The sequence below is a fragment of the Cuculus canorus genome, chromosome 2 (genome assembly GCF_017976375.1).
Source record: "Cuculus canorus isolate bCucCan1 chromosome 2, bCucCan1.pri, whole genome shotgun sequence".
Taxonomy (NCBI): domain Eukaryota; kingdom Metazoa; phylum Chordata; class Aves; order Cuculiformes; family Cuculidae; genus Cuculus; species Cuculus canorus.
In genome coordinates, this window is record NC_071402.1 from 148,029,910 (window position 1) to 148,174,088 (window position 144,179).

At 37.2% G+C, this 144,179-nt stretch overlaps 2 protein-coding genes across 8 annotated transcripts; one reads left to right on the forward strand and one right to left on the reverse strand.

Annotated features, from left to right (window-relative positions):
* Positions 1 to 12,484: 12,484 nt before the first annotated feature.
* Positions 12,485 to 39,365, forward strand: PITRM1 (pitrilysin metallopeptidase 1). 3 transcript variants are annotated; one of them, XM_009558324.2, is made up of 27 exons: positions 12,485 to 12,615; positions 12,836 to 12,938; positions 13,796 to 13,902; positions 14,818 to 14,969; positions 15,402 to 15,516; positions 15,630 to 15,726; positions 16,135 to 16,295; positions 17,526 to 17,652; positions 18,367 to 18,455; positions 19,015 to 19,143; positions 20,880 to 20,993; positions 21,421 to 21,517; positions 24,254 to 24,388; positions 26,310 to 26,448; positions 27,570 to 27,686; positions 28,692 to 28,824; positions 29,252 to 29,372; positions 30,176 to 30,252; positions 30,543 to 30,708; positions 30,832 to 30,932; positions 31,850 to 31,970; positions 32,748 to 32,819; positions 34,105 to 34,217; positions 34,741 to 34,866; positions 36,135 to 36,280; positions 37,738 to 37,840; positions 38,397 to 39,365. In XM_009558324.2, the coding sequence occupies exons 1-27, from the start codon at positions 12,569 to 12,571 to the stop codon at positions 38,488 to 38,490; spliced, it is 3,102 nt and encodes a 1,033-aa protein (XP_009556619.2). In that variant the 5' UTR covers positions 12,485 to 12,568; the 3' UTR covers positions 38,491 to 39,365. The 3 variants fall into 3 exon arrangements, with proteins under 3 accessions (XP_009556619.2, XP_053916649.1, XP_053916650.1); XM_054060674.1 differs by lacking the exon at positions 12,836 to 12,938 and having other exon boundaries at positions 12,519 to 12,615; XM_054060675.1 differs by lacking the exons at positions 12,485 to 12,615; positions 12,836 to 12,938; positions 13,796 to 13,902; positions 14,818 to 14,969; positions 15,402 to 15,516 and having other exon boundaries at positions 15,624 to 15,726; positions 16,139 to 16,295.
* Positions 39,366 to 39,593: 228 nt separating this feature from the next.
* On the reverse strand, positions 39,594 to 85,813 carry PFKP (phosphofructokinase, platelet). 5 transcript variants are annotated; one of them, XM_054060678.1, is made up of 23 exons: positions 85,434 to 85,769; positions 76,069 to 76,142; positions 69,927 to 70,004; positions 67,413 to 67,602; positions 64,730 to 64,895; positions 63,951 to 63,995; positions 63,737 to 63,845; positions 63,201 to 63,296; positions 61,704 to 61,796; positions 61,208 to 61,333; positions 60,556 to 60,620; positions 59,814 to 59,883; positions 57,699 to 57,845; positions 56,777 to 56,847; positions 56,235 to 56,322; positions 55,170 to 55,322; positions 49,328 to 49,480; positions 45,462 to 45,626; positions 43,990 to 44,051; positions 42,905 to 43,016; positions 41,375 to 41,474; positions 40,618 to 40,723; positions 39,594 to 40,065 (listed from the first exon to the last, which is right to left on the reverse strand). In XM_054060678.1, exons 1-23 carry the CDS (start codon positions 85,516 to 85,518, stop codon positions 39,912 to 39,914), a joined length of 2,508 nt encoding a protein of 835 aa, XP_053916653.1. In that variant the 5' UTR covers positions 85,519 to 85,769; the 3' UTR covers positions 39,594 to 39,911. The 5 variants fall into 5 exon arrangements, 3 of the variants coding, with proteins under 3 accessions (XP_053916653.1, XP_053916651.1, XP_053916652.1); XM_054060677.1 differs by lacking the exon at positions 49,328 to 49,480 and having other exon boundaries at positions 39,598 to 40,065; positions 85,434 to 85,621; positions 85,726 to 85,813; XM_054060676.1 differs by lacking the exon at positions 55,170 to 55,322 and having other exon boundaries at positions 39,596 to 40,065; positions 85,434 to 85,768.
* Positions 85,814 to 144,179: the final 58,366 nt, after the last annotated feature.

Genomic DNA, 144,179 nt, shown 5'->3' on the forward strand with positions numbered 1-144,179 from the left:
CCAGCACGAAAGCAAGGGTTAAGCTGAGGCTTTAGCATAAGAAGGGGTGATAACATCAGTTTTAAATGAGGCGAGGGTAGAAGCACTACTGTAACACAGCACAAAATCCGGCTTCAAGGAGGTTTGAAGATACAAGAGGGAGCACTCGCCCTCTAGAGGATCAGTGACCAACAGTCAGTTCCCTGTCTTTCAAACACATCTTTTATTGCAGCTTGAGAATGGTATGAGATGGTTGGAGTTTCCAAAATTCCCTCTGCTGCCCTTCCTCCTCCCTGGCATCAGCCCTGCTGTGCTTCTCAGGCTGTGGCAAAGTCAGAGAGGAGTTGACAAAACACAATACACATTCCCAGAAGCTGTCATAGAAAAACTACTATTGGTCTAGACACTAAAACTATCTGGTAGATGATTCAGAAGTTTCTGGAGCTATAAACTTGCAGATTGTGACTTTCCTGGAATAAATGAGAGCAGTTGCCACTTTCCAATACCATTTCTTGAGCAACAACTCTGCCATGCTCCTCAATCTCACTTAAAAGTGACGTTATCAACTCTTCCCATGGCATCACCTCCACTTACCTTTTCTTCTCTTGCCCCTTCCCTGTCCAACTTTAACCTCCCCGTGGGTGGCACAAGTCCCTACCAGCTTTTCTCTATAGCTTCCTTTCTACCTTCTCCGCAGTCTCAATAGGTGTGGAAGACGGGGCAGTTTTTAACTTTTCATTAATCAAACACCTACCATCATGTGGACCTAAAATTTTCCACTGCCGACATCAGTTCCCTAAAAATGGAGCCATTAGTATGTGTGAAGAAAGCAAAAATTGCCATCTAAGGATGCATTGGGTATAATGAAACCTAAGTTTGGTTGTGGAGGACAAAGCATTTTTTGATGGTCCCACAGTCAGCAATCTAAAGCAGTATTCCCAAGATCCTTTAAGCTAGGCTAAATGGATCATTTAAGAGAAAACTCTTAAATATGCATGGTATGTAATGGCACTTTGGAAGTAGTTTGTACTTTTATTTCTGAAATATGTGTAAATTCAAACAAGGTTCCCTAAGGTGTAAATTTTAAGGCTCAGTTGAATTTTAATTGCTTACTAACAACATGATGTAATTCTTCAATTAATCTTCTCTCAAAACAAGTTTACCCATGAGATATTATTCCAAAACCTATTTGTGTAAAATTGCTGTTTATGAAATGAAAAGGTATTTGTTTTCCTAGCTGGAGTTGATATCTTTTATTTTGAACACTGTGTTAAGCAGGGTCAGAAAAGGTAACTGCCCAGTTTTGCAAATAAATGCAGCCCTTCTTGTGATTTAATTACATTGAGCCTTCTTCTGAAAACTGTTGATATGCCAGAATGTGTGGGGCTAACATTAAGACAGCAGGATCTAGAATCTCAGACTGGATGTATTCTTTTGCCTGCTTGGTATTCTATTTAAATTGTTTGCATATATATGCTATATGCCTGCATGTTTGATACGTTGCATAGCACACAGGTAAACATTTTATCTTAGCCAAACACAGTTATCTGAAGGCAAAATGTGTGTTTGGTGAGCTCCGTTATCAATACATAAACCATTGAAAGAAAGGTATCTGTAAGCAGGCCTGAGGCATGTACAGTCAATGATTTTTGCACATACAGTGATTTTTCTATTGACTGATGTTGTATCTGACATTCAGGGTATATATTATTCTGTTTATTGAAAGCTTTGTTGGTACTGTTTTGAATGGCAAACTGCATATGCTTGAGTTATCACAATAGAAAAGCTTAGCATAATAGTGGCGCACAGACTACAAGAGAGCAAAAGCTTTGGCCCATAGCAGTGCTTTTGTTTGCCAAGGTTAGACACTCTGTCATCCAAATGCAGCTGCACCCTAAGTTATGTTTAAGGGTTGAATAAGTCAAAGTTATTATCATATTCACTTTTATGCTCAGCTGTTGCTCTAGGGATATACTCTTTCAACAGTCACATGCTGCCTGGCACTACTTTTTTTATAAGGTGTTCATTTTATAGGGTGAATTGGGTGATGGTATTTGTCAGAAACAGATTGCCTCTTTCAGATTTGCTAAGTACAGAAATGTGAAGTACATAGTATGGGTAAAATGAAAAATATACATATTTTATTGACAGTAAGTGTTGGTGGCTTCAAGGGCTCAATATTGATAGATACACATTTTTAATTAGACTCTCACAATTTCCTTTGAATTCCCTTTTGTCATAGCCTGACAGCTACAGGCTGGATTTTTTCTGTTTGTGTCTACATACCCACAGCCATATTGCAGTCCAGTTCTGGTTATCATTTACTCTGATAAAATGGAAGGACAAAGTCACGTATGAAATCGAGCTGTGCTGATCCCATTTGCAGTGGTCCTTGATCTGATCAGCAGTTTTCACATCCTCTTCATTCTTCATTTGTTTGTGAAAGACAGGAGAAACTACTTTCCAAAGAGATAAAGAGCTGCACAATATATACATTCCACATAGACATGCACGCAAGCCATACTGGAATACCATTTGGTTGGTTGGCTTTTAACAATGCAGGAAACTGAAGCTACAATACCAATTTCATGAGTTCTTTTTACACTGTTTTTGCTACAATTTTGATAAAAATGTCCAAAAGCAAATTTTAGAGAATTTGCTGTGAAAAATTAACTCCTGAATCAGCTTTTGTGCTCCCAAGAAAACTACCTTTAAAAAAAAAATTGTCAAAATGCATAAAACCATCACAGAGGTGACTGTGAAATCTTTGTTCAAACTAGATCCATTTGTCCAGAAAGATCCATTTATGCAAAATAAATATTTCCAAAAATTACCTTGTTTTCAAATTCATAATGAAGGATTAAGATAAATACATATTTGAATTTTAAATGCATACAAATAAATTTGCATATCTCTAAAAAATGTGCCAGTTTTACAAGAACTCCAGAAGTTTCACCCATATGTCAACACATACGTGTTAAGTGATTCTGACAAAGAAATGAGCATTGTTCTGGAATCCTTTCAATTAATTAACCTAATTCTATTAACCTATATATAAAATAGATAATAACTGCACTCTTAACTCATGATTTCTTTGAGAAATTGTGAAACTGAGAGACTTGATGACTGAAGTAGAGATTTTGGTAATGCAGAAGTCACCAGTAAGAAACCTTAGGAAGGCCAGGATTTCTTTTTGTAAGCCAGTGACAGAGTTAAAAGATTCCTGGAGTCATGACATACAGTCTTCAGTTTTAACAAGTACTAAAGCCATCAAAAATAATAACTTGATTTTTTTCTATTTTTTTGGTGCAGACAGCATCCGACACTAAGCTTCTGTAGTAGGTTGCCTTCAATTATTAAGCAGTAAAAGGTGGCAGGTCTTTATCAGGGACTGAGATGAAAGAGAATACTTCGCTTTAATACAAGAAGGGAGAGACATGTTACTGAACATAATGAACTGTATACTACGTGGAGTACATCATAATGGGCTCTTTATTTGGGTTACATGTGGAAGATGAAACAAATATGTTCATACATTCCAGAGACATCTTTTCAAAACTTCAAACCATCTCATTTCATTCACTTTGAATAATATTTTACATCTGACAAAGCATGAGATCATTCAGCAGATTAGGTCATAGTGCCTGTTTGAAGACTTCATGGTTTATTCATAGGAGAGAGACAAATGTCCCGAAAACTCTAAGTAAAAGTAAAATATCTGTGATAAAAACCCTGGCTCAGTTCTGCAACCTTACTTAGGTAAATCTCCCAGACACATCTGACACATAGCAGAAAGCCACTGCTGCAGGAAAGAGATGCATGTACCCTGGCCAAAAGGCAAGGATTACACAAGCGTCAGCTGCCCATCAGCAGGCATGCTTTTCTGCCCTTCTGTGAGTGCAGAGTGGTGGTAATGGTACTTGTGCACATACCCTTGCAGATGGCTGTCATTATAACTACAGGCAAGTGTAATAGAAAGCACTATGAAGAACAAAAACCACTGGGCAATACTTACCCGGTGTTTACTTCATTAAATACTCTTTACTTCAGTATGACTATACTATATGTAAAATAGCAGAAATCGTTTGACTCATGAGACTTAAAGATCAATTGAAAACAAGGGTGTTGAGTATATTAAAAAATTATGCTCTGTCTTTAACATTTCTGAAGTGTTTTCACTCTGAATCTTCAGCACAATGACCTGCATTTTAAAGTTTAACTTCAATGGTACAAGATGATGTCAGGAAACAGACATTTAACAGAACTTAGAATTGTCTCTCATGTCTACCATGTGATTATAAGAGTTGGCCAACAGCAGCACCACATAGACATTAACAGTGGAAGATACAGATGGTTTCTGCTTAGTATTTGTAATAATAAAGTGTAAGTCAAGTTGCATTTTGCGCTGCATTTTAAACAGCTGTGTAAGAGCCAGTACAAAATCTAAAACCAAGTACAACTTAAACTATTACACTGCTCTGCTTTTCCCAGATACAGTCAGTGAACTGGAGAATATTTTGATTACTTTAACTTGTTTTCATTTGTACATCTTGGTTTTCTAAGAAAATTAAACTTGCAGCTCATGCTTTTCCTGTCTATCATTTAGTTCCCCTCTCCCCTGCCAACTGACTAATTGCAATGGAACCTGACAAGAGCAGAAGTCCCAGGGATATTAGATTCCATGTTTTGCTAGAAGAGACAGATGAGCAGCAGAAACACTTAAGTGCTCAGATGAGGGAAAAGCAGGAAGAGCTTATCCATTATATGTTCTGTTTGCTGAGCAATCTGTCCGTGCATCACTCCAAATCAGCTACAGCATATGATTTTACACTGCTCGCAGAGGCAATGAAAAATCATAGCAGAGGCAAGAGGCTCCTGAGGGCATTGCAATATGGGAACAGATAATGGGGAATTGCTTACTTCAATGTAATGGATGTAGTCAACAAGAAAAAATATTTAGTATGCTTGCTGGTCATGGGACAACTTGTCTAAACATCTACCTCTTCATATAACAAACTTCCAGTATCTAAAGCAGCCACAGATGCAAATACAGCATTTTTACTGTCACTGCTACTTCAGCATGTCAGAATACATCCAGCTGAGTACAGTAAGTGCTCAAACAAGCATTTAAATAAGGAAAGTTGAAGATTAGTAAAGAATTGTTCCTTCAGGCTATAGGACTACAGACCCTGGCTACACCATCTCCTGATGGTTCAAATAATATAAATATTAATGCATTCCCAGGGTCTATTTTGTAGATAATCATCTAGTCTTGAAACAAAATCTGATAAGATTTTAAGCATAGTTTGCTCAAAGACCTCTTCTAAAAGACAATTGGAACATGATTTTACTGGGTTAGGCTGACATGACCCTCCAACCTAATTCTGGAGCTTTGCACCTCGGATTTCTTCAAGGCCCTTTTCCCACACACAGAGGGATGCTGCACAGTTTCAGATTATAAAACCATTGCCCCAGTAGGCTGTATTATAGCTCTCATTACTTCAGATAATTTAAACTGAAATTCTCCTCCTCTCAGCTATGTCTTAGGGTCACACTGGGACCAGAGGAGACCAAGGGCCAACTCTGGATCTTATTTTTGTCTTCTCTGGCTTTGCAGTTAGAAGATGCTTTTTATCATAGTGATGCCCCTGCTACACTAACATTAGAGTATGTAAAAAAATGCAGGAAATCAGAAGGTTAAATAGCTGTTTTCTCACTTACCTCCTCCACACAAAGTGAAAGGTAAGCGAAAACAAGAAAAAATTCTTTGCAGCATGCAGCAGCTGAAACATAAACAGATGCAGAGGAATTTTCCAAGAACTCCAGACAACATCAGACATGGACTAGGTCCCACCTCTTCTAAAATATGCTTCACTTGCATTAAACCAAAGCATATATTTTTCTGGTTTTGAATTACTATGGCTCCACAGGATCTAGCATGTGGTTTTGCAGATATGGGCAGCCAGCTCACTTAAATTAAATCTTTAACTTTACAGAAACTCCACAACTCCTTTACACAGACATTGTTCTTCCCATACACAAAGACTATGCTTTGGCCAGTACTGGTGCTGAACATGTATCTGCACTGTTAAGGACTTGACTTAATAAAGGCTCTCTGTCAACAGGGTGACAGGAGTAAGACTGAGGTGTCTTGTTAAAGCTAGATGAAAGACCACATCTGCACAGCATTAATCTCTATTCTGGCTTGTCTCACACTGATGCAACAAAGAAGTTAAGAAATTAAATATAACCTAACTAAAGCTAAAAGAAAAAAAAGAAAATTCGTTAAGTGTGGATCACTCTGCAGTAACAAGAATGGAGGAGATGGTAGAATTTTCTACTTGTATATCTTCATGGTGTTGTGGACTATAGGTGATGAGTGGGTCTGAAAAAACAGTAGAATATGTAAGTTACAAATTTTTCAAGCCCTGTTCTATAAACTAAAATGCTGCCACTTTGCTAGTTCACTGGTTTTGTTATCCCTGAAATTCATACTCCCTTGGCTGCCGTTGTCAACAAGTGACTCATACATTTTGACTATAGCATTAAAGTGCAATTTGGACGCAGCACATAATAAGTTGTGCATGAAGTTCTTCTTCTCCCCTGAGACACTGGCTTGTTGAGCAACTTTCCACTCCGACATTTGCAATATTCTACAGCAATGCTGCTTTTCAGTTGGTGATAATCCCTTGTAATATCCTGTTTCCTACAAATAACATTGAATGTGTCTTTAGCTTTCCTTACTGATGTGCATGCATAATATTAGAGAACCACGTAATTTTTGTCAACCTTGACCCAACCCTTATCTCTCTCCTACCTTTCTCTCTCCTTCCTCTCAGTGAATTCCTCACTGTCACACTGTCATTAGTTGGGAACACAATTAAAATATTTAAAACTTTTAATAAGATGCAGGAGAAGATATGAAGGAGGGTAATAAAATAAATTGAAATGTAAACTATTAAGGTAGATTTTCACTTTGACAGTAACTAGGTAATCTGATTTGTTTAAGACAATCCTAAACCACAGAAACATTTCTAACATACTACATTACCCCAGGATTTTAGCAAAACAGAATATATTCCTCTTTTCTTTCTCTCAAATCATTGGTTGGGAACAAACCTGCTCCTAGCACTGTAGCAATGGGAAGAATCCTGTTCTCTGACAGTACAAAACAAAACAGGGTCTGCAAGTGCCAACCTCAGTCCTGCATGGGGTCACATAGCCCAGCAAAGGGCCAATTTCTACCTTGTGTGATCTCTTTGAGAGAAATTTTCCAGAAGTGACCACACTGAACAGTAGCCACATTTTCCATTGCTTTTCCTACTGTAAAATCTTTGTGGTGAACATTTCCTTCTTTTTCAGACTACCATGTACACACTTCAAAATCTCTCACCTGCTAGTGACAGGAGACCTGCTAACAGGCAGACAATCACTGGGACACCCCCAAGACCTAAGTTTCAGGCTAAACAGACACTTGTGAAGGTAGGAAGAAAGCAGAAAAACAGCAGCAGCACAACCATCAACTTCTGACTCTTCCTCTTACTTGCAGTCTTGTCTGGAAGAAAACACAAACTAAATTAGGAGTTGTGCTGAAGCCTGGCGAACTTTCCTCTCCTTGTGGTTTTGTAAAATATTGATTTCAGTGCCTTGTTGAATTCTGGCTGACACCCATGGTGCAAAATCATTGGCTTGCTAATGTTTTATTATTGAAGAGAATATATGCACAAAGAGGAATGAAAATAAATAATTTTGGAAACAAAAATGATACACAAGCAAAGAGTACTGGTAGAGTTCAGTGATGTTCAAATAGCAGCAGGAGCTGGGGCCATGCTCACATCCTCTCAAAGACCTATTCTTACCAGACCCTCTCTCAAGAAGACGCTGAGTGGTGCATCCAAGGAAGAGGAGAGCTGGCATCTGGAATGTGAAAATTCATTCTTCTCAACTCACAGACTATGACACCATTGTCATGAATTCCTTACACATGAGTTTTTACTCATGGCCTTCAGAAAGGGGCTGACAGGCAGATAGTCCATTGATAAAGCAAAATTTCTGACATAAAAAACTGTATCCCTTTAAACGTTCATCTTTTGGTAGACCTTGAGTGTAGCCTTTTTTCCTTTAATTTTTGCTGAGTTTGATAAGGAGTTTTATGTTGTTTCTGTAGTCCAAGGCTGTGCAGGAAATCATTAGTCCCTCACCTGGGAGGTTGAAGCAGTCACAAGGGAAATAATTTTTATGAACTTTAGCCCTGATAAAACCCTAGAAGAAAGGTTCAGGCACAGTCTATGCTTTTTGCAGGGAGAAATGTTGAGATCCAAGAATGCTTGGTAGGGGGCACCACAGAAAACAGTTATCTAGCTGTAACAAACATCTACTAAGTATTTTCAGAGATTGTAACTTGGTAAAATTTGGACCCTATTGTCCATAGAGATAAGAAAAGACGCACTTGATGAGTGGGAGGGACCAACCTCTGCTCCAGAGGATAAAGAATGAAACTTCTCAGTTAAACACAAAATAGGATTCTCATTCCTGAACAGCTTCAGTTGAATTTTTTGAAAGAAACCATGAGAATCTTTAGCCCAAATATTTAATTTAGACAAACTCGTAAGTGACTGAAAGAAAAATCTTCTGAAGCAAAATAACAGTAAGTAAAGGGGTCTCTTCAGTCAAACACTGTGCATTAAATTGTCATCTCCTTTTCACCAGTGAAAAACCTCTTTCAAGTAACTATATTTACATAAAATGTGTCACTAAGTAACTGAAAGCAAAATCTGATCATCATAATCTGAAAAGTTGTATGTGATTTGTCAAGACAAGTTGACCAAAATAATTCTATATCTGTTATGTTTTACATGGCAGTGACATTTTTCTAAATTATCCTTTTCTTAAGATGCGAGTCGTGTTTATGAAATTTTATGTATATATATATATATGCATGTGTGCGCCTGTATAATAATATAATGTGGTACTCTTAAATTACCAGTGCAGCAGTAATCTTACACAGCAAGAAAATGAAGAAAAAAGAGTATAACAGATCAGTTTCTGTTCCATTTCCCACAAGACCTCAATTTTGTGATTAAATTTAAGTTTAGGAATGATATTTGGTATGTTTTGAAACTCTGCCCACTAAAATTGGTTGAGTTTGTGAAAGGTTGCCTGCCCAACACCGTGTCAGTAATATGAAAGCAGACAGACAGTAAATCATCCTTGCAATACAAACATCAACAAAAAATAAATGTCTGCTGCAGAATGCCAGCGTGGTGTTCCATTAAGATGAATGTTATAAACCACAAGACAAATTAAATATTGATGAAAAGAAATCTGTAAAATGAGACAGTAGCTTATGGTCAAATTTGGAAATTATTAGTGAAATGAAGGAAATGAACAGTCACCAGAAAAAAGCAGCACAGTTTTTTAAAATAAAACTTGCTCCAAGTTAACCTTGTTGTGACTAAATATAGACCATAAGTACAGGAAAATATCTAGAAATATCTCAAAATTGCACCGCGCAGTATCAACTCACTCCACATGTATCTCAGAAGTACTTCTTTTCATACATTTATTCTTTTGAGAGCACTGTTCTTTACGAGTTTACATAAAGGTTCGGGTTTTAGTTTGAAGACACTGTAGAATTTCCCATCAGGACCTTCACGGTGTTAGAAACAGAGTTTCTGAAGCATATACTGAAAAGAAATATACTGGAAGGAGCTCCTATCGAAGTGGTGTGACTGGAATCTAATCTGACACAAATAGAGGAAAAAAGGACAAGAAATACAGGCGCTGAATTGGTAGAAGCAGAGAGGAAATCAGCTATAGTGTAATAGAGAGCAAACAAATTGCATTGACTGGTACACAGCATCTAAGCTTTACATGAAAGATCCAGTGATCTTTCACTAGCCTTTAAAAAGGAATGAGAAAGATATGTAATTAAGATAGATGACAGGTTATATAGGCTAATGCACAACATCCCAACTTTAACTTCAGCAAGTTATTGGCTTTTTCATTTAATTTGAAAATTAATGAAATGGGAAAACTACATGAAAAACTCAAATGAGAAAAACAGAGGAGATGAAAGGTGCTGGAGCAATGAGGAGCCATGCAGTTAGCAGGGAGATGGAGGACGTGCTTTAGAGCAGTGTGTGGGGCAGCAGAGGCGGGGAGGGTAGAAGGGCAGTCACACAAGGATGATAAAATCTGTAACATGACCGATCACAGGCAGCAGCAGGATGCAGACAACTGCATGCCAGATAGTGAAGAGGAGGAAGAGGTCAGAGATAGTATAGACAAAAATTCCCAGGATACTTTAATTTCCATTTTCTTCAGTTGTTAACACGAGAGCCAAAGAACCGAAGATGTGCTGAGCACCTATTTTTCACTCTGATTTTGTTTAAAACCCCATGTAGTGTCTATTTTTGGCATCAGGCCTCTCATGTCTAAATAGATAATCAGGCTCTTATGTTCAGAAATGAGGGACTGGTGATTTGGAGGCCATACTTCACAGACGCTGGCCTTCTGGGAAACCTCGTGAACATGTGATATGAAACCAGTTATCAAGTTACTACCTAAAAATCATATTGGTTTGCAAAATGGAATGAACAAAAGCCCTAGGCATACAATCTACCAGCACTTTCCTGGCCAGTATGAAGATGCCCTGTGAATCTTGAGGGACGCAATAAAGCTGGTGAAGGATCTAGAGAACAAGTCTTAACGAGGAGCGGCTGAGGGAGCTGGAATTGTTTAGCATGGAGGAGGCTGAGGAGAGACTTTACTGCTCTCTACGACTACATGAAAGGAGGTTGTAGAGAGGAGGGTGCTGGCCTCTTCTCACAAGTCACAGGTGATAGGACAAGAGGAAATGGACTCAAGTTGCACCAGGGGAGGTTTAGGTAGGACATTAGAAAAAATGTGTTTCCCAAAAGAGTGGTGAAGCATTGGAACAAGCTGCCCAGGCCAGTGGTGTGGTCTCATTCCCCGCAGGTGTTCAAAACACATATAGACAAGGCAATTTGGCATATAGTTCAGCAGACATGGTGACGTTGGCCTGACAGTTGGCCTAGATTATCTTAGAGGTCTTTTCCAGCTTTAATGATTCTATGAGTCTATCTTCACTGAGGTCACTGTTATTACACAGACTGGCAGAAGTACATCGATGTCTCTGCCAGCTTATCTAAATCGCGCTGTCCCTGACTGAAAGACCTTGTGCAGGAGATAAAGACTCTGCACACACAGACACAATTGTAGGATTAAAGCCTGCTTTAGTTTCCCACTTACTCCTGTTTACTTTGATTATTTACCTTATCAAATCTTTGCATAAAGACATTAAAATGCATTGGCAGGACATGGGCATGGAGAGATGTGGCCCTTGAAACACAATTATCTTGGGTGTTGTGAGGTTTTTGCTTTTCATGGGAACTTCCTGAGATGTTGGCAGATGAGAAGCTCATTGTGAACCGGCAACGTTCACTTGCAGCCTCGAAAGCCAGCTGTATTCTGGACTGGACTATAATAAGCATGCCCAGCAGGTCACGGACGGTGATTATGCCCCTCTGGTCTTGTGAGACCTCACCTGGAATACTCCGTTCAGTTCTGGAATCCTAGCACAGCAAGGACGTGGATCTGCCAGAGTAAGTCCAGAGGAGGCACACAAAGTTTATCATCAGGGGGGCTGGAGGACCTCCAGTGTGAGGAGGATGGGCTGAACCATAGAATCACCAGGTTGGAAAGGACCCACTGGATCATCGAGTCCAACCACTCCTAACACTCCCTTAAACCATGTCCCTAAGCACTTCAGCTTAAAGCCTTTGACACAGTTTCTCACAGCATTCTGCTTCAGAAACTATCAGCCTCTGGCCTGGATGGGCGCACACTCTCCTGGGTTGAAAACTGTTTGGATGGCCGGGCCCAGAGAGTGGTGGTCAATGGAGTTAACTCCAGCTGGAGGCCAGTCACAAGCGGGGTTCCTCAGGGCTCAGTACTGGGTCCAGCCCTGTTCAATGTCTTTATCAATGACCTGGATGAAGGCATTGAGTGCACCCTCAGCAAGTTTGCGGATGACACTAAGCTGGGCTGAGAGGTGGGGTCGTTCAGCCTGCAGAGAAAAAAGCTCCGAGGAGACTGTATAGGAAAGCTGAGGAGGGGCTCTTTATCAGAGAGTGCAGGCATAGGACAAGGGGCGATGGTTTCAACCAGAAAGAGGTGAGATTTAGATTAGATATTAGAAAGAAATTTTTTACTGTGAAGGTACTGTTTGCTCAGGGAAGTTGCAGATGCCCCTTCCCTAGAGGCGTTCAAGGCTGGGCTGGATAAGGCTCTGAGCACCCTGAGCCACTGGGAGGCATCCCTGCCCACGGCACTGGGGGGGGAACGGATGATCTTTAACGTCCCGTCCAGCAGTGCGAGGAGCCGGGGGGGCGGAGCCTCGCGCCTCCTCCCATGCGAGCGGGGCCGAGGGGGCGGAGCCTCGAGCCTCCTCCAATGCGGGCGGGGCCGAGGGGGCGGAGCCTCGCACCTCCTCCAATGCGGGCGGGGACGTGGCGCCTGCGCCTTTCCAGTTTTGCGGCCCTTCCGGCTGCTGAGGCGCGGAGCCATGTGGGGTTGTTACCGAGCGGCCGGGGGGCTGCTGAGGCGCGGCTGGTGAGGGCGGGTTAGGGGTACGGGTACGCGTACGGTCACGACCTCCCCCCCTTTTGCTCCGCCGGCCCCTTTTGTCCCCTGCTCCTGCCCCCCTGCTCTTACCCCCTGCCCCTTTGGCCTCCGGCTCTTGCCCCCTTTGGCCCCCTCGCTCTTGTCCCCTGCCCTCTTTGCTCCTTCCCCCGGTCCCTCTGCCGGTACCGACAGGGCAGTGTTATTGCAGGGCTTTGAGTCAGAAGTCGTGGAGATGGAAAAGCGTTTCCGCGAGCGAGAGAGCGCTGCAGTACAGGGTGGGAGAGCAGATCCACGGGTTCACTGTAAAACAGGTGAGCGTTGTCCTTCTCTTGCGCTCCCTCTGTCTTCGTGCAGGTAGATGTTTCTCTTGGCTGGAAAACAGGCGTCTACACGCTAAATATTTGTGTAGATGCTTTGGGTGGTTAGTTAAGAAATGATACGGTATTTATTCTACAAACAAACTCTGTGGGTAACATAAACGCAGGTAGGGCGCTAACTCTCATAGAGTAAATAACACACCCCGGGGGTTTGTGTGTCAGCTACAGGTGTGGAGTGTTCAGTGCGGTCTTCTAAAAGCCCTGACAGGTAAATGAGCTTCGCTGTTGGCCGTTTTAGGAAATGCATTCAAGTAATATTTTTATCTCCTAGGCTGATTTTAGTACTTCTGTTAAGAACCTGCAGTGGAATTAATATGTGAAATCTTTTTTAAAGAAAAAAGCAGAAACAGAGGGCAAAGGTAATTTGGAAAAGGTGGTTGCTAGTGGCAGAATGATAAGAATAGAATAGTGGTGGAATGGAATACCACAGAGGTAGAATAGGATAGTTAGAATACAACAAAGCTAGTGGTAGAACTGGGTTCCTTGGTTTTTCTTTTGCTGCTCTAACCACTGGCATTTGAATGAACAGCTTTTTTTTCTTTGTAGTTCTGATCCTAATATCTGTACCAGAAGGATGTAATTCTTTGGCTGTAGGGTGTTTTAATTGTTTTTAAAATTCTGTTTTCTATTTGCTCCCTCCCTGCCCCAAACCATGGGAACAAAAATGTACTTATTGTATATAACACATTGTATATGTTAGTGTTATATACAGTATCGTTTTTAGATCATCCATGATTTTTTTTTACCTAGTTGCAGTCACACTGTAACGCAGGTGTTTTCTTCCAATGCAGGTGACTGCTGTTCCTGAGCTGTTTCTGACTGCTGTAAAGCTTAATCATGACAGTACAGGAGCTAGGTACTTACATGTGGCTCGTGAGGACTCCAATAATCTGTTCAGGTAAAATAGTAGATGTATAGCACATTCCATCGTGTTGTGGTTTCTAAATTGTAGTCCAGCTTCATAACTGGATTTTTTTGTGGTAATGAAGAGGGTAGTATATCCTTTGTGGAACTTCCTTAGGGTTTTTCAGGTTGGAACAAACGTGATGAGGTCTGTTCAGTCTGCTGCTGAAAGCAAGGTCAGCTGGTGTGGTTCCATGTGGATTTTTAAAGCTTCCACAGATTACGCAGCCTTTCCAGGCAACCTGTTCCCAGTGTTTGCTTCTCTTTATGGTGGGGTGTTTTTTCTGTTATAAAAAAAAGTTGGGACCTCCTTTGTTTCGATTTATGAACATTTTCTTTTGTCCTTCCATCATGCATATCTACACAAAGAACCTGTCTTCATCATAACCTTTTTGTAGGCACCCATTGAGTCCCCCGATACCTTTCCTTCTCCAGGCTAAATAAACCCAGTTACCTGAGTCTCTCTTCACAGGGCATGGCTCCAGTAATCTTTATGGCTGTCTGCTAAACTACATCAAATTTATTATTATTTCTTCTGTATTGTTGAGATGAAAACTGAACTTTACAATAAACTGCCTTACAGTTGCAAGATGTAAACCGGTTCTTTTCTCCTTAATATTCCATGTTTGTTTTTCCTAAGCCTTTTGGGTAAAAAAGAAATGTGTTTGGTTATGTACTGAAAACTTCTGTGCCACCTCCAGAAGTAAGAGTGCAGAGATTTTACATCTTTTAGAAGTGGTGGCTGAATGCTCAACTCGAGAGTCTTAAGAACTCAATAACTCGGCATCCTGCTAGATGCTGTGTTAGTTACTAGGCGGTGTTAATGTTCCCATAAGCCTTAGCTGCAGATGGGAGGTTGGGTGGACTTCTCGTCACAGATAACTGTATTCCTGTCTGTGCTCTCTTGCAGTGTACAATTCCGAACCACTCCGATGGACAGCACTGGGGTCCCACATATCCTCGAGCACACAGTGTTATGTGGTTCTCAAAAGTATCCTTGCAGAGATCCATTCTTTAAAATGTTAAATAGATCCCTCTCCACTTTCATGAATGCTTTCACAGGTGAGCCAGAAGCATATAGTACCACTTAAAATGTATGAGGTTTTATTGCAGTAGAGCTGTCCATCAGTTCTCCTTAATTTCCCTTTAGAGAGCCATTATTATTAAGTGTAGATGTTGAGAGTGAGAGATCAAAACACTAACAAGGCAAGGCAACAAAACAGACCTTGTTCATTTGACAGTTACAAAGTCCCAATAGAGCTACACTTCATATTATACAACAGTGCATTTAATTAATTTATATGTATGGCAAAAGCAAAGTTTTCGTGGTACCATATTTGCAGCATTAAACTCCTGTGTATTCCTCAGAAAAATGTTTATCCTTTAGTAAATTGTTTTTCTATTCTGGTTATTTATATAGAGAAGAGATTAAAAATATATGAGGGCAAAATGCATTTCTGAAATTCTGATAATTTTATGTTTGTTGATATGCAGCCAGTGATTACACACTCTATCCATTTTCAACACAAAATCCCAAGGATTTTCAAAATCTCCTGTCGGTGTACTTGGATGCAGTTTTCTTTCCATGTTTGCGGCAACTAGATTTCTGGTAAGATGTGGCCAGCTTGAGATGCGTGCAAACCTTAAATTAAAAAACCCAACTGAACAAAACAGACCTAAACTCCTCAAAATCCCAACACTTCCTATTTCTATTTTTTTCAGGCAAGAAGGTTGGAGGTTAGAGCATGAAGACCCAACCGATCCTCAGACACCTCTAGTCTTCAAAGGAGTTGTTTTTAATGAAATGAAAGGGGCATTTGTAAGTTTTGTGAATTTTAGTTTTAAGACCCTGTACATGGTGGAGTGGCTTAAGCTGTAGGTTATCAATGGTGTCATTGCACCAGAGATTTCCATTCCTGCTTTGTGAAATTTACATCCTAGGTAAAGTCAGTAATATGTTACATGGTTATTCTTAAAGTTTGGCTGTTGAAATTTTCTTTACATATAAAAGAGGACTTTGCTAATGGATTTTATTGTAGAATGTTCTTTTAAATTGATGTGCTGACATAGCTAGTTTTATCCAAGTACTCAGGACTACAGAACAAAATCTTCATGTGAGGAAGAGCTCTTATGTAAGGTAGAGCTCTGAGGTCTTATTATTGATCACCTTTTATTTTCAAAATGCATTTTGATGGCTTTTACTGAAATATGATGTTCTCCTCTTAAGACAGATAGTGAGAGGATATTTGCACAGCACTTGCAGAGTAAAATCCTTCCTGATCACACTTATGGTGTAATATCTGGTGGAGATCCATTATGTATTCCTGATCTTACATGGGAGCAGCTTAAACAGTTCCATGCCACACATTATCATCCAAGCAATTCCAGGTATCTGAAATCTGTGTCTTAACTGATTAGTTTATGTAGTGTGTTAGTGCTGTGCTTGTATTTTTGTGAGGGAAAACCCACAATACAGTGTTGCCATTCAGATGGCCAGCAGTGTAGATAAGCTGTGCCCTCCAGCAGCTGGGACAGCCCTGAAGCAAGGAATTTGCTCTAGGAAGACAAGTGAAGGGTCAGTTGGAAGCACGGGTTATTGAAGGAGTGATTTTCTAGAGTACATCTCGCTGCTTGATTGAGGATTTTGCAGGGAGGGATTTTTGTTTATATGTTTCACCTTGAACTGAAATGTCTTGAAGGGAAATGGAACATACTAATAATTATTTGGTGGTTACGTTAAGGAATTATGACACAACAGTAGTTGCAGATTAATGTAGGGGTTCTTATCTTCCTTGAAGGCAACCTGGATTAAAAATTATAAAAAGAAGTTAGAAATTAATGGCTGTTCTTTTGCTTCTGAATTGGGTTCTAAATAATTGCTATTAATTTGATTCAGATACTAATTCTGTTGGTATTTCTGTGGTATTTGAGCTAAAAGTCAATTTGAAAGAGATACGTAGGAAAATCTATAGTACTGTTGGTTTTGCTACCCAAATTTTGTGGTCAATGTGTTAGTCTGATTAATTCCCTTATGAAACGTGAACTTGTGTCATGATAGTGAATTTGCCATCCTTTGTTTTTCACATCATCCGAAGGATTCTGCTGCACCTGTGTTTAGATTTTAATCAGGAAGTAACGTTTACCTGAGACATACCTTATACTCATAGTCAAGTGGAAGTCAGCAGGGTTTCCTGTAGGTGTGGGAGGGTGCTTGGTAGATGGACCCGCAGAAGGCAGCCACTTTTTATAGATGATTTCAGAGGTATATCGTAGATTTCATACGTCATGTGTGAAGCCTATAAGAATTTTGTCTGGCTTCAATTAGTAATATTTTTTCTTGGGACATTGTAAATTGCTGCAGCTAAATGATTTTTAGGGTTTTTGTGGCTTTCAAAACATTAAATAGAAGGTAAATAATGTGAAATTTTACCAGATTTGTGAGTTTTATGTGTGGCAAACTGGTGGTTCTTTAACCTAGGGGTTTTGCAAAGTATATTCTATTCTAGATATGACTGAATCACTGGAATACACATGAAATTCAGAATATAATAAAAGCTGTTACTGTATATTTCATGTAAAATCTGATGCTTAACTTTAAATATTTTATATGAAATGCAGATTTTTCACTTATGGTAATTTTCCACTGGAGCAACATTTAAAACAAATACATGAGGAAGCATTGATAAAATTTGAAAGAATGGAACCAAATACTGGCATCCCGAAACAGAAACTCTGGGAAAAGCCTGTAAGTAAAAAAAAAAAAAAAAATGAATCAAACCAAAAGAAACAGTGCATATTAGATCTTGGAATACAATGGGTTAGCATTTGAGCCTGACGTGCTGGAGTTACTTTGCTTAGTAATGTGTTTGTGTACAAGCAAGCTGAAGTATTTCTATTTTGGGTTAAAGCAAGGGAAAAACTACATTTGTTTTTTAAAAGTTTTGGTAGTGTAATATGATTGTGGACAGTTGTTTATTTTAATTTCCAGTTCTCAAGTTCCTCAGCACTTGAAGCACTGATGCATTTATTAATGGAAAGCATTTAAAGCTTATTATACAAATACTGATACTTAAGTGTCAGGAAATATGCCCTGTAATGATACCTAAACTTTAAAAATTGGTGTCAAAAATATCTTCTTACTTTTTCTCCCTCTCCTTCCCTCCCTGGCTTGCCCAGAAGCATAATCATTTCTTTGAAGCCCTACTCAGAGTTAATTATGGCTGGATGTTTTTTTATGAACAGCTCTGTTTCTCCACTTGTAAAAATTGAGATATGGCTCTTATGTTCCATGATATCTGTTGTTTGTGTAGTTATGAATACTGATCTTACTGATGAGTATCTGTAAAATTATTTGAAATCTTCGGAAGGAAGATGCTGTGAAGGTGCAAGCAGTAATTCTTTATTTGTAACTTCTGCTCTGAGTTTAGTCTGTCTCAAACATATTTATTATGTTTTGCAGAGGGAACACAGTGTAAAATGTGGCTTAGACACATTTGCTGCCGATCCTTCCAAGCAGACAACTGTCAGCATCAGTTATTTGTTGACAGAGTAAGTGTATCCGAATAAAATTCCAAATCAGAGACTTATTTTAGAATCTTAAGCAAGATACAGGCATAACTTCATGTCTCCTGTTCCTGCTTCATAAACGTCATCTTAGGTTAAATAATGCCGTGGGAAAACTAGACAAATCTTCCGTTAGTGAATGAAAGCTTCATTACTAAGCAGAAGTCTTTTCTTGTCTTTTTATTTAGCGGATAAACATAAGTAACAGCAGCTGTTACAGAACTGTTCAGTGGATTAGACTTTTGGAAATGCTGACTTTGTGCCTTTCGGTTTCTTGCAGTGTGCAAGCATTTCTGTATGACACTGCAACTAACTTCATCTGCTTTTGCAGCTCATTTTAACTTGCTTTGCTGCTAGTTAGAAGTGAAAGATGCAGAACTCTCTTTAGTTCCCTAAGATTTGGTGCAGTATTTGTAACTGGCAATTATTTCTCCCTTGCCCCTTCCACACAGTTTTGTAACAGTAATTTTTCTGAAGTGAACTGAGTGATGCCAGGTGTCACATTCATAAAACATGTTTTTTACAAACTATTAATTTTTTTCAGTATTACGGACACTTTTGAAGCATTCACACTAAGCCTGTTGTCGTCACTGTTGGTCGATGGGCCGAATTCTCCTTTTTACAAAGCCTTAATTGAGTCTGGTGTTGGTACAGATTTTTCTCCTGATGTTGGGTAAGTATTGCAATTTACATTTCATCCCTATAAGCAGTATTAATAAAGTTACAAACCACTATTAAGTTGGGAGACGTCCTCTCTCATACAGGCAATTTACACCAGAATAACTTTATTTTAACATTAAAATATCTTAAGAATTTTTACTGATGATCCATAAAGCAGTCTCAAGTGTAATATTTGGCTCATTAAAATAACTCAATGGAAGCTATTTTAGTTTAAACAAAGTTGTACTCTTTAAAGCTTATCAACATGAAAAATGGTTAGATAAAAGTGTAGTATACCTTTATTGTCCTAATTTACCTGGGGTTTTCATCTTGGCCATTTAGTGCTACTCAGAAGAGTTTGATAGCTCTTTTCTGTACTATGCTACCTTTGCTTTTTTTGCCTTAACTCTGTGATTTAGTAGTGGGTAGGTTTGGCACAAATATGCAGTTAGATGCCATTAACTTGCCATCGCCACAGTACAAAAGAGTATTTCTGCCAAAGCTTAATTATTCAAACTGTAGCTCTTGCAGCCAGTCTTCTGAACTGGTTCTGCACTGCAGATTAAGGCTGAGTGGATTCTCTTCTCACTGTGGGTTCAGCAGCTTGTCGTAGTTTGCTTTTATTGTCAGCAGAAAGGAGACACTTTCAGGGCTGATTTTAGACTTGATGACAAAAATCATACCTTTGTTTCCACTGACTGATTCACATATTTGAGTGGGAAACCTCAGTATACTCATCTATGAATTTTAATGTCTGAAGGTGCTCTGCCTGGCTTGAACTGTCTCCGTGTGAAATCACAAGTTTCCTGCAAGTCCTGTCATGCATGCCAGTGTCATGCAGACATCTTAATATCGCAGAGCATGTAGAAGCTGAAGTAATGATTCAGTTGTTGAATGTTTTGTCAGCTGAGACTTTCTCAGGTGATTATAATAATATGGTATTGAAATGTACACTGAGTTGGCTTTAATTTGCCTTAGTGACTGTGCTCATGGATTGATCTGAAGACTAAGTTTGAATACAGAGATGAGTATTCCAGAATTCAGCATCTCAGTCTGCTGCTATATCTGTTCTTTGGTTTTTAAAATGCGGTAGTGAATGCTTGGAGTTGAACACCTGTTTTCTTTTTTCATTTATTGGCTTTCGTTCCAGCTGCTGGGTGTTCTGTATTTCTGCAATTGTCAATTTTCTTCTCTAAAGGTAGCTTCTTACAGGGAACCCTATCTGTCAGCTTGACCAAAATTATCTTTTTTTTTTTTTAATGTACTGTTGGAAATAATTGCAACAAACATGGAACACTTCACCATCAATGTTTACTTTATGAATACTGCTTTAAGTACAAACTTAAAAATGCCATTCCACTTACCTGCTTTGGTAGAATGTGTGTGTTTGGTGTTAGAGAAGCTAAAATTTTCACTTTAAAAAAGGAGACTTCTTTATCTGAACAAAAACTTGCAGATGAATGGGAGGATAAGCAGAAAAGACCAGCTTTTCTTCTGTAACTGTTTTTCTTTCTCTAATATGGTATGCTTTCTTAACAGTGCACCACTACTACTGAAATTGAACAAAAAATGCTTTTAAGTTCCATTTCTAGCCTCTGCGGTAATTATTTTTTTTTCTATCTAGCTTTTAAAATCCTATGTGTGTGTATGTGGAAACAATGGATGTTTTTTCCCTTCTTCTGCCTTTGCTGGCAGTTTTAATGTTGAAGTTCTAGTACTTGTCACTGAGTTGAATATGTTTTATTCTAGGTTTAATGGCTCAACAAAAGAAGCTTATTTCAGTGTGGGACTACAGGGTATTGCTGAAAGAGACATTGATACTGTGAAGCAGATAATTGCTAGAACTGTTGATGAAGTTATTGTGTGAGTAACGCTAAATTTTTGAGAAGACTTAGTTCTTTCGTACAGTCTTTTACAGTTAGATATAATGTAATAATCTGAGGCATACAATAATACAGGCATATACATAACATGCCTTAAAAGAAATTTATATTAAAATAAATACACCGAAGAGACAGTAATATTGTTCAATACTCTTACAACTTCTGTCTGCCACTTCCTCTATTGTAGCATATTCATCAGCATAACCTTCAGGAGTCTAATGATATTGGTGCAGTTTCACTAAACGACACAGCATGATAAGATTATTTCATATCCATTTTAATTCAGTGTGGAAGACACTGTGTTGTAATGCTTCCTTTATCGATGTTATAATTCGTTTTCATAACTTCACTTAAAGTGATTAGTGTTAATGGATATCATTTCCTTTTCTCAACACCCCTTCCCAAAGGAAAGGATTTGAGGAAGATAGGATTGAAGCTCTACTTCACAAAATTGAAATCCAGCTGAAGCATCAGTCTACAAGTTTTGGACTTGCCCTAGCATCTGTAAGTTTGTGTGGTGCACCTATGTGTGGTGTCCTTTTAGGAAGGGATGAGAAATCTACTCTTTATGGCTTTACAAAATATGGGGTCATTTTGTAGGTTCTTGATGTGTAAAGAGTTGCACTTAAAAAGTTTTCTTACATAATCTCTTTTAGATCTTTCTCCCTTCTTTTCAATAGTCTTCAGACTACTACTGGACTCCACACTGTGTGACCTAATCAGGCAGCGAGCCTGTTATCTTTGTCTGAATAGTAGATTTAATTGCAGGAGCACTGATTACTTCTGTAAGAGCCAGTATGGTGTGCCTTTCTTGGAGCTGTATCTTTTGGCTAGAAGCCTATGTATTTTTAAAAAATAAAAATAGAAGGACTGTTTTTCCATGCAATTTAGAGTTTGATTACTGCTGTAATTTAATTTCCAGAATCACGACTGAAAATATACACTAATTCAATTTTTTTGCCTCGCATTTTGACGCCAAAGGAGCGTCCAAGTTTGATACAAAGCTGTTATGGAAACCATGTTCCACACCAGAATGTGGTGTCTTTGAGATCCCTGCAAGTTCACTGTAAATTTGGGAATGAGCTAGCAGCAGTATTTGTACTCTGTTTGGAATGATGGGATGCCTGCTGCTGCCACTCCTCCAATGTCCTTTTTTTTTTCAGTTGCTTAGCAGTTCTTCCAGTTCTTTTACTTTTCTGTCTCTCAAGTGTTGTATTTTCTTCAACATGATGAGGAGATCATTCCTTTGATATGCAAAGTTAGGTAAAGTAGCAGGGTCCTGGATTAACATGAAACGCGTAAATGTGAGAGCAGGATCAAGAGCTGTTCCAAATCAGGTTGTTGTACAGTGAAACTAGGCAAATTGTGGATATTTTATTGCCTGTCGGGTTTTGTAGCAGGCCTGGCAAAATGTGCCTGACCTTCATAACCAGTACTTATCTAGCGTGGCTTCAGATTGTGTGAGTAATTGTCTGATGAAATATTTACACATACACTTTATCTTTCAACATTTTTAAGTCTTGAAGTTGATTCAACTATTAGGGCTAGATTCTATAACTGAAAGCTCTTAAACAATTCTTGCTTTTACAGAGCAGTCATGCAATGTTTGGTTTTAGTAATCCCATAGAGAAGGGTATTATTTCAGTCTGTTTCCCTGGGGTCCTGTTTTAGAAGTTATTTGAAAAAAAGACTTGAAAAGGACTTAGTTATAAATAAAGTAAATGTAGAGTCATAGAATGGTTTAAATTGGGAGGGACTCTTAAAGATGATCTAGTTCTAGCCTTTCTGCTGTAGGCAGAGACATCTTTCACTAGATCATGTTGTTCCAAGTTCCATCCAATGTGACCTTGAACACTTCCAATGATGGAATGGAGTATCCACAACTTCTCTGGGCAGCCTGTTCCAGTGTCTTACTACTGTCGCTGTAATTTCAGTATCTTTCTTATGTGAAATCTGAATTGCCCCCTTTTAAGTTTAAAACCATTGCTGCGTGTCCTGTCAGCACAGTCCTTGGTAAGAAGTCTTCTCTCCATCTTTCCTATAAACCCCCTTATATTGAAAGGCTGCAGTAAGGTCTCCACAGACCCTTCAGTTCTTCAGGCTGAGCAACAGTAACTCTCTCAGCCTTCCTTCATAGGAGAGGTGTATCATCTCTCTTATTATTACTGTAGCTCTCCTCTGGACCCACTCCAACAGGTCTGTATCTTTTATGTACTGAGAACTCCATAGCTGGATGCAGAACTCCAGGTGGGGTTTCATGAGAGCAGAGAATCGACACTGAGTTGTTTTAATGACCTGATGGAAGCCTCAAATAAGGAGGAACTGCTTTTATTTCAAGAGAATTAACTCAAGCATATTGTAGAAGAATACTGTTCTTTAAAACCCATTAGAGACTTTCCACAGAATAGAAAATGATAAATATTACTGAAAAAGCCTGGAAGGCTTTTGATACTTGCTTATTAAAGAGAGATGATTTTGACAGTTCCGATACATTTGTTTTCTCTGTGCTTTTAAGGGCTTTTTCTTTCAAATATCTTGAAACTTTTTTTTATCTTGCTTTAATTTTTTTCCCCTATTCACACAGGGAAGAAAACTGAGAAGGTTTAGATCTCTTGCCCTGAGGTGTATTTGAAGAACTTTTGGTAGTGACTTGAACAAACAATAGTCTCAAACTAGAGAATAAAACTAAAATAAAAACCCTCCCCAAAGAAATATCCTGGGGATATTTCTGGTTACTTAGTATAGTATCTTCATCCTCCAAAGCCTCATCTATTTTACATGTTTGAGTTACCTTATTGTAATCATTTCATCTGACTGATAGAATAAATGAGTAGACTATACTATTTATGTACTACTTCATCTCTACCGCCTGTTCTGATTTTCTTTCTTGGGCTTAAAAATAAATTTATATTAAATGGGAGGGAGGAAAGAATATTACAATAGATTTCCAGAATATGGATATATATACCTATGCAAAAACACTGAAACAAACAACAAAAAAAAAAGGCAGGGAGATACTTTGATATAGTAAAATTAGAGGAGAGAATGGAGGACAGGGCATGATGGAATAGTCCTTTAATCTGAACAAAGATTTCAGCTTTTTGTCCCCATACAAATGTATTAAAACTACTCATTATGTGTTTTCTATTCAAATATATATGATAAAGTGGTTTTGGAACCAGGTGCTGTAAGTAACAGAATTGCAAATGGATTGTCCTACTTACCTAATTATTTTTTCAGTATATAGCCTCTTGCTGGAATCAAGATGGAGATCCAGTGGAGCTCCTGAAGATTGCAGATAAAGTCTCTCGCTTCAGGCAATGCCTTAAAGAAAATCCCACATTTCTTCAGGAAAAAGTTAAAATATATTTTAAGGTAGGAAAACTTGCAGAAAAATATCTGCAGTATTAATTCTTAAATCACAATTCTATACATAAAATAGAACTGAAGCCTTATTTTTTTGTAACCAAACTGCCTGGGTTTAGGTGTGAATGAAAAGCAGCTGTTTTGAATGAAGCATTTTAATTTTAAATCATTGAAGTGAAAATTTTTAAAAATGGGAAAATCATCTGGTTGGACATTTGGAAACACAGATACTAGAACATGGATAAAACACTAATGTTTTACTAGACTGTGGTTTTACTAGACTGATGCTATAGAAGGGCACATGAGTGTTTTCCAATGAGAAGCTCAGATGTGAACAGAGAGTTATAGACCTAGTTATGTATTTCTTAATGGCACAAGAAGATATCTCTTTCTCTTTGAAAAGACTTTGCTTATAAGTAAGATTGTTCGGTTATTTCTCATGTTCATTGAACTGCTCTCTGAATTTTGCTGTCAGTGTTAATTACTTTCTTAAAGTTCTTAAAGAATTAAAACAAAAGTAAAGGCATTGTAATATTGAATAGTTCTGAAGCCCTGAATTAGCTAATGCTAATTCAGACAAAATGAAGACAAAAATCCAGTGATAGCAGTGAAAAAGTGGGGTTTTTTGGGGGGTTTGTTTTTTTGTGGTTTTATTGGTGGGGTTTTGGTTGGGTGTTTTTTCACATCAAATTGTTCAAGTTGTTTTGAAGGGCAGACCTATTATAGGTAACTGCTAACCTGGTTTATTAGTGAGTAAGTGCTGGCTTTCATATACTCAAAAGCAACAAAAGACAGTGGCATCAATTAAATCTGTTTTACTAAAGGCATTGTTAGTGTCTGGAAGTAGTAGTAGAGAGCTGTTAAAGTTCCCTGTTATAGGGAAGTAGTACTGGTGCAGTATGTTTGAGAATGCAGTTCTGCTGAGGGGGCAGAGGCAGAAACACGACTCGGTAGGAGGTAATGATGATAGTTGGATGTTCTTGTATCAGAAGATTCTACACTGTTGTACATCGTGCCTGGAGATTAATAAAGCAGGAAGGCTAGGAAAATGGGAGGGAATGCTGTTCATCCTGTCCATATGATATGTCTGGTTAATTTTTCATTTCCTTCTTCAACTCTGTACTCAATCAGGTTTCCATAGTCTTTCCACTTAAGCATGGGGGAGGTAAACTCATAAACCAGAATCCGATTACATTGTCCCAAATTATTGGCAGTGTCTGTCAGTGACAGATGTTGCTTTTTCACTCCTACTTTGAAAAGGGCAATGTTTGAGGTCGCTATTTTTTAAATAGCCTTCCATTTCTACATAGAATTACTCAAGCAGTTTCCATTTTGTTATTAAAATTCCACAGTCTGGTATAAACAAAGAGAAATTCAACAGCAGTTGACACTTGCATAATGCACGTGTTCTCTGGCAGCAAGGCTGATGTATAGCATTCCTGAGCAGGACAAGACATGCACGTTTTACATCATATGGGATCTCTATGCACTCAAGCTTGGGCAGGCTGAAAGAGGCATTTAATGAAACCCTGCTCCGTTTAACCAGATTCCCCATCTTAGAACGTTCTCCAGATAAAACTTGCGGCATGCTGCTCTGTAGCATTATGTACAGTTGTTTAACCTTGATTTAATTTGCACTAATGAGTACTGTGTGCTTGCTAAGAGATAGTGACTCCATGCTAAAATTTCACAGAAGATTGTTTGTGCTTGTTCTTGTGGTAAGCTGCCTCTCTTTCCCACCCTTGCAGCAGACTGTTTTTTATGAAGCAAAGAGTTTAAATTGCCTGTTTGTGATACTTTTGATAATACGCAAGTCAAATGATGCATAGACTGTTCTTATCTACTGTTAATGAATCAGTAATCTTAGGCAAAACAGAAGGCAGTTGCCCTCAAATTTAGAAATGCTTTCTTTTGGGATATATTTTTGCAGGATAATCTACATAGATTGACCCTGTCAATGAGTCCAGAGGAAGATTACCATGATAAACAAACGAAAATGGAGGCAGAAAAGCTGGAAGAAAAGGTTAATGCTCTTTCTGAAGAAGAAAAAACCCAAGTCTTTGAAAAAGGTTAAAGTGCTTTTTCATATTTTTATTTGGGTAACTGCTTAAACACAACGGGTGTTTTAGTCGGTGTTCTGTAGAATATCTTAAGTTCTCAGACACTCTCCTGCATTTGCTCTGAAAGTTATGATTTTTTTGTTGGAAGTTTGTGTATTTGTGTTCTTGGGCTATGCTGTGTAGTGTTTACACTGCAGTGTGTGAATGGTATATTCCATTAGTTTTAACACTCAGAAATAGAATGATCAATGTCTCCAGTAGGGCAGAAGAAAGGAAATTGTTTTAAAGTATCAATCTGCTTATTTTTTCCATGTTAACTTGCACTAAGTACAAGATGAATTCCATCATTTACTTTGAACCTGTTTATTTTTGAGCATATGAGACCTGCTCCATGTTCTTATAAAACTTATATTTTATAATTTTATTACTTAGCTTTTCTACTTAAAAAGTCAACTGTAAAAATAATGTTATGATTAACTTCTGGGCAATAACTTACACTTGGAAACCTTGGGCAGTCATTTAATATTGTGAAAACAGTGATCAAGTCACAGAAATCCTCCCCAGAAGTGGTGTTATCTTTGGAAGCTTTGATATGAGGTGGGGGCTAGGGGAGCAAAAAATCAGATGAGGCTTTCTACTTAGAAAGACAAATTGTAGAGTACTTAGAGGTGACCAGCTAGAAACGGAAAGAGGCTGAAATGCAAAATAAATACAACAATTTAGGTGCATCAGTGTACTGACAGAATGCTGGAGTAAGAACTTGGCGGAATGGGTTAGAAAGAAGCTTCTTACCTGCAAGGTCTGGGTTGCCTGAGTTGGTATTTGCAGAGCTGGATGGCAGGACAGGCTGGCAGATGTCACTTCTTAGAGAGTTTAAATTTCATGTTATTCTTAACAAGATGTGAAGGGGGGATAGGAAAGAGAATTTACAGTCATACAGCGTTCTGTTTGCTGTTGCAATGTGATAAACTGCAGCATTTGTTTCAGTAAAATGTGTGAAGGGACTGTTGATAGAAAATTCTAATCTGCAGACTCTTGTGTTTTTCTGATCTGCATCACCTCAGTAGGTTTTGACAGCACTTTCATTAAAAGCTGAAAATGAAAAACTGATATTCTGCTCTCCTTTCTAGGTTTGGAATTAATTGCTCTTCAAAGCAAACCTCAGGATACCTCTTGTCTCCCAGCTCTAAAAGTGTCTGACATTGAGCCCAAAATCCCATTCACTGTGCTGGAAACAACACTTACAGGTTGGTATAACCACTATTTCTTCCTCAGAAGAGAAGCACACTTGAATTGTTACCTAGATGCTAGGCCAGCTGTTGCTACTTTTTGCTCTTTACAAAGCACATGTACTCGCTGTTTGTTTTCCATAGTTATGGTGCTTTTCCTCTAGCCCACCACCTCTGCAGTAGGCACTTTGCAGTGAATCTGCAGATGATTCTTGCCATTACCTTTGAGAGGCTATTTCTCAGCTCCAACCAGCCGCCTGCCCTTCCCAGAGGTCTGGCCAGTAGCACTCCCAGTGTGAGCTCCCTGCTGCCTGCTTACTCACTCTGCCCTGCAGTCAGGAGTCTTAGTGGCAAGCTCCACTGCTCTTGAGCAAGCTCTCTGCTTCCCAAAGACTTATCCAGGATGCAGCACTCCTGGCAGCTTATGTACCAAGCCTTCCTTTCTGCTTTCCGCTTTCCTTCCCTACACATTTTTTACAGAATATCATGCACATTTTTTGTCAAAATGTGGCAGGTAATAGTGTTCTGTAGTATATTTCAGACATTTTACTTCAAAAATTGCCAGCAGGTGTCGAGTACTGTTTAATTTTGGTAGTAAAATAACCTGGTTTTGTGAAAATTCAAATGTGCATATTCTATTGCCCTGACTTAGAAGAGAATACAGTGCGGAAACCCTCTTCCCTGAGCTTTTGATGTCATGAAGGCAAAAAATAAGGGAGAAAAACTTTTGAGTTGTTCAGAAACAAATTACCGTTCCTGTGTTTGAATGTTACCTCTAAAATGTGGCATTTGTCAAGAGAGATGTCTCATTAAATTGTCCAGGTATCTATTCATTACCTTACCGTAGACAGAAACAATAAAAGCCCTTTAATCCAGCGTTCAGTGCACCGTGTAAAGATTAAACAAGAAGTGACTCTGAAGTACCAACAAAAAATAACTATTAATATGTAGCTGTTGTAAGAAATTTGTTTTTGTGTGTTTTAGTTGTTGGCTGATCTTTGCTTTTGTTTCTTTTATCCTTAGCTGATGAAATTCCTGTCCAGTACTGTGCTCAGCCTACCAATGGGGTGATTTATTTCAGAGCTGTCTCCAGTTTGAACACACTTCCCGAAGAGCTGAAACCTTACGTGCCGCTTTTCTGCAGTGTCCTTACAAAGTGAGAGGTTTACTTTCTAGCAGCTAAAGCTAAATGCACCACATGGTCACAGGAGCGTTGACCCTGTCATAGGGGAAGGAGTGACACAAAGCAGAACAAGTCAGCTGGGCTGGAAGCATCTATTGTTGTTGTTGGCTATAACAGTTTGTGGTGTCACTATTGTAGTTCCATATGGATGTTGGTAGCAAGGCTGTACATAAAGCACACTTACTTTTTAACACACCTTTTTGAGTTAACAGGATGCTTTAACTGAAAAGCTTGGTGTATTATTTTTCATAAGGTGTGAAGGTATTATGTTTATTTGATAACACCCTAAACTGTTTAGTTGCTAATTTAGTATTGGCCTAAGCAGTCTCCTTTGCAAATGGTGTATGGATCCTGGTTTTGGCATATGTACATTGAAATAAATCTCTGCTGGTTTTTGCAGGCTGGGATGTGGAGCCCTTGATTACAGGGAACAAGCCCAGAAAATAGAGCTAAAAACAGGTGGGATGTCTGTTAGCCCACATATAATTTCAGATGATTCACACCTGGATGTGTATGAACAGGTAAATTAATCATAAAGTCCAAGACATTATACGTGCAATAACAGCTCTGCAGTTAAGGGTCAGTCAGGGCTTTCAGGTAAAGGGTCAACCAATGTGCATTGAAAACTTAGTGTATAAATGGACTCGTGCCTTTTTGTTTAAGCTATGTTTTTGACAATTACAGTAACTTAGTATTGTGTTTTAAGGGGAGTTCTTGATGTGATTATCCATTTTAAGGCCATACTCAAACTAGGGTCTGTCACCATATTTTTACTGCTGCAAAAATTCTGGAGGTGGAGAGTAGAGGACAGAATGATGTTGCGTTATACACACGCATTGCTGTTAATGTCCATATGCCACTCCTAATATTCAGGAGTATGGAATGTTTGCAAGATCGTTAGATCTTAGTGTTGGGCATAAAAGTCTTAGCAACACTGCTTAAGATTTTTTTCAGGCTTGCTTAGATCTCCTGCTGTGGTCTGCTCCCCAGGGGTCCTGGAGTTGAATTACAGATACTCTTTTGCAGAAGTGTGCATCCCCTGAACAGTTTTATTTATACTTAGGTGAAAAATGAGAAATGCTGTTTCTGAACTGCTGCTAGTGTTGAGAAGGAGAAATTGACAGGCTTGCTTTGTGTGCAAAACAGTCACATGTCATATCTGCTCCAATTGTCACATAGCCTGCATTTAAGTGGTTTTGTGATGTGTAGTTAGTTTGGCATCATTGCATCACTTTCATAAAAAGGTATTATGCATTTATCAGGCCATTGCTTTGGTTGTCTTGTGTGAAGGTTTTTTGTGTTTTGTTTTTCTTTTTTTCTTCAGGGTGTGCTCTTTTCATCTCTGTGCTTGGATAGAAATCTGCCAGACATGATGCATTTATGGAGTGAAATATTTAACAAGTATAGTATATTGGGTTTTGTTTGTTTGTGGTTTTGCATGTATTTCGATTTGTTTTTTTTTCCTCTTCCCTTCTTCTTAGAAATACTACTTTGTGATTTCTTTTTACAACTGTATCTTTGAATGATTCCCAATTTCTAAATCTAAGTATTCCATCATTTGCATGACTCTGTAGTGGATTACAATGCAGAACCATCAGTATAAGAGCTCCTAGGATGAAGAATGATTCAGTGTTATAAATTCCACTGGTGTGCCTTTGCATGAGACCTAGAGACTTGCTTTTATTTTTCAGTCCCCGGTTTGAGGAGGAAGAACATTTCAGAGTGCTGGTTAAGAAGACTGCCCAGGAGCTGTCAAATGGGATTCCAGATAGCGGCCATCAATATGCCACTATTAGAGCCAGCAAAAACCTTACGCCTTCTGGAGAACTGCAAGAAATGTTTGGTGGGATGGATCAGGTGAAAAGCTAATGACATCCTTCAGTGTGGCCCAGATCCTTGACTTTGGAATTACGGTGCTTATTTTTGCTAAATCTTTTGATTGGTTTAATACTTTGCCTGTCTGCCTTCCGTCCTGCACAGGTGAAGCTGATGAAGAGAATAGCAGAAATGCCTGATATCAAACCAATACTACGCAAACTACCACGCATGAAGAAGTATTTATTAAGTAGTGACAACATCCGGTGAGTTCCAGCTAAAAAGAAAAGGGCATTTTAGTTAAAGAGAGGCCATGGCCTGTGCATAGCATGCCTGTGCTTCATGGAGATCTGGGGTTTTGTGAAGCAAGAAGTCTGTGGAAAGACTACAAACGTGTTGTTAGTTTAAATTCTCCTTGCTTACACAGTGGTAGCTATGGCTTATTTTGTTCATTCTTTTTAACAAGTATAAGAAACTTACAGCAAATTTCCTATGTAGCTTGTACCAAAAGTATATAAATGGCCTGTGGGATTTTACAGATACACTCAAAATTCTGCCTTTTTTCCCCTTTGAAGGTGCTCAGGAGACAAATACCCTTGTATTGTATTGTACCAGTTGAGTACTTCTTTTTATATTATATTATATTTTCTTCCTCTTCTTAAAGGAAGATAGTGACATTCTGAAATATGCTTTATGCATGTATTTGAAAAAGTGAAAAGGCACTTGAGGGTGCTTGGAGTCAAATGCTTTGGTTCCAAACCAAAGTCCTTTTAAAGTGACCTAAATTGCAGAATTTTTTTTTTTTTTTTTTTTTTTTTTGCAAAGCATGAATGAAATCATGGAAATATCTATACTGTTCAGAACCATGGTAGGTCTGGCTGTAGAAGGAGAATATGGAGGACGTTAATTTCTTTGTGAGACATTTATATTATGTAAAAATGATGTAGTGCTCTTCCACAGAACTGGTTTGACGGCTACTACTACAGTTCAGGTCTGAAGGTGTTTTTCAGGAAGGAAAATAAAAGCAATTGAACTGTAACTTGGATTATGAGTATTGTGCATTTTCCTATGATGATTATATGATTTAATAGAAAGTGTTTAGCAAGACAGAGTGGTACAAATTATAAAGGACTGTCCAAAACCATGAAAACATGTTTAAAAACCTAATATGTGTTTTTAACAGGTGTTCAGTGAATGCATCACCTCAACAAATATCAGAAGCATCTAAAGAAGTAGAGAAATTTATAAAGGGCATAGGTAGAAGTAAAAAAGAGAGAAAACCTGTTCGTCCCCATGTGATTGAGGTAAGAAATCACTTCATTTGTGATTAAGGCATCGAATGCAGTTAACTTGATCTCGCATAAAGGCCAGTATGCAGCCAGGAGAAAGTCATTTGAAGTCAGATACAGTCTTCATACAAAGAGGTCTGAAGAAATATGTGAAAGTCAGCTCTGTAATAAGCTGCTATGTGTGTTTCTACAGAGGCTGTCTTCACCTCTATGAAATAGACAGTAGTAATCCTGTAGATCAGCTGTCAAGCCTTGCCCTGAGGTACTGCTTTTGCGTGGGATGTGGAAAAAGAAATTCTTCCCTTCTCTTGCGCATAAAACTGTAATTTCTTTTTAAGCTGAGCTTTACTTAAAATGTTGGCCAGAAGGAAATAAGGCATAATGTGCAGTTCCTCAGTTGTGTAGGAATTTGTTTTATTGTCTGGGTGTTCGTCATATTTGGCACAAAATGTGCTTGGCTTGGTAGAGTTAACGAAGGATCTGCTCTGTCAATATGCAGATCTGTCTTAATTTCTGATGGGACTGGAGTAAGCTCTATCTATAGGGGAAGAGTCTGGAACTTTCTGTGCCTCGTTTGATCTCTAACTGGGTGTCTGTCAGAATTAAATTACTCTTGAAAGGAAATTTATTTGGCATTTCCTTAGAAAATTCAATCGAGTAGCTCACTTACGTTTTTGAAGACATGGTCTGTTTATAGTTTCAAAGAGGTTTGAGTTGTTGGGATTGCATTTGTAGTATTCTTGGTCTAAACAAATAAATCCTCTTTTAATATGAAGGCTGGGTCTCTTGTAGAAAACATTGGAAGTCAAGTCTATGGGAAATCAGATGCTTACTGGTTTGCAGATCACAAGGAAATTGGTTAATGTAAGTACATTATTGGTATCACAGGGCTGCTGCTGGTACTAATGGTCCATCCTAAGCTGTTATGGAATCTCTTACTATTTAGAAGCATGCCACTGAAACCTCATGTGCTCTTAAGTTCCACCCTCGGACTGAATTGTGTCTTTAAAAATCAGACTCTTAATCCCTCTGCGTCATCCTTTTTGCTATGTTCTGTGCGGTTCTGGCAATGAAGATTATTTAGCTAACTCCACATCCATGCAGGGAGGCAAATGCTTGCTTGTGTTGTCTCTTGTAAGTGATACTTAGCTTATTTTTAACCTGGCTTCTTTCAGAACCAGGCTCATGTGGTGCCACTCCCCGTTAGCCCCTTCCTTTCTTTATTCTGCTTCCTAAATGGTTCTGAATGACACCTGACAGAAGAGCATTGGTGACAATTAAGTAAAAGTGAAAATCTCTGTTTGGCTAAAGGAGAGAAAACCAGCTTGGCATACCCTGAGCTCTCCTTTGAGAAGGTGGCAGGGAGAGCTTAGCAATGGTTTTGCTTGCTGACCAGTGATGTATACACTGCTGTTCTTGCGGCAACCAACCAGAGATGTGTGAGGGGCTAGGGAATGGGTTAAGAATGCGTCATAAAAGTTACTGGGGGTGTGTAAGGCTCTGATGATTCTTAAGTAAGCACACAAGCTGGTGTATGTGTCAAAGGGACAAAGAAGCAAGTGCTGCAAGAACCTGGAGGCATGAAGAGGACTGGTACTTTTTAAGTGGGATTGTAAGGAAGAATTGAGTTCACTGCAGGGGCTGTTAGAACAGCAGTTCATGTAGTTGCTGCTGTTTATAAATAGTTTGCATTGTTTTGTGGGTTTCAGTTTCTGAATCTTTTTTTAATATCTAAAAAGAAGTAGATGAACCGAAATATGATGTGGTGACCGTGTCCCTCAATGCACAGAAAAGTGGAGAGTCGTGAACAGTTGTTTCAATCAAAGAAAATATGTGGCAGGGGAAGCATGCTGGTCAAAACTCTTTGGTAATAACACAAGGCCTGCGCAACTGAGAAACTGGTGTGCAAGGATGAGCAGCTGATGTTCAGTGTCCCTGTATTTTTGTTTCCCAAGGTGATTCTATGTGCCGATTTGCTAATACTGGGCCCAAATAAAATGTCAGTGATTGCAGTGTAGGTGAGGTGGCAGCTTCAGCATTTATATATTTGCACGTTTGGCAGAATTTCATAGTTCTTAAAGCCGGAGTTCTCAAATGTATAAATGGTCTCATCTCTGCTAACTGTGACAATAATGCATTTTTCTCTTAGGATCCTACTTTCAAACCATGCCAGATGAAGACCCATTTTGTGCTTCCCTTCCCAGTGAGCTATATTGGGGAATGCATTCGAACAGTTCCATACACAGCTGCAGACTATGCAAGGTGGGAAAGACAGTCAGCACAGAGTTTCTATCTGTGTTGCATAGCGCAAAACAAAATGGAAAATCTTAGGCTGACCACAGAAAATGGAGTGTCAGTAGCATTCGTCACAGAATCTTTACAGTGCAACATTTGCATGGCTAAGGCCAGAGATGCCCTGTTTTAGTAAATGCAGAGATTAAGTAGCGAGGGGCTACTGTCCTAAATTATGAATAAATAGCCCTGTCTACTTGGATGTGTCTAAGCTGACAATCCTATTGCATCTAACAAAGTTTAGGAGGCTGTTTTCGTTTTTCATTGCAGTGAAATAAATGGAAACAGTCAAGAAGTGTTCCAAAGCAGTGCCACTCTTCAAGTGATGTCACATTATTAAGCTGTTGTTAAATATAGAACATTGTTGTTGTTACTGTTGTAGATTACAAGAAGCAATGCATTGCAAATGCGGATCTTTGTGAACTTCAGACGAAGTTGGATATATTCCTGTTGTCCAGTTCATTTAACATCTTTGCTCTTTCTGTCATTACAGCCTTCGAGTTCTTGCACGTTTGATGACAGCTAAATTCCTACATAGAGAAATCAGAGAGAAAGGAGGGGCTTATGGTGGAGGTGCTAAACTTAGCCACAATGGCATATTCACTTTCTATTCCTACAGGTAACAGCAGGTTCATTCCTTCCTGTTTACATCTGAGGGGTACCACTGGCTGCACTTATGTGTATCTTTTTTTGACTTAGTTGTAGCTCTCTTCCAAGATCAAGTGATATAAAACAATGTGGCATCGCAAGGAAGTGATTCAGTGCTGACAATGTTAAGATTAGTTGCTTATGATACATCAGTTTTGTTAGTAAACCCCTCCTTGCTTTTTCTGTTTTCTGTCCTTGTGAAAGCCTGACTTATCTCTGCTGGTAACAACCATTGTTGCCTCTCCGTACTTAGATGTTTACTGTTCCAGTACCAGATTTATGTAAAACTGGCTTTCACTCGTTTCTTCCTGGGTCGAGGAGGCCCTAGAAAAGGGAATTCAAAACTATTCTGAATTTGAGACCAGGAAGTAGGATGTTGTTTCCTAAGATCCTGGGTTTGAAAATAAGCAGGTTGCTTTGGTGACTGTGGCTGGAATCATTAGATTCAGCAGGAAATATTCTTGGCGATGAGCTAGACTTGCAGTTTTTCTTTTATTTTCCTTTTTTTTTTTTTTTTTTTTTTTTTGCCAATCCAGAACAGTTACTTTGCATTGGTATTACCAGAGCACTTTTGGAGGAAATTTGACCTGTGGAGGTATTAAAGACTCATCATTATAATCCCCACTGAAAATGTCATGTGGCTGGAGTCTTGGCTCAAAAAATTTTCCTAGAGCAAAGTTAGACTAGCACAGTACTCAGTTGGATTTCTTAGCTAGAACTGAGCAGCATTGCCTTTCTGTGAAGCTTCAGCATGGTAGGACTTGTCCTGGTTAGTATTTCCGTAGTTGTCAACCTGTTGCACCTGTTTCACAGGAAGCAGGAACAGTTGTAGCAGGAAGCACAACTTAGAGAGGATCATGATACGGTTGATATTAGTGGCAGTTATGGTTACTAAGCTGTTGCAGCAAATTGATAATGCATAGTAAACAGTGCTAGTTTGCCATCTTTTTAATACCAATTCTCTGCACAGTCTTGCAACTATGTTTAGGCAACCAAGCTTGTTGCATTTGTGTATCTAAAATTCAAAATATGTCCAGTTTATAATGTTTCTTCCTTCTGACCTGTCCCCACCAAAACCTCTTTTTGTAAATAAAAAAGGAAGTTTATCATTTGGTTTAATCCCCATGTATGTGTGTTTCTGTGATGCAGAGTAAACTATCAGTGAAATGAGAACAAAGCAATTACAGTATTCATTTTGTAAGACTGAAGTAATTAATCTTACTCTTTTTTTCTTCTAAGAGACCCAAATTCGTTAGCAACCTTGAAGACATTTGAGAAAGCAGTTGAGTGGGCCAAATCTGGAGAATTCACACAACAAGATATCGATGAAGCTAAACTAGCGGTATTTGCTGCTGTGGATGCACCAGTAGCTCCTTCAGATAAAGGTATATTCTTACCAGCCTTCCAGTGCTGCCAATGTTTATTTTCTTTAAATAAGTTTAAAGGGGAAGAAAATAGGTAGTTTGCTAAAGCGTATCATATGATAAAATTTGTCCTTGGCAGATGTAAGACCATTAGTTTGAGCAAAGCAGTGAATTCCTCTTGCTCCCTTTCAGAAGTTTCAGAACTTCTGTGCTGAAGTTTTTTTTATTCATACTTTTTGATGGCAGGTGAATGCAGCTAGAACATGGAGGTAGATTAAAGGAAAAGTTTTCAACATGGAAAGGGCATTAAATGCAAGCAAATAAAATGAAATATCGGTCTTCCAAATCAGAAAAGTTAAAGAATTGTGTTCCTGACACAAATAAATATATTGACTAGGAATGTCTTTAACCTGTGCCTACTTTCTGTGAGAAATTCAATGCATAAAAGTCTGTCTGCACTGGTGGAGGGTGTTCTTTACATATCTGCATAGCTAATGATGGCTGGTAATATCTTAGTATCTTTTCAGTTTGCTCCCATGTTGCTATCCTTTCCTCATTTTCCCCTCCTTCCTTCATTCTCAGCTTAGTTTCAATCCAAAACTTGCTAAGTTAGTGTACATTTTTCCTATATATAAAGGAATTACAAGGTTAAAATTATCATTATTTCAATGTGTAACTTTATTAACACTGGAAGGAAACAAAGCTGACTTCCAGCTGACAGAAAAAGGATTTGATCTGGGCAATTAAAAAAGTGACCAATCTTAGGTGTGTATGTGTGTGAAATGCATGCATATTGAGTATTGGCATTTTGAGAGGGTCATGATTTACTTCCTTTGATATTTGAACATGCATTTTAACAGGGCTGTGGCAAATTTAGTGAAGCAGTGAATAGAAGAATGTTGTTTAATAGGCCTGGAAGATAGTGCAGAAAGAAATACCTGTCCCTTAATACTGTTATTTTGATCGTTGGGCCCTGCATAAGGACTTAAGCAACTGTACCTGACCAAAGTCAGCCCTGCCTTGCGTTGGGCAGGAGGTTGGACTTGTCCTCACAAACCACTTTTTGTCACACAAATAGGGGAAAAAAAGCACTTTTCTGCAATTATTTTGGGGCTCCCTGGTTGTTCGTGGACTTAAAATTTTTAATCTTACTATCTAAATACTGTGGGCAAGCATTGCAGCAAAAGCATTAAAGCATTTGTATGCAGATTTCTGTGTGTAGTATAAAAAGGTGGTCGACATTTGTGTTGCATGTGTTAAAACTGATTGGAAATTTGAAGCATGTGGTGCTTTAAACCACAAAATAGAAGCTTCATGAAATGCAGTTTGGCTAAAAAGTTGTTAGAAAGTACTGAGACTTTTTAGAATGAGTCCTATTAGGGTGTTTTAGGTTTTCTGCACTCATTCATATACTCAGTTGTAACTGAAATTCCAGTCACCAATTAAGCGTGTGGATTTGTTGTGGTTTTTTTTTTTAGGAATGAATCATTTTTTATACGGGATTTCAGATGAAATGAAGCAATCGCACAGAGAACAACTTTTTGCTGTCAACAGAGATAACCTGGTTGATGTATCAAACAAGTACGTCCGTGCTGAATTTAAAAAAATGTCTACATTAAAAAAAGAACAAAAAACCTAACTGGAAAAAGAAAACAGTTTGTGAAAGTTGTACACTTCTTCCCTTGGCCTTTTGTGCTACTTTTACTATTTGCTTTTGTAACCTAGAAAGAGCTGTTAATTATATCCTGCTTATTGTATTTTAGCAGATGTCACTCCCTCTGACATTCTGAGTTTGGGGGACGTTGTTTTACTTCTGGAAGGTCCAGAAACTGTCTGGAGAGCGAGTGCACTCGGACATCCAGCTGCTGGCTCTCGGAGCTTGTTGTTTGGGGCTCATAACATTTAGCAGTACTTTAGACTGAAGAATTCCACTGCTGGTTAGGAAGTGCCTTTGGAGACTGGGTTGTGATAACTGGGGGAAAAACACTGTAAATCCAAAAAATGCTGTGAATCCAAACAAGGGGTACATACCAAACAGCACTTTTTCTGGGGATGGGAATATTTATAACTTGTATGGCACAGTTACCAATAATTGAATAGAGCAGCTTTTCATTTGTTGTTTGTTTTCTTCTTGCAGGTACCTTGCAGCTGGGAAGAGCACTCGTGGTCAGGCTATACTTGGCCCAGAAAATGCAGATATCGCCAAAGATCCCTCATGGGTCAAAAGATGAATTGCTGCTGAACATCCAAGCTCGTACAGAATAAGCCCATCAGTGTGACTATAGGATCAGTTTTTTGTATTAACTTTTAACTGTGCTATGGTCCAACTTAAATGTTCATTGCTGCTTTGAACAGTATCCAACAAACCTGTTTAAAGCTGTCCTTGAAATAACTATGTCATAAATTCTCTAACCACACAGTATTTGAGAGCAAGAACGATTTGCTCTGCTATGGCAAAGACAGACCTTGAATATTTTACTGAAGACTCACTCCTCCAATCCTATAAATACTATATAAATTAAGTATTTTTGTATATGTAAAGCACTAGAGTTTTAAATGGTGTTTGCTTGAAATAATGTCCACTCTTCGATATATAAAAACTATCTCTCCCCTCATTCTTTGGTGTGGTAATTTCATCTTCCTTCGCATAAGCCATCTACAGCTAGAGGAGCCTTCTGATGGGGCATCGCACCTTGTGTCAAGCCAACTTTGTATTGGATTGCAGCATAGTGGGCAATTCACTAATGCATCAGTGTATGGTGTATTTCAAGTTTACTGGTTTGGGCAACATTTGGGCATAGTTTGATATGACAGAGTCAGGCGTTTCACCTTTCTGTCAAGGTCTGGTTAACAGCTAAGCTGCCATAAAGAAGCAGGTTTGGCTGCATTTGTCAACCTAATTTTAAAAATCAGGTTTTTTCACCATTATGGGGTTTCTTTTGAATAGTTTTGAAGAAACTTGGAGAAAGGATACATGAAGCAAGGACCATGTAACACCCTTCTGAATCTCAAGTTGTTTAAGCTTTTATGTTTGGGATTTTTTTCCTGAAAAACAGTTTTTATCATCCCCATACAAGGAGAAAGGATTTAGTTCTAACCTAATTCTGAAAAAGCCAAGGGAAACAGCTTTCCCAGCTGTGAATATGCCCTGCATGGTTAGTTGCCTTTTTCCCTTCACTGGAGTGTATATTGACATGTATTCCTGTATACTGCAGGAATATTCCTCCAGTTGTTCAAAAGCAGGTGAACACAATTTCTGACACGCCACTCGTGTTGTATGCAACAGTACTTTATTTCACTTCAGATACATTAAGCACATCCTGAAACTCAACACAAAGCTAGCCACCTACACTGATTTTTTGGGTGTAAGTACTCTGAAACAAAGTGCAGCAGATGAGTAACTTACAGAGTGCATAGAACAGTGTTGCACTTAATGTTAAAGGGCAGTACCAGTAAATGGTGCTTATCCATTAGATGCGAGGGTTTGTCTCAAACATAACAAATACAGGACAAATCTGTGTAACATCTGAATGTTTTGTTCCACATAAAGTGCTGGTACAATAATTTAAATGTTACAAAACAAAGCTGTAACGATTCTAAAGCATTGTTACTCACAATGTGCATCTATTACAATAATCTAAATGTGATGTCTTTAGATGGCTCCGGTTTCTGCTTCCTTTGGGCTGTGCATAGCAACATGTTCCAGCTGGCCTGAATCCGAAACGTCATAACTAGTCTTGTACTTGGCCAGGATTTTCATCAGTGGTCGCAGCTTCAGCCACCACTGCTCCTTGGGAATCCTGTGCCTGTGCAAGATGGGCGGTGGGAAAAAAAGATAAGGCAATTTACTTAGCAGCCAAGACAAACGCACAATACAAACAGTAATGGTACACCTTATAAATAGGATCAGGTATTGGCATTTATGATGGGATGTTAATGCTGACCCCAACAGGGGAGAAATAAGGACAGAATACTGAAGGAATGAATAGATTTTCTGGGAGATGTCCTTTATAGGTACGCGCAATACCAAATAGGGCACAAAATTCTGCCCCACTGAACTACACCAGAAGTAAAATAATGTGAGGCATTAGAGCAAAGGAAGTTATTTAAAAGGACAGTGGGGTCTTGGAATTCATAATGAGACATCCAAGTAGGAGGATGGAGAGAAAGCACGAAGGGACTTGTTAGAACGACAAGCGAGGAATCAGAGTAACTGGCCGCATGTAAGCTAAAGACAAAAGTGGAATCAAATGGTTGGCAAAGCTGCGTGTCAGCACTGTGGAGAAGCTGTTGTTCCTTTGATGTGGTGAAAGGAAGCCTGTGTCGAGGTGTTTAATATGTAAGCAGCATATACGTACACGAAGTCTGTTTCATTCTTAAGCTCAGCCACAGGTTGGAAAACAAGGTTGCGTCTACGCATTCCCAGCAAACAAACAGAGTCATCCGTATTGGCAAATACTTTTCCTAAAAAGAATGAAATGTCAGGATCTTTCTTACTTGCACTTGTAAGGGCAAATACCCTTTTTCTGTAATTAAACTGAATAGGGAGGTTACAGTAGCTTAATTCCAATTACTGAATATTCAATGTAATGATTAAACTTCAATTAGTACTTTAATGGGGTTAGGAGATCTTCATTTTTTTTTAGCTTAGCTTTGGAGATTAGCAATGAAAATAAAGTGTAATTAAAACAACAATGACTGAATTTTATCATCCAATTTTAAATTGCATTTTAGTAAATAGTGCTTTACAAAAATTCCCAAAGAAGACATATTACCTTCTTCTGTCTCCCATGTAGCCACCATGAAACAAAAAGGAAGAACAGATGTAACTATATAACCATCAATTCCTTCATGCATGAAAAACTGCAATCACACTAGCATTTCTTATCTTTCTTTAAGAAAACAGCTATCAAGTATTGACCTCACTTGAGGAAATCTTCTTACAGCAGGAAGCACAGGAAGGCCCTACTGAATAATAAAAAGATAATAAAGAGGGAAAGTAGTTTGCTGACTAACAAACTAACAGACATTCAAACATTTGCATAACAGAGTAGCCTTTTATACTGATAGCAAACCAAAGACAGCAACAAGAGAGAGCACCAAACATTTCTGCACCTTTTCGGTAGGTTTCTTTCAGCTTTTTGGAGATCCACTGCATAGCTTTTGCAGAAATTTTTGTCCCAAAGTTTCTATCAAATGGCGAAGGTGCACCACCCTGCGTGAATATATAACTGTGTGTTAACTTAGTCATTTAACCAGTGTCTGTGTCTTTTTCATCAGTTGTCTCTGCTAGTGGCCTGCTCTACTTCTTATTTCCCCACTTAGAAAAACAAACTAACCAAAACCCTCACCACACAAATCAAGCTAAAACATTTAAATTATGTATTAAGCACTTGTAGAATTCTCACTGAATCAATAATACTTTTCTCTTAAATAAATAGAGGGCACCGTTTTCCCTTTCTTCCACCTCCCCTTCATGCTGATCATTAAGCACTGCCCAGCCCTCACCCTGCCACAAGGCAACCTGTCTTCAGCACAATATAAAACAGGAGACTGTTGAAAGAGAGGGGTCAGAGGGAGCCCAAGAAACAGAAGGACAAGGACTGACCAATCTAGGAAAGTCTGGGAAGCAGAGCTCTCTTTTGCAGCGAGGAAGGCCATAATGCCATCTGCATAACATTAGAATGAAACAACTGTGTTGGGACCTCCTAGACTAGTAATCACCTTTTTTTTTTTAGCTGCTTTTATTCCAAGTATTACAGCAGCCTTTGCACAGTTCTGGGAACAGAAGTGCTCTTTTGGTTTGGTTTTTAGACGCTCTATTATATAAAGGCTGACTTATCTGTCCATTTTTAATGCAGCAGATGGGACCAAAACCACACACCAAGTAGTTCCAAACAGTTCCAAACACATTGCTTGGCTAATGCTGGTCTTGACCTTCAAAATAAGCTTTGCTAAATTTTATACAGGAAGTGCCAACCTCAGTGTTGAATGATCTAAAAATATATGAGCAAGGGGAATATACATACTACTTGAAATGCCGAAAAAGGACATTTGTTTCACTATTAATTAGTACTTGAGAAATTTGGCTCTATTTTACGCTGTCCCTCAGTCTTAGTGCTCAATGTAGCCAAATTAGAAATTTACAATTTGCCTACTAACAAGCAGTATAGCGAGATACAGAGATGCAAGGTAGAAAGACCACAAGGATTAGCTCACTACTGTTTCTTCTACAAGAACAAGCCACACGTGCACATTTTCTTAATGAAATCTCATCTCTTCCAGTGCTGGGAAGCCAGATACATTACAGATGAGCAGGTAAGTGTATTCTAAAGATGTATTATGATAATAATAAGATAGCTGTCATAATCTATTAAAAACATATAATTGATCGTTAATATAGACATAAAATGAAGAATAAAAATGAAAATAATTAAAAACCTAATGCTTTTTCCTCCTAAATTTTTAAGGGGGAATTGCAATAAAATATAATGCTAACGAAAAATGTCTGAATTATCTATGAACAAAAATCCACATACTTCTTTTTCTTTAATCCCAAGTCAGACTTTCTTGAAATACTTGAAGAGTGGATGCTCTCTGTTCATGCAAAGTTAAGCTTGTCTGTAATTTTAACGTAATTTTTACCTGTTGCATGTGGCCCAATACATTTTTTCGACAGTCAAACACTCCTTTTCCTTCTTCAGAATACAGCTGGTAAATGAAGTCAGTTGTGTAGTTCTCGTTGCAGTTCTCATTTCTGTCACAATTAAGGCCAGATACAGTCAGCAAATTTACTATTAAGTAGTGGATGTCTTCATAGGTACTGAATAACAAATGTTTCCTCATTTTCTCAATACCAGTATTCACAGCTTAGGATACTTTCATCTAATTACATGCATTCACTTTGATGTAAAATGCTCACAATTTTGAAATCTGCATTACTTTTACTACACTGACATCACTGGCAGGTCACTTGGGATCCACTGTTCAATAAGGTAGTGAAAAATATCATTTTAGGTCTGACAAGCTCATTATGCAGCGGAAAAAATGCATTAAAACAACTTCCAACACCATCATTATGCCCTTTTTATGCCTGGATAATGAATACAATCTTGGACTGTTCCTTACCAATATTGCAAATGTAAGATATATTTTCACCTTATTCATATAACTAGTAGAACTTGAACAAATAGAATTATATCCTCACACAATTTAATGTGGTACTAATTTTTCAGTCCTTCGCTACTTGGCATACTGAAAATAAATGCTCAAGAAAGAGAAGCTACAGCTACTCATGCTGCCTTAGAAGGTACAATTTCAAAACATGATAATCAACATATTTTAAATGTTTTGATTTTTCAAAGATTATTTATTCTTTGTCATCTCCTAAAATCTAAGTAGGATTTTTACAGTAAAAGCCAAACTATATGTGTACACAGTTTTTTCACTATCTTTATTAAGAATCTACAAAAAAAAGACAAAGTCAATGAGAAAATCAGTTGAAAATCAGGTAAAGTTTTAGATTGTAGAGCAACTACATTAACACAGAAAGAAGGAACCTTTGGACTTAAGCATCCAGACAGCTCCCAGACTTGCCTTCTGGAGCTACCACTTACTAAAGGAACAATCAAAGAACACAGATTTAAGTGTCTTTCAAGTGGTCAAACAGCCTACATGGCTGGAAGTGATCAGCATCACTGATGCCATCTATTAAAACTGCTTTTATTTACCTCAGCACTAGACCACGCTGGATGCTGGTTTTCATTTTTTCAGTCAAGTGTTCCACATTAGCCTAGAAACAACAAAAGCATTTTTTAAAAAACATACAGAATTCTAAAACAACTTTAGTGAGACTACATATCCTGACAACTTCTGTAAAGCATTACACATCAAATAGTATGTGCAAGTTATAATAATCAATAGGGTTTTGGAGATCCATGATAATATCCTGTGCATTGGGTAAAAACCAACACCTCCTTCCATATCACAAATAATTGATTTTAAGAGCAACACAAAGTTGGTTTTTTGTATGCTATACTGGTATAGCACCAAGCTGGATAACATCAATATACATAAAAATACAGACATTGCCACAAAAGATTGTATCTTGCCCTTACTCCCAGTCATGCAAAAGTCCTGTCAAGGATACAGTGAGAGGGTGGTGAGGCACTGCAACAGTTCGTTAGTACAAGTTGTGGATCCTCCATCCATGGAAGTGCCCGAGGCCAAGCTGGATAAGTCTTTCTTTGAGCAACCTGATCTAGTGGGAGGTGTCCCTGCCCATGGTAGGGGGGTTGGAACTAGGTGATCTTTAAAGGTCCCTCCCAACCCAAACCATTCTATGATTCTATGTACTGCTGTGCTGGAACTCAAATATATGACATAAAGAGTACAAGCCACTGAGAAATGAGTGGGGAGGAATTACAATTCATTGCATGCCTCTCTTCCTTTCAGGTAATATCTACCCTTTTAGCTTTATATTTGTCCTCAGCACATGAAGGACTTGGATCTGTTGGAGGAGAGCCACAAAGATGATCAGAGAGCTGGAGCACCTCCCCGATGAGGACAGGCTGAGAGAGATGGGGTTGTTCAGCTTAAAGAAGAGAAGGCTCTGGGAAGACCTTATAGACCTTCCAGTACTTAAAGGGGGATACAGAAAAGTTGGGGAGGGGCTCTTTATGAAGGAGTGTAGTGATAGGACAAGGGGGGTAATGGTTTTAAGCTGAAACACGCTCAAGTCCATAGTTGTGGTATCACTGTCAGTATCCAATGAATCTTTCATACTATTCAAATCCTAACACAAACAGCCATCTAATACAACAGAAAAGATATTTCTTTTTTCCCTATTTTTGTTTTTCTTTTAAAACTGCCCAGGTCTGTTCATTTCCATGTAATTTAAATATCAAACCAGAAGAATAAAAATGAAACAATTCACCTAATAATGTTTAATGACTAATAATTTTGTCAGTTAACTGAATTTTGATGCCAAGAATAACTGGTGTAGGTTCTTTTTATATAATATAGCATAAGAACTGGCATTATATCAAAGTGCTATTGACAAACGCATCTTTTAGATACAGTCTAAACATTTGTGCTTTCCATAACATGAACCATCTACCTCAAATATATACATTATGCTATGTATGTACAACAATTTAAAGATTGAGTTAAAAATGAGGAAAACATTTCTAATGCTGCATACCTGGAGCTCTCGGATATCAAACTGTTCTTCAAAGATATAAGCAGCATCAGCTCCTGCCGCAAGGGCACCCATATTAGCCAGATAACCACAATAACCACCCATGGTTTCAATGATGAATACACGACGCTTGGTACCACTGGCCGACTGTTTGATGCGATCGCATGTCTAATCAAAGACAAGATATTGCAAGTTTAATTAAAAAATGTCTGAATTTTTATGGCTTCATATGTCATGCAATTTTATGCCACTTATTGGTAAAAGAATTTATAAAAAATAATGATAAAAATTCCAACATAACATAACACATTTAGCTATAATTACCAAATAAATTAATTCTTATAAATAACACACTGAATACCACAGTCAAACTAAAATGTTTTGCTAAGATAACTTTTTTATTTATTTGCTTTCTGCAAGTACTAAAACAAGAATTAGTTTTGCTTTGTAGATGGAATTAAATGATAGTGTTCTAACAGAGATACAAACAGATATAAAGGAGCTTTTTAATCAGCGCTGGTATGAGTAAGTTTCTCTTCTTTGCTTTAACTCTATTCATTGCTGAAGTGTTTATTTCTTCTTAGTATTGATTTTAAAATTCACTGCACTCACAAACTTAATAAGTTACAGCTTCTTAAACTTAAGTCCTGAGCATGTATTGCCCTCTTGTTTCCTTTCCAATAACGATATCCACATAAATAATTCTTTGAAGCACTACTGGAGCTTTTAAAAAAAAAAAAAAGTTTGGGTTTTTTTTCAATTAATAGGTACATACTTACTATAAAAAGACTGCAACCTTCACTTGCATCTTACTCTGACCAGGATAAGAAATGTTCTATACAAAGAGATCTGTTGCTTACATGCCACCAGTTAACACCAATATTTATTAGAGCTGCCTAAGAAACTTAGGAAATAACAGAGAATCTTCACTGTGGAAGGTCTAGGAAACTTAGGAAAACATAGAAACCTAGGAATTATGTTATTATTGATCTCCAGGTTTTAAACAGTATTAAAAAATAATATTCAAAAAGCTATTTTACAAACTCTGATTTCTTAGAATGAGTTTTTCTACCCTTTGAAGTTATTTTAAAGCCATCAGATAATGTATCATTGTAGATACATAGATAGGAATTAAAAAAAAAAAATAGGTTTTAAAAATAAATAGGTTATACCAGACTTGGTAACAAGAAGAATTTTTTAAAACTGATGTGCTGTCTCTACACCCTGTTCAGGAAAAATGAGAAATAAAAGTACGCAGGAAGTTTGTAATCTTGAAACTTGAATTATGATAATGTTAAAAAAATCCCTATGCCTTACTGATTTTCTGAATGAGTAACTGCAGATGCGGTAATATTTAAAGTATTTCTGTTTCACAGACATTTACAACCAGAACTTTCATTCAGCTCATTGAAAATAATACTTCAAGCTGAAATTAAGATTGTGAGCAATATGGTCTTTAAAAATATACCTAACAGATCACAGACTATATAATGAATTGAAATGTGAGAACTTAAAATAATAAAAGACTACTACTTCTAACATAATAAGGTTTAATTAATCAAAGAACTAAAAACAGTGTATGCATTTTTTAGGGTCAGCTACCAAAAGTCATATCTAATTTAAATGTGCATGTTATGCGTACATACACATGCAGACATATATACACACACACAAGCACAAAATTCACAGAAATTTATTCAGAATATGGATGGACATTCTGTTACCCTAAGCAGGAAGTATCCCTGTAACAAAGTACACCATGAAAGCCCACACTGAAATTCACCAGTTTTCCACAAAGACACTTTCTTTTACCTGTCTTGGACTTTTACAATGTTCTCAAGCACTTAACTTTCCCCTTCTAGATGTGTTTTCAAAGGAATTTCTGCACAGCACTGGCATATGTAAACAGTTACAAATTCATTAAAATCCTCATTACTTTTATTAGGGGAAGATGTGGCACTGAATTTTAACTCATTTTAAAAAAGCTGCCCAGAACTGGACAGATACCATGCGCTTAGCTTACAATATAAAAAAAATCTTGGCTTTAGACACTGAAGAAAAATACACATGCAAAGATCTCCTTCATTCTGAATGACATGGAAGATCTGTAAATGCCAAGCTTCCTAAAAAAGTTTTCCAGCTGTTAGTAGAATGAGATTTTCTGCCTTTTGAGTAGCTTTAAGTAATGGTGTAAATCATTAGTTACTTTCAGGATTACACTCTTCAGATGTATTTAGGAGGTTTTCTATTCTGAACTACACAGGAGACATAGTAGAAACTTGCCACTATTCTTGCTCTCTCAGAATGACTGTGACAGAAATACCCAAATACAAAGGCGGCACAGACAGACTTTAAAGAATCATTAATTCACATACTACTCCATAGGCAAAGTAAGCAAAAGCTCAAATGCCCGATACAGGTTTCAGAAGTTTTAGGCATAGAGACATGGTGACTCTTTTTGGAGTACTCTTTGGAATTCCATTGCTACCTGAGCTTTCATATGAACTAAGCAAGCTTTATGAAAAATCTCACATTCAGAACTTCACAAAAGCAACAGTGCTCTATTTTTAGCATAAGCTAATTATTCTAACAATAATTAAATTCAATACCTACAACCATTTTATTTTTTACTGAGACCATTACTGTAAACTGTACAAAATGCAATTAATTTTAATAATAAAAATAGTGAAATAAAAGGAAGCAGCAATAGATACATTCATTTTTTTCTCATTGTGTTTTCATGTTTTCACTAGTACGGGTGCACCAGTATTAGAAATGGTAACAGTCATAATTAGCAGACTTAGCCCAACACTTATCAAAGTAGGTAAGGGGGAAGGTAATGGAGTAGTAAAAGTACCTGTGTCCTGCCTATGAATGTATGGCTACGATTTACTCACTCTACATCTTAGGTCATCTTCACCTCAGGGATGCTGTATTGCATCTCCCAGAGACCAAGATATACCATATTTTGACACAGCCCTTCAATTATTTACTGTGGCTTTTTCACTCTATATAAATAAATAACACTGTATCAACCATGCAAAAAAGCCTGCATTTCTCAAACCCCTGCATTCATATTCTGACTTTCTTGGTCAATTACTTCATAGTTAAGTACATGTATTAATAATGAGGGGTTAGATAAAACCCTGAGCTGTTCAAGGGTTACTTATTTGCTTGCATGAGATCTCAACTCAGTTCCTTTTGCTGCACCTACAACAGACTCAACAGGACAGTAAGGAACCTGGAGCTCATATAACAATTGTACCCAAGGAAAAAGCCATGGCAGACAACCTAGAAAACTGATTGTTCTGACGGAAATGGAAAAACTCAATTCATATGAAGTTGTGGGCTGACACTGTTTAGTTAGCATCAGTGACAGACTTAACTGCTTATACTACGCATACATATATGTTAATCCTAATGCAGTCTGTAGGATTATTCATGTGTTTAGGGTTAACTATGTACTTAAAACCCTCTACTGCACTGAGCTCAGTCATTATCCCACGCAATAAATGTGGCATTTATTTATGAAACATGTGCTTTCTTCTTTCAGGTAAGTAATGCTGAGGCGCTACATAAGATAAATAAAATCAAAGCAAGCAAAGTATTTTATTCTCAGTAAAAGGAGATGTCCTGAGCACTAATACAGCAGTTTTGGATAACAAAAACAGAGTTCCCAAGAGCTAAATGTCCAACATAACTTATTTTCATCTGGTTAATCTTTAATCAGTCTTGGAAAATGTTTAACTATGAAACATAAAAACCCATAATAAATGAATTATTTTAGAAAACTAAACATTTCAAGGTCTTTAGGTATCCTTATCTTATGCATTTTATCATCTTAACTTTTAAAATATATGCAGTCTTACCTCCACAATAGCATTCAAGGCAGTGTCAGCACCAATGCTAAAGTCTGTGCCTGGCACATTGTTGCTAATAGTAGCAGGCAACACACAGATAGGTACGCAAAACTCCTCAAAGCGGGACCGTGCCTCGTGTAGCTGCAGACAACTTTCATAGGCCTGAAGCAGTGGTACAAGTATGAGTGATACATTCCTTGTCTTGGGATTGCTCTGCTAACGGCTCCTTGCATGTGATGGTAAATTTGGCTGCCCTCTGGCCCAAGTAAATACAATTGGTGAGATTGTTTGCAGGGGCATATCCTGTACATACCACAACAGTGCACTGGGGTTGCATTGGCACAATGCTCTTTGAAGAAGTGCAGAAGATTAGTGCAAGTTAATAGAGAGTGAAGTGTGCACAGCACAGAGGTCTGCAGCAGTTGGACAGAAAAGGACAGCATAAAGGTAGACTAGAAACCATGCCGTAAGAAACCACTTAAACAGCAAAGTTCAATACATGTTAAGGAGTTTAAAAAGTTAACTAGTAGAACACCTACAACTTGAAGGAAATGCTTAAAGAAAGCTGCTTTTTAAAAACTATGTTATCCTATAAAGTCAAGACACGCATCTATTTCCACCAAGAAAAAAAGAAGAAAAAGGTTTGCCTATACCTTCCAAGATTCTATCAACATCACATCTGCCTCTACAAACACAGACTGGACATTGGCCCAGAATAATCCAGGAACATGTGCACACAGATGAGTTAAAGTTTGCAAGTATAGCTCAAATTTTCTTTGAAAAGCAACTGTAGGTCTTTGGGAAGATTCCACACACTATAAATAAGTCATCATGTGAAAAGGATTAGGTGTTCCTCATAGATGTTAAAACAATATGTAAAAGTTAAGATTGTACTGCCGTTTTAGGTCAGTAAACATATTTTTTCAGTTACATTATTCCAGTTCTTCCTAAACTAATCAGCATCTCTCACGTTGTGTGGCAATTCTTCAAGCTGCCTATGTAATGACTCTCAAGAAGAAAGCCTGATTATATAGTGCGCTACATTTTACTTGATTTCCTCCCAGAAAAGACTGGTGTTCACAGAAGTCTCATCTTTTTGATCTCTGAAATCAGTTCAGAGAAGCAAACTATTGCAGATCAAATTATTAGATTGCTATCAAGCTATCACCACAAATATGTATACAGTGACTGATTTAAGTAATAGCTTAGGAGAAAGTGATAGGGGGAAAAAAATTCACCTGCCAGAGTTCTGCTGTCCAAATTTCTCTCCTAGATCAAGCAGATCCTGTTCAGTGACAGGACAGGAAATATGGCAGTAGGTGCATAAGTGCAAACTGACTTCCTCAAGTTTATCTCTAGTTATCTATTTTGTAAGTGAAATTTTCATTTCAGCTCAGCGCCAATATTCATTTCCAGTTGAACAACATAGTCTAAAAGATTGCACTTTCAGACCTGCAGCTCTGAGAAGCAGCATAGCTGGAAGGGATTTTTTTTTTTTATTTATTTTTCACATGGATGAGACTTCACTGAGAAAACTCCAGTAACTGCCTAGCTTGACTCAGCTCTGTCAGGCTGCTTTGAATTTTAATTTCTACTGCAAAATAAAGATGTATGCTGAGTCTCAGTGGTAAAACGACGTGACTTGCTGGAGACCTGCAAAACATGAGTTTCTCTAAAATGTTTTATATTGATACTTTTGGGAAACCAAGCTGAAGGGAGATTCAGAGCAATAACTAACATAATTGGTTAGTCTGCATTTATGATATGTTAAGATGAAGTTAAGATATGTTTTACTTGCATTAAATATTGTCATTTTATTTGATGCAAGTCATTGCAGCAAACATATCCAAAGACTGTACCTTCACCAAGCATGAGCATTAGATGATTATATGCAACATCTTTGCATTACTGTAGAAACATATGAAAATTCTTTCAATGAAGGGTAAACAAGGGGCTGGTGGTTTTAAGAACTGGTTTATGCTTTTTATTAAAAAAGTACTACAGTAAGATCATAAGGATACTACACCTACGTCAACAAAGTGGTTTAATCATTTCACAGACTTTCATTATATTTGTGCTATCAACAAGGGTATTGCCATAAAAGCTTTGTAAAAATACATGCAGTCAAGCAAAGATTGTGCTTTGTTGACTTTATGTTGATCTAAAAACAAATGGTCATTGAAAGGGATGGATTTATTGCCCTAGCTCCACATTCATGTGTTGCTGAACCGAACTGGATACTATAATTGGTTAGGTAGGTTGGCCAGACTAATTTTCAGCTTCCTAGTTCAGACTAATGTAGAGCCTTATATGCTAGTACCAGCACTGGGAGAGTACAGGAGTCTGTTTTTCAAGGAAACTACACGGAGATCGCATTATGGTAATCTGAATCTCACTCCTTATCAAGAAAGGGGTTTTTTGTGGCTGTTTGCTACTCTTTTTCTCATTAAATCAATTGATCAACCTGTATGATGAAAGGAAATCATCAACCTTTGATGAAAGGAAATGGCAGATTCTCAAAAAAATACTATAGAGAGATCCACCACCTTCCTTTTTCAGGTTCTATTTTTCTCTGTCTCTAGCTGATACCTTTTCTTTTTATTTCCCATTTACTTCTGTATCTCCTAAATTAAAAGAATAATCTTCCATATCTTGTTGTGTTTTATTCTTCTTTCATCCAGGTTCCTCTAGCCCACCAAGTAGGCTTTGTTTTCAAATTAAACTTTCCATGGTCTGTAGTTGAAAGGGTCTTTCTATTCATTCTGCTTAATTACAGAGTAGTTTTCTGCTTTTTAGTTCCACCTGCAAAGTGTATTTCTAATGCCTCTTTTTGCTATTCAGTAAACCAACTTTCATTTAAAAAGAAATTTCTGTCCTTCATGGTTATATATGAAAAAAATTAACACTTCTTTGTTGTCACATTTCAGAGGTCTGCTGTCTGAAGTAACATTATATTAATGTCACTGCATTAGCAACATGAAGCTGAGAATACAGGTATTTTTATGATGGTAGTTATCTTACTGATGCCTCTTTTCAAAGACTATTCAAAGTCCATGTTCTCATCCTGCAATGCTAAAGCATTTATATTGTATATGGATATACAAGCCCTTCAGCATACACTTTTTCACCTCCAGCATTCCCCAGGTATTTTATATTATGGAGCTTTCATTTACAATTGTTTTCACTAATATTCTGAAAACTGAAGTGAAAAATATAGCATAAGATGAATTTAAAACACCTCAAAAAAAAACCCCCAAATTCTATTATTCAATTGATTCAAGTCTCTGTTTTAAAACAGAAATGCAAAAGTGGAGCATTTCAACAGGCTTATAGAATCTATTATAGCATCTAAATTCCAGTTATTGTGAAATGTACCATCCACGATCTGTGACTTGAGGAAAAGCACACTGTTACTTAATTTCTCATTCATAAGTTATGTATCTGTTTGCCTGGTTTGTATTTCTTTTTTTAAAGGTAGCATCTTAACACATTTTATCTGCAAATATCTCAAGGTATCATTTACATGCCTTGACAAGATTCAAACCACCTAACATTGACAAGTGTCTAGTAATGTCAGTAACGAATACTAACAAGACCTCATTACACAGCAGATATGTACTCACCTTACTAAAAGTTGTCAAGAACATAGAAGAGCAATACCACAGACAAACTAAGTGTGATGACATTTTGGTGTTCATAATAGGTACTAATATGAGAGCACCGAAAACTATGATGCATTTATTCACCTAATAGTGACAACAGGAATAAAAATGCTATAAAATAGACATGACGGACATTCACGTCCATTTGCTACTTTTGTTTATCACAGTCAATTGTATGACTTGCATTGAGTCTATCAATCAGTCACATTTCATAGAAGGCTTCATCACTATTGAAATTGATCTGAACATACAGCACAGGAATGAAAGGATACAGTTTCCTTTATCAGTTTTAGTGAATCACGTTCAAACAATCAGAGCAGAAAACTGAAAAGATACCAATAAGAAATGTTCTCCCAACACAAAAGTCTGTTCCTTTGCAAAAAAAGAAAAAACCTTAATGTTTCGTTGGATTGATTCTAAATCTTGCAAAGCCATTACATTTCATATTTATTTCAGAGAAAAATCAAGACAAAACCAAGACAAAAGAAATTAGTAAAAAAAAATATCAGTTTGAAAATTTTTCAGCTACTGCATTGAAAGTAGGGAGATACTTTTTATTATCTAAAGAAGGAGAATGATATCTAGAAGCCTAACTATAAACCAAAACTCAAAAACAACCAAAAAACTGTCTGATTCCAATACATCCCATTTTACATGAAATAACCTATAAAAAGAAGCCAGTTAGGTAAACAAAGCTTAAGAAGAAAAGAAAAGGAAAGAGGAAAGAAAGAAGGTGTTATGCACAATCATTTTACTCACCTTAATTTGTGACCAATCATTTTGGAGAGATATTTTTATTTACCAGAACTGGAAACATCAACATTTATTACCTAAGTTTTCTACAAAGAATACATTCAAGATATATTTCAGTTAGCTTAGTCTTGTTCAAGGCACTAGTTAAGGAAACTGAGGGGTTTATTTTTACTGAAGACAGAAATATTTATATTGACATGTTAAAAACCAAAAACAATAAAGGTGAAAATTATGTTAGTACTCTTCAAGTTGACAGCATTTGAGGAATCTTTCAAAATTCTGAAAATAATATAATTATTAAAATCTTCAAATATATTTAAGTGACAGAAGAACTGGTATTTCATTTTCAAAAGCAAATTGAAATTCTTTCCCCACTTTACATGAGCAAGATGCTTGTTATTTTCACTTTTTAAAAGTGAGCTCAATATGTACAATCAGTTAAAAAATTCTATATTCTGGCTCCAGTATGGCTGGAGACAGAAATCAGAAAGCAGAACTTGTAATATAATATGGTAACTCATTGTTACTCAGCAAGCTCGTTATGAAATAATCCTGTTTCTTCTTTGTAAGTGAAAATGTGAATATAGTTTCAAAGCCAAATGTGTTATTAAGTCTTTGCTGCATTTTAAACTAAGTACATTGCAGCTGTATCTGCAATACATACGTGTCCACAGATTATGTTGAAAAAAAAATGAAATTAGTTTAATTGTTGCTGTTATTCTATTACAGACAAAAATTATATCAGAATATATAGAAACATAATTACTCCTATTGGAAGTATGATGGATTAATGCTTCTTAAGTGATTCAGATGAACTGTAAATGTATGTGCCTGAAAATTTCATATGTGAAAATTTCATATAGATGGTGTTTGACAATGTTCCTTCTATCCAACTGAGCTTAGTATTAATCAAACAATTTTTAATTTACATCATATTACTGGATTTTATTTTAATAACTCTTTCATAATATGCTTCAAAACTTTTTTAACTCTTTTTATTAGTAGACTACATGTAATACCTATTATTAGATCATTATGGATCCTTTATTAGGGAAATACGGATTCTTAATTAGAGAAATAAAGATGTTATGTAGATAAACAAGGATCTCCAAAGGGAAGAAAATTCACTCAGCATTTTTTACAGTTGAGTATACTGATACTTTACGTATAATAGGGATTTTTTTCTCTACATTTTATCAAATGACCATCAAGTCTCAGCTTTAGGTTTCTTTTTTTCCAGATACAATAGATATATAGATATAGATATATTTTGGGATCCTAAACCTCTTATTTAAATAAGTATCATGAATATGGCTGTATCAAGTAACCATACAGTTTCAAAGTTCTGGTCCATAAAAATATCCAGTTCTAGCCAATCTAGTCACTTTTCACCAGAACTGCTTTGTTAGTAAGCGCACACACCAGAGTAGACTTACATCAGTTATAGTGTTCAGAGCAGTATCTGCACCAATGCTGAAATCTGAACCCGGTACATTGTTGGATACAGTTGCGGGAACCATAACCATTGGGACACAGAATTCGTCATATTTCTCTCGGGCAGCTGACAATTCCAGAAGTCCAAGGTACGCCTGTTGGGCACAGGCATTGGGTGGAAAATTAGGATGAATAAAATAAAGGTAAAGTTGGAGTAATAAAATGGGAAGGGCCACAAGGGGAGCCATTTCTACCACAGCACACTTCAGCAAGTCAAAGCACTAAAATCTAATACACACATAAAAAAAAAGCAAGTATTAAAACCAGGTATATATTTGAAAAGAAACAATAATTGGAACATTGATTTTCAAGGGAACATAGAACTTAGACATAAAAAATTGCTTTGTACAACACAAACATACTGAAAAATTCAGCTACTGCTATTCCTCATTTAAAATTTGAATATTCCTGAAGTAGGGCCATCTAACAGCTTGGAAAAGTGTATGATTCATTCCTTATCAAAAAGCATTAATAATGTTCTTCTCTAGGAAGAGCTGGTGAAGTACTTTCCGAATCAAGATCGCAAAAACTTACTATTTTGTTAAAATAAAATGGACATGAAATATCAAAAAAAAAGAGAATACTTTTCTAATTGCAAATTTCGAAATGCAGTATGCGAAAGTAATTAAAATAAGGGACTACAGTGTAATTACTACTAAAGGTCAAGAACTTCTGGAAGTATATTCAAAGTATTGACAGGGTATAGACTGGAATTTGCACTACTGAGGTTATTAACATTTATTTTTCTTCAATACAAAATATCGTCATTCTATCTCGCCTTATTTATTTAGCATACCCCATTTTGCAGTTACTAATCACAGTCTTGAATGTCAACGTTGCACAGAATCAGTGATTGAGAGTACTGATCCTAAACGCTGTTTGTGTTGTATATCACATACAGTTATGAACAATGCACTTTACATGAAGAAGGGGTTAGAACTAAAATCCTCTATTCCTTTTGTCAGGAATTCTACTCTACTTAAACATAATTAGACATTTCAGTGTACCTCAAATCCACCAATAACCATAAGGGCATTAATGTTGTTAGTGCGCATCTGGTCAGCAATCTTCTCCAAATATTTTGCAGGAAGAGTCCTAAGAAGTTTTAAACCAAAAGAAAAATAAAAACAATGTACAGACTCTGCAGCAATAAGAACTAATTACTAAGCTGAAACAATAAACTGACTAGGTAATGCAATACTTTTTGCTTTACATATTTATCCATATAAATAATTCTTCCTAACAGCTAGTGAAGAATCATGTCAACTGTAAAGAAACTTCAGGTTCACAATCCTCCTAAGTGTAAGGACCCTAGGAAATTTTTAAGTTGAGGTCTCAACTCCCAATTTTATTCTCTCTTCAGAGCTGGTACAATACTATAAAGATACCAAAGCCTGAATGTAAGAACGTAACAATGTAAAATTAAAAACTAAAAAATCTGGACTTAAAACATTACAAACATTAAAACAAGGAAAAGAGTATGGAATCATACAGTGATTATGTAAAATACTAAAATTCATCATATCATTTGGCAAAATATTAACGTTACCGTTTTGTACCAAGAATTGATCCTCCTTGACCAGTCCAGCCACCAACATCACCCCAGCTGATTTCCTTTATCTTTGAATAAAAGAAAAAAGTAAATTCTGTTAAGTAATCATCCAATTACTTCTCTCGACATGCAGCAATCACCAGATGCTACTTCACGCATAGCTGTTGGAACAAGCTGTTGGGCACGGACAGGCAAAGGAAGAAAACAGCATCAAGAAGTTAACTTAATTTCTCTTGAATTCTTACAAATCCATTTCCATCCTATTTGTCCTTTCTTCCTCCAGATCATGATGAACCCTGCCTCCTTCTTTTCTATCATGCTCCTATTTTCACACCCACTTCTCTTGAAGGTCAAACACTAAAATCTAAAACTAGGTCTTTGAAGTTAGTTTTGGGATCTGTGGCTCTAGTTAGGCATAAAAATCGAAGTCTTGCATGCATATTCTCCTCAGTGGACTAACTGATACCAACATTTAAAACGGGAACTTAAGAATCTAACTCACCTGGGGGGAAATAAAAAAAGCTTCCTGCCTCAATAAGCACTACTGCAAAGTCTCTTATAGCAAAGGAACACTGATGCAATGACTCACTGCACAATATCAGCAATTCCTCTGTTATTCTGTGGAAAACTTACCATATGCTAAACATTGACCAAAATTTGAAGGTAGGATTCATCTGAACTAAATTTTGTAGCTCTGCAGCATGTGATAGGCAATACCCAAGATAAATCAATCTATAGACTTGAATAATTGAAAAATACAGTTACAATTTTGATTGTATGTATCTTTATGGAATAGAAGAACTTACAGAATCAGTTCCTACAGCAGTTATGACAGAACACACCTTCTAAGAACATAAACAGAGGTAGTGGTGTGGGATGGGGTACACAATGCTATGTAATCCACACATGTAATACTGACCTTCCCTCTAGCAAAACCTTCAAATCCATCAATGACAGCAAACATTTTATGGCCTTCAGTTATGCCAACTCTCACTGCAGCTCTCACTGCAGCATTCATTCCAGCTGCAGGGGCGCCAACATTTAAAACTGCCACATTAAAATTAGTCTGCAAGAGAAAAATTAAGATTTAATAAGCACTTTAATATCTATACAGCAGTTCATTTGTCCATCATACACAGTTGCTAAACATTAGAATGTAGGAAAGGAAATTTCAAAGGCCCTAAAACTATCCAAAATTTAAAGTTGACCAGAAGACACATGCACTTATTTCCCCATTCGCAGAAAATTACACAGAAAAAAAATATATATTTTTAAACAAGACTATCACATTTGCCTTTGGTTTGCAGGTTAAGTAGTTCAGATCTTTATATTCTAGCTCAGCTAGCTTCAAGAAAAATAAATATCCGGCATTATTCAACCAGTTTCATACTAACAATGCAGTAGTTTACTGCAAAAACACACAGAATAGCCAGAAAAGCATAGGAACTGATTCTAGCACCATAGTAGTTAGGTGCGTAACTTTGGTACCACAGAAAGCAGAAGAGACAACTTTTAAATAAATTATCAGCCAGGTTTGTAGAGCAGCTGACAATATTGTAGGAAACAGGAACATTCACCATCTTTTACAGTACAATACATCTTCAGATTATGGCAGTTTTTAAAGCATTTCCTAACAACTCAAAGTAATAGTGCTTGTATACAGTGTCTCCCCAAGTTTAATGAGTATGCCAGCTAAGCGTCTAATATATTCAAATAGAGAAGTGTGAGGCAGCAAATATATACATACATATATATATAATTTAAACCACAGGCATTGTAAAAGAGACGGCTCTATTTAAAACATAACATGAAAAAATAAATATTCTGGTATATAAATATGTATTCCATACCTATGCATATAGTTCTGATTTATATTGTTTAATTATAAATTGTACTCTAAATAAAGCAATTACACCTAAATGGATGAGAGTATTACAGGCTGAACAATGCAAGTCGCAAAAAAAAAAAAAAAAAAAAAAAAAAAATCATCACACCATCTAGCTACAAAACACTATTAAAAACTTCTGTCTTGTTACAATAGACCCAACTGTAAAACCAAAACAATTTTCAATTTAAGAACACCTTTTTCCACAGAATTACTATTTTATACCCAGAAATTCAATATCATTCAGATCATGGATTCCTTCCCAGAGGAATCTTCTTTTCCAAGACACATTAAACAGTGATTTTTGTCAACTAAAATGACTAGTTGTAATTATGGTACTTGCTGTTTGCTATATTTCTGGACAGATGTCAGCTATTTAAATGAACTTTTCCTACCTTCTATGCAATTTTTCTCCTTAATAATATTCAGAAGATACTATTCATCAGTTTTCAAATGTTTAATGGGAATAAAAAATATTTTAATAAAAAAATAAAAAAAAAACAGTGACATAATCATGCAAATAAGCTAACAAATCGTCAGAAACCACACCTATACAAGCAAATAACTAGTGAGGTAACATAGTCACCACCTATGATCAAAACCAGAATTATTCAGTAAAAACTTATCTGACATTTAATTGCACACAGTATTTAGTGTACTTTCTAATAAATCCCAATTTCCACTTATACACACCTTACAACCTACAAAGAAAAGAATTAAATGTTGACTGCTGTATTATGTCTAATTATGTATTAGACTTATTATGCACAGTGACTTATTAGATCAGCTAAATATGATACTTCTGTCTTCACTATTTCATTTTATGAACTCCTCGACATACCCCTGTTTCTGAGTAGTTTAGCCCTTCTAAATGACCAGACATATATCCAAAGCAGAAAGAAAACGGTTAGCAGGAAATTTCCTACTTAGGATCACTTTAACAAAATGCTGCTTATTATTAGAATAAAGTTGTGCGTTGCAAGCATCTTTCTGCCACTATAATGCTTAACTAATTTTACAAAATATCCTATTTTATTAAGTACTTATTAAGTATTAAGGCATGATGAGGGAGAGAGAAGAAGAAAAATGCTGCTTGGTGAGATATCCCAAAAGATATCCCAAAAGCAGACATGCATTGCACGCTCTTACCTTTGGAAGCTCAGCATCTGGTTTTTTGTGTGACAATAATTTGTAGGTGTTGAGGTTGTTTTCAAAGCTCCTAATTAAATAAGATAAATAAGACAAATAAAATAACAAATTTTCCAACTCTTTTTAAAGAAACACTTCAATGTTTCAGAAACACGTACGCAGTATTTTGATGAAAGTTATTACAAAAGCAAAAGACAAAAACTGGAAATGAGAGAACACTGGAAAATACTAAATCCTGTAAGACAATAGTGGGAAAACATAAAATACCTATATCGCTGGCAAGTGAGTTTTATAGACTGGTGATAAAGCACATTATTATGAAATGACTTGAAATGGAAAATGCCCTGTTGAAACGTAAAAGTGCAGAATGTTTCCTCCAACATCACTGTTGGAAAACAACCAGCTACTTACCAGGCCACAGGACTGGCCTCAAAATCTTGAATAAACAAACATGGTTTCTACCAGTGAGCTCATACAACACAGCAGCTCTTTTCTTTGACTACTTATCCTAATATCAGTCACTAGTGTGACAGAGTACTTAACTAGAGTTTTCTTTGTTCTGCATGTTATGTAGATAAGTTCTATTTAAGCAACTGTTCTTCTGTCACTTGTATTACTCTCAAATACATAAAATCATAAGGATATGATAAATTATCTAAAATAAAATGTGAAGCACCAGCAGAATAGCAAAGCAATTCAGCTTTTCTAGAACAAATAAACTGATACAAGTCATCGGACATACCTTCCGCGAAGCCTCACAGCCTCAAGAAATCTTCCCTCATCCATGGCTTTCTGGACTTCTTGAGTCTTAAAAAAATAAGCCGATTACTCGATGTGTTTAAACGCAGGAAGTTTACTATTTAAAATATTCCAGTAAATACGTCATTCTGAAATAGCTTTCAAAAGCGAAAAAAGAAATACTGATATTTCATTAAATACGAGCTACCTCTTATCATAGCATAAATTACAGTGGACAGGAGAAAACCAAAGTAGAAATGGCCACCTAAAGCCTTGCTGCAGAAAAAAAAAATATCAAAAAATCAATATATCTATATTACATTTTCTTTTTTCAGTTTAAGCTGAACAGCTTTAACTGCAGACTCCTGACTGTTATGTACGATATGTAAATGGACACAAGCATCTGAGGAATTTGCTGTAGCAATAAAAATAGAAGATCCAAGATGAAATTTTTAAACTAATTAAATATACATATTTCTTGTGTATTGGTAGTTTGCAAATAACATGTCTAGAAAACACATGAAGTTCATTATTCCTAAATGTGGGAAACTGCTGCTCGCATTCCCATCAGTGTTTTAATAACAGAAAATTACTGTACACAGCAGTCTGTTGTAGCTAATGAATAATGATGAATTGGCTTTTTGCCAGAAACTCACCATCTGCACACACTCCATCAGAGGCAGACGGACAGCCTGGTTACCAGACAGTGACACGACACAGGCAGGGGTAGCCGGAGTAGCTTCTAAAAGGGCAAGCACAGCTTCTACACCCATACGACTTGCCTGAAAATACATAATATTTGAGTGTTCAAGCAAGCACTTAAAAGTAAAAGGCTTTTAGTCACAAAAATGGTCACAATTTCCCTGTAAATGAAGCTGAAACAAATTATACCTTGGTACACGAAAATGCTGCAGGCTGTTTAATATCATCAAATATGGAAAATGGTTCTTGCTGCTTTGTTTTTTAATCCTAATATAGATTCATTTACAAAGTACTTCATTATTCTAAATTTGAGCTATTCGGACTGTTGATTTCAGACAAAAACTGGATTTGTCAAGTTACTCAGGTAAAAAACTACTCCACTTCCAAATAAATAATCAAAATGTAGTTGTACTATGAGGTGCCATGAGTCATTATTTTAGGTTCACTCACCAAAATTCTGTCAAAAGCTGAAGGGGTTCCACCTCTTTGTACATGACCCAAGATAGTTACTCGGGTGTCAAAACCAAGACGCTGAACCACAAGCTGCACAGGATTTAAAAATACAGAGGTTTTATCACTATTTTATATATGTATATGTTAGGATTACTTTGCTTTATGCTGTATTGGAATAATAAAATTCTACATATACTATATATTAGTACATAAACAGTAATGAAAATATTGCAAAATTTAAGCCAGTCTTTAGTTCATTCGTAGTCTAGAACTAAACTCCAGGTTCCCAATCTAAAGATTACATCTAATAATGGCAAAACAGTGTCCTAGATTGCAACGATTTAGCTGCAGTTATAATGGCTTTATCATGCACAGTCCTCTACCTTGCAAAAACAGTTCTAAACGTTATAATTAGAATAACTGAAAGAAGTTCAATTACAGTGCTTTTCATTTGTTCATCTATGTCTAGAATTACAGATCCCAAAAGATTCAGTGTAAAACTTTAGCGTTTTAACCTTAATTGACAAGGCTTTTAAAACCAGCAGTAAAAAATATAATAACTGTTCAATTCATTCAGACTTTCTTTCCATTTCCTCCATTATATATCAGAGCTAGAGTTACCAAAAGATATGTTTTATTAATACACCTTAAGTGAGCATGTAAGTAATGGATACAATAAAGCAGAAAAAATAATTAGAACTTATTTACAAAATCTGCTGTCCCTGGTATGTTTGACCATTTTAATTGGCTGAAATTTGCAGCAAGCAAGCAATGTATCTTCCATAAATGCATTATAGCTATCTGCTCTACGTACACTTAACACTACTTCGTGCTAAATTATGCTTTGTAACAGTGTAATTCTTAATTAAGTCTCTAAGATTATTCTTGACAGCTACAGAAAACAAAACTTCATAGTCACAGGACAGATAAACCCCAGGTAAAGTCATAAATGTCATAGCTCCTTCGTGCCAATGACTATTTTTCAACTTATTTTCTTAAGGGATCCTTTCCAAGAAAAGCAGAATAATTTCGGCTCAAAAGTTTTCTTTATCTTAGACAGCAATGAAATTCTTGGCAAAACAACCGTTTTGAGAAAAGTGACAAGACTTTGCCCAAATTAGACTATTTTTTCACTGTCAGTGAAACAGACTATTATTAAAATTTTACAAAAAATATAAAGTAAAACAGGATTACAGTTACTGACTTAAGCTGACTTCAGCCTCTATCAATTAAGGCACCCATTAAGTAGGTAGTTTGAACTGTTGTCTTATTTTAGACAAAGAAAAGGTTCCAATTTACAGCCACTGAAATAACTCCTCCTTAAGGGGACTACAAATTCAGATAATAAAACTCAAATATAAAATACAACCAGTAGACTACATGACAAGTTACTTCATAGGAAGAGATTTACTTTACAGAAATGTTATTGTTAGTAACAAACCCCATCCTAAGAATAAAACAGAAAGTGCATAAAATAAGTATGTTGACACTTACATCCTTAACCTTCTCTGATGTTATAGGTTTGTTGTGGCAATCAATAGCTCCTTCAGCCACAATAATGATATTCAGCCTTTTCTTTCGTGCACGATTCTATAATAAAAATAAAAGTACATCCATATAATAAAAAAAAAAGAAATTTATAGCACTATTTTATAATCAATTGCCATTAATTAAGCTGCTAGGATTTCAGGAAGTATTTTTTATACTTGATCACTTCAGCATTCTTACACATTTTATCTTGACATACTTCTCTTCATTGATGAAGAAGTGAAATATCTTATATTACATTAATGAGGAAAGGTGCACATACTGCTCATACAAGAATAGTTTTGTGTAATCCCAAGAGTAGGTTGTGTAATTCTTCAAAGCAATTGTAAAATGCAGGAAAAGAACTCCTTAAGATCAAATACCACTATCTATGACATCAGAAGCAAAGCCTCGCTGAAACTCATGATCACATTTTTAAATCACTGTTTCCAAACAAACATCTGCAAAAATGTCAGGAAATCCCAAACACAGTAATTGATTACCTCTGACAGCTTAACACACATTGAATCTTCCCATCCTTCTTCTGGTGGGTATTCAGGAATAAATACCCAATCTGCACCACAGGCTAAGGCACTAACAAGGGCTAGATACCTAATAAACATAACAGATTATTAGACATTTATGGTTCAGTTTTCTTGATATTTGATAATTATATGTGTATGAGACACAAAATGCTGAAGACAGCTGAATACATACCCACAGTGTCTCCCCATAACCTCCAGAACAAATGTTCTCTGATGGCTGTAAAAATAAGAAAACAAATTAACTGAAATACACTAACTCAAAAATCCAGTGTAAATTCTTGAAATCAGAACCTGGTATCAGGAAACAGGCTGTGTTTACTGTGCTTACGAAACACAAAATTCATTAGCAAAACAGAAGGCTACACTAAACAGTGTATTTAAAATTACTTATCTTTAACACATAATTCATTTTTACTACTCCTTCATTCTAAAACACACAAGGGCAGTTAAAGAAGAGGTTAGCATTTACTAGAAATGTAAATGATGCAGACCCATACTTAAAAACTGTAATGATATAGCTGTAATAAAAAAGTTAATTTCTTAGATTTTACCTAGAGAAAGTTTATATACAAACACATGCTACAGTGTTCTGCTCTATGTATGTCTGGATCTTCTGTAGAAGAGTATGCCTAGGACAGATTAAAACTCATTTTTAAAATACAAGGCCCATCTCGAAAGCTGATGCGGCCTCTACTATTAGATGCATGAAATGCTGCCATGACAGGAATGATGGAAAAGCTGTTACTAGGAAAGAAAGATGCACTTGAAAGATGCAGCCAAAATTTAAAAGTGTGTTTATTCCCACTCTATAAATATTAGAAATACCAGTTACCTAATTCCTATTTAAAATTAACTTACACCCTCCACTGTTGTGTGGCAACAGGAAACTTAAGATTCAGAGTATAAACAACTGTTTATCTGTTATAGGTTACTACAATACACACAGTTTACCTTTGAGCAGTGGTCATGATGGCATCCACAACTTCAATGATTCTATGCAATGCTGAGTCAGTACCTATGGTCATATCAGTGCCACAGAAGTCATTGTCAATGGATCCAACCATTCCCACAATGTTAAGGTAAGCATATTTCTTAACAGCCTCTTCATCAATATTTCCTGTAAAGAATTATCCAGAGGAAGAACTGTCAGATTTATTTTTTTTTTAAATAAAACATTTTAGACATATTGCTTGGGTGCTCTATTTTATAAACTAAACATATCCAAACATTAAATTATGTTTGGATATTTTAGGTAACAAGGTTAGTCAAAACTACAAACAAAAGCAAATCAGACAACCAAACAAAAGATTCCTGCATAGAACACCTTACAAGAAAGAAGGAAACAAGAGCTTTTCAGTTCACTTCAAAATGTCAAGAGAATATCAAGTTTTGTAACCAGCCTTAAAATTGATGGTTTGGACTTAAATAACAGCAGTCCAATAGTAGTTTCAGTGTATAACAGGCAAGGAAGAGGTACAAAAATGCAAATTGGATGTGATTATGGACATATGTAAACAATCAAAAAAAACAGCATTAAACTTTTGAAAGCTTCTCTTCTGCAACACTGAAAGGCTCTGATTTCATGATTAATAAGCAAATAGAACAGAAAAGCTCCTGTTCTAAGTCTTAGTCTTTGCCTCCTAAGACATCAGTGACAATGCTGAATCATCCAAGAGTTCTAAATGATTTCAAGGATGAAATACCTTAGCTGCTCAAGTGCCTAAAACTACCTTAATATCTGTGGACAGAACAGTAGTAAATATAATGCCAAATTTTTAATATGGGATTCCAGAACTATATATCAGTGTGTTTAATATCTATGATAGATAAAATAGTAGAAACAATAATGAAAAATTAACTGATATGCATAAAGGTAAATCCAGCATTCTGAAGAAGAGTCAAAATGTTTTCTATGAACATATACCATGCATTACAAACCTTTTCTAGAGTTCCAAAGGTACTTAATAATCACATTAATAATCTTGTTGACATATTCTACTTAGATTTCCAAAAAGCCATTGACAAGGTCTGTCCCCAAAGGATTTTGAGGAAACTAAGTAGCCACAGCATAAGACAGAAGGCTTTTGCATAGAATAAATGTGAAACAGAGGATAAGAAGTACGAAACAGAGGGCAGTAGTAAATGCAATTTCTTGTATCTGAGGAAGGTATCCAATGGAGTTCTACAGGGATCTCCTGTAGAGATCTGGAGATCTACAGGGATCTGTGCTTTTCAACATACTCAGCAATAACCTAGAAAAGGGAATGAGTAGTAAAGTGACAAAATTTACTGATCAAACTGAATTATTTGGGTTCTAAAGGTGTAGGATGTCTGAGAAGAAATGAAGATGACTAGCAAGACACGGTGAGCAGTAAAATATCAGATGGAGATCCATGTAGATAAATGTAAACTAATACACATGAAATATGTACCTTAGCATCACAATCAAAATAATGCTATTGTCAGCATAATATCATAATGCTGTTTTCATTAATTAATCAGCTTCAATGCTCAACAGCAGTCAAAAAAAAATAAAAATATTAGAAAATATTAGGAAAAGCGTAGAGAACAAAACAAAGATCATTATACTACTGTGTAGATCCATGGTTTGCCCTCATCTTGAATACTGGGTGCAGTTGTGGTCCTCCCCACCTCAAAAAGGACATGGTAGAACTGGAAAAGGTTTAGAGAAGGGCAACAAAGATGATCAAAGGTATAGAATTTACATATAAGAAACAACTAAGCAAACTAGGAGTCTTCCATCTAGAAAAAGAGATGATGGAGAAATAAGATAGCTGCAAAATCTCAAGTGGCATGCAGAGAGGATGCAGGACTGATCATTCACTGTTTGTTCTAACACAACTGTTACAGGGCATTGAATGAAACTAGAAACCAGCAGAATCAAAATAAACAGAAGATTCTTCACAACCTTCATCATTCAGTGACACTGTAGAACTCCTTGCTACATAATGTTTTCAGCAAAAATCTGTATGCGTTCAAGGAGAAGTATACATTCATTGAAGAGAAATTCATTAAAGACTGCAAATAGAATCTGTTTCAGGAAGTCCTAAACACACAAATTAATGGAATCTCTCGAAGTATTTATATATTATAAACAACATTTAGCATCAACCCGCCATTATTTAGGCTCGTCCTGTTATTTCACCTTTTCCTATATTCTCCTGGATGCTATCAAAGACAGCTACTGGGCTGGATGCACTTCTAGCAACAGTCACCTAATGTTATGATCTTAAGCAAAAGCAACATACAGGTAGGAAAGCATTATAATTTATTAATAAGTACGTAGCTGCTTGTAGGAAAGGAAATACTGTCTCAGCTTAGATTGGAGGTCAAAGGGCTTTTCATGCAGAAGGTTCAAAGTTCCTAATGGGGGAGAATACCACATAGACAGTTGCCCAGTAACTTATTTCATCTTTTTAAACATATATGGTATATGATAGGATGTACAGAAATAAAAAACTACTTTATGAGTACATACTGCTTTATGAGCAACCATGTAATTTCCTAGAATGTATGCATTGGATTTTTGAGCTTAAGAAATATCCTCTAGATATAGTTTGTGTCTGTATAGTTAGGGTACATAACTTCACTGGAGATCAGACTAGAAATGTACCTTTCTGTGCCAGTTCTTCTAGAAGTCCACTCCATTCTTCACGGAACAGATTGGCACCGGTTAAGCTACCATCTCCACCAATCACACAAAGATTAGTGATTCCTCTCTGAACCAAGTTGTAGGCTGCCTGCAGGCGGCCCTCCCGAGTACGAAAGGATTTGCAGCGTGCACTACCAATAACCGTACCACCCTTAAAAGAAGAAGTGTAACAGTTTTTAATTTGTAATCCAGTATTTTACTGTACTTTTTAAGATGGATTCATGATGAGTGGTTATTTTGTAGCATATCCTCAATTTTTAATTTTACAGTCAGTAAAAAGCAATGAAAAACAGAATTATCAACTTGCGGGGAAGTTCTCAGAGGCAGATACACACACCAGAGTAAAGGGAAAAAACATTCAAAAATTACTGAAAGAGCTACTCTTGAGAGAAAATGTTAAATAATCTGGGATTAATTTCAGACAATTTTATGAAATTATCTAATTGTTACTTATATGTGATGACAATAGTAAAAGTGACATGATATTAGAGTAGTTAAGAATTTAGATGAAGCATGACATAATTCCCTCTAATATAATGAAATACAGAAACAATAACAAAAAAGATGTATCCCTAAAACTCAAAATTAGTATTTATTGTCATTCCACAGAATTATGGAAAGAACTGCATCCCTATTTAGTGCCTTATAGATCAGACTACTGTTAGATTCTGTGTTTTATTGATTTATCTGCTTTATTTATTAACATGATTTAAAGAAATTTCTTCAAAAATTGAAGTCATTATTTTAAATAAAGACTGAAGCACCTTGTCACTGAAAATTGCTGGGTATCTTCCTGAAAACAAGTTATTTACACATCTTCTGTGTTTACGTTGTCCAGTCACTCAAAAAACCTAAATTTGCCTTACTTACTGTCACACTGAAAAGAAAAAATAATTAAGACTGCAAAAATAATCTGGAGATTATTACCTTACACTTTTGAACTTCCTTCACTTAAACTTATAAAATACTTAAGCCAATCCAAACTTGAGCTTCAAATGTTTAGAGGTGGTATTGATACGATTTGCTCTATCAATAGGTACTTCAGCTCTCAAGCCAGCCCTAGGCACTACCTCCAATCTACATTGCAATACACAACAGCTGCTGGTGGAAGGAAAAAAAAAAAAAAAAAGGTGGAGTAGGAGCAATTTAGCTTTCACCACAGACAGAAAAGTGTAAGTATACATGTGGAGATGTTCTAAAACCAACAACAGGTCTAAAAAATATCAGGTCTAATGAGGTATTTTTGTAATTAAAAAAACATAGTTGACAGTGGAAAAAGAGACTATGTATCCAAAACTATGCACTACAATTTGTTCTGGTCAAAGAGAACAAAGGCTGGGCTGAAAAAACTTTTATCAAAAGAACTAACATATTCTTTTGAGTTCATCCTCAGCCTCACTGTCGGTCTGCTGAATTCCTAGCAATTAAGCTCAGAAGGTTGTTTTTCTTACAGTAAATATGCTATATACATGCATTGGAGGCCTACACCCTGCTCCCACCTATGCTCTTGTGTGGCTTGGGCATAGCATCTCAATTTTCTCTTAATCATAAGACATGCCAGAACGACGCTCTTAGTCATATTGTTTAGTTTTAGGTAGCCCTGAAAAGGAGCAGAGAGTTACAATGATCCTTACAGGTCCCCTCCAAGTTGATATATTTTATGATTCTATAATTACAGACTGTCAAGATAGATGGGGCATTAAAAAAAAAAACCACAAACAAAAAAACCCAATCATACATGGACAAAATATCTTACAGTATTGCAGGTTTGGTTTTAAAAAAAAATCATCTATTTTTCTCTCAACTAACTGCCTTATGTTTATTGTATTATCTTTACATAAAGCTCCAAAGAACCCACACAGCATTTGGAGAAAATTTTCAGAAACCTTAGCAAGAACTAAGGCCTCTTCACCAAACATAGCATCTGCTCTGGAAGAGGTAATAACATTGCCATGCTGAGAACTGTAAGGAGATCCAGATGGCCACCTTGCAGAATGTTGCAATATAAACGTACAGACAAAGCCATTGGCATTATAAGAGCTCTGGAGAACTGTAGTGCAATTACATCCATTACTACAATTCTAAATCCACTTACACAGGAAGCCAACAGGGTTTCGTAAGAAAACTCTTGCCTTACAAAACACAGTCGTTTCATATTTTAGTCCTATAATACCTTAACTAAATATAGGCTTGTCGATATGGCTTTAGGAGGCTAATGACATATAATGTTAAAATGTAGGACAAAGGTTTTAAAGATTATTTCTGTGCACCAAATACAAGACCACACAGAGATCTTTAGGAAGTTTCAAACAGCCATATTGTAGAAATCAGGATCTGCTAAAAGCAGCATGTGCTGGTCACTTTGTCATCACAAAATGTGAATCTGTAACTACAGCTGTTTGCCTGTATCTAGAATTTTGGTTCCCTGTTTAAAAAGAGAGCGGCTGGATCCCACTCCCATCCCCTAAAACTTACCACTTGCAGGATACTTGAAACACTTTCCCATGAAACTTCTACAATATTATCACCTCCATCAACCATTCCCTGGTAACCCTGAAAGAGAAAAAGTATTTCCTAAGTATGATATGAAAAACTGTAACATTTCCACTGCAGTAATACTCACCTGGTGTATTTTAATGCAACTAAAAATAAAAAAAAAACTTAGTTTAAATGGAACAACATTCAAGCAGGTATCACATTAGGGGTAAAAAGCCAAGCAAACCTCCTCCTAAATGATCAGTTAGTTCAAAAGACAACTTCAAGATAAATTAATACTTGACACAGAATACACAGCATATGAGCTAGAGTGGCGAAGCATTTCTCCTTCTTTAGGAATATCCAGTTCTTTTTGAAAAACTGTAAAGACCGAAGAACTCTGAAAAGCATTATAAAATGTGCTTAGAAAAAAAAATTGTAAGACACTGTGCACTGTTTCATAAGTTAAGAAAAAATCAGGTCACATAATATTTATTCTTTTTTTTGGATGCAGTTACACAATAAACAAGCAAAAGAATTTTAGTAAGAAGATACAGATTCATTTAAGAAATCCTTAACACCTTAACTCAAATGGTCTTCAGAAACCAACGCATGCCGTACTGTATAAAGAACTACACTTAGCTAAGAGAAGGAAAACCATCCAGTGAGCAGCTGGAGGGTTTTGTCATGCCTGGCTTTATTAACTCCGCACAAATACTAGCAGAAAGGTAACGACAATTACAGATTCTTATTCATTAGGTGATATTGTGAACACTGCTTAAAAAAAAAAAAAAATACAGCCAAGTTCTAACCTGGAAAAAAACAACTGGCATTACCATTCAGTTTGTTGATGTTTACTCGAATCCAAAGGGGGGGGGGGAGGAACCAAACAAAAAACATGCTAGGTTTAAGAAAACAAAACAAAACACTAAACAAAAATAAACATGGTAATGTTTATGTCTCCATTTTTAGATTATGTGTACATAGAGATAATCGCTCTGAGGAATAATTAGTTAACTTTTCTTCTGTATGCAGTTCTTGCAAGATTGTACGTCTTCAGTTTTAGAATTCTCAATAATAAATCAGGTGGAACTAGAAATAGGAGTTTAAAAGACAGCAAAACTGACATTATAAACTGGAGACTTAACTTGGGTATGATCCAGAGTTTAAGTAGATTGTATCCAGTAAGCAGTAAATTGGAAATGTACCAAGCCTACACCAGCTCAAAAATCCATATATGTTTAATGAGTTCTATATGATACTTGGAGTCCCTCACAGGCATGATAGGGTAAGAACATAAAGATAAGCTGGACTCAGTGAAATTATAAGTTACCCAAATTAAGCTTTCCAAGCTGAAAGCATAGAAGTTTCTGCTCAGTGAGACTCGACTAATGAATTTACATATAAGATAATCAAATAATAGGAAAGAAACAGCTAGATGGAAAGTGACCTATGTCTCCCTTGTGTTGTACAACAGATCGTCTCAATATTTTGTGCACTTTCCAATAAATGTGGTACGTATATAATGTAGACACATACTGTCTTGTATACTAATGTATACAGATAACGACTTGAGGCTAAAACATTACCTGCACAATTCCTTCAAAATTAGACCAAGTTGGAAAAGAAATAATGGTTAATCTACATATCAATTTCTTAAAAAAGTTCTTTCCCAGATAAGTGTAAAGGTCGTCAGACAGAAACTTTCCACTGAGTCCCACTGTGCCTGAAGGCTAATAAATAAGTAAATTCACTGATTACAGACTTGCTAGTTTGTTGGCTTTTTGGGTTTTTTTTTTTTTCAAAGTGAAGAATATCACAAGGTAAGGACAGGGAGCTTTTTGAACAGGCCTGATCCATTTGAGCTGCTACATCAGCTTTTCCTAACTCAGTTCTGCTTGCCAAGTATAAGTAAACTAGGTATGAACAATGTAGCTGCAATTTCCACCTTGGTCTTCCATATCATTAAGAGATACAAAAGCCATAGATTCAAAACAGCTTTCTAGAAATCTATAGGGAAAAAGATTATTAATCTTAATTGAAGTATTCATAATTATAATGATTTACATATACCATTTTACTTATTTAAGCACTGATGCTAACTTGGGGACCAGACAATCCATTTTAAAGGTGGAATTTAATTTGAAATACTTTATCAAATAGTTCAACAATGTTACAGCTCTCTGTTACTGAAAATTAATGGTAGATGGGAATAAAATAATAAAAAGAGGGTGGGAACCTGTCAATTTACATTTAAAAATATATATATTAGATTATAAAAATAGCAGCTTGGGTACTAAGATCCTAAAACTATGCGGCAAAAATGGAAAAAAAGTAAACTGTCAGAATACAGTAAGCTCTATACTTGAAAATCAACCCCATTTTATGCTTATTCCTTTCTCTACCCAAAATCTGAATATTCAAAGATGAACAAGAAGAAATCTCTGCAGCTCAAACGTTCACAGGGTACATACACATACACTGTAACTCCTGCAGAGAGTGGCAGACAGCAAACCTTGCTTCAAGTCTTAACTCTAAAAACAAAAGCTTTCAACAAAGAACAACCAATCTTCTGCTATGTTACATGCAAGACGTTTTGGGCTTTAACAGTTATTTAAGTTTACTTAGTAAGCCTTTTTTTAGCTATTGCTCAACAACGTAAAAAACTAGCATCACTGAGTGCACAAACCACCACACAGAAGACAGGAAGTTTTCCTCACAGAAATCCGTGACTCCCGTACCATTGCATTTCCAATGATGGCCTCTTGAGAAAAAGACTCTTAATCAAGATGAAGAATCTAAAAGTTCCATAGCTTAGTAGTAAGAGCACGCATCCACTGGGAACTATGTGCTTCAGTCCTGGAAAAAGGGCAGGTTATTTGTATAAATATTTAAGACCTCCGTTTCTAAAATGAAATGCCATGAGAGGCATCATTTGTTCTTCTCACACTAAATTAAAAAAATCTTAAAAAAACCCAAACCCCAAAAACTTAAACCACTTCTGACTCATCAAAAAAATTTAAACTAGCCGTCTAAAGCAGCCTAGTACTTTTACATGCACTTTCATCTCCTGAATTTTCATAGCATGAGTGAAGTAAATCCACGGGTATTCAAATTTTAATTCAGACTAGGGCAATTTTGAGGAATGTGGTGCTAGTCAGTAAGGATGGTTATATACATACTGTTTATATATTAAAATTAGATACTAAAAGAAGTTAACATGAATAAAATACGACTCTAGGGCAATTGTATAGAAAAAGCACTGTTTCCAGAAAACAATACCAAAATTTTCAAATGTGCTTATTTAAATGAATTAAGGGACACATTTTTTTTATTATTTTGTAGTTATAAATTCTAGGTTTCATGTAAACTGCTATAATTCTATATAAATTCAATAAATTATAGGTTTGATATAAAACTATTTTATAGTTTTAATTTTCACATTAGGGTGGGTTTTTTTTTTTCCTTTTGGGAACTAATGTTATGTCCAAACAACCCACAAATTCCGATATCTAATAGTTTCTTTATTTATGATTTGGTAAACCCAACTTAAAAAAGAAAATGACTAGAAAATGACTAGAAAATGACTTACATCTAGTTCATTCCCAAATTTTATTTATTATTCTTAGTAATCTCTCACTCATCACAAAAAGGAAGCAAAAATGGAGTTAGGAAACAAAAAAAAAAAAGTTATTGTTGGATTTATAATATGGAACTAATTTTGGCCACAGGTGAAGAAGCTAGATGATTTTACAGTGGAAAAAAAAAAAAAATTTCTGACAGAGGAAGTTACAGGAGAAAAAGAGTGTACAACAACTACACCAAAGTAGGCCTGAAAAAACTGAGACCTTTAATTTCATTTTTTTGGCCCCAGATAACAAAATCGATTTTGCCTGTTGGGTGTTGCCACTTCAGGTTTTCTTCACTTTTTCAGAGCAGCTTCAGTATGAGTATGAATTGACATTCACATATGTATTTCTAGCTAAAATACCTACTAAAAAATGTAGGCTAAATATATACTGTTCTCATTGCTTAACACACTGAAGCCTGCATTTGATAAAGTGTAATGCAGAAGGACCTTTTTGAAATTATTAAATAACTCCAAATATATATAAAAATAGGTCTCCTATGCATATCTCGTGTAAAGGTTTGTAATAGGGATTGTTAGTGACAAGTCCAGCCCTAGGATCTTTTACCTTCCTCTACCTTATCATCTGCATCCGTTTCCTTTTTTCAAAGTGCTGAAATTCAATAGTTGTTTCATTTCAAAGCTTGCAACAGTTTTTTCTCTGTAATATTCACTGTGAAAGAAAACTGACTTCATATTTTAATTGATACGCAGTCAAAAGACAAAAAAACAGCTTAGTATTCAGGTACTTCCTGAAATATAACAGACTAATCTAGAAGCAAAGATCTCTTTCAGAGGTATCCCCATACTTACAGTGAAATGTGCATTCTTCTACCAGACTACACTTTACAATGAAGACAGAATGACAATATATTATGGAAACACATTGACTTGATTTTCACAATCGATTTTTATTCAGAAATATCTATGACTTCACACTGGCAAACTCTAGCAATTAAGAGAGCAACATGAGAATTTCAGTAATGAAATTTTGCTAAATTCATAAAAACAACATGAATTTCAGCATTTTGGAAATTTATCATGGAATACACCCTAAGACACAAATGGTTTTTAAAAGGTGACAAAAGTAAACATACTCTATGACAAACTAAAAAAATGGTAATTCTTAAGTTATGCACAAATTAAAAAAAAAGAAAATTATATCCAAGTTCTGGCCTTTAAAGAGAGACAAAACCTCCTCCTCATTTCCACAAAAGTGTCTGACCCATTTCAGAAAGCCTGCAAATCCGTTGGAGGAGTTCTAAAGATTGGCCACGTAATTAGCAAACAACAAGTATTCAGAGCTACTTGCTGTACACCATAGTACAAAAGAATTTCGGAGCACAGTGCTCTGCTTATTTGCATTTCAATGTACTTCGCATCTCTTCAGTAAATGAACTATAAAAAATAAACAGACACAGAAAGAAAATAGATAAATAGCTACCTTTTAAAGCTTAACTGTGTATTTTGCATGCGCAAAACTAAACTCAAAGTACTCTCCTAGCACTTCTATGAGTTCTAATACTCCCTATTTTTATATTAAACATTAAAATTACATTTTGCTTTGAATATTACATACTATGTTTTGCCTCTTATCAAATGCTTATTATGTTTTGTAATCAGCTCAGACTTCTACAGAGTTGTACAGGAATTCTGGTGTGAATAGAATGATTTTTTGCTAAATATATTTACTGCATTGTTTAATCTGCAAATTTTATAAAAACTTGAAGTGTCCCTCAGGCAGAAGTCTAACTATAGCATTATCTTCCAGCAAGACATACGCAGAAAGTATTATTTTGGCATTTACATTAAACTTGTCTCATTTTTCATATCAAATATGAAGTTACATATTTGTTACAGAAGTTAACAACCTTCATGCACATGCAATCATAAGCTTTAACTACAGAATTCTGATATCTGTACACACTATTGACAGCACGAGTTTTTTGGTGGGATGTTTTTGTTTGTTGCCTGGGTTTTTTTCAGTTACAACTTTCTACCTATAAGCCAGGAAAAATGGCACCAGTCTGAGAGTACTCTTGATCAAAACCAAGTGGTGTAATCCATGAAATGAGGGCGACGGCACATCCTTATCATACCCTAGGAAAACGGACTGGGGGCAAGTCAATGGCTTAAGAATAAGTAGTTTAACTAAGTTTAGGAAGGTATTTATAAAGCACAATATTCAAGGTCAAACATCTAACAAGTACACAAATACATAGCTTGCTACTAGATGACAACCATCCCTGATTTTCTCAGTATTTTCAAGCTTCTGGTAGCACACGAAGAATTCCACACATCTAATAAATTACTTTCAAATGAAATAGCTTTAGCATATACCTTGTGGAAAGTATTTGCCACAAAAATAAAAAAATATGAACTAAAACATTGATACAATGAAAGGGAATGACATCTAGAGTATTTCTTAAATTATACGAGTCACTGTCCATGAGGTTTCCACAAAAACTCAAGTATAGCCAAAAGAGAAATACAGAATTAATTAAAAAAACTAACCTCATAAACAAAATACACTTTGGCTTTTACATAGATTCCCATGCGTACCACTGCACGCACAGCAGCATTCATACCTGGGAAGAAAAAACAAAACCACATTGTTAGAGGTCGTTCAGTATTTTTTGTATACTACAAATTTTCAGTGTCTTAAAAAAAAAAAACAAACCACAAAAACAAACATTAATTAATTCCTGAAGACAATTATCAGCATCTATTAAAACAAATTTACTTAATGATAGTGCAATCAGCTCATGAAGGGTGCAGAACTACTTACTTTTGTTACAATATTTATGTGGATGTCAGTAAGTGTGTCAATCAGGGATTAACTTGCTGTTGATTGAAATACATTGTTGCAGAAGTAATAGCTACTAAACCAGCAATAGAAAGTGAATTCATTTCACAATACTGCTAAGTTTTCTATTTGAAATGTAAAATATTCTGCCAGTTAAAACTTAGATTCTTCCCGAACTTTCCAAATCAACACAGGTGCATAGACACTATCCTGTAGGGACCACAGCCAAAGCTGACATGGACAGGTGCCCACTTAAAAAACAGAGGAAGCAATAAATTAGCACAAGAAATGCTGCATGAATTCATTTGGTAGAAAATTGCCTAAACACAACTTTGCCTCCCAGAACTGCCAGCTCACATTGGAATTCCCTGGTCACAGTCATCTGACAAATTATACTACTGTAAAATTTTCCATTAACATCCAACGGTCACACTTAGCCTCTGGAGCAACAGTGTAAGTTCCACTGATGCCCCCGCACCAGCCAAATGAATTTCTGTTATAATCCATCCAATTCAGGTACTCTGTTACCTTACTCATTATTCAGGAATTTCCCAAAAGTATTAAACTAATTGCTTCCATACCACTTAAACAGACAGAAGAGATTATGCAAAGTATGAGGACAGCAGAAGTAGTCAGTCTACACTGAAAGAAACAGCCTCTGCACACCAGATGAAAAGGAATGCCAGAAACATGAGAATTCAAAATACTGGGCACCAATTTTTCACATCTGTTGCACTTAGTATCAGAACAAAGTAGTAGGTCAGCTCTGCTGTTGAACACAGGCGTTAAGTGTTCACCTATCTGACAACATAAGGTGGTAACTACAATACACAAACCAATAAGTTAACTACAATACACAAACCAATAACACAGTAAGCCATAAAGATCTATTCCTACAGTATCTACCATTATCGGAAAAAATACTGAGATATTAAAACTCAGCCATCTGAATAAAGAATGAGACTGAGGTTTTCTCAAAGGTTTATTACTTCGTAATTTATCAGAAATTCCCTGAAGTTGCCTGATGTGAAATAAAATAATGAAGTTTGCCAAAATCAAAAATTGCTTTGTTGTTTGTAAAAAATGTCACAATCTTAAAATAAGAATCACAGTAACCGTGTTTTCACATCAGTTCTGCATTAGGAAATAACAGCATGAATTCATTCAGCCAAGAGTCAGCCTTGTGGCAGAGCTGGAAAAAGTTCTCAAATGCCAAGACAGCTAAAAGCACAGCTTTGGACGATGGACTGGATAATGCCAAAGAAAAGCAGAGAATCTCATCTGATAGGCTGTACCGAGAAGAAAGTTAGCATGCTAACCCTCAGATAAAAACAGATATACTACACAGAGCGCAGTTATCTCCTCAGTGAAACAGTTTACCTAAGAAAATTAACATTGCCACCACCACCAGATGGAAAGTGGAAACAACGAACTTTATAAAACCGACAGTCCTTCACAGCACTGCCTTCTTCCTCAAACAGGGAGGACATAAGCAAAAACTACTGCTTTCATCAAAGTCCACAGCTTGCCTCTATTAATGCACAGCACGTAGTAGTTCGGGTTTTGGGGTTTTTATTGGGAGGGAAGAGTGTCACTGCTTGTTTGTTTGTTAAGGGAGTTTTTTAGAGCCAAGAACAACTTTTTATATTATCCATTTGGCTGCAGAATTCTAGAACAGCAGCTGGAAGGTTCATTTTCTGAAAGGAAAAAGTTCATCCTCACCAGGTGAAATGGGGGATGATGTGGTTGAGAGCAGCCCTGCGGAGAAGGACTTGGCGGTGCTGATTGATGAGAAGCTTGACATAACCAGTAATGCGCGATTGCAGCCCAGAAGGCCAACCGTATCCTGGGCTGCGTCAAAAGAAGTGCAGTCAGCAGGCTGAAAGAGGTGATTCTGCCCCTCTATTCTGCTCTTGCGAGACCCCACCTGGAGTACTGTGTCCAATTCTGGAATCATCAACATAAGGATATGGAACTGCTGGAATGGGCCCAGAGGAGGGCTACAAAGATCATCAGAGACCTGGAGCACCTCCCATACGAGGAAAGGCTGAGAGAGTTGGGCTTATTCAAGCTGGAGAAGAGAAGGCTCTGAGGAGACTATATTAAGACATTCTAGTACCCAAAGGGAGTGTGCAAGAAAGCCGAGGAGGGACTTTTTACAAAAAAGGCATGCAGTGAAAGGATGAGGGCGAATGACTATAAATTGGAGAGGGGAAAGATTTAGACTAGACATTAGGAGGAAATTCTACACAATGAAGGTAGTGAGACACTGGAACACATTGCCCAGCGAAGTTGTGGATGCCCCATCCCTGGAAGTAGTCAAGGCCAGGCTGGATTGGGCCTCAGCAGCCTGATCTTCTGGGAGATGTCCCTGCCCATAGCAGTGGGGTTGGAACTAGATGATCTTTAAGGTCCTTTCCAACTCAAACTATTCTATGAGTCTATGACACTCAGAACTGAAATTCAGCTTTGTCACCCTCTCTCATGTGGCACACGAGAAGAAACACTAAGATTGTTTCAGGTATCCAATACACGTTCAGTTACAAAAACTCTACAGTCCCATTCAGCAGTAGTATCTGCATTCCAAATATCCAATTAAAATAAAGACATTTGTGATCCAAGCAGGCTAAAGCAGAAAAATTTTGCCAGCAAAATTAAATATATAATAAAATACAAATGCATTAAATATAAACATTTACCTCTCTACTAAAGATAGATACTTTTATCTGTTTCTTGCTCATATTTCTGCTCTATTGGTCATGTATCCTAGCTTTTTACCTTTAGCACGTACCTCTCTTAATCAGTGTACTTTAAAGAAGAGTAGTTACTCTGCTGTCATTACAAATTCTCCAGATCTGCCGTACCTTCATTATGTATAAATTACCCTACAATTATGGATTTGCTTAATGTTCATACTCCTTCTAAAACAGAGTAAAACCCAAGCATTTATTTCTCAAAATGATACATACATTCATTCTTTCCATGTGAATTTATTCATAATAGAGCCACACACTTTCTTAGTGAACATCTTGCAATTTCCATGTGTCTTACATGAGAAATTGGTATAAATATAATTAACTTGCTGCAAGAAAGAACAAAAGCCCAGGGGGGAGAGGGCGGGGAAGGGGGAACCAACAAAAAAACCTCTCACAAATTAAAGACAGGAAGCATCTTCTCAGCACCACCACTGTAACTTTGTAAGCTTATGCAACATATTTTATTATTATTTGGAAGCACATACTCTCTCTTTATACAGAAAAAGGACTTAGGTGTTCATTGGCAAGTTCCTAAGGAAGTGGCTAATATTTCAGAAGGGCTGAGACTGAAGGATTTTATAATTTGATTTCTATAAAATACAGGTAAAATATTGAAGCTTTAGTCTTTCACATGTTGGCTATCTAAATCCGAATACACTGCTTGCAGCGATTCCAGTATGTAAATATAATTTCACAAAGTCTCTGTAGAACTTGTCTAACAAAATGTTGCTATATTTGATTATTTGTGGAGTCTTAAAATACTATTTGTGAATTACCATAATAACTACGAAATGTAATTATATGCTCATTACTGAAAAAGATTTACCAAGTTAACTATGGATTTAGTCCTGAATAATAAATACAGCCTGATAAACGTATAGGATTAGAATAGCAGCTTCAAAAGAAAGCCACGAGTAAAACCAGTACTTTTTTGATAACCTAAGAACTATTTCAAATCTTTCTGAATTACCACTTGCTTATGCATTAGTCTTTGACAGGGGAAAAGATTTATTTTGCTCTTTTGAACTCAGTAAAGATTAAGTAATCTGCAACTACTTACACGGCTTTACATCATGTCTGAAATCAATTTAAGAGTTGATAATTTACTGTCCTGCTTGATATCGTCAATTGTCTTTGAAATTTTCATAGCAGGGTTACAAACAGTACTGCAGAAATCCTTACGTCATTTTAAAGGCATTCCCTTCCCCCAAAACAGTATTCCACTCTCATGCCTACATCCTGTTCCATATACACATGCACCACCCCAACAAAGGAGATGGAGTAAAACCAAAACACTATCTTGTGTTTAAGCCAAGTTTTCCTCACATTAGTAAGCTAGACAGGCCTTTAAATAAATAACTTTAACACTAACCATATAAAAGAAAAATCAAAACTACACATCTTGGATAAGCACCAAGAAATACTTAAGTACCATCAATTTTAAAGATAAACATTGGCTTTAATCCAGCTTAATGACAATGCATATGTTTAAGTAGTACCCTGAATAAAGATCCAGACTTAAGAAAAAAACTAAGGAAAATGCCTAAATATTACCAACCAGAAAGATTTTATTTAAATGGATAAATCAGTAATGATGTAAGAGACAATAATCATCAAAAGGGATGAGAAGAAGCAAACAAAGGACTGAACAAATCACTAAGAAAACAATTTAAGTTTGTTCCATTTACATTTAGTTAAATAACAGATTTTATTGCATAGAATCACAATAATGATTCTATATATCCAAAGAAAACACTACAAATTTTTTCTAAACACTAACACTGTATTAGGTCAGAACATTCTACTACATAAATATATACAATAGTGTAACATTTGGACTACATATGTATCTCTTTCAAAATTAAAAAAGCTCTTAAGAGACTAGTTTCAATTATACAATCCAGTAATTAAGGGGCTAGAATTCAAAAATTCCTTGTGACTGTCTTCAAATTACATAAGAGCTAATAAATGAACTCTAATGTGGACAACATAAAAGGAATGGGGCTCTTGATGGGGGGGATGTTGTGGATTTTGAGGGGGATGTTAATTCATTTTATTTTGTTTGTTCAGTGGTAAAATTTCTTTTTCCACTGTATGCAACCAGGATAATATCAGCACATCTGCACTACCATACTAAATGTGTTTTATGATGTTCTTTGGAGGCCTGTAACACTTTAAGAGTAGAAATACGTAGATCTTTGCTTCCACAGTCATAGTCTGTGGTATTCCAAAACTCCGGAATCCAAGAGCCTATAGGGTTATTTTAACCTTTTTCTAAGCTCAATATTTGCTGAAGGAGTGGAGTTTTTTTATTTTTTCAGTGACAAATTTTCGTCTTCCAATGTAAGTCACCAGGACAAGAGTCTACGCTTCTGCATTAAATATGCCCTGAAATGTTGGGAAGGTTGTAATGCTTCAAATGTAGGTATGTACATCTTCACTTCAGCAGTGAGGGTTTAGGATATTACAGGCCATTAATATATAATCCATACATCCATTATATTTGCTGTTCCACAACAACAAATCTTTGAGTTTATCCCACAAATAATGCAGTCACATTCAAAAACAAGAGTCTTGAGCCAGTAAATTAGGCAAAAGCTTAAAGCAGCTGCAAACGCATCATTCTCAACAGTACAGAATCACCTTCAGAAGCTTTCAAATAATGTTGTTCCTGCTGCTGAGGCATATCTATCAGGGCCCTAGAAGAAGCAGTCTGAGTGGAGGTTGTAAGAACTTCAGTGACCTACGGCAGCCAAAATTGTCTGTGGCAGTCACTGGCAACCAGTGTAAAATGCAACCAGTGTATTCCATGACCTAAAGCAGACCACAGCCAAAGACTCACACGAAGTGAAGACAGAACATGACTTAAACCCCATTCATTTGTCCATCTTCCTGAGCTGCAACCACAACAATTCAGAAATACTCCAGAAACTGAACTAACACTTAAATTCGAGAATCATTTGACAAAATATCTTTACCCTCTCAAGATGCCTGTGATTACAGATGAAGAATATTTTTTTATTTTAGTTCACAATTTGACAGCTGGCTAGCTGAAGTGATGGACTGCCAAGTTTGGTACTTATATAGACTAAGTGTACAAAATAAATCTTTTTCTTGTGAAATAAATCACTGATGAATTCTTTAACTCCAAACAGAAGAAGACATCTGGGCTAAAAATATCATGACTAAAATCCATAATATTTCCAGTAAGATATATATATACACATTCTGTAGTCTTTACTATTCCACAGGTAGTAAAAAGGACAAAGAAAAAAAAAAAAAAAAAAAAAAAAAACAACAAACTTGCAAGGAAATACCATAAATATGGGGAAATAATTTAAAACTTAACATGTCCTATAAATAGAAAGGCTTGCATAACTTACATAATGCTACTTCTAAATTATTAAAAAGTACAATAGTAGCAAAGGCAGTAACTTTAAAATAATCTCAAGTAGATTTTGTTCAAGGCTAGTATTTACATCCCAATTTAAATCAATGCACCTACTGATATAAAGATTACATGTTTACTGCAACACTAATGTGTGTTCTTTCCACTCAATTTCCCGTGAGTTTAGTTTGCATCACAGATACTCTGAACATTTCTAGTGCCTAACAAAATAAAAAAAAAAAAAAGAATTCAAACCAGGAGACTGGAACTCTTTTCTTCATATTAGTACTTTTGCTTCACCTGCAGTTTGCTTGAATATGTATTTTTAAACAGCTCTGCAGTAATAGCAGCATGTTTCCTTCTACTTACACCTCACAATTTCACTTCTCTCGCCTATTCACCCTGCAGAGCGCAAATGACCTTGACAGGGCATGACTCATCCTGTCCCTTGTTTAACTCCTAATCTAGTATGCAAACAGACTTGAGGTTGCATATTTTACACATCTCCACTGCTACCAAGATAGTAAGGATTATAAGCCTCAACCGTGTTGTGTGATTCTGTTGAAATGACCAAGTTCTAAAATGTTTTGGGTTATTTTTTCTTGTTCTTCTAAGGTATGACAAGGCTGCCTACAAAATTACTTGGAAGGCATCCAGTTTACTTTGTTTGGTCTTTGTGACATCCTCACTCCAGACAGCAACTTTCACAGGCAATTACTTTTTATTCCTCCATGTAAATATGCTGCAGTTGCAATCTGCCAGATAATAAAGCCTAGACGTTACCCATGAACTCTCTGAGTCCTTTAATTCACAGTGGCAAGTGCAGATTAATACTTTATAGAGAGATACATCTGCTGCTGCATTATATAATCTCCAGCCACGCGGAAGGAAGGAACAGGGCTCAGCTTCTTGCTGATCACACCACTGCTCCAGGCAATGCCCTGTCACACTTTAAAATGGCGATTTAGCGACCAGAGCATTAAAACAGAGTCCTTGATTCACAGCCCCTCCCAGAGTCATTTAGCAGTGGAACTGATGACACCGAGAGCGAACTGTGGATAAAACTTTAACAACCATAACCCCAACGAGGAGCAAAAGAGAAGCCATTTGCGGTCTTCAACTTGCATTTTCTCTGCACCTGTAACAACCGATTGGTATCAAACGCCTTCCACCTCTGATTAGAAAGAGTTTCTGATAATCCCAGGTAAAGCCGGGGGCTCCCGTTATTCCTGCGGGCGGCGGGAGGATGCTTCTCCCCGCGCAGATGACGCAAAGAGGCGGAATCTGCAGCGACTGGCAGCGGATCACGTACACACCGGCGGCGGGGAGGGAGCACGGCGGCACTGGTCCAGCCGAGCCACTGCAGCCACTGCGAGCCACCTCCCCGGCAAGGACCCGCCGAGGAGAGGCTGCTGCCCGCTCCCGGGGCAAGCGGACACATCGCCCCAGCCGCTCTGCGGGCTGCTCCTCTGGGCAAAGCTGGGGGAACCGGTCACGGAACACCCGAGCCCAGACAAACACCAGGGAGGGACTTCTTTTCCCCTCCTCTATTCCCTTCCGAAACGCGAACACGAGTGCCGTCTTTTCTTTAAGTGAAAGTACTTTCGAGACATTCTCGGCAAAAAAAAATATAAAACAATCGTAATTTAAGGGAAGGAGCTAAAAGCAATCGTCAGTAATTAACTCTCCTGGCAAAAGTGGAGCACGAGTACTCTAAGGCAGCACGGAGCACTGCATATTCGAAATCTTAACTAACTGAAACTTCGAACTATGAAAATATGTGAGATGTTCTGGTAGAAAAGGGGAAAAGAAAGCGTAAGAAAACATGACTTCATGACTATACTGCCATCAAGCCTCTTTTCTTTCCCCTCCTTCTTAACATCTATAGGTCTTTTGTTCGCCTCGTCCTATGTGAGGACTCCCTCTACACTTACGAGATGTAAGGAGGTGAAACACGTTTCCAAAGTACTCCAGCGGGGCTGGAGAGTAAACTACCATCTGAGCTTTCCAAATCATGGGTAGGAACACCGAAGCGGTGCCAAAATGAAGCGAAAAGCAGACGAGGCGAGGGCTGGCAGAGCCCCAGCATAGCAGCCAGCCTCCCACCCGCCATGCAAAGCAGCACGACCTCCTCTCCCACTCACATTAGCCACCCGCTCTCCCTCCTCTCCCCACCATCTCCCGAGGAAGCGAAGACATTTTGCTGGTGAAAGTTACTGGAGCATTCCTACCCTCTTCCCTGCCAAGGCAGGCTCAGAGGAAACGCGATGAGAAAGGGAGGAGGAAGGATAAGGGTGTGTTGGCAGATCAGGAGCCCAGGCCACGCCGAAATCGTTGATCTTGATGCCGTGAAAACCCAAACTCAATATTATCAATACCGATTATTTGATTATTAAGCAGGTATTCCTTCAATAAACGGAGCCGGGGTACTATTCTTATTATTGCTTCAGCTAATTAATTCCCTTAACATAACGATTTATTCCTTCCTTCTATTTTTTAATGATTTTTAAAAAAGAGACAGCGCTAAGGTCATGGCGGAGAGGGGAATCCGACAAGATGCTCACGGTAATCGTGGGCACCGTGGCTGTACGTGCACAGCGGATGTCCGGGAGGCTGCTGTTCTATTTAAGTTTCTCACGTTTGTTGAAATACCAGCAAAGACTTTCCTCCCCCTTAAGTTAAATGATTTCAGGGAGCATATGTTTAATATCGAATGTGTATTGGGACGTGTTCCTGAACATCGCAGGGGGGTGGAACTAGATGATCTTTAAGGTCCTTTCCAAGCTTATGAAAGCCGTTCTATGACTCGATGATCCAAGAGGTCTTTCCCAACCTGGTGGTTCCCTGGGAAGGAAGGCATCCCGGCCTCCCCCCTCCCCGCCGCCTCCATCTGCTTCTGCCGGCGGCTTCTCCCGTAGGGAGCGCCTACCTTGGGCATCGCCGCCGCTGGTCAGCACGCCGATGGCCTTCCCGGTGCCCGAGAGGTTCTCGAAGAACTTGGGCTGGTGATCCATGGCGGACGGAGGGAGCGAGGCGCTGCGGGAGCCCCCGGCCGCACCGCGGGTCGGGTCCTCGGCCTCGGCGGGAGAGGAGCCCGGCGAGAGCTCTGCAGAGCTTCTGCAGAGAGAACAGCGAGAGAAAGGGGCGGCGGCGTGAAAAAAAAACCCGGGGGAAACAGGGAAAAAAAACACGAGGAAAGAGCGAACAGCCACCACTCTCACATCGCCGCCGCCTCCTCTGCCCGCGCCGTGCCCAGCCCGCGCCCCCCTCCCCCCACAGACGCGTCTGACGGGCGGGCGCGGGGGCCAATGGGAGGCGCGGGGGGGGCTGCAGGGAGGGGCCGGGCGGGGGCGGGGCCGCAGGTGGGGGCGGGGCGGGCAGCCTGGCGCGGGGGGCGGGGCGGGGTGGGGGTTCGCCGCGTTACCGGCACCGCGTGAGCCTGGGGCCGGGGGAGCTGCCGCCGCCCTGCTCACCGCCCGGGCCGGGCGGGGCGAGGCGGCTCGAGGACTCGTCTCGGTGAGGAGTTAACTTTGCCGGTCGATGAGTAGCTCGACATGACCCGACAATGTGCGCTCTCAGCCCAGAAGGCCAACCGTGTCCTGGGCTGCATCAAAAGAAGCGTGGCCAGCAGCGCGAGGGAGGGGATGCTGCCCCTCTATTCCTCTCTTGTGAGACCCCACCTGGAATACTGTGCCCAGTTCTGGAATCCTCAACGTAAGAAGGATATGGAGCTGTTGGAACGGGTCCAGAGGAGGGCTACAAAGATGATCAGAGGACAGGTTGAGAGAGCTGGGGCTTGTTCAGCCTGGAGAAGAGAAGGCTCCGGGGAGACCTTACAGCCACCTTCCAGTACCTGAAGGGGCTACAAGAAAGCTGGGGAGGAACTGTTTACAAAAGATTGTAGTGACAGGACTAGGGGCAATGGGCATAAACTGGAGAGGGGCAGATTTAGACTGGACATAAGGAGGAATTTCTTCACAATGAGGGTGGTGAGGCACTGGCACATATTGCCAAGGGAAATTGTGGTTGCTCCTTCCCTGGAGGTGTTTGAGGCCAGGCTGGATGGGGCCTTGGGCAGCCTGATCTTGTGGGATGTCCTTGCCCATGGCAGGGAGGGTGAAACTGGATGATCTTTAAGGTCCCTTCCAACTCTATTCTATGAATCCTATTGATCATAGCAATGTCTGTAGTCAAACAGCTTAAGACCCTGGGTTTTGTGTTAAATCTAGCAAATAAAGCTGCATTATTCCATAGACAGTTCTTTGTGGTGCTTCGCATAAATAAAAGTACTTACAGAATAAGTTACTCGCCCAAAATTATAAAGCAAGTCAGGGTAAGAGTCAGTAACAGTAGCAAAATGCTGACTCATGCTTTATATTTTAATTGCTGTAATAATTATTGTTTTTATTCAACATCACATCTTAGACTTAACTCACATTGTAAAAATACATATGCTCATCCCACCACCTCTCACACAGACACATACAGGAGTACAGTCATTTGAGTAGTTCAGTCAAAATTGCCCATAAGTGTTTGAAGAAATCATACCTGAAAATGGATATCTATACCTAGAATGTGGGCAGCTCACATTTGCAAATCCACTCAGAGGCTAAAATGAGTGTGTGATTTGACAATGCAAAAGACACATTGCCAAATAGTTTGCATACCATGAACAATAGTGATTCTACAGGGAATTTAGTGTGTTTGTTCCTGAATCCGAAGAAAACTCGGAGTCAGATTATAATAAAGATGAGCTTTTGTTATAGAAATATGTGAACCCCCCATAAAGTTGCACTGTGTTTAAAGGGTTTTGGTTTGAATTGAATCATATTAGTTTCTTGGAGAGTAACTCTGCGAATGCTAAATAAAGTGATTCGGGGTTTGATCCAAAGCGTGTAAAATCAGTGGGAAAGTCTTTGGCTAATATAAACTATTATGACTGTTTGAGATCATGAACTAATGATAGTTTGTCATCTAAGCAACACTTTGAGTAAACATTACATTTGGTTTGATGCAGATACTTAGCCATTCTTTAGAACTGGCTTACTTTTTATTCACTGTAGCTAAAGCATTCTCATGTTTGGAAGTAGGCTTGTCCCTCTTTCTTCCAAATAAAGCATTGATGCTGAGGAAGTATTATGTTCTCAAAGTAGTTTTCTCTCCAATGCTTTATGGTACATAACAAACTTATAAGGTGTACTTTTTTCACCCTTGTGTAACTAGAAAGCTGACTGATTTCACTGTTTTCGTAATTTATTGTAGCTACTAATTGTTCATCAGCAGAGCACTCAGGAAATAATTGTATTTTGTCTGTGTCAAGTGATTAAAGTAGAAGTGGGTGGAGAGGAAAGGGTATGGAACTGTTTGTTCCTGGGGCTGTCTTGATATACTTAAATATCTTCCAGGAATATAATTACCTATAGTCTGAAAAGGAATGAATTCTTGGCTTAAGTATTGAAGGCTGTTGGGGGAAACAATTAACCATGTGGGATGTGCATGGAGTGCAGCTAGGTACAGGTGTATAAATCGTGCTGACACTAAGAGAATAGGCTATGCAAACCAATAATAGCTATGCAAACTAATAATGACTATGCAACCTGATAATAAAGAACTTGTGTATTGAATAAAACCTTAGCAGGTAATTTGTACAATACACTAGATGGTCTAATTATCCTCTTACTGTAAGAGTAAATAGAATCAGTTTACATGGGATAGGGACAGAATAGGTGGGATTTGACTATTCCCTGATACAGACCATTGCAGTTGCTTTGTTGCATCTTTTTCCTACTGCTTGTTTGTTCCTGGTGTCATCTAGATGAAGTCTATCTGCTCATCGTTATACCTTATCACTACCCCAGAAATCCTGATTGACCCTTTAAAAGTACTTTGGATTGCGACCCACCTCGACTTCCTATGCCAATACTGTTACACGTGCTGTCTCTGAACTGCGAAACTTCATAGCATAGATATAATATCACAGAGGCATGCAGTACTATTTTTGACACATCTTCCACTGAAATTAATTTAAACTAGGAAAAACAAGTTGTGTCCAAAAAGAACAAGGTTATTACATGAGTAATAGTGCTGAATAGATGGCTTTCCAGCCAACTGAAACTGTTTTCTACAGCTAGACATTTCTCTCATATGTGGATCTCTGGCACCTAGTGGTGCGTAAGCCCACACTTCAGGTTAGTCTGAGGAACCTGTAGGAGCTGTGTTCTCTGCCCATCTGTCATTTTTTCATGAGACTTACAAATCATAGACAATTAACTTTTGCGCATTCAACTTTTTAAAATTATTAAAAATCAGACAGAGAGCAGAGAAGGTTGTACAAAAATCCCAGCATTTAAAAATTAAACAAGCTGATCATGGAATGCACAGATTGGCATGAAAAGAAGGAAAGTCACTGAGATACCATTTCTGGGCAGATTGTGACAATCATTTCTTCAAGAGAAATGGCTGCTCTCTTCCTTTAATTCTACAATATTCCCTGGCCTTACATGTTGCATATAAAGTCTTTCACTACTTAAGCTCTTTCCAATATGATTTCACCCTTCATTTGTGTTGTTCTAACAGTATAAATTCTGTAGACTAGATTTTTTTTGGGTTTTTATTTTCATTTCTCCCTTACCTAATGACAGTTGTGACACTGACTTACAAAAGTCTTTTTTTATACTAGAAATAGTAGGTGTAAATGAGAGGAAATCTAGAACTAGCGTGGGACAGGAGGTAATAGGAAAATCTCCAAGAGATTCAGAGGGCTTACTATTAAAGTTGAGCGAGGAAGGAAGGGAGATGAGGGCAATGGAAAGACAACACAGATTTTAGAAGTGATTGTATCCAGAATAGGTAAGTCTTTTAATAAATATTTAAACGAGACTTTCTGTGGTCAGTGCTGATTTTGTTAGGAAGAGAACAGCAACTAGCATAGCCTTGGGGAGAAATTTATTTAAAATTATATATATGACCAATATAGATATTAATATTTTGATCACCTTTTCCATACTGTTTCTTCCCATTTGTCATATAATATGCATCAAAGTAATTTTCACTGTAAAATGGATAATGTCCGGAGTCACTGTACTAACAGCTTTTAAAAGAGAAGAGTCCCCTCAGTGGCTTGTGAATATGCGCATTTTACATTGAGAGAAAAGTACTTAGCAATCTACAGTAGCAAATGTAAGCCATTTACACTGCCCAAGTCAGCAAAAGAAAATGGAAAATTATGGAAAATGTTCTATAAATAGTTATATGAAAATGTGTCAGTCTAGTCTTTAGGCTTGATAGTTATTTTTTCCATGGTAAATTCATGTAGCTTTTCTTAAATGACACATACTGAAATTTCTAATTTGTGCTCAGCAGGTTCACTAAGTGGCATTGTTTTTTCTTCTTCCTGCTGCCAGCTGCTAAATTCACTGCTGGGTGCCACCATGAAACAAATATTATTAACATGCTATGTATTTCTAGGTTATCTAACTTTCAAACTTTGATTCTTGGGAAAAAAACAAGTTCTAAGCTCCTGAAAATGCCTCTTTCTGTGGTTTGACGTGACCTGGAGTCCACTTCTTAGTTTAAAAGTATGTTTTTCTTGTTTTATTGGGTAGGAAAATTCATGACTGAGCTAAGCAATGCTCAAAAATATTGCAGATCAAAGAGGATTTGTGTTATTGTGAAAGATACGTTGTGTCAGATATGCTGGGCTGGAGTAATTGAGCACTGCTAGTCATATATGTATCATAGTTGCTCAGAGGTTTAAAAAAACTCTGTAAGACACTTCATTAAAAGGAAACGTGCTAATTAAATGATTAATGAATCATACAATTGACTAAGTTATTTCTCCTGATCTGAGGGAGAAGAATACGTAAGACTTTCTCGCCCAGAAAACTTCCACAGTGAGCCATCATTTGGTGCTACAGGATAATTTGTAAGCTTGCCATGCTATGAGCCACAAAAGGTCTGGTTGGGAAATGAGTACGGTGATGCATACATGTTCATATTCTTTACATTGAAAGGATATGGGCTGATCCTGGTATTCTTAGACTGTGGTATTTCTACAGCTTTCTTTTATGTAGTGCAAATGTTCTTAAGATATTGAGGAAAATTCTTACTATTAATGTGATATGAAAAATGTTTTTTGCTTTAATACTCAATATAAAAATGTGAACAATAACCTTACAGCATTTTCTAGAAGGCAGAACTTCTGGCTTATGGATGACTGCTCTAACTACTTGATTATTAGATGGTATTATCCTTTCTATCTTTCTTTCAGAAGTGCTATCCAGTACTTCTGAATTCGTGAATCCTTGTAACAGCTTCAGCAGGAGTGCTGGAGTGTCCTCATTCAGAAAAAATGTCCTCCTGACTGATAGGGCAGATTGCAGAGGAAGATTTCAATGTACTTGGGCAAAACTGATCTCAGATGTGTCACTTTCTGATCATATGCTGTAATTGTTAGGCTATATTATATAAAAGGTAAGTACTGTGTAATTTTACATGGAGGTCACTTCTGCTGAAGAGTGGATGATATTAAGGAGTTCTCTGAAGATTAGTCATATCAAGTTCCTTAGCAGAATTTGGCTGGAATATTGCTTTGCCTTTTTCTTCCAAAAAGGCATGAATACAGGACACATCAACTTAAGTGCTTATGTGGATTGAGGCCAAGTGGACAACTTGGCCTGAGGCTGTCTCTGATTTCTTCACTCAGCGGGATTGATCGAAATAACTGCAAAGGAAAAAGTTCTGACAAAACTAGAAGAGATAAGGAAGAATTTATACGATTTCTGTAACTCAGGGTTACTTAAGGAAAGAGTAACCTCTCCCCCTATTTTATTGCCCTTGGGGATCATTTTTATGTGGAGAAGAAAAACAACAAAAAAAATCATGTACCATTAATCATGCTTCTAGAAATGGTGTCATAAGTAATGATCTAGTCTAATCTAATTAAATTGGTTTGGTAAGTGTACCTTCATTCCTAAATGTAAGTTCTGATCTTCTACAAACATTACAGTGCTTGTTCCCTTCTTGCATTTTATATAACATGGCACTACAATTGTGGTAATATAAATGTAGTTAAACAGTTTGTAATATGATGAGTTAAAAAACAGTCCCCCAAAATATGCAGCAGTTCCCACTGATACTAGAGAATTTTGTTTTATCTAAAATTAAACTAATTGAAACTGTGATTTATAATTTGCAATCTATACATGTTTTATAATATGTGAGAGTTAAACAAGTGAACTTGTTCTCCATTGCATTGTAAATATTTGACTGCCAACTTACTGTATATTTTTCCATAAATTATAGTATTTGTATTAGTATGGATAACAGTGGATTTGATTCATATTTCTCTTCCGATTCTTTTCCCTTTGAGGATAGATTTCGTTCTTTACAATCAAGGTTATGCATATTTTCTTTGCAGTTTTGTGGCTTGCGCATTAATGGAAAATCTAGCAATGCTTAAAATAACCTAGATGACTTTGGAGACTTCAGACATTAGTGATAGATTGCTCAGATAGATAGAATGATAAATCACTGCAGTTTTTATTGTAGCTGCTATGACCCTAGTCCTTCAAAGGTTCTTATTATTCATGTGGTGTCTTACTATTGGATTGAAAAAGGATTCAGTGTGCAAAATGCCTGAACCTGATGGAATCATAGTTTGGGGATTGTGAGGTGAGGGGAAAGCATAACTGGTTGAAATGGAATGTATTCCAGAGTGTACAGGGCATCTTAATCTCCTCCACAAAGTATCTCCAGGGTACCACATTGCAAAGTTGACATTCTGCAGGACTGAGGAGACTAGAAAAGCAATTTTGGTAGTAAAGCAGACAATGGGACCATCGTTAAAGCTTGTGTGTTAGCAGCCAGCCATTTGAGAGAGATTACAAGTACTTAGAGAAAGCAATAAATTTAGGTATTTGGTCTGAATAATTTGCACTTCAAGAAGCAGTCTTAACCTTTGATTTTTTTTTTTTTTTGCTGTTTTATTCTGTTATGGTGTCATGAATAATATATAACAGCAAAGGTTGGTCCTTCAAGAGGACATATTTATTTTTACTTACATCATTTCCTGCTTAATATCACTTATTTCTTAGCACGTGCATGTTCTCTCACACTTTCTCCTCCCTACTCTAGCCTTTTTCTTCCTTTCATTTCTTTTCCTACAATCTATTTTCCTTTGCTTCTCCTTGTTTTCACTACTTGCAACTTCCCATCTCCTTCTTCCTTTCTTTCTAACACTGAAGATAAGAAGAGTGTCAGACCTTTTTTCAGTCCCATTGATAGTTTTAATATGGTATTTAACTGGTATAAATTTCATATTCTGTCTTCGAAATATTTTTATGACACTGATTTGAAATCATAACCAATCATGAAAAATGTGGAAAGTTTTCATTTGTGGAATTAGAAGAATAGCCTTTAATAACTAGCTGAGTCATTTTCATTTGCAAGATTCCAGTCTGGAAGCCTAGGAATTAATAACATCTTCTCATTTCTCTTTGTCTTTGAAATTTAAATTGTTAGCAGAATTGTATTTAATATTGATTTCTTATAAAAATGCATTTGTATGCATCCTTTGCTCAAAGCAACACCAGGAAAAGTCTTATCTCATAATCTGTAGCGCAAAAAAACCCCTAACTCAAACACAAAATATATTGCGTACACCAGAACCTACAGTTTAGTAATACTTTGACAGTCATAGCTGAAAAATTAAGTAATGTATTTAAACTGCAGAACAGGACTGAGAAAAAATAAACCAGATTGTGTTTGCTTTTATTTTCAGAGTTAATAATGTTTTAAAGGAGTGCAATATTTAAGAGTATGTGCTAGTGCTGAGAAAGTATTAAATATCTGGCTTCTTACATAACTTCTTTTTTTTTTTCTGTACTAGCATTATAGTTCCTTGGAATTCCTTAGAATACTAATAAAGAGAAAATTGATTTCATTGATTGTCTATGCAAGTGACCAAAGTCCTTTTATGACATGTCTGAGTAATAGCATTAAGATCATTATGTGAAAATAATCAGTATGTTGTGAACAAATTGAATGGTGGTTGTTGTGATAAGACATGGATAGATCGTGTTTAATGTTTAATGTTTGCAGTCAATTATCTTAAGCTCATTTCCCTTCCAGGAAGACAGTGTTTCTTGGATGCTGAAGGCCTCTTTTCTGCTGAGACTGAATGCCTCACACAATATCCTGTCTTTAAAATATGAATGTAATGTATTGAACAGCTGCTTTTTTTAAAAAAAACAAAAAAAAAAAAGTAAACAACTACTGAAAGAACTGGTGCAATAACAACAGCTCACCGGAAAAGTGAAAAATAAAATCCTTCTTACCACAAAGGAAAATGAGTAGGCTACATAGATGAAAAAATAACTAAATGATTAACAAGAGGTGAGGGGTTATCTGTCATGATATTTACTCTTCATTATTGCTTTTGTGAGTTCAGAACCTGATCAAATTAAATTTTACCATCAAAACCAAAAAGGCATATTAGCCCCCAGCATCAGCTAGCTCAGTTTTGTGACATGCTGGAATAGATTCCAAAGGAGGTAGACAGGAGTAGGAGAGGACATTGGGAGTTTGGGAAATAATGTGTTGTGGACTAGAAGGGAATCAACTGTATTCCAGAGCAGGATGAACCCCACAATGAGTCAGTATTATTATAGCTACTTCCGAGAAGTTAAGGTCTAGATCTAGTCTTCCTGCCTGACACTTATCCATCGACAGTCTAAATTCTCCATGAGGTCAAGATCTGCTCGTGTAAATCTTCATTCCATTTGAGTGGCACAAAGTGGTGTTCATCAAACCCAAACCAGATACCTGTGGCAAAGTGCTTCCATTTCACTAGATGACTGGGAGGGATAGGAATTCCCATCCCATCCCTGAAACAGTTCTGCTGCAATGCCATTGTCCTTGTCTTGGGATTCACAAGTCCTTAAGTGTCAGGCTTGTACCATATAAATAAAGCAAGTGGCTGCCTTAGGAAACCCTGATGCTTTCCAGTATGTAGGACCAGGGTTACTTAAACATAAATGGGCAGAACAGAGGACAAAATTAATCCCACAAGGATTAATGAACTCATATCATGCTTTTTATGCTTCTTGTAATTTGTGCATTTCTTCTGAAAGTTTTTGGTATCGTTGTTTCACTGGACTTAATGCATGCACAGAAAAAGGTAAATAGAAATTTGCTGTCAGAAGCTGGCAATTTATTATCAGAAGCAATAAATAAAGTCCCCGCTCATATACACAAGATAATTAAGTACTACTGCAAAAGTTGGAAACATGGTTCTAGTAGCTTTCATTAACAGTGTTCAATGCCATGGATCAAGTTCTGTGCTTCAGTCCCATAGCATGGAGAAAACTCTAGGACAACACAGAAAGAGGTTATTTCCCTCCCAGTGTCACAGATTTGGGGTAGTGAAGCTCTGATTTCTTTTTGATTTTTATATGATGAGGGAAGGCTGCCACAGGTCTCACAACATTGCCTTCACAAGTGTTATGGTACAGCTATCTTTAACTTTTGTTCCCCGTGGAATTGGAAGGTCCACGTCACCGACCTCTTGCCCTGTGTAGGGTGTGACTGTACTTTGGGTTATGGTATAGTGTCTTGCATGGAACAGTGTCTGCTACACGCTTAGAAACTTCTGACAGTTCCACACGTGGTTAGACTGCTAGCTGAGTTGCAGCTGCTCTGGATGTATTTTTGTTTTAAGAGAGAACAAATGTAGTTGTTGAAATTTTGGATCCTGAAACTCTTACTCTCCAGCTGAGAGGGTGAGTGGCATGAGTCATGCAGAATTGTGATTAATGAGCAAACAAGGAGTTCTTCATAGTTCTAGGAGTATCAAACCCAGAAAGGTACCAAGACATCCAGCGTCAAGAATTGTTAGAAGAATGGAGAAGCCAAAGTAACTGAGATTGCAGTCATTTGCTTTGTAATTGTTAGGGCCAGAATTTCCCTGAAAGCCATGCACACTGGCAAGGAACCACAATCTGTGCTGCTGTAGACGATGTGATCAAGTGGTAGGATGTTGCTATGGAGTCAGGGCAGTCGTGAAAATGAAACTGAAGATAAATTGTGGAGTAAGTGACAGTAGGCATCCAAGTCTGGAGCAGCAGTGCCTTCATGGTACACTTGAACAGCTGTCAGTTGGCAAACCCTTGGACAAAATGTAATAACTGCCTTTTGTAGGAAAGAAGTAATATGGGTGTTGGAGGGAGAGACAGCTCAGCACACATGCAGCACAATGGTCACGGGAAGGGGACATATAGGGGAGGATTTGTACTCTGTTCCTTTATAAGGGACCTGATTAGTTTTTACAACTGTTCCAGCCTTGTAATGAGTTGGCATGGCTGTGTTTGTAGTGCAGGCTCTGTTCTGGCGTGGGTTTGAGCTTCAAGTTCAGCCTCATTTGCAGGAGATTACAGACAGTTATCCTGTAACAGGATAACCTGGAAGTTGTAAAATGTTTCTTATTTCCTTATTCTCTATGCCACCCACAACGGAAGTGCAGTTTAATAAGATCATAGATGTTTGAGATAGAAATGTTATAGAAATGCTAGACCACCTGTCTGATACCACAATACAAAATTATTTTCCACACTTTGTTGTCTAGTAACTTAGTATTTCGTTAATAAGCACAGCTGTTAAAACTGATTGATAGTAGTCTTTCATCTCCACTATTACTTTGAGATGGGGATGAATAGTGACAGTGCTGTTACCTCTGCTAAGTTAGGCATACTAGGCTTTTTCAAGTGTCTTTTCTATACTTGAATATGTAAAATTAGGTTTAATATTCTTTATTACTGATATTATTTAATTATTCTTTAATAATTCTTTATTACTGATACTGAACTTACCTCTTGAATATAAAGATATAAAATAATTTATGTTCATGTAAAAGGTTCAGCTGTCTTCAATCTTCATTCCTCTCTATTTCTAGTACACTTAGCTACCACACAATTTTTGTGTCAGTGGCCTGACCATCACTCATGTTTTTGACCCTGTTGTATCACTCCAGGACAGTTTCATTTTCAAGTCACCTTGTTCATTTGTAGTGCTGATTGTATATGAAATGTGAAAAGAAGTACACCACTTCCTTTTAAAGATATAAACATGGAAATAGGATAATAGTATCACATTTTCAAGTTTTATTTGCTTTTCCTTTTGTGTTTTGATTGCGACTACCTGTTTCAGTAACAATCTGTGGCAGGAGCATACATGTCCTGAAATTATTGCATGCCACAGCTTTATGATTTAAAAGATAGTCCTGAAATTGTTTGCAAATAAGTGATTTTGCCATGTAGATATTATAATTTAAAGTTTCATTTGGTTTTATCTTTCAAGAAATTGGGAGTTTAGAAAGAAAATTTGATCAGAAATCAAGAATTCATATGTAAGAACGTACCATACAACAGTTCAGTAAAAATTAAAGTGGTACAGTGTTCTGTTTTTAAGCATAATTCACAGCTTGGAGCTAGGTTTGTATTTCCTTCTGTTCACATTCATGGAACTATATTTTTATTTTAACCTACTAGAACTTTAGAGCAGGCTGCTGCTTATATTAAGATTGTAAATAATTAGTATTTATGTATTACATAATAGATATAACATTAATTATCAAATTTACCTGGATTATCTGTATTGTTTCTTAAGAGGTGGCTGTGCTACACGCAAAAAAAAAAACCAACAAAATGTGAACAGTGGTTAAATATCAGGAAGAATACCTGAAGTAATGCTTCCATTCTAGCTAACAACATTAACAGCTACATGACAAAAGAGAGGAAACTCTTATGTTTGTAATTTTAGCAGTATAGACATTGAAAGCCATGGGGTTTATTACCATGAGAGTTTGAAGGCTGAGTTTAGAAAGAATATGCGAATCTGTTGTGTTGGACAAAGGCTAAAAGTGCTCTTCTGTGTTAGATCTCCCATTCATTTCTAGATGGGAAAGCTGGGGTTCCAGGTAAATTCAGTATTTCTGGTGAAGCTATCTTATGAACTGAGATCACAGGTGAACAGTGTTGTAGTCAAAGCCTTATTTGGAAAAGCAATTGGTATCTAATCTAGACTTCTCTAGGGTTTTCTGATATGCGGTATATGCAGGGAAAATGCATGTGAAGCAGCGAGAAAGATACCATAAAGTGCAGCTTCTTTATTGCAGAACTGCTGTTCTGTCTGTCAGAAATGGCATTGTCTGTGGACAGTTTCCACTATAAAAAAATATTTTGATATTCCAGTCTAGATACAGACAATGGGGTTATTAACTTGTACTGAACTTCAGTGTTTTTTCAAGAAGCGGAAATCTGGTGACGTTGTAGTATCACAGTGAGTGAAGTAGTAAAATAAATTGGAAGGATCAATGTGTCTGTTATGTGTCTGTGTTAAGATCTCTTTCTTGAAATCTTTTAGAATTATCTAAAGTAAACTAAACACTTTGGTTTAGGATGATTATGACAATAAGGTTTTCTCATGAAATGTTAACAATACAAAATTATCACTTCATCAAAGCACCGCAGAGTGTTAGTTTTGATATGTAATGTGGAATCCGACTGAAAGAAGCTGAGTCTCTTTAAGCTAAACAGCAAACTCTATTATGAGTGGAGGACAAGGAGGGTTCTCTGGAGTATTATTCAGAACAGCTATTTTTTCCTTATTATTAGTAGCTACAAATAGCTTCCCCAGTTTGTGACAGCCTTTGCTATACCAAGTTTTTTTCATTTGTGAATATGTCTCAAGAGTGAAGATTACATGACATGTCAATCTTCTAACGCTATGGTTAGCTCAGAATTCTGATAGCAACATGTAGGTCTTTAAACAGAAAGTCATGCATTCTCATTAATTATAGAAACTGGTATATGGTGCTTATTTCTCCTTCTTTTGAGCTGTAACTTCATGGTAAAAAGCTGATATGCTACTGTTTTCCTAATGTTGCCTGAACAGCTCAGTTGCTGTAGCCAGATAAAATCACCATAGGAAAAAGTCTCCCGTTCCTGACTTTGTCTCATACTGTTCTCCACATCCCTCTTGAGATGCTTCATTACAAATGATATGTTTGAAAACTTCAGACTTTAAATAGTTAGTGTATGATTTGTTTGTCATATTTCCACTTTCACTTGTGCCTGCTGTTCTTGCCATGCCTGTACACCACCAGGTCTTTTTCTCCTGAGCAATAGCTGGGTCAAGGAAAGCTACAAGCTCATATTTAATATGCTAAAATATACACACTGAATCCAAGTGACAAACCCAATGATGTAATGTATTTCATTAAATTAATTAATTCAAGCTATAAGGAGGGTACCACTTGACTTTTAATATGATGTTGGTTATCTGTTATAGGATGAAGAATTTGAGATCAAATTACATGACACAATATTGGAAAAAGACTACAAAAATAAGGATGCAGGAATACAAATCTTCAAAGTCATCATGGAGTTAACATGTATTGGAATGAGTGACAGCTTTCTTGACTCTTCCACAGGCTGGAGTTGGAGATATATTAATAAATCTGGTCTCAGTAGAAATGCTATTTCATTCAACCTCTGACTCAGTACTGTCCCTTGAAATATGTTCTTTACTTAAAAGGTTGTCTTTACTACATCTGAGAACTTACAAGTATTTATGAAGGCTACTACATAGGAATGAGATTTTACACAGACGCTTTTAGGGTGAAATTTTGGGTGCAAGAAACTATTCTTAAATTCTTCTCATGAATTCCTCTTGGCAAATAAAATTAAGTTTTCTGGACTCAAATAGTTGTAATAGGAAACAGTATTTTTAAGCACAGGCATAACAGTGACTTCAAATGAAGGAAAAAGTAAATCTAGTCTATTCCAAAAGTGCTGTTTCATAGTGTATACAGTCTGCTTGCTTTATTTATATTCTAAAACACTTTCATGTAGAAATGCTTTGTAAATATGCACTAGATAAGACAATCTATTTTTAATCCTATATCTACAGCTTTCTGAGACAAAGTATAGGCTGTTTAGCATGATCATTCTTGCATATTTTTATAGCTCTTCCTTTTAAAAATCATTCTTTTCTTACCTCATCCTTTTTTTTTCTCAGTACATGATTAGTGTTTTAGAAGATGCTGAATAACTTTGGTCTTTTCCCAAAGCATAAAAAACTTCAGGAATTCTAATGTTGTTTTTCAGAGAAAAAAAAACCCAAACCATCAAATAAACCATTTATGGTATTGAGTTACAAATCGGAAATTTTGACAAAAAAATTCTCACAATTTTTTGACAAAACACTGTTAGTTCACTATACCCCTCCTTTCTCTTCTTCAAAACTGTCAGTTTCATAGATGTTATCTTCTTTTACAGGCTTTCAAATACTCAGTGAGCTGTTTGGAAAAATGTCCCAGTATGCTGTGCTGCCAATGCCAACCAGACATGAGCATTTAAAGGTATTTTGCTATTCAGGGTCTTGTCTGTATAATGGAATGCAGAGGATTTTGATTGGTTGGTATGTTGTTTTTTTTGCATATATGTAATTTATATGTGAATGATCAAACTGAAATTTAAGAATTCCTCATGAAAGGATCTGAAAGAGTGGCAGCATGGCATTTGTGGAAACAAGTGTGTCTTTCACACATGAAGCTTTTTAACTTCAGTGGTAAGAGTGGTAAAAGCAGTGCAAAGGTGTGGTATGAGATATGCGATATGAGATGTGCATTGGAAAAGCATTAGGCTGCACAGGTTCATATTCCCATAACATGATGAATGTACCACAAAATCAAGTAGTGCAACTGATATGCTTGCTATTTAACCTTAACACAAGATTTAGAGGGCCATATCTATATGAAAAATGTACCCCCCTTTTTTTTTTCATAAAACAAATAAATGCAAACATATTTACTTGCTCTTTTGCATGTTTTTTATTAAAGCCAAAGTCATTATAGTAGTTCAGAAAAATATCTTGAATAAAAATAAGTTATAGTTTTGAATAGGAAGTACATGTGTACCGCTTCCTTTAATTTTTAGAAAAATAGGATAATATATCTTGACATGATGGTAGATCCTCAGTACTTCAGGGAAACTGGCTTTGCTATTGCTTTCCTTTTCTCTTGAAGGAGTGGTTTTCAATTCTTTGAAGAATCTCTCTGGACTGTGCATGGATCTCTTGCCAAGTGCAGTGATCATTTGACTGTGAAGAAAAGATTATTAGATGTTTATTAGTAGTTTTGTAAAAAGTGACATCCAATATGATGACAAGCAAGAGTGAATTGAGAACAAGCATGTAATAATGTATTCAAAGAAAATAGATAAAAAAAAAAGAATTTTAGGAAGTCTAGTTAAGATTCAAATGTTCTTGGTATATGAAATGATCATTGTTTTTCCAGGTGAAATAGATGTCATCAGACACGTGGCTAATCCTGACCCATGTAATGTAAAGTGTTTCTAAAAAGGCACAGACTGCAAAGGGTCGTAGTGCTGAATTAAAAGTAAATATTTTTTAAAAGCATGTGGTGACCTTGAAAAGCATGTGGGCCAAAAGATCTTGTGTGAGTGAAAATCCATAGTGCTTGGTAATGTGGCACAATCCCACAGACTGATACAGCTTTGATCAGCAGTGGCACTGCTTGTATAAGAAACTCTTCCTTATCTTTAAAATTCCTTAAAGTGAGCTGGAAGTAAAGAAAGTGTCTACTTACCCTGGCCACAAATTTATCCATTTTCTTGAAGCAGTCTTTTACTATAGATTCATGGATAATGTTAAGTCTGGACTTCAGCTGTTATTTTTAATGGAAAATACACGTTAGTTTGAACAGTGAGAAATAAATGGAAGTTCAACATGACTCAGTAAAAGAGTATCCTTTGACAGACGCGATCATGACTAGGAACGTCGTAATGCTTCTGTCATCCTCAAGCTTGCTGAATGTGTTAATGTTAAAGGCAGTGTAGCACACACTTGCTATGTGTGCAAATAGGTCAAGAAGTCAGTATATCAATGTTCAAAGCAAGGTAAGGAGTCTATGGATTTTTTGGTTCTGTGGCAATGTGGGTTTTGCTCATGTTTGCTGTCCTTGAGGAAAATATTTCAGGATAACTGTTGTTCATTTGACACTTCAGGGATGTACCTATGTGATTATGCTCATTAATTTTGAAAATTTGTGCTTAAGTAAGCACTAGTTATAGCCCTCTGCTATACAGACCTGATCCTGGGGTCTGGCCTGATCAGAAGCAGCAGTGTAGATTTGGAGATCAGTGTTTATGTGCTACTGCTCAGGCTTATCTCTAGTTGTGGAAACCTTTCTCTCATGCATGAAAGTGCATTAACATCTCTCCACAACAGCACAGAAGGGTGAATTAGGGTGTACATTTGTATGCCTAGGTTTGTTCTCCTGCAGGTTTGCTTGCAAAGCCGGCAACTGGCATAGGCATTAGTTGCAAAGCGAGCTATAATAAATTCAAGGCTTTGTCCTCTGTAAATATCCCAACTGAATGAACTCTTTGCACGTAAGTTTAAGTAGTTGACTCAGATGAATTAGGCTGAATGCAGATCTAAATATTTTCCTGAAGTGTTTTGCATGCAATTTGCATGTAATTCTTTACATTGGCTTGTCCTAACAGAAGTCATAAGTAGTTGAAGAAAAGCACATGAAATTGACATTTAGTAAGAATAAGAAGTATAATACTTCTCTGTAGAACTAGTACAGTTTTTAAGGAGAACCAATTTAAAGACTGACTTAGTCACGTTTTTAGGCATCACATCTCTAAATAAGCCCATAATGTGTGAATTTAAAACTGCCTGTATTATACAGGTCAGTAAAAGTGCTGAAAGATATCTGTCATTACTTGCATATATGTTTTAGGTGCCATTACTTGAAAGTGTAGTCTTTAAAGTTTTCTATTGCATTTTCAGCATACATATTATGAGTTTTATTCACCATGAATGTCTGACTTGAATATCATGCAGTTAAAAAAATAAAATTATACTTACACAAGTCTTGAGCTGAGCATGAGCTTCATACATTTCTCTTAGAAAAATGTTCTTATTTTGAAAAGGAGTGTCTGCTCTCTTGAAAAACTCAGCAATTTCATGCACTATATAAACAATGGCTGCATGATCATATTTAACCTGTGATAATAAAAAACAAACGTAGACAAATTTGGTTTCTGAAGTTTGCACTTATGTTGTGGCATATTTTTCAACTGCTTGAGTCTGGTTATCATAAGTTCTTAAAAATTTTTCACCACGTTCTTGTATTACTCTGAATTTTTAAGTGGAATAATTACAGAAAGTAATATGCATTGCAAAGACGGTACTTATTTGAAAATCAGGAATTTAATTTGCAATTTCCATTTGCAAATTTTGCTTTTATAAGGGAAGCGAAATTTTTTTGTAATGTAAATATATATTGAATTTTTGGACTGCGTTGATGTTCTTTGATATACACAATGTACAAGGAATAGTCAATAAGAGGCCAAGAACCGAAATCAGATTTTTTGAATTCAGACGGAAGACTATAAGCTAAGAATATGCAGCTCTTTCCTCACAAGTGCAGTGTACATCTGGTGAAGGGCAGCTCCCTCTGTCTCAGAGAAGGCGGAAGTACAAGAGAGGCTGTCTGTCCATTTTATTCTGTGGTTGTGTTTTAGAAACTCCATGAGACACATGAGCTGGAGGAGAGCTGAATGAATTGCTTTGGTGCAGTAACACACTGCTAACCCAGTACCTGGCATTGCAGACCTAGACTGAAAGCGAACTGTGCACATAAAGTGCGTGCCTGTGTTGAGTAGTACATAAACTTACTCCTACACTATTTTTGTGGGGTTTGCTTCTGGCTGAAATTGAAGTCAGTTTGCCATTCTGGTAGTTTCCAGGCCACCAGCCTGATTCCAACTTATTTTCCTCTTTAAACAAAACAAAACAAAAAGATCTAACCCTTCTCTTGTAAAAGTGGTATTGTAATTCAAGTAATATGAAAAGCAAAAACACTATGATTTCTATATGTAACCACTGAAGGCAAAGAATTTGGACTGAACAGTCAACAATCCGATCTATCATTTAAACCTGTAATTTAGTGTCTCATAATTCTAATGTAGAAGTCTGGTGACAAGGTGTTTAGGCTGCGTGAGGTAGAGCTGCTACAATGAAATAATGTCAAGTACGTATCTTTTTATACTTACTGCTTTTAGCATCTGCTCAGGGAAACACAAATCTTCGTTGCTCACTTCCTCACACTCCAAAGAAAAGCCTCTTTTGTTCTTAAAGAAAACATCAGCATAGAGATTTTAAGCGCTTGCAAACCCAGGTTTATTACAGAAACAATTCATAGAAGAGCTCACTGATTAGTTGGTCTCTTTACAACGAAGTCTATGAATGACTACACCAACAGAGCACACGATATATCTCATGAGGTTGTGTAAAGAAGATTTGTTTCTATGTTCCCAAGCCCATATAAAATGAAAAAAAACAGCTGCTTGTCACTTATTTCACCTTTTCTCAAATGTTCCAGGGAGCTCAGTCTGCCTGGTGTTGATGAAAGGGCAGGCTACCAAAGAAGCCAAATTAGGAAGGAAAGGTGCCTTCCACATACTTGATTTCCCAAAACATCATCAGAGATATGGTATTTGATATTTGTACCAAAAACGTTCTGACTGTGGAAGTCCTTTTCTTTGAGTCAGATTATGTTGTGGTAAAGTAGTTTATGGTGTTATGGTGTTTCAGTTGACGCCAATTAGCAGGTGTCACAGATGACTGCGTACTCTAAAATATGTGACTTCTGTGTGGAGGATGTGGAGCTTTTCTTGGAAGACACATAAATATATATTCCACAGGATGAGTTTGAATTAAAAAATCTAAATTTAAGATTTTTGGCTTTGTAGAGAAGGGACATCTGGCTCGTAACTTTAATAGTGTAAAAAAAAAAAAATTGTAATCAGGCAATGTATTGTGCATTTGAGAATTCCTTATGCCCAAATTGAAGAAAGATTGACAACAACGTCTGTAGATTGTGACAATATTTTATACATTTACTTACCAGTTTCTCAATCTCCTTTAAAAGGTCATTCCACTGCACGCTTTCAAAGCACTGATGACTGTTTCTTTGGTTATTACCAAGGGATGTAGCAATAAGGCAGACAGTTAAGAGGAAGAAGCAGCTCCCAGGGCAATACATTGTCTAATTCTGGAACAATAAGAAGAAGGCTTAATAGAATCAGGATGGTTATACAATTTTGAGAAGTCACACAAGTACAGTTGATCATTTGCTCCTGCTCATTCACTTTTGCTCTGTATTTACTCATGTGCTATGATAGGCCTAATGAGTTCAGATTTTATGGTGAACATTTGAAAGTTAAATATGTTTAACCAATCCGTAAAGAGGAAAAAAAACATATTAGAAAACATTTTTTTCTACTATTCATATAATATGTAAATGGTTGAATGTGGATTTATAAAAATCCTGTTCTGATTTTCTGAAATACTTATTTTCCCACTGTTTCTGTATGGATAAACACATACACTATCTAGAAAACGGGTGTTATTTGTTATGGTAAATTTGGCTAAATGTAAACTATTGCCTACTAAATAATTAATTTAAAAAAATGATTTTTTTTCCCCTAGCAGTTTGCTGTGTAGTAATACCTATAATCTTATTACCTGTAACTTGTAACATGATTTAAAGCAATTGATTCTAAATGTAAGGTTATATTTTAGTCAGGTATTGTTTTCATAAACATTTGGCATTACTAGTAAAGTAAAAAGGAAAAATTAAATGAGTAAGTAAAACTAATCTAGAAAAATGAGCAATAAAATTAAAGAAGCCTACCTTGTGAATAATATTCAGCTCCTGATTGCGCACTTCTGTAGGGCTCCTGGTATACCATTCTGTCAGCTATCTCAGTCCCTTTTAAATGCTCTTCTCCCACTTCTACAAATCTCTGACCACCTCCTCTCAGCAGCTGATGCAGAGTGAAACTATCTCCTTTCAGTATTCCTTCTCTTCAGGTATGTTGATTTCCAGGCAATAGGAAGGTTATATGTGGGTAGTAAAAGGCCACATTTTGGAGTTTTTAATTAAACAGTTGAAAACTAGATGGCTGAAGAACAAAATGCTTATTTTACTTGATTTTGTATCAGCTTCATAAATATTCACATGCGAGTGATAAAATATAAAATATATGGTTCTTCTATAAGAGCAAATACCATCTTCCGCATTTACATTATCAATGTAGGATTTCATATAACTTGACTTAATTTATACTTGTATAAGGATGTTATAACAGTGAATGAGTTTAACTACTCATTCTAGATAAGTATGTAAATTTATAGTTCTATTATTTTATTTACTTTCAAATGTAAAATACGAACTCATATGCACACACATGCACGTACGTGCCACACACCTACACATAGATAGATACACACATATGTTACTTCCCCAAGTTACACCAAGTACTCTGAAGCAGTCAGCGTCAGTTTGTCGATGACTGTAGGTGGGAGTATTCAAAGGTACTGAAAAGAATTAAATTCCAAGAGAGCTAACCCCTACCAAATTAGAAAATATCTTAATAATAATGGTATATTTTCATAGGTTTCTCCCGGAGGCCTTTAAATCTCATTAAAACTCAAAGCAACTCTAACATTCAAATGTATTGTTATTTCACAATTTCTGAACCCCTGTAGTTTTAAAAATCCTTAGGTATCTAACATGACTGCTGAAAAGCACATTAAGATCATATATGTATCTTTCATCTGTAGCATTTTCTCAATTTGTCACTTTACAGGGTACCTCCCCATCTTTAATAATTTTACTTTACTAATGCTATTCTATATGTCTATTCTATATGTATCATTCATAATCCTTCAGGAATTGTAATAAGAAACCTCACACATGGAATTAATGACAATTTTTGCAATGTTTCTGATAAGTACCTAGATGGGTGTGGTAAGACAGGCCTCATTTTATATTGTCTTGGAGATGTTTTGTGAACAACTTTTCAGCAATAGATTCTGTTGACAGGACTTAAATATCTAACATAAGATAAATGCAGTCACTAGGGAAGGGTAAAATTCAGAGTATTAGCATAATGCCATGTCAGGATTTTAATAGGAGCAGTGGTAACAGAACAAAGAGAACGTCAGGAATGGCATAGTGCTGTAAACTGGACCATTTTTGGACTTCATTATTCATTTCAGTGTGATCACACCTTTCAGTATCAGCTGCCTGACTACCAACTTTGATGTTACAGATGTGGACCTAAATCTTAGGGATTCATTTATATTCAGATGTTGACTTTTCAATGCCTAACAAAAAATAAGAAATGTGATAATTTACTGATTAGTAACTTCAATTTCAAGAATGAAATTTTAGACCACTGAAGTTGCGAGCAAACCTCACTGGGCATTTCTTAGCTTTCAGCGCAGAAAATTGCTTACTAGTTGGATACTTGGTTTCAACAAACAATTGCACAAGGGACCAAACAATCACAAAAAGGAAAAAGGTTTTGCTCAAAGATCCCGTTCTTTTTGGGACTGATGTGTATGGGAGAGGTGTTTCTGCCCTACCCTACCCCTCCCTCCTCTTTTTTTTTTGTGTGGGTGTGAACTAGTTTTTTTTAAAAGTCATACCTTACTGTATAAACCATTTCCGCAGAAAGTGAAAGCCACACCTGAAAGAAAGTAATTTCCTGCTGATCGTGAAATTTGGGAAATTTTTGGTTTCCCCAAATTGGAAATTAAGCATCTAACCACACCACTCTAGAATTTCAAACTAGAGTCTCGCAAACGAAATGATGGCATTGTAGGTCTCAAAAAAAAAAAAATGCTTTCAATGGTTCAGGAAAGTGGATAGTGAGGAAATCATTAACCTTTCTTAGGCCTGATACAAATGTAGGTTATAAATCATCTTTAAGGCACCGAAACAGGACTTGGGAGATCTGGACATGCAGACTTTTTATTTTGGTGACCTTTGTGTAATGACTTTTTTCTTTGGTACTTTCATACTTATCTCTAGAAGAGTACTCATAGGGAAATTTAGGATTGTGTTGACTTTGAAGTATTGTCTTGATTCAGTATGCTATGTTTTAGTATAGAATAAAAGACAAATGTGATTAAATTTAGATTGCATACCAATATTTTTTTTGTTTCGAAAGCAAGGTATTGTTTGAATACTGAAGCTCTGAGTATATGGTATCACTAGTTGGCAGAGGTATATTATAAAGAGTGACAATTATGGACACGGCCTGAAGACATCGCTCCTCAAAATTCAAGTCAGATGCCTTTGTATTTGTAGGAATCTGAAGAAACTTCCCTATATTTAGAGAAACAACATATAGGACTGATGGGTTCCTGTTTTCTTTAGAGCCAGTTCTTCCTGAGTTCTTAGTGCAGCTGTTTTGAGAGACACTTCAGTGCAGAGGGACCGTTTTAAACATACCAATATTTAATTCTCATTCTGAAAGTTCCCAGCCTCTGGAGCACTGGGATTCTGGAACAGTTTTCTAATTGAAGTAGTGATAAAATATATTTTACATTAGCATAGAAACTTACAAGTTGGTGAAAAGTATAATGTAATCTAATGTGTGCCAGAGCTAGAGGCTGGCTTTGGTGATTTTAGAAGATTCTTCATATTTTTTTAAAAGGGTGTGGATTAAAGTAAACATCCTTCGGAATGTTTCAACTCAGCCAGATTGCATTGTCATCTGAAAGCCAGAAAATGACAGTAAACTAAAAGCTTTTTTTTTTTTTTCAGAGGTTCTCACAACCATGTCACCCTCTATTTAAAATAATTGTTCAAACTATTGGATCAGTTAAACATTCTGATTGGACCTGTTCTTTGTCTGAGAATGGCTAATCTTTATCACTTTTGGTATCATTTCCCTCCATAGCTTTTACTACTCACTGCTTTCTATTCCTGAAGTTTATGAATCTATTTTAGAATTATCACTCATTTCTTTCGGTGTAAAATTTTCCATGCAATGACACAGCTCTATGTTCCATTTATTCAGAAGCGCTTTGTGGTTTATATAATCTCTTTACCCATCTTGTAAAATATGAAGCATTTAGATCTCTTTATTTTTGCATCCAGGCTGAGGCACTACCAAAAGGTCTGGCTTCCTGGAAGTGCTGAACACCTAATCTCTGATAACCATGTTTTTAATAATTAAAATATAAAAAGTTATCAATTATTTTGAAAATCATGACGCTGTACCTTTTCTTAAAATATACTTTGACCTCACTCTGTTTGTATGCAAACATGCATGAATGTAAGCCCTAATAACACTTTATTTTTATTAATTAACTCAATTCAGTCAGAAAATAATAAAACAATGGTTTTGGAAAACCTGTTGGTACGTTAAACAGTTCAGCTGTTCAATAGAGTGTAATAGTTCATCATTCAAAATTTAAAATTAACATCCTGTTCAATTAACTGTTTAATTTCTGTAACATTTTGTAGGATTTCTCACTTATTTAATGGTATGTACAATTAAAACTGGATTTAGCCATCTACTTCAGTGTTGGAAACATAAATGACTGACTTTTATGGCAGGATAAATGTAGGTTTTTACCTACACTGCCCTACAAGAGTAAAAAAAATTGGTGGAAAACCACTAAATTGTCATCAGAAAACCTCATGTTTTGTGTTTAGCAGATGAAATTTCTGATTTGGGGAAGAATTAATAAAAGAGCAAAAATGCCAATAAAGAAGCAGAACTAAGAGGGATGCTGTTAATAGGAAAATGCCAATTTTCAAGTCTCCACAGACTTCTTAAGCCTCATCATGTTCTTTATCTTCACATGATTCTTAGTGTGAAGTCTAAGTTTCTAAGTTTGACACAAAAGTTCAAGCAATGTTTCCTGGAAAGGTCAGCTCCTTTAAAACAGACTTGAAACACTAGGTGTGCTGAGAGACTGAGCTAAAGAGAAAATATATACATTCTTCCTTGAGCTGAGTAGTGTCTGCTACTTACAGAGCTGTGCTTTCACTCCTGCAGTTGGAGGACAGGTGTCGTTTGCATGTGCAGCTGGATTCCCAGATACACAGCTAGTGACATTGCTTTCCATTGAATAAAGAAAGACATAGATTAATATAGGTTGAAATGAGGCAGTTTTAAAAATCCATGTGAAGGATTGTGAAGGCTTAGTACATTCAAGGACATCAATGGATCTTATCTACCTCAATTTCAGTAAGGCTTTGAACTCTGTCTCTCATAATATCCTCATAGAGAAGCTGTTGACTTATGGGCTGGATTAGCAGACATTGAGGTGTATTGAAAACTGGCTGAATGACCAGACCTAGAGGGTGGTGACCAGTGGCACAAGGTCTAGTACTAAGTCAGTATTTAGCAGAGTACCTCAGGGGTCAACAGTCCTGTTCAACATCTTAATTAATGATCTTGATGGTTGGACAAAGTGTGCCCTCAGCAAGCTTGTAGACTACCCCAAACTGGGAGGAGCAGCTAGTATGCCACAGGGTTATGCTGCCATCCAAAGAGACCTCAACAGACTGTAGAAATGGGCTGATAGGAACTTCATGAAGTTCGAGGAGAAGTGCAAGACCTCCACCTGGAAGAGAACAACCTCATACACCAATGTATTCTGGGGACCACTTCACTGGAAAGGAGCATTGCAGAAAAGGACATGGATGTCCTGGTGGACATCAGGCTGAACATAAGACAGCAGTGTGCCCTTGCAGCAAAGAAAGCTGGTGGTGTCCTGGGCTGCACTAGGAGTATTGTCAGCAGGTTGAAAGAGGAGAACCTTCCCCTCTACTCAACTATGTCAAAGCCATACCTGGAGCACTGCATCCAATGCTGAACTATCTAGTACAAGAGAGACATGGACATACCGGAGAAAGTCCAGTGAATGACCATGAAGATGGTTAATGGACTGTAGCATCTCTGTTATGAGGTGAGTCTGAGAGTGCTGAGACAGTTTAGCTCAGAGGACACCCTGCTCTGGGGCGTAGTCTTATTAATGTATATAAATAGCTGAAGGGAGGGTGCAAGGGGGACAGAGACAGGCTCTTTTAAGCAATGACCAGTGGCAGGACAAGAGCCAATGAACATCAGTTGAAATGCAGAGGGTTCTGTCTGAACATCAGGGAACATGGTTTTACTATGAGGGTGACTGAGCTCTGGCACAGGTTGCCCAGGGATTCTGCGGAGTCTTGAAGATGTTCAAAAGCCATCTGGGCATGGTCCTGGGCAACCGGCTGTAGGTGGTGCTGCTTGGGATTTGGACAAGGTCACCTCCAGAGATCACTTCCAACCTCAACTCTCTTATGATTCTGCATTTGAATACAGTAGAGAGTTGTTGGGAAAGAATAATTTTGCTTTACAAACAAAAAGGACCTACATGGGCAGGCATTGTTTGTCCTTTTCATCACCTTCTCTCACTGGTCATCGGTGCACTTGTATTCTGTTGGTGCATGCTGGTGCTGACCTCAGACTTCCCCTGAGAACACCTTGTCCACATGGAGCAGAGGGTGAAGGTTTATTACCTGTTCTGTGTTGTCTGCTGGTTAGCTGACATTAATTGGCATTTCTAATTCATTGTAATTGTGTTGTTGTAAATGAGATGCTATGTGCCTATGCAGTGAAGGCCCAGCAGAGGCATGTCCTGTACAGGGCATAGGACAATGGGATTTGTCATCTGGTGTGGTGGGTTAAGTCATCATTTATGACTGTGGGATGCGAGTTGGTGAATTTAGGATACTTAATGCAGAGTCCTCCACAGAGTGGGCTGTCTTGCATATAGGCTGCTTTTGCCAAATGCTAGAAAGTCTCAATGTTCCAAAATGTTCCCCTATAGTATATCAACACACAATCTGTGACAGTAGGGACGCTCAGGGAACTTTGCCTTGACAGGTAAACTGTTGGAGATCCTATAACACGACTTCAGCCTCATCCAAGTAGGAATGTTAACTCTTATGTTAAATTGCTATCTCTATTAAAAAAAAAAATGTATGTGTACATAGGAATAGCCAGAAACATGAGTAAATAAACTATAGTTTAGAATAAGCTATAACCTGGTAGTTATGGAAAGCTGTACTGACTAGGGATGAACATAATAACCATCCAACTTAACTGTTGTGTTTAGATATGTCACGTGCCTGTCCCAACTGCTCTACGACAGCAGTTACGGGCAATGTGAGAGATGTATAGCCTTCCTGTTCAACAATATGTGTTTCATTTATTAGCACACAAAAGGGAAGAGGCACTACGGTTCTTTCCAGACATGCTTTAAAAGCAAATTTCATTGACTTCTGTAGAAAGCTGATTCAATTTGTCTTCTCAAAGTGTATCTATTAAATTGACTCCCTTGAGAGTTTTAGGCAATGGATCCCTGACGTGCTTAAACATGAGAGATGCTGGACAGCCTTAGTAGAGTATAAGAGAACATTAGATTGCTGGAATAAATGAATGTAAAAAAGCTGAGGTTCTGTTAGATTCAGGAATCTCTAAGGCTTCAGGAATTGAAGTTTCGAACGTAAGTGTATAATGCATGAATTCAATATTAATTCAATCCACTTTGGAATTGTTCTAAAGTAATGATTTTTATAGAAACAGATATTACTGACTACTGTTATAGCTACCCTCCCCCCTTCCCCCCCATAAATCTGTAAATAATGTACACTGTAATGCCAATGTACATTAACTTATAACTAGAAAAAGTTCCATTATTCACAAGATTCCACCCACCTACAGGAAAATGTCATTATGTGACTTCTGACATTTAAATAGCAAATGAAACTAGCAATGTCCAGGGGACATTCATCCTTTTAGAAGCTCGGTTGTTAATTACTATTGATTGCATGGAAAAACTTGAGGATTAAAAAAGAAAGGGAGGCAGTGAGGAAGAATGAATAACACAATATAAAAAGAATAGGATTAGTGAAGCCTCATAATCAAGACAAAGCCTGCCTCATTTGTAATAAAATATTTTAGTTTTATGGCACTGGTGTAGCTATGTTTAAATTCGGGTATAATGCACACAAGACAAGTATGTTAGTATAATAAAACATATTTTTCACTATGTGGTAGGTGAACCAAGGTAGTTTGGGAACTTTTAATATGGGAGTTTGGACTACTTCTTCCAATTGATTGTGTAAAAAAAACTGAGTTAAATTAATGAGATTTTAATAATTTTAATCATTTGCAGATGGCAAAATTATAGAACATAATTTTTAAGTTGCTACATACATTAAGCACTCTGCGGTTTCTGTTTCCTTGCAGCCACTGTACTTTAGGAAAGCTAAACTTTTCTGCAAGATGAATGGGCAGAAGAGAAAACAAATGTGGAGAGAATAAAACCAGTTTATTTTCTCTTCCCAGAAATATTTAGAAGATATTTATAATCTACGTAATCTTTTAGATTGTCAGTACCAAAGAGCTCTGTCTTGACTTGCACTAGCAATCACAAATTTGAGTACTGCAAATTTTTCTTTTTAACAAGGTACTTATGGGAAAATGCACCGTCATTGCAAAGGCATTTTATGAAGTCTGACGTTAGAAATCTCTATGTGACTTTTCACACAGCGTAGAAACTTAAAAGTATGAAACTTTTATTTCTGAATAGAAAATATACAATAAATGTACATTCAATGAGTTTAAATTTTTAGTACAAAGTTGTTCAAGTGTTTTTAGGAGATATATTTGAAATAGCATTTTATTGTTAGGTATTTTAAAAGCTTTATGATTTTTCATAGTTTACTACAAATATTTTCCTCATATCCCAGAATCTTCCAAAAAAAAGGTGAAGTAGCAGATTTACCCATCTCTTAAGTGAAGATGAAATTAAGTAGCTTTATTTTCATTCCTGCTGTTATTGGAAGATATTTTAAACTGTGACTGTATAGCTGTGATTGTCTAACTGGTGTGTATGTATATAAACATATACACATAAAAATGCTACTTGTGCTATTGATTTACTATACAGAAGAAATAAGTAATTTGCAAGAAAATTTGAGAATGACTTTTTTTTTTTTTTAAAACCAAACTCTTATAGTAATAGTATTTTATCTACAGGGTAAAGTGAGATCTTAAAAATTGTTAAGTCAGAACTTGTTCACAAGTACAGCCTACAGCTGATAAGCAGTAGCAGCTTTTTTTAACATTCTTTAGTTTTTTAAAAAGTATCGTAATTCTGGCCATAAAAACTTATATCTGTGTAATAAATGTTTAGTTAGCTTTAGTATGGACTTGGAAAACAGCAACACTGGTATAACATGGGTAGTCATTTACAATCTACCTATACGTACATCGCTAAAACATTTTATATAGCAAACTTCTTCGGCTTTAGATTGTTCCAGTTATCTGACAGACTTCATTTTTCACTGTGCAAAGTCATAATGTTCAATTCCTAACTTTCATTTTTCTTGTTCAGAGTAGCATGGAATGGTTTCGCTTTACTCTAACCAGTGGCCAGAAAATATTCTCCACCCTTCCTACAAATTAGACATCTCATTTTACAATAATTTGCAGAAGCTTTAAAATGCTCAGGTCAGTTTTTGTTTTGTTTTATAGTTCCATTTCATGAAATGGACAAATGTTTGTACACTGTTCTGCCAACTCCAGATTGGATTGACTTTTTTTAGTAATTAAGTGAATTCTACCGGTGTGTTTCCTGGCAATGATGAATTTTTCTGACCATGATTTAATGAGACTTGGGGAATTTCACTGCTACCACACACTTCATGACTCTTCATTGATGTAAATCATGACATATTTGGTTTACCCCTTCCAGTATAACCCTGGGCATTTCCTTGCTATATGCTAAATTCAGCACGTAGGTCTGGGCTTTTTAGCCTGGCACTCTTAGGCCAGCTGACTAATTTGGCTTCTACAGGTACGTCAATGGCTTCTACAGGTACGTCAATCAAAAGAGGAAGGTCAAAGAGAACGTACCTCCACTGATGATTGGAAATATATGGTGATGTCATATCAACAGATGAGGAGAAGGCTGAGGTACTTATCTTTTTTTGCCTCAGTCTTCACTGATAACCGCTCTCCTCACCGCTCCTGGGTCATGGGACAGCAAGATAGTGACTGTGGGGTAAACTCCCTCCCACAGTAGAGGAGGATCGGGTTGGTGACCACCTGAGGAACCTGACCATATGTAAGTCTATGAGATCTGATGAGATGCATCCCAGAATCCTGAGGGAATTAGCTGATGTGATTGCCAAGCCACTCTCCATGATATTTGAAAAGTCGTGGCAGTCAGGAGAAGTCCTGTGTGACTGGAAGAAGTGTAACATTGTGCCCATTTTTAAAAAGGGTAGAAAAGACAACCCCGAGAACTACTGATCTGTCAGCCTCACCTCTGTGCCTGGGAAGATCATGGAACAGATCCTCCTAGAAGCTATGCTAAAGCACATGGAGGACATGGAGGTGATTTGTGGCAGCCAGCATGGCTTCACCAGGGGCAAGTCCTGTCTGGCCAACTTGGTGGCTTTCTATGATGGGGTAACCACAGGAGTGGACATGGGTAAACCAATGGATGTGATCTTTCTAGACCTCTGTAAAGTCTTCAATACAGTCCCCCACAACATCCTCCTCTCTAAATTGGAGAGATATGGATTTGATGGGTGGACTGTTTGGTGGATCAGAATCTGGTTGGATGGTCGTATTCAGAGAGTAGCGGTCAATGACTTGATGTCCAGATGGAGATCTGTGACAAGTGGTGTCCCTCAAGGGTCTGTGCTGAGACTGGTGCTGTTTAATATCTTTATCAATGATACTGACAGTGAGATTGATTGCACCTTCAGCAAGTTTGCAGATAACACCAAGCTGAGTGGTGTAGTTGCCACACCGGAAGGACAGGATGTCATCCAGAGGGACCTGGACAGACTGGAGAAATGGGGCTCTGAGAACCTCATAAGGTTCAACAAGGCCACGTGTAAGGTCCTGCACCTGGGTGGGATTAATCCTCATTTTCAGTACACTATGGGGGATGACGTGCTTGAGAGCAGCCCTGCAGAGAAGGACTTGGGGGTGCTGGTTGATGAGAAGCTTGACATGACCCAACAATGTGTGCTCACAGCCCAGAAGGCCAACCATGTCCTGGGTTGCAACAAAAGAAGCATGGCCAGCAGGGCGAGGGAGGGGATTCTGCTCCTCTATTCCTCTCTTGTGAGACCCCACCTGGAATACATTGTCCAGATGTGGGATATTCAACGTAAGAAGGATATGGAGCTGTTGGAACAGGTCCAGAGGAGGGCTACAAAGATGATCTGGAGCACCTTCCCTATGAGGACAGGCTGAGATAGTTGGGGTTATTCAGCCTGGAGAGGAGAAGGCTTGGAGGAGATCTTATAGCGACCTTCCAGTACCTGAAAGAGGCCTACAAGAAAGCTGGAGAAGGACAATCCACAAAGGCTTGTGGGGACAGAACAAGGGGGAATGGGTATAAAATGGAGAGGGGCAGATTTAGATTAGACACGAGGAAGAATTTCTTCTCCATGAAGGTGCTGAGACACTGGAACAGGTTGCAAAGGGAGGTTGTGTCTGCCCCATTCCTGGAGGTGTTCAAGGCCAGGTTGGATGGGGTCTTGGGCAGCCTGATCTAGTGGGATGTCCCTGCCCATGGCTGGGGGGTTGGAACTCGATGATCTTTAAGGTCCCTTCCAACCCGAACTATTCTACGATTCTATGATTCCATGATTCTATGATTCTAATTTGGTCTGTGAGGAATTCAAGACCCCAGAGAATATCTTTTGAACAGTGGCAAGCTGTGTCATTACAAGGTGTCAGTTTCTACTGATCATCTCAAGCTCAGTTTCAAAGCTGCACTGAAAATGCTGTTTTTCATACAGGACTGATGCGTTTGTCATTTGTTGATCTTGGGAAACCCTGATAGTTGCAATTGATGGCTATTCTTCATATTCCTAGTATATAACTGAGTTGAAAATATGTCACAGATTGGACTTTACTAAGGCACAGGACTTTGCATAGCCCTCTCACTGGCCTCTTTACTTTGACAAAAACTCTTTCAATACCTAACACCATTGCCACTGGTTATTAAAAGTAGCAAAAAATACAATTTTAAATTTTATGAGGCCGTGACTATGTCACCTAACAAAACACATTAAATCTTTTTTAAGGGAGTTATTTTGTTTTAGTTTACAAATTTGTGACAAAGGGAAGGTAAAGGGAGCACCAGAACTTGAATAAATCTGGAAAAAACAAAGCAAACTATAGCAAACTATAAGCAATAATTTAAATATAAACACACGACAAATGGAAATTAATTAAATCAATCACCAGTGAGTTCAGTGCCATCCGTTCCCTGTTATCCACCAGTGAGATTTTGAGTAGGTAAAATTATTTTGATTCAATCATATATTTTATCATTCACTTTCATCTGTCTGGTAGACCTGATTGACTGGTCTTCCATGAGGTGAAGCTTAATCACCTATCTGATAGTTCATTATAATTGCTGTCGTGGCTACAAGACAGGATCTCAGCAAAGAACACGCAGTGCTAGAGATCTTAGTCTTCTGTGTTTTCTGTCATAGGAAAGTTACTTTGTTTTCAAATCCTCTGTAAAGCGGGAGACAGGACAACTAGGAACACTTGAGAGGAAAAATAGAAAAAAATGCTCTTTCCCCAAGGATCCTCTGGGAATCAACTGTCTTTTAAAGCCCACATTAATATGATATTGGGAGCTTCCAAATGTCAGTAGAAAGCCTTTGTACATCCCATATTTACAGACAACACTTTTTAATGTCACTATTGCTTCTTTTAAGTCAGTAAATAAAGACAAACTCTAAATCACAAAATTGACCGAATGCATCAGTGACATCTGATTCTGAAAACTACAAGGTAAGCTGTACCCTCATAGCGAAATAGAGGAGTAGTCTTAAGTATGAGTGAGTTGTTAGTGGGTGAATCCTAAAATGCGATTAATCTCTGTTAAACATATTGGTCTAAAATTTAGTCATGGGCTATATCTTCATTAGAAAATGATGCAAGAAATAGAAATGAATCTGTAGAACCAGAACAACTGATTCTGAGTAGTGGAGATCTACACTATGCAAGTTTTGAAGGGGTTATTCCCGATTACCTCATCTCGTTCTGTCAAATAATGAGAAGTATTCAGTTGTGATCCTGGAATGCATCTTCTGGTTTATTTTCTTCTCAAAGGAATTCACCTTACATGCTGCAAGATGACACTGTGAAGCAGATGAAAGCATTGTCCCTGTTTATGATCAGATTTCTTCTGAAATTCCTATTCCTGACCCAGAACACTAATATGCCCTTACACTGAGTTAGTCACCTGAACCTTATTTGACAACCAATGAAGACAAATCGGAAGCTCCAGAATGTGAACTATTGGCACTTAGACACTCTTAGTATTGATGTCTTCAGATGTTTATTTGTTTATCAGTATAAAATAAATCTACAATTAGTAGCTCAGGCTTAGATAGCTCACAGCTGAAATTGCAGCTTTTCCTAGGATCCAACCTCACTAATATATAAAAGATATCAGTCTACTTAAAGTATCTTATTTAGCTACTTAAAAAAAGATGACCTTAACAGTTAAAATAAATCTATTATTCTCAAATTGATCAACATCATTTTCTTTGAGCAATCTCAGCTGTCAAATGTTTGAGGTTTTTAGCCAAAGCCATCTTGTAATGGTTCTATTCAAAAGCTTAAGTGTCTAAAGAAATAGTTGTTGGGTGGTTCTGTAATACATTTGTAATTTCTGATATACAGACTAAAGAGCACAGCTTGTGATTTTTATTAGCCTGTGGATTTGTATATCTAAAATTAATTTTTTATGCAAGAGTATATTTTTATAGGATTATTGCTGCTGATTTTCTTAATCGTCCTACTTCTCAACTGAGGATTAGTTTGTTTTTCTTGAATAATTCTCTTTTAAGTTTAGAGGTTGTTCTGGACATTAAATAACTAACAAACCAGTTGTATAGTCCTTTTTTTATGAGCAATTTCCTGGATGAATACTACCAAAGGATGAATATATTTTGTGCAATATTTATCATCTGCATGTTAGCAGTTATATAAGCAGTTTTCTATGCTGCTCCACTAGGCAATGAAGAGACAGGGTAAGGCACTTCGTCCTAGAACAGATGGAATAAATTGTCCTGTAGAGGAATCTATATTCTTAACAGAATAAACTAAATGTGAAAGACCTCTAGAGGTCATCTGGACCCAATCCCTGCTCAAAGTAGGGCCAGACTTAGGCAGGGGTTTATTCATCTGAGTTTTTAATATCTCAGGTATGAAGAGATACTGCCTCTCTGGACACTCTTTTTCAATTTCTGATTACCCTCATAGAGATTTTCTTACTAGTCAGAATTTCCCTTATTGCTATAAATGTCCATTGCCAATTGTCCTGTCTGCACCTATAAGAGGAATTTGACTTTATCCTCTCTATGCCCACTCTTCAAGCAGTGGTAGATCTCCCTTTAGATTTCTTTCTTTCAGGCTTACAAAATGTTCTCTCAGCGTCTGCACATATATCTTGTGCTCCAGCCCTCTAATCATCTTGGCAACTCTTGCTGAACTTACTCTGGTATGAAAATAACTTTTCATAACTGGGAAGCCCAAAACTGGACACAGCACTCCATGTGAGTTCTCAGAAATGCTGAATAGAAGAGAATAGTAATTTCTCTGGACCTGCTTGCCAACCCCTGCTAATGTTTTATTCACTGGAAGGATGTGACATTGACCAGGACCAGAGGTCCATTTTGTAAAGCTGCTTTCTATCCAGTAGAACTCAGCATGAGCAGTTGAGTGGGGTTATTCCATCCGAAGTACAGGACTTTGACTTGAGATCAGTCCGTATCTCGTCTGTTGAAATTGCTCTGAAAGAAATTTCTCCACCTGCCAGTGCACTCCTTCTCTCCAGTCTGATATTCTCTGCAACCCTGCAAGGAGTAATTTCCCTTCCATTGTTCAGGTCACTAAAAAAGACATGGAGAGTACTGGCCCTAGCATAGACTCCTGAGGAATGCTGTTGGGATCTCACTATCAGCTGCCCTTTATGCTCTTAATTGCAACACTTTGAGCCTACTCAGTCAATTTTCCACTCATCTCTTAGCCCATATATCTGTATTTCACCAGTTTGGCTAATCTGCAGGCCAAACAATGTAATCACAGAGAGCTACAGGTCAAAAGTTTAACTTTGAATGCAACAATCCAGTGTCTGAAACTTGTCACTTGGTCATTGTGCTTTTTGCCATTTGAGCACTCCAGATGAATGAGAATACAATGACAGAGGCTCAACAAAACATTCCTGATGATTCATCTTAATACTTGTCTCATCTTGCAGCTCCCAGTATTTACTCTGAGTGTTATTCCCTTCTCTGAGTATGTTAAAGGTGGAATATGCGTTCCAGGCAAGTACGCATTAGTTTCAGTCAGGAAATAATTTTCTTTTGTATTTGAGTCTAGTGAATTAGGGCTTGAACTTCACCATTCTGGGATGTTCTTATTCTTACATTTAATTAATTAAAAATATTATAATATCACATGTATTTCAGTAAAGGTCCTCAGATTAACTAGGACTATAAGACTGAATTTACAAGCAAAAGCTTTAGTATTTACAAGGCCTATTCTGTACTTCAAGAGTATAAATTTTCTGTGGAACTTGTGTTCTTATTTCTCTCAGGCTGTGTTCAGACACCTCAGAGTAATTACTTGCTATTACCTCATCATGTTGGAACAAGAAGTGAATCTGGGCTGGGATGAGACACCATTTCTTTTCCTGCTTCTGCCCTCTTGTTCCCATTGGAAGAAAATATAGTCATAGAAGCCAAAACAGTATTAAAGGACAGCTGAGGATTCAGCATGTCTCAAAACTGCCCACTGATGCAGTGACATTAGCAGCCCCCTGTGAGTGATGGTTTATTGTGGCAGAGCATGTCTCCTGCTTTTACTTGACATTTTTAACCCCAGAAGACCAAGATCTAAAAATTTTCTCTCTCTATTTAGGAAGACTAGCTCTGTCCTGCATTGTCTTAAATTCATATATGTAATCTATAAGAAATATCAAATGTATTTTTCCCTAGATTGGTACTTAAAACTTAGTTTTCCCTACCTCTTATGGATTTTGTTTGTTAGTTTGTTTGTTTTGTTGCTTTGGAGATATTTAAATAAATTTGTTAGTGTTTCTATGTGGGTCTAATAGAGTATATTTTGTCTGCTAAGTTGGAGTGGACTCCAATATGAAATAGTCTTTCCAAATACAGCAAAACTCATATTATACATTTATAGGAAAAGAAGTAACTGGCAGTAAACCTCAGCAGGTACACTGATAATAGTCCAGATAAGAACTGCCCAGCAAACAGCTGACAGTGTTTCTGTAGCATGTTCTTTTTTTTTTGAGAAAAGCTCTAGGACATTTTGAGAAAAGCTCCAGGAAATAAGGTTACTTATTCTCTAAATGAGCCCTGTATTGCATACCCTAGAGGTAGTACTTTAGGTACTGACCTAAAGACTTTTCCAACATATTTTTTTGCTACTAGGAATCCAACTTAAATACAAATCTTTTCTATAGCTGCCCCAAACTGAAAAAGGAGAAGGGAATAGGGATTTTCTCGCTGAATAGGAGCCAAGCAAAATGTTTTTTGAAACAGCATGCTGTGCTTAAATGGCATTTTCTCAAGGACTTCTTTGCTAGTGGCAGAATAGACTTATTCCCTACATACATCATGACTCCTAGAAACAAACCTCTGTTGGCAACAGATTCATGTGAAGTTAACAACTCCACAGAAAGACTTCGAAGCGGTATTGAATTATGGTGTTGAGTTCAGACCTTAAGTGAGGGCTTTTCATTTGCATCCAGCAGATTTTCTGTTCGTCCCTTCCTTCTGCTTTGTCTCTCTTGCATAAAATGTGCAAGCTGAAATGAATAAAACATTTAACATCCAACAGGAAATGAGATCTTGTAAGATATTTCATCATGCTTGTTACAGTACATAGAAACGCACATTTTTTTCCTAATGGAGAGTAGGTGGTCTCTGAAATGGGTTGTTAACATGAGGAAAATGAAATCCAAGCTGTTGTATGTACATGGAATGAGCTGTATGTACAAAGGGCAAGCCTCAGCCTAGTATATTGAAACACGCAGGTGAAATCTGATGTTTCTATTACAGCAAAAATTCATTGAGAATACATGACCTGCTTGAGATTAGTGGTTTTTGTGGAGGCACTTCAGGAACTATCCCTGTATGGGAGAAGTCAGATATACATAAAATAGTTTAAAGGATTCCTTTTAATTCTTTGCTTCACATGCATACTTTTTTCCATTTTTTATTCAATATATACTTTCAGACACTCATCAGCACTAGCAGTGGACCCTCAATATGGGATGTCAGTTGTTTCTGTGCTGTACCTGTGTTAGTTTTAGACAGCATATGCTATAACGGTTGGGCACCTCTGAGCTTTTCTGCATCTGTTGCCAGTCTATTCCTGACCATTACCAAAACCTGCAAGACACCTCTGTCTTCAGGCCTCTGAACTCCATAGTTTGGCTAATTCCATAAACTAATCTATTATTTATAAATAATCTTATTTATTAGACTACTTTTGTTTATTCTTTCTATTATGTCTTCTTGCCTTCCATGATCACAGAATCACAGAATCACAAGGTTGGAAAAGATCCCCAGGATCATTGAGTCCAACCATTCCTATCAACCACTAAACCATGTCCCTGAGCATCTCATCCACCCGTCTTTTAAATACCTCCAGGGATGGTGACTCCACCACCTCCCCGGGCAGCCTCTGCCAGTGCCCGATGACCCTTTCTGTGAAAAATTTTTTTCTGATGTCGGGTCTGACCCTCCCCTGGTGCAGCTTGAGGCCATTCCCTCTTGTCCTGTCCTCTGAGACTGGGGAGAAGAGGCCAGCACCCTCCTCTCTACAACCTCCTTTCAGGTGGTTGTAGAGAGCAATGAGGCCTCCTCTCAGCCTCCTCTTCTCCAGGCTTAACAACCCCAGTTCCCTCAGCCGCTCCTTATAAGGCTTGGTCTCCAACACCTTCACCAGCTTCGATGCAGAATTGTTCTGTTTGATAGCATTATGAGCTGAATATTTCTCTGTTTCTGTTTTCAGTCCTGTGTATAGCACTATGCCAGAAGAATCTCTTTTACAATTCTGCTTAGAAAATAATTTTGGCACAGATTGGCTTTACCTATGTTACTCTGCTTATTTTATATTCTTTTCTGAAGACTTCATGTTCTTACGCATCTGTGTTCCTGTTGTGATTGCTTTATGAAGCTTCTCTTTTATCATGAGAACATTTGGTTTAGCATCATAATGTTGAAATTCCATCTGGGATTAAGATTTTTGAGTAGTTTGAAAGGAGACTTTGCAGCCAAGCTTGTTTTTATGCATAGCCTTTTATTACACTGCTCTGACTGGTGCATTTTCAGTGCTCGTCTAGTATGGAATCCTTGAAAATGGCATCTTAGAAATATTACAGCTTGTATAACTCTTCCTGAAGTTGAAAACTGGGTTTGTCTACAGTAGTGTAAATGTTCATGAATTAGCTGGTGTGTTTTCCTCAGGAATGGCTGTGATATGCTTTATTGTCTTCAGTGTCAGTGCACATTATAACAATCTAAGAATTGCTATGGTTAGACTAGCAAAAGTATTAATTTTCTTGCCACATTCTTCAGAAATGTTTTGAACTCTGCAGTGTGAACTTTTGTGTGCATTTTATCTCAGGACTGGAATAACATCAAATTCCAGCAGAGGGACCCCTCATACCTTGTAATGTATGTTTTGTGTTTGCATGAGTCTTTTGTTCCTGGGTGAGCGCTTTTTTCTCACAGAAATTTTTGGCCTTTCAGTCTACATAAAAATAAAGGATAAAATACTAGGCTTCAGAATAATATGTACCTTGTAAAAAGAGTGTTTAGTTCTTTTTCTTTTCTTAAGACAAATTGAATATCAGAGAAAACAAAAGGTGTTGTACTAGGTAAATATAATTTGTAGCATAAAAGAAACTCAAATAAAAGCTGTAAATTCTGTTAAATAAGGCATAAAACTACTTTACCTACCCACTGGTCAGACCATTCTTTTTTTTGCATGCTTTCATGTTTGAAATCTAGAACCTGCATTTAAGTGTCAATTTTAAAAGAAAGCCCTAAGAAATTATACTGGTGACACCTCTTCCTGCTGTCATAGACTCAACATTTGGTTTTAGCTCTGCAGTTGATTCAAGTTGTCTAGGTAACAACCTATTCCCATGGCTTTGCTGAGCATATTTTAAGTGTTTTCTTGTAGTATTTCAAATCTTTTTTAATCAGATCAAAGTAGAGCCTGTGGAGACACTAAAGGTATTGCCATAAACCTGAGATATATAACATCTTTCTATTGATTTATGCATGATTTAACTGGCTCCCTACTAGCTTCTTTGTATGCTGTGTTTTGTACAATAGTGCTTATATTTAGTGCAGGAAAAGACTAATGTGAGGCCTATAGGATGCTCAGACATTTTGTGGCTGTTTTTTGCTGTTTCATCAATACAGATAAATAGACTGAACCCATCACTGGAATTGTTCCATTCATGCTGTCAACTCAGATGCTGACCGTATATTTACGGTGATCCAGACTTAAGTTCAGTAGCAGAGCATGTCCACACACACACCTCAGCATACACATGCACACACACGCACAGAGTACAGAGCATACCTGCCTTCTTGGACCCTTTTCCCCTCCAGGGCTTTATCCCATGGAACTGTACCAGGCAGATCTCTGAAAAGGTCAAAGTCTGCTCTCCTGAAGTCCAGGATAGTGAGCTTGCTGTGTGCCCTCCTCACTGTCCTAAGGATCTTGCAATCCACCACTTCATCACCTCTGCACCCAAGGCTGCCCTTGAGCTTCCCATTCTCCAGCAGCCCCTCCTTGTTGGTGAGAACAAGGTCCAGCGTAGCACTTCTGCTTGTTCACTCTTCTTTCTTTTGTAGAAGGAAGTTATCTTCAGTGCATTCCCAGAACCTCCTGGATTGCTTATGCCCTGCTGTGTTGTCCCTCCAACTGATATTAGGATGGTTGAAGTCCTTCATGAGGACCAGGGCTTGTGAACATGAGGCTGTTCCTATCTGTCTACAGAGGGCCTCATCTGTTTGCTCTTCCTGGTCTGGTGGCCTGTAGCAGAACCCGGCTATAACGTCGCCTGTCCCTACCCTTACTTTAATCCTGACCCATAAACTCTTGGTCAGTTCCTCATCAATCTGCAGGTAGAGCTCTTTGCACTCCAGCTGCTCACTGACATAGAAGGTGACATGTCCTCCACAACTCCCCTGCCTATCCTTCCTAAAGAGCCTATACCCTTCTATTCCAACACTTCAGTCATAGGAACCATCACACCACGTCTCCGTGATGTCAATAAGATCCTAGCCCTGCAGGCATGTGGGCGTCTGTAACTCCTCTTGTTTATTCCCCATACTACATGCATTTGTATAGCTGACTTATGGACTGGAGAGGCCAGAATTCCGTTGTTGCTCTTCAGGTGCTCTCCTGCTGACCTGTGATCCTTCTGCAGGCTCTGGGCCTTTATTGCTGGCACTTTATTGATGTCAAATGGGTAGATGAGAGATGGATTAAGGTTTCCCTCCCCCAACAACTTAGTTTCAAGCATTGGCAGTAGCCTGGTTAACTTTTAATTAAAAAGCTCAAATTGCAGAAGCTTTTCTACAACCTCAACATCTAATCTGTTCCAATCTCAACTATTCTTTTTGTATAAAAGTTTCTCTTACAGTCTGAAATAAATCTACCGTAATTCAGTTTTAAATAAATCATAATACCCCATCAGACTCTTATTCTGCCACTGAATTAGTGCCGCTGTTTAGATTGTTGGTGTGAAAGTATCCATACTGATGCTGTGAAAGAAAGTCTTAGCTCTTGTAATTTTTGACAAAGGACTTAAGTAGCAGAGAGTTGTATCAAGACAAAAGAAAAAATAAAACAGTGGATTTTACTCTTTTGATACAATTGGATTTCTGTGCCTGACATCTAAAGAAAGAGATTTTATATAATCATTGTCCTCATTTTTCTGTCACACTGGTAAATTCAAAATGTTGTAATGCAAAACCGAAACACACCTTATAAACAAAGCCAAGAATTTATTGTTAGTATAATTGAAATCACAAAGGAATAATGAAAAGACTTGTTATATCTAATTAATGCAGATTAAAAGAATAAAACAAAGAAAATAATATTTCTACAAGTAGGTCTCAGTAGTAATAATATGCTTCCAAATGTTAAGCACACCCATCTGCTGCCCTTCTTGGTTCTCTATCAATGGTCCCACTCAAGGAGCAGGGAGTTGCAGAAAGGTTCAGTGTCCCCGATTCTCTGCTGGCTGGAGTGGTATTGGTGGGGTTTCTCCCGCTTTCCCAGGGAAATATCATGTTGATGGTCTTCTCTTCACTCTGGGTTCAGTTTGGGCTGTTCTCATATTCTCTTATACAGATTTGCAACCTATTCTTTATTAATATCTACAACATCATCGTGCATCCAAATTTTGTATGTAAACATTCTCTCCAGCTCCTTAAGTCCATGTCTTTTACTGACCATTGATGAATTGAATCCCTGAGGTCTATAGTGCTACCACCTCAGTGCCTGTACTCCTCTACACTGTATCCTGTGTTCCATCTTCTGTCATACCATCCGAGTGCTGCTCTGCCACTACATCGTTGTGGTAGAGTGGTCAATATTTCACTCTACACAGTGGAATTATTGCTCTATATATAGAACAGCTATAGTCATACCATTGAAAGATAAGCACAAATAAAACTAATTAGGCATAGCAACCTGTTCAAGTAGAATAATCGCTGTAGCATCTAAACAAGCCAAGAGAAAAGTCCAGACAGGGCAAGTTCAAACAAAGCCTGCTGAGCCTCAGTCCTGGGACCCTGAAAAGCCAATTCAAGGCCCGTAGCCTGTAATGAACAATGGCAGTGATATATTTACAGGGCTGCTGGGCTACAAGGACCTTTCCTTACTAGCTGTTGAATTTCAGCTTGAAGGTTAGAAATCCAGAAATATGACATGAGAGAAGGCTACCTATAATATCCAGTGAGAAAAAGATTATATAGGAGGAACAAAATTATGTGTCCTCCTTAGCCTGCCGAGCGACCACCCAGCCCGCATGTTCTTGCCAGATATTCGATGTGTGCGTTGCTCTGAACCAGCCCCTGGGTGCGTAGATGCCAGCGGGGCAGAGGAGAAAGCCAGTGCTTTGTGTAGATATCAGTACAGCTTGGGAGAACTGGAGTGAGATTTCTCAAGCTACTGCAACGAGAAGAGGATATAGAAAATCAGACACTTACCAACAAGAAAATTGGACTTTCTTTGTAAGCATGCACAACGTGAGACAGATTCAGTTCACCCCCTGCCTGAGGAAACCCAACAACTTTTTTAGAGAGAATGTCTTTCACCGTTCTTTGTTGCTTGTCTCTGGAGTGGCTGTATCAGCCATCCCAAATACAATGTAAGGTATTGATTACAGCAGTATCTGATTGCTTCATCATCATCAACATGCATTTATTTTACATAATTCCTCTAATAAAGAGAAAGGCTATTATTCTGATTTTAGGAATATCGTAATCATGTCTCCTCAAAGATACTGCAGGAGTGTAACTAGCTGCCGTTCTACTGGAAATAGATACCTAGTGACTTCTGACTTGTCCAAAGTCAGGTGGAAACTGAACATTCTACATCTCATGTTAAGTACTAAACTTCTTCTCACACGTGCAGACATCTCTCCTTATGTTCTTTCAGTTTTCAGAGGATTATGCTTCTTGGGCTTTCTCCTGTCCTTGACTGCTAGGAAAAGGAAATGTCACAGCTCCATGCAAAAGATAATAAAAGTAATGGCTGTCAAATGTGTTCTTGCATAACAGATTTCATGAGACTTGGTTTGATACATCCCTAATTCTTTTTTCTCAGGACTATGCTAAAGAAAGCCTTGTTCAGGGAAGAAAGCAGTATGAATGGCACTAGAAGCTGGATTGTCCATTGAGCCTTCCTCCAAAATTTGCAAACTACTTGTGAGTTGTCCCAGCAAATTTAAAGAAACATGATGTTTTACAGATTTTTGCATTTTCTTTCTCATAGTTACTCTGAGCTCTTCCATGACACTTGTCGCTTTCTTGACCATGTTCTGTAGTACCTCCAGTTTCTGCCATATCTCTAGTTGCTCACATAGATACTATCTAGGCACTATCTAAGCATGCACACTGTCTTTAGTTCTGGGTTGCACCTGTGGATTGAAGATGTATATTGAGCTCATGATCTCATGCATCTCATGCATAGAAGTCTTTCCTCTACAAAGATATAAGATTTTCTCGCTTCCTTTTCTGGCCACTGATTTTTTGTAAAGCTTACATATTCTTCTTACGTTTTAGACCTCTTCTCTCTGCCCAATATGTTTGAAATTAGCTTGAAATGATTATCAGAGGACTGCCATGTAGACAGATGGACTGACATACAGAACAGTCATATAAGCCTCATTTTCTGAAGTGAGGAAAAAACAAGAGATGCTTTAAGAAAGAAAAACAAAACACACAAAAGACACAAAAAGAACATCCATAGGAAAAGAGCAGTAACTTTTTTATAGCTCTTCATCAAGCCCACCTTGCACTGTGCTATAGATAGAAAGGTTAGAAAGATAATATTTATAAAGGCAACTGAAATTAGTCATGCAAAAATGCTATTCTGAATCCTCTTAAGACTGCAGTGGTATTTCTAAAACTCAGTTGAATCATTAAGAAACAAAATCTTTCATAAAGTTGTATACTCTCTTCTCCTCTCATTCTCTCCATCTCGCACAGCGTCATGCCCTTGAGCAGACAAAACACACGTACTTGAACTGAGACTTCAAATTCCTTGCCTTTTATACCTATTTTTACCATTTTTCAGTTGCAATGGCATTTGTGTTTTATGAAGCTCTGAAACTTCACTATTTCAGCAAGTTCAGGAAAATACTGACTTCATAAATTTCCCAGACTAGTACACAAAGAAACAGGAAAGGCCAATAAGACAGAAATGTAAAACCTAAAGGCAAGTCAGATTTTCAAAGACATTCTTTCTCACCCACGCATCCATACATAGATTCATCACAAACTTGGGATCTGTAGACTGTGACTATAAAGGAGCACTGTGATCTTAAGAAGCTCAGTACAGTGGCTGAAAACTCCTGGGAGGCTGAATAATCATTAACACGAAGAGGTGATAATATATATGGCTTCCGAGAGGATTGTAGTATTCAGGTAAACAAGCGTATTTTGCCAAAGCAGATTTTGCAAGTGAAAATTATGATTTTCCACAGTTTAAATGTTCTGCCAGGGAAAAAGTATTTGTTTCCAGATACTTTTTATTTTCTTCAGGGAAAAGGTAAATATATTAACTTGGTTTGACATTGTTGATCTGATTCAGGATATTTTTCAGCTTGTTGAACTCAGACAGTGCATTTAATTATGAGATGATTCGAGAAAACAATTACAAAATACATGAATCAATTACATTGCTCTGTCAGCAAGGCCTTTGAGCTGCTATAAACTGCTTTCGGACTGGCCAGTCTTCCTATTGGCCAGTCTTTCTGGAGAACGATAGCTGAAATAATGCACACAGATATCATTGTGAGTTGCATGATACTTAATAAAAGATGTAAATAAACATAGAAAAATGTGGGACATGGACTGTTCAACTGAAAATCAGATAAAACAAAGTGTCAATATGAAGCAAATAATTCTGTTACGTAACTGACTCAAAATGAATCATTCCAGGTCAATTCAATAAACCAAAACAAGGCAATTTTTTACTTTTTTTGCTAAAACCGAATAACACAGGTTTGCCTCGGGAAATATTCAATCAGGAGAAATGAAAACCAGTCCACTACTTTGGTTAGCATGGCTGTTCAATAATCTGACCACTTAACTGTGCTATATAAATTTCCTGTGATGCTAATTATTCCTGCATACTACATGATCTCTGCAAACTTAGTCTAAAAGAATTAAGGCAGAAGATATCACATATCAGTCTGGCATCACTAAATAAATTGGAGTGTAAAAAAACAAGAAACAAAATTATTAAAAGCAAAGAGAGGAGATTAATACTGGTTAAATTTTTATATAATGATTGAGATATGAGAAGAGAAAAATACTGTATTACTATATTATTATATAATTATTATTTGGTCAGTGAAGAATTTAATCTATGAAACTAATTCTATTTTATCTGCACCTGGAGCCTCAGTCTGAGGTATTGAGTAAAATGAGTGTGTAACCACCACTAAAAATTAACCTAACACAATTCACACTCTCTGGTTTTAAATTCAGTGTATGTGAGGTATGTGGACACCAGAGGGAAGCACTTAACTGAGCTGTAGCTGTTTGTGGCACTGAAGAGAAAACCAGACCAGCCGCTGTACTTATGGACTCTTTCATTTAATGGCAACATTAAAATTTTTCAGGGAGAAAGCACAATTAGTGGTCTAAGGAAATGAATAATGTAGGTTATGAGGCTTATTGTTCCTGTAATGGATATAAATGTACTCTAAAACTTCAGTTACTGTTATGGATCATGGACAACCGAGCAAATTATATATTAAACTAATCGCAGGTAATACTTATATGTCACGGCTTCATCTTTTCTTCCTTTCTCCTGCAATTGATTTTCCCTAATTTAAACATGTTCCTCCTTTAGTGTAAGAAAAAGGAAAAAATCTTTAGGGTCTGATTCACTACCTTCTGTAGTTTTTATTTCTGGTCTGACATGTTAAATGCAAGTCTTGTCTAAAGAAGCTTTTTTACTTTGTGTCAGAGTTAATGACTATAACATATTGGATCTCATGCACAATTCATGAGAGCTGATTTAGCATTAAAGCAGGTGCATAGAATGGCTGGAGCCGTTCACCTGCTCTCTCTGATGGAGGCAAAATGCTGCCATGATTCCTAACAAGGAGAAACTGGAGGAATGAATCAGAGAGATAAAATATAGAATGCATGTATAAATGTGGCTTAAAATGCACTGTAAATGATTTGTACATAGGTAGTGGAATACCGTTCTCTACTATCAGGCAAATCTTCCAGACAATGCTAAAAAACAAGGCTAGATTGTTACCCTGTTGGCAGCCCTCAGAAGGAAATTAGGACTCGATCCTTCTGCCAGTGGAATCGCTGGCAGGCAATCATATGCACAATGTGCTGCTTCAAATGCAATCAGAGAAATGTGCATTTGACTTAACTGGGTAAAACTCTTCACCTGATAATCATCTGCTAACGACTTGATAAACTGTCACTTCTCTAATTTTCTTGCAACACATAGAAAGAATTTCTAGCAAAGATTTTTTTTTATTTCCTTGCTTATTGAATGTAGGCTTTGGTCTGTTGTTTCCAGTAGCCTTCAAAACTGCTATCAAAACTGGTTTTCTTTTAAACTTGTCTCATTATAGAGTTCTTGCATTCATAGGAATGATTCTTTTTTCTTCCAAAATGAATACTGGCAGGCATTTACCATTCCTAAATGCTGCAAGCCTGTGTAAAGTGCTTGTCACCATTTCCTGCTTAGTTTCTTGTTTCAGCTTTTATTTTTTGCCCTGATGAGGAAATATATTTAAGGGAGAAAAGAAGGCCTAAGTACTTGGGAGTCTATATGGCTTGCTTGGACTAGGAATTTAACTTTTAGATGCTAATATTAAGTAGAATTCCATTCAGTAAAAAAGGGTCAAGGCAGATCTTATCAATATACATGAATACCTTAAGAGAGGATTTAAAGAAGATGGAGCCAGGCCCAGGGACAGGACCAGGGGCAATGGGTACACACTGAAGCACAGAGGTTGCCTCTGCACCTCAGGAAACACTTTTTCACTGTGAAGGTGACTGGTGTGGGGTCACCAGGGAAGTGGTGGAGTCTCCATCCTTGGAGATGTTCAAAAGTTGTCTGGTTGTGGTCCTGAGCAATCTGCTCTGCCTGACCTGATGAGTAGCAAGGTTAGACTACATACTCATGAGAGCTCCCTTCCAACCTCAACTATACTGTGATTTTAAGACTCTTTGAAATATACTACCTGTAAAAAATTATCAGCTAGAAAATCTTTGTAGGATTATTTATTCTCATATATATTTATATAAGAAAAATGTACGTTATTTTAAACTGTAACATATATATGTAACATTAATGAATGATAAATTTTGATAGCAAATAGCTACTTATTCCTCCTTAAATATCACACAAAAGTTTGCATGGTATTAAAAATTTGACAACTATTATAATTCTGTTTGATAAAAATTTTGAAGTTCTTGCTGTGGTTTAGTAGAGTCTTTTCTCTGGATTAAAATTTTTAAGACTTAATCTCCCTGACTACCAAATAGTTACTCCAAAGTTATTCCAGAAATGCCATAATAGAAGCTAACTCATATATCAGTATCCACAATATTCTATGCCACTGGTTTCCCGGAAACTTGCATTTTATGCCGTCCGTTATTTAAAAGGAGCAAGTAGATCAATAGATTCACACACCATCCAAAAGCCACATTATAGAAACTGTTCTAGAGCTACCAGGTAACGTTTTTATCTGTCTGGAGTATGCATTGATACAGCTTTGCCAATTAACCCTTTATATTGTGCAATAGATGATGCTACACATCTACAGAGGTCTGAACAGTCTTCCAGTGAGTACAGGTTTGTACGGAGATTTTGGCCTTGATATGCTGTACGTGTGCTACAGCTGGAAAGGTGCTCGATATGGCAATCAGATCAAGGCAATAAATTAAGAGGGTAGCATTTCAAGTCCATGAAGACTGATATTTCCAAGCCTTGATAACAGAGCGACAGTAATGGAATTATATTAGGGATTACTCACCTGTAGACAAAGGACAAAGAGCACTGTAACTTCACTCTTTGTCTGGAGATTGTGGGAGGTGTCCTTGCCCATGGCAAGTGGGTTGGAACTGGATGATCTTTAAGGTCTCTTTTAACCCAAACCATCCTATGATTCTGTGGTCAGTCAGCTAAGGGTCCTGAGACGGCATTGCGTGGGCAACTACGTTCATGTTATATTGAGGAAAATTCTATAGACGACCTAAAATGATACAAAAATAACTGTCTATTTTAGAGCGACTGAATAGATCTCTAGATTTTATTATATTTATCTGATTAGATCTCCATTAATTGTAATGGGAGCTCAGCTTGCATGTAAACATCTAAATTTAGATGTTTGAATCTGTGAGCTGTACCACTCGGGATGACTGTATAAAAAGACACCCAAGATGGCTTTAAATTATTTGACTTGGGTAAGGCCAATCTAATTTCACAGCAACACAGAACTTACTTTGGAATAATATCCTGCCATGAAAGGTGACTACAGTATAGCCTATTTTGGAGACCTGCAGTAATCTACTTTGGGTAATAAAAGTTCTAGCATTGACTTAAATGGGATGTTATTTGGTAACCAAGCTATTTACCAAGCTGTACTATGCAACCTTGATGCAAAATGTATTTATTCCTCGAGTGTTAAAGCTATGGATATAAAGTGAATTCAGTTGGTGAAATCCTGGCTACTTTGATGAAAGAATGACAGACTGTAATAACATTATAATAATCTTTATTTCATTTTTTATTATGTAATATTGCTTCATTTGCTTGCATGGACTTTGAACTTGACTGAGGTCATGCAGTGACACATAGCTTATTACCATGGCTGCCTTCTGTTAAATCATAATTTATAGTTCATTCAAATGGTCAAAGTTATTCTTGCCCTAAGTGTGCAACATTACAGTTACTGCCACAACATTTCTTCAGCCACCATGCTTGGTTTTTGTAACCTTTCTGAATAGCTTTCTGAATATCTTTTCTTTATAACCTTCTCTAGTATTCATTAAGAGAAGGCTCAGAGGAGGGACCTTTTTTGCAGCCTTTCAGTACTTAAGGGGTGCTTATAAGAAAGGTGAAGAGAGACTTTTTTGATGGGGTCTATAGTGGTAGGACAAGGGGTAACAATTATAGACTAAAGGAGTGTAGATTTAGATTAGATATAAGGAAAAAATTCTTAGCTTTAGAGAGTGGTAAGGCACTGAGGTTGCCTAGAAGAGCAGTGGATGCGCCATCCTTGGAGGTATTCAAGGCCAGGACCTTGAGCAACCTGGTCTAGGGGGAGGTGTCCCTATCCATGGCAGGGGGTGTGGCATGAGTCTGTGATGCTATGATTCTATGATATGTTTATCTTTGGATTCTAAACCATTAGTAATATAAAGTGTTTTATTGATGCAGAGCTGAAGACAGTTTTTAACATTGACAAAATATCCCTCTTGGTTTTTTGTTCTGTAACAAACCTGCTTTTTCTTTTATTAAGGGTTTTTTCTTTGGAGATTAATTTGGCCTTCCATTAGATTTATAGAAGTAAAAACACTCTTGTAAGGTGTCACAGAAGTTAAAAAGTAACCAATTTACAGCGATCCTCAGTCAGTCCTTTTGTCTTTTATATTTGCAATAACCCATTCAGGTAACTCTCCTAAATTTAACAATTCATAGTTGTTTTTTTTTTTTACTTGCATGCAAATCAATTAGAAAGAAACACTTCTTAATCTCTTTTAAGATAGGATCTTAAGAGCAGTTTTGTTGGCTAGCACATAATCTATGTTGATTTGGAATTCTCCAAAATTCATTTTCACTATGTTCTTATCCATTGTGTTACTGATCATAGGATCACAGTACACTCCCAGACTTCACTGGAGGGTCCATAGGTGGCCGCTGTTATCAGGGAGTTACGCAAAATGCTTTTGGAATTCTAACTCTAGGAAAGCATGAGAGGACAAGGAGAGTGCTCACAGAACAGGCTGCCCCTCTGCTGTCGTCTGAAACTATCAATTGCAACTCACAAAACTATTCTGACTCTTGAATTTTCAAATTTTCTGGACAGTATTACTAGTGACCAACTAGTAATTAGTGACTAAATTAAGCTTCTCTTAAAAAAGGTTATGATTCAGTCTAAAATGACTTCTGCTTTTCCTTTGGTTTTTGAGGTTTTTCTTATAAATTTAGCAATCCACTTCAGAAAATGCTTTTCCAAGTGTAGGTATTGGCAGTGCTTTTATATTATTCCTTTCTCTGTTATCCTCAGATAACCTGCCCATGAAATTTATATTCACTGTTACTTCACCAGTACAGCTGGGGATACACTGCGAGGCACTGATTTTTTTGTTTAGACCACTGAAAAGAGTATTTTTTTTTTAATTCCCGTGACCTATTCATATTATCTGCTAAGAAGAATTTTCTAATCTTGGGTGAAGAGAGCTACAGCTAAAATTCATTATTAACTAGCTGTGTGGTGTTATGCCAAGGGTTACATCTGATACTGAGGTTTTGCCCTGTTACATCCTGTATGCAAAAGTGACAGCTCTTGTTTAAAGACTACACAGTAAGTACAGAAAACAGACAAAATGGGAAACAGAACTCAGGTATAAAAAGATGAATGTTGGGAGTCACCGTGAGTAAGTATAGATGTCTGAAATGTACAGATAGTGCAATGATGAAGACTCAAATAGCATTCTTGATTTTTTCACTTTTTTTCTTTAGTATTTAGACTTCCAGAGCCACATAGCAGGTTAGCAGGAAAGGCAAGAGCAGATTCTAGGAACAGGGGTCACCTCATCGTCCTTAGACATATGTAACATAAACAGCTATTTCTGAACTTCCCTTTATATTCATTGTAGAGAAACAGACATTTTTAGGATTCAGTCCATCTGATGTATTTAAAATGTCTATTTTATAGTTAAAGGAATTCTGTCTTGTACTTGATAGTCTGTAGTGACTCGATTTCTACTGATGATATGTGGAGATTGTGATGACTCAGATAAATGGCAGACCTCTGCATTTAGTCAGATGAATTCCACCCTAAATCTTTTGACTAAAGGAAAGATGTTTTTCTCTCTGGACCATGAAACCATTCTGAATAAGAAGCTAAAGCAAATATACGTAACTATTGTGCATTCCAGAGTAAGTTCAACTAAACCTTTTCCCCTTCAATTAGTTGTGCCATATACGCCTGCTTCGAAGTTCTGGAGACACCTCACTCAACTGTTTTGTATGCTCATCATCGATACTGTTCTGTGTTCTAACATCCTGTTATCCCAGACAATGCACAGGGTTTCTGAGTGGACCAGCACACAGGTACATTATTTACAGTCTGACATTATGTTATTTGCATATAAACTACCCCAATAAACCAGTGTCTAGTGAAAGAAGTCCCAAAATAACAGACATACGCATAGTTTCAGTTACTGATTTCTTATAAAAATCCCTTCAACCAGAAAAGAGTTCCAGGGATTCTAACTTGTAATTTGTATTCCCATTATATTTAATAACTCTTTATACAATCCATCTAGGTCAGTTTAAATGAATGCCTTGTTGCTACTTAGATGATTATGGGTTGCAATTCATTAAACATGCCCAACGATTCATGTTTAATTTATTGAATGTAATGCAGTATCTGAGTGACCTCTGCATGTGTAGTACTTTAAATGCATGCACACGGGCACACACAGCCCTCTGCAGTATTTTGCTAAGTAATCAGCTTATCAATGTATTACAGTTTGAGATATCGTACAACTCTCTATGCCATCATTTAATTTAATGCTGCTTGCAGTAATGAGTCTGCCTGGGTTGACTGGCTACCGTTCATGAGCTCCATGGCTTTAATTCTAGCAGTGATGCTTCAAGATGTGTCCACTTCTATGATTTGTTACCTGGGCATCTGTCATGAACCACTGACTTGTGTTTGCATCTCATTGTACTTTTGTGTTGGGAAACTAATTAATGAGCATCATTTATTTATGACAGGAGATATGACTCTTCCTTCAATACCAGAAAAACCAAATGACATTTACAAGTAATAATAACTTTTGTAGAAATGACCATTCTGTATGATAAGGCTCTGTAGAGTATACCTGTGTGATTCCTTCGGTCTTCTGTGGTGAAGTGTTTCATTAATGTGAGGAGAGTGGGGACTACCAAAGGGAAATCTGAGCTCTCCTAAAATCCAGAAGTTGAGGTTATTACTTTTGGCAGACCTATATTTTTATGCAATTAGCCTATGCCATGGTCTGTTTCTGATAAAAGACTGTGCTTTCAGTTTTCATCATGATACCAAACTCTTGCAAGACTAGGGCAATGAAATTGTTCAGGAAAAATGCCGTTGGCCTGATGAAATCCACATTAGGAGCAATGTGTTTTAGCTTAATCACATTCCTTTCATATTTCTAAACACAATACTCAAGCTTATGTCTGATATCAAGTAAGAAGAAATTCATATGTCATTCATATCACCCAGTTACATAATTTTTTTTCTAACCTCTGTCTACAATGACCAAGTTCTGCTTTTCACTGTCAACAAATTCTATGATTTTTTGTTATATGCATTTTTCTGGGTTTTAAGTCCTCATAGAAGGATAACTGGGAAAGAGGACCTCACTATAATCAGCTTCATTTCTGACTTCTTTTAAGTACCTCAGAAAAAAAGAGTTCAGAAGCTAAATATCTGCAAGATTTTGTATGTTAAATCAGAAACGTATCCCTGTGAATGTTGATTTTGATATCATTTTTCAATCTTGTTAATTTCTTTCAAGAAAAAACAGGTTGCAGATTTGTTGACTGTTCCTCTACAGTGTCTTGCTGACTTTACTGTCATTTCCAGGTCTGGGGTCTGCAGATTTCTGGGTTTGATATAAATACAGGGAGAGAGGTTTTAATCAGGCTGGGGGACAACATGATTGAGACCAGCCCTGTGGAGAAGAATTTGGAGATGCTGGTCAATGAGAAGCTTGACATGAGTCAGTAATGTGCACTCACAGACCAGAAGGACAACCATAACCTGGGCTGCATCAAGAGAAGCATGGCCAGCAGGTTGAGGGAGGCGATTCTCACCCTCTAGTCTGCCCTCATGAGACCCCACCTAGAGTATTGTGTTCGGTTCTGGAATCCCCAACATAAGAAGGAAATGGAACTGCTGGAATGGGTCCAGAGGAGGGCAACAAAGATAATCAGAGGGCTGAAGCACTTCTGCTATGAGGATAGGCTAAGAGTGTTGGGGTTATTCAGCCTGAAGAAGAGAAGGCTCTGGGGAGACCATATAGTGGCCTTCCAGTACCTGAAGAGTGCCTACGAAAAAGCTGGGGAGTGACTTTTCACAAGGGTGTGTAGTGATAGGATGAGAGAGAATGGCTTTAAATTGGAAGGGGGAAGATTTAGATTAGGCATAAGGGAGAAATTCTTCACAATGAGGGTGTTGAGGCACTGGCACAGGTTGCCCAGGGAAGTTGTGACTGCCTCCTCCCTGGAAGTGTTCAAGGCCAGTTTGGATGGACTTTGAGCAGTGGCAGGTGTTCCTGCGCATGGCAGGGTTGTTGGAATTAGATGAGCTTTAAGGTCCTTTCCAGCCCAAACCATTTGATGATCCTATTATTCTATGAATTACAAGAACGGTGAGCCAGAGACTATAGTAATTGACTAGGCAAATCCAGTAATTTCTTCACTATTTTTCCACGCTTTCAGGTCTGTGAAATGGAGCTTATCAGTACTAATCATAATGCATTCATATCTACTCTACCTAGACTGTCATCCAAAAACTAACATTAAAATACTTCTGACTGTGAAGCAACCTACCTAAAATCTGAAATAAGTGTCTCCATTTCACTTGTGATGATTGTACCTCTTTTTGACCCTAACAGAAGTTTGGATAGTCCTAGATGGGGTTGATCTTCTTCCTCCAAATGTAAGAAATACAATATATATTTCTATAATGAAAGTAATAATGTCCTGTACCCCATATTCAAATGGTTCACTGACAAGTGAGTAAAGGCTAGATTCCAGAACCTACCCCATAACTAGAGTACTACTGACCATATGGATAGTATCTCTTGCTATTCTGTAGATTCCCCGCAGTGTCTAGGACAAGTTCCTTAATTAACTGATATTCTATTTTACATTTGTAAAGTGAAGACAATAGTTGTAATGGTATTGAGGAATAAATGCATTACAGATTTTGTATGTCTCAGCTACTATGATGATAGAAGCAATACCATTTCCATACAGGATTGATTTTTGCTTTGTTTTGCAATATGATTTATTACAAATCCATGACTAAACCTGATCTTTAGAAATATCTCTGAAGCGTGTTGTACCATTTTTTCTGACAGCTCTTATAAGAATTCTGGGTTAGTTACATTCTGCCTGTATTGCAACTAATGGAGAATTTGTAGTCTTAAATGTATCTTCACTGATAACAAGGCTTCCAGTCTGGAGTTTCCTGGCAGCAGACTGCTGATTTCAGAAATGATATAGTTCTGTTGGTAGAAGAGATACTCCTCTAATTGCCTTTTGTGATGATGTCAACATATATATTACATGTAGCTGTTAAATTGCTCAGCAACTTTTAGTAATATATATCCTGTGAGATGTCACTTTCATTTCATGCTACACAGCTTTCCTTTCTTCCTTTATGTCTGCACAATAGCTTAGTCCCCTGTTCCCCTCTATGTGCTGAGGTTGTGTGATCAGAACAACAGTAGATGCAATCAAACTCACAATTAGACTGTGATTCACATTATGTAAAAGATTCATCATGCCAATTGATGTGAAATGACATGCGGTCTCTAGGCAGTGATTGCACAAGGCTTTAATCTCTCCACACACTGAACCCTGTACCTGTAGTAGTTCAGCAAAGCTCAGTTGTAATCATTTTTGGACTAATGCCTTTCTAAGACTTCGTTATGAAGAGTATAACAATAAGGCCTTTTTCTTCTACTTCTTTTAAGTGCCAGAGTGCGCTGATTACACAGTTAGTATCCTGCATGTAGTTGACCTGTCAGGTAGAAATGGTATGAGACTAACTTTTTACTGTTCAGGGGTTACGTTTCCCACTGAAGACAGACAACAATTTTTGATTCTTTACCCTAACATTCCTCTTTCCCTTATTGGCCCACTGAGTCAAGCACTTTTCAAAGACAAGTTCACACCAGTTTCTTTCAGGACCTTAACTCAAAAAGCAGCATTTTTAAAATATCTAAGATGAACAAGAATCTTAGAAGAAACTGTTCTTCTAGATGTCAGTTTTCAGGAAAATAGACTTCTAACCATACATCTTCAAGCCTACATCTTCATTCAAATTATTGTAGAACTTAAAAATTAGACTCTTTACATGGGCATCTCGGAAAGACTGCAAGTGTTGCTCCCAATCTCTGACCCAAGCAGCGAGTGACCAGTGTATGTGTGTATTTCAAAAGGGAGATGTGGAGGAAAAGTATTACTCCACATAATAGCTACTGATTGAAAGCTGTGAAGTGACTGGATGGGAAGGGGTTTTCCAGCCTTGAATTCTAAGCAGAAATGGATTTGTCTTCAGTGCTTATGAATGACACAGAATACATAGATGCTAATGTGCATGACTAAACTCCCTTTCAAAGAACTGAGTATGACTGAGTGGCACTCATTTTTCATTTGTGAATAACTTATCTAGATGAAAAATCCTTTGAGACATGAATATCAAAATAAAAACTCAGAAATATGTAAATTGTTATGTCTTTGGTCAATGATTGAAAACATTAATTTCCAGAGCTGTAAAAAATTAGTCTTTGGCTATTTTGGAATTCATGCTATGCCCTATTTCATAAAGCAGGAAATGCAGATGATTAAGGATCAGCCATGAGCTGTAGTCATTGACTTCTGATAGAATATTTTGAACCTATTTGTGCTCAGAGTTGTTGCAAGTAACTACTTTTTCTACAGGATCAAAGAGAACTGGAGCCTAAACCAACCAAAAGCAGGAGATCAGATAAAGCTTAAACAAAAACTATATTCTGTAGTTGGAAATCCTGTTTTTCTCTTCACATGTATGCTGTTACACAAAAGCTATGTTCCCCAAATGGAGTTATAACCCCATGAAGGATGTTCTGGAGACTTCCTGAAGTCCGGTAGGGGTTTTTCTGTTGTTACTCTTTCTAACACTGCTGAAAACTGTGTTACTGTGCTGTAAGTATGGATTGCATTATAAAACAATAATGCAGATGAATTTTCAATGAGCAAAAGTTGTGGTTGTTTTTGTTTGGCTGTTTTTTTTTTCCCAGAAGCAAATTGTGTGTTTTATACATCAAATATATTGCACCAGATAAGACCTCTGTCTGATGAAGATTTGATTTCCATTCAATATTCTTGTGATTTGGTTCCAGTTCATACACCATGATTAAAGCCTCTCAAATCATGGCATACCAAAAATGTCTTTATATGTAGCCACTCTGAAGTTCCTCATTCATAAAAGCGATGCATTTTCTATAAGCTAAGTAGACTGATATAGAAAATGTAAATAATTTCATCCATCTTAAGGAAAACTGTTGACTCAGTTGCTAAAGCTCTTACCGAAAATACATGGTCTCTATACTTGTATATTTTTGCCTTATAGTCCTCACTATTAATAGAAGGAATTAAAACTCACCAGTGTTCATAGATCTTCAATGCCTTTAACAACACTGTGATGTACATGTAAGTATAAACAACCATTGCTATGTCAATAATATAGAAATTGTCTGGTGTAGCTTAGCCTTGCATAAAGATATTTTCAATTCCTAACAAAATATGTAGCAAAAAAAGTCCTCTTCGGTTTCTAAAATTTTGTAATCCTGACTTATTCTTCTAAGCTTTAGTCTTTTGAGCAACAAGAGTAAGAAGTGATATTTACTCGGTAAAATCTATGTAGTTCCTGTTAATTCTAGAAAGTATAGTGTATCACATGGGAAGAAATAATAAAAATAATTCATTACTCACTCAAAAATATCAATATTAGTTTTCTACAAGTTTTCCCTTTAGATGTCAACCAACATAGATTTTTGAATAATTATCTGAGACTGAGGGGACAAGGCCAAGGAAAACAGCAGTGGTTTCTTGAGCAAATATGGTGCACAAATTCAATAGCTCAGAAAAAAATGATGGTCTAGTTCCTCAGCAGATGTGAATATGTAGAAATACCTCACATATACACTCATTTATTATTTTCTTGTTTTCAGATAATGTAACTATACAAGAAATTGGACTTCTCCATTACTTTTGTTAATTGCTTTTGCAAACTGTTTAATTGGATAATGTTTGATTTTAATTAACACAGATGCTAAAAGTAAATGAGAAGCTGGAAATTTCTCTGAAGCACTTTTGCAGAGCAGTATCTGGATGATATAACTTTAAATGTCATATTGCCATTTTTTATTCTGCCATAACTAGACTCACCACAAAACATTATGTGCAAAAACAGAAATAGAAAGAGATGTCTTGGGGGAAGACAGATGATTGTTAGAAATTTGTGACTTGGCAGGTTGTTCCTGGTCTACAATCCGTGTGGAAATGGTAAACCAGTCTCAAAGTCTTTTAGATACAAGAATTTTCTCTTTGGAGCAGCCCACACTTGCTGCTGACTGACAATGTGAGATTAATAAAATGCATTTCAAGAAACCTCAATAGCTCCTCCTACAGTTCTCTGACTCATATTTTATAATTTTAGACTATTTAGATGTTTTACTCTATTCTGTACAGAGCTCTTCTTTGTGTTGGCTTGACAAAGTGATTTAAATCACTTGGACATTTAGGTAGACATTTTAAAATATATGAGTAATGAACATATTAGTGGTTTGCAAATTCTTTGTGCTCTCACTAGCTTTAGTGTCTCAGTCCAATTCTTTCCCTTGTACTTTCCCACCTTAACAAACACCAGAACTTACCACAGTGGCGGAGAAGAAATATCATGTAGCAGCTGTAGCTTGCAATTCCTTTTTTTGTTCGACTTTAGAACTGGGAAAAAATACTTGTTGTATGCACTTAATTAGATTAATTTTGGTTAGAAGATGCTGATTCATCAAAATATGCTTGTGATTAACAGTAAGCTTTTAAAACAATATTTGCTATTAATGTCACATAAGATATTAATAGAAAAAGACCTGAAGAAAGTACTATAGTATGATAGCAGGTAAAGCACAAAGAAAAAAAAAGAAGGAAAAATGAAAGAAATTAAGGAAAATTAATGAAACAATGAAAGAAATTCTAATTAGTGCTTGCTTGAGGCAGTTTTACTAATACTCCAACCTCATGGCAGAAACTCCTTAGTATAAAGTAGCTCCATAGAAATGGATTTCCTAACAGATGCACGTTGCTGAAATGCAGCAATGGCTGCAAAAGGGCTGAGATCCATGTGAAATGTCTACATTCTGCTCCATATTGTCAAAGAGGTTACATTGTATGTTACCCATACATCCTTCTCTAAAATAAAGTAGGTCATAAGTATATTCCCCTCATGCTATTGCTATGCCTAAATGTAATGAATGAATGAAAGATGAAGGGATGTATTTGCAAAGAAGGGTTCACTTTGATTAGTGGGTACCACATCACGATTCTGTCTGTTCTTTACACTTTACTCTGAACAGACTGTCTGAAACACACTAGATGAGCATTTGAAAACATCATGTAACAATCCGCTTGCTGGAGTTGCAAACTGGATGTTCTGCAGATTGCTGGAGGCTAGAAAAACCAAATAAACAAGCCAAGTCCAAACATTTTTGCTAATGAACAACCCAATATCTCTTAACATTTGTTGTGCATTGCTCATACTTTCCTACTTTACTTATTCTCGTTTAGTGATCCCTATTTCATTTGCTTTTCCTGTACTCCAAATTTAGCCGTTTTATCTCTTTATACTTAATTTCATGGATTTCTAACATTGATCTTAAATTGGATCGTACCTTTTACTTGAATACATCTTGAAATTACATTCAGACCAGTGCTGGATTGATTGCAATGGTCAGCCACTAACTTTCTAGGCTTATATTTAGATACACTGTGTTTCCCCAATGGCAATTTCAACTACTTCTGCCATAGGTACACAAAACTGCCAATCTAGGCTGTGCATAAATAACTAATCAGCTATGCAATGTAGACACGATCTCTGAATACAACCTATGAAAGTAATGAGAGGGATTTCTACCTTAAAAATAAATACTATTTTCTCTCAAAATACTATTATAAGTCTTCTCATGTGTGTATCTAGAGTTAACCTTTATGGGAGAGATTTTGAAATTTCCTCCAAGGGCTGTGGTAGAAGACCTTTAAAGAATTGTGTTTCTGTCTTTCAACTCAGCTGTCTATATGTTCACACATATGCCACAGGTTATGTGTCTGAAAGAGAGCTGGCAGAAAGCAGTATGTATGTGTGCCTCAGGACATTTCCACTCCGGCATCATAGCAGAGACAGTTGCTAAAGGTGGGATTCAAGGCATCCGACTTTGAGCTAGAGCTCCTGCAGCTCAGGCACGTATTTTCCTCTGATGACTGTGCAATTAGACTAGTGTCTTCCAGGATGGCTTTGGAACAGACATGGGTGGTAATTTCTCAAACTGTTGCAACAAGAGTCACTAGAGCTCATGTTCCATGTTATTAAATATTAATTATACACATAAATACACAGAGATATGCACACAAATTTAATTTATCCCTTGTGTAATGCTGTATGAGTAAAAGACAAAGAAGCAGTGTTGATTTTCTGTCTCTAGTAAATCAACATCTTTGTTCTTAGAGAGAGCTTCTTTGTGTATTGTATAAGAATCAAACTTTTTTTTTTAGATGCACCTTTTTATTTCACTCAGGTAGATATCCATTTGCACGAAAGAATTAAGATTTTGATGTCATACCAATAATATACACAAAGTCTT

What these genes read in the sequence shown, in the direction of transcription:
- PFKP (XM_054060678.1), bottom strand. Translation starts at nt 85,518, where the DNA reads ATGGATCACCAGCCCAAGTTCTTCGAGAACCTCTCGGGCACCGGGAAG. An exon ending in ATCATGACCACTGCTCAAAG is followed by an intron (nt 63,996 to 64,729) that starts GTAAACTGTGTG and finishes TTATTTTTACAG; the next exon opens with CCATCAGAGAACATTTGTTC. An exon ending in TGTGTGTTAAGCTGTCAGAG is followed by an intron (nt 63,297 to 63,736) that starts GTAATCAATTAC and finishes TTTTTATTATAG; the next exon opens with AATCGTGCACGAAAGAAAAG.
- PITRM1 (XM_009558324.2), top strand. Translation starts at nt 12,569, where the DNA reads ATGTGGGGTTGTTACCGAGCGGCCGGGGGGCTGCTGAGGCGCGGCTG. An exon ending in GACTCCAATAATCTGTTCAG is followed by an intron (nt 13,903 to 14,817) that starts GTAAAATAGTAG and finishes GCTCTCTTGCAG; the next exon opens with TGTACAATTCCGAACCACTC. An exon ending in TTAAGTAGTGACAACATCCG is followed by an intron (nt 30,933 to 31,849) that starts GTGAGTTCCAGC and finishes TGTTTTTAACAG; the next exon opens with GTGTTCAGTGAATGCATCAC.